The sequence below is a fragment of the Phocoena phocoena genome, chromosome X, assembly GCF_963924675.1.
Source record: "Phocoena phocoena chromosome X, mPhoPho1.1, whole genome shotgun sequence".
Taxonomy (NCBI): Eukaryota; Metazoa; Chordata; class Mammalia; order Artiodactyla; family Phocoenidae; genus Phocoena; species Phocoena phocoena.
In genome coordinates, this window is record NC_089240.1 from 60,582,640 (window position 1) to 60,726,818 (window position 144,179).

The 144,179-nt window shown below is 40.8% G+C and overlaps 2 protein-coding genes and 2 non-coding genes across 6 annotated transcripts; 3 read left to right on the plus strand and 1 right to left on the minus strand.

Annotated features, from left to right (window-relative positions):
- Positions 1-5,996: 5,996 nt before the first annotated feature.
- LOC136143208 (U6 spliceosomal RNA) lies at positions 5,997-6,101 on the minus strand. Its single transcript, XR_010657901.1, has one exon. It is a non-coding gene; the product is annotated as a U6 spliceosomal RNA (small nuclear RNA).
- An 18,706-nt stretch (positions 6,102-24,807) lies between these two features.
- Positions 24,808-25,383, plus strand: LOC136142564 (rho-related GTP-binding protein RhoG-like). Its single transcript, XM_065900810.1, has one exon. It carries the CDS (start codon positions 24,808-24,810, stop codon positions 25,381-25,383), a length of 576 nt encoding a protein of 191 aa, XP_065756882.1.
- A 6,353-nt stretch (positions 25,384-31,736) lies between these two features.
- Positions 31,737-120,876, plus strand: TAF1 (TATA-box binding protein associated factor 1). Of its 3 annotated transcripts, XM_065901357.1 has the most exons (39): positions 31,737-31,856; positions 32,874-32,988; positions 33,132-33,248; positions 36,573-36,692; positions 37,807-38,048; positions 38,416-38,634; positions 39,026-39,244; positions 39,598-39,805; positions 46,926-47,102; positions 47,469-47,596; positions 47,690-47,797; positions 47,913-48,086; positions 48,540-48,713; positions 48,943-49,047; positions 50,824-51,024; positions 51,191-51,332; positions 51,755-51,885; positions 52,536-52,616; positions 65,055-65,204; positions 65,379-65,498; positions 65,797-65,972; positions 66,558-66,736; positions 68,385-68,598; positions 76,056-76,221; positions 77,518-77,729; positions 80,836-80,944; positions 81,161-81,259; positions 81,545-81,722; positions 85,290-85,357; positions 86,445-86,567; positions 88,348-88,440; positions 88,519-88,603; positions 111,784-111,851; positions 112,196-112,312; positions 112,462-112,467; positions 115,736-115,861; positions 117,036-117,192; positions 117,782-117,959; positions 120,654-120,876. In XM_065901357.1, the coding sequence occupies exons 1-39, from the start codon at positions 31,737-31,739 to the stop codon at positions 120,874-120,876; spliced, it is 5,628 nt and encodes a 1,875-aa protein (XP_065757429.1). The 3 variants fall into 3 exon arrangements, with proteins under 3 accessions (XP_065757429.1, XP_065757430.1, XP_065757431.1); XM_065901358.1 differs by lacking the exon at positions 112,462-112,467; XM_065901359.1 differs by lacking the exon at positions 112,462-112,467 and having other exon boundaries at positions 37,870-38,048.
- On the plus strand, positions 91,450-91,556 carry LOC136143207 (U6 spliceosomal RNA). The gene has a single exon (XR_010657900.1). It is a non-coding gene; the product is annotated as a U6 spliceosomal RNA (small nuclear RNA).
- Positions 120,877-144,179: the final 23,303 nt, after the last annotated feature.

Sequence of the window (144,179 nt, forward strand, 5' to 3'; positions counted from 1 at the left end):
TCTGAAGTGTGTCTCTTATAGGCAGTGTATATATGGGTCTTGTCTTTGTATCCATTCAGCCATGCTATGTCATTTTTAAAAAAATATTTATTTATTTATTTGGCTGTGCTGGGTCTTAGTTGTGGCACGCGGGATCTAGTTCCCTTACCAGGGATCAAACCCAGCCCCTTGCATTGGGAGTGTGCAGAGTCTTAACCACTGGACCACCAGGGAAGTCCCCACTCTGTGTCTTTTGATTGGAGCATTTAGTCCATTTCCATTTAAAGTAATTATTGATAGGTATGTACCTATTTCTATTTTGTTAATTATTTGGGCATTGTTTTCGTAATTTTTTTTATCCTTTCTTCTTCTTTGGTTCTCTTCCCTTGTAATTTGATGACTATCTTTAGTGTTAGTTTGGATGATTCCTTTCTCTTTTTGTGTGTGTCTCTATTACAGATTTTCAGTTTGTGGTTACCATCAGGTATATATATATATATATAATCCATGTACATACACATATATGTGATTACTTTAAGCTGCTTATCTCTTAATTTCAAATGCATTTTAACAGCCCTGCATTTTTACTCCCTTCTTCCTATTATCGCTTTTTTGACGTTGTATTTTACATCTTTTTGTCTTGTGTAGTCTTTAATGACTTACTGTGGATATAGATTACTTTAGTACTTTTATTTTAAAACTTTCCTACAGCTTTGTACATGGATGATTTACTACCTTTACTATATTTGTCTTTATCAGTGAGTTTTTCCCTTTAGTAATTTTCATGTTTCTAGCTGTGGCCTTTTCTTTTTCACTTAGGGAAGTCCTTTTAACATTTCTTGTAAAGCTGGCTTGGTAGTGATGAATTCATTTAGCTTTTGCCTATCTGCAAAACTTTTGCTCTCTCCATCAAATCTGAATGAAAGCCTGGCTGGGTAGAGTAGTCTTGGTTGTAGGTTTTTCCTTTTTTCACTTTAAATGTATTGTGCCACTCCCTTCTTGCCTGAAAGGTCTCTGCTGAAAAGTTAGCTGATAGATTTATGGAAATTCCTTTGTATGGTATTTGTTACTTTTCCCTTGCTGCTTTTAATATTCTATCTTTATCTTTAATTTTTGCCATCTTAATTACAATGTGTCTTGGTGTGGTCCTCCTTGGGTTGATCCTGTTTAGGACCCTGTGCTTCCTGGACCTGGCTATCTGTTTCCTTTCCCTGGATAGGGAAGTTTTCAGCTATTATGTCTTCTAGATATGTTCTCTGTCCCTTTCTCGCTCTCTTCTCCTCCTGGGACCCCTGTAATGTGAATGTTAGTATGCTTGATGTTGTTTCAGAGGTCTCTTAAACTGTCCTCATTTCTTTTTATTCTTTTTTCTGTTCTGCTTCAGTGATTTCCCCTACTCTGTCTTCCAGCTTGCTGATCCATTCATCTGTATCATTTAGTCTACTGTTAATTCCTTTTAGTGTATTTTTCATTTCACTTATTGTATTCTTCATCTGTTTGGTTCTTCTTTATATTTTCTAACCCTTTGTTAAAAACTTCTAACTTCTCACTCTCTTCATCTATTCTTATCCTGAGTTCTTTGATCATCTTTATGATCAATACCTTGAACTCCTTATTGGGTAGATTGCCTGTCTCCATTTCACTTAGTTTTTCTTCTGGGGTTTTATATTGTTCCTTCATCTGGAACATGTTCCTCTGTCACCTCATTCTGCCTAACTTGCTGTTTTTATTTCTGTGTATCTGGGCGGTTGGTTATGTTTCCTAACCTTGGAGAAGTGGCCTTTTGTAGAAGACATCCTATGTGTCCCAGCAGCACACCTCCCTGTTATCACCAGAGCTATATGCTCTAGGGGTGCCCCCTATGTTGGCTGGGTGGGTCCTTCTGTTATGGTGGGCTGACTACTGTGGGTGATCTCATAGGCATGGCTCACCCCTGGTTTGACTGGTTGTCAGGCCCTGCATTGCATGGAGGCTACCAGCTGCTAGTTGGCAGGGCCGGGTCATGAGATCCTGGCTGAGGGACCCTGGGGGGTCCCAGGCTAGTGCTTGCTCACTGGTGGGCAGAACCTTGTTCTAGGGTGGGTGGTTATGGGACTGGAGTTCCTGGATCTAGTGTTGGCCTCCTGGTGAGTGGGGCTGGTTCCTGACATTGCTGGCTGCAGGTTCCCAGGTGTCCCAATGCTGGTACTGGCCCATTGGTGAATAGGGCTAGATCCTGGGGTGGCTGGCTGAGGAGTCCAAGGCATCTCAGAGCTGGTGCTGGCCTGCTAGTAGGTGTGGCTAGGGCCCAGGGGGTCCCAGGGCTAGTGCCAGTTCACTGGTATGTGGAGCCAGGTCTTGGTGTCTCTGGCTTCAGGGTCCTGTGTATCCTGAAGCTGGTGTCAGCCCACTGGCATGGATTCCAGGGCCACTGGCTGAGGAGCCCAAGGTGTCCCAGAGCTGGAGTTGGCCTGCTGGTGGGAAGGGTCATGGTCTGTGGGGTTCCCAGGGCTACTCTCTGCCTGCTGATGTTTCAGCTGACAAGGCAGGCTGTGGAGCTGTGGTGATCCTGGGGCTGGTGTCCACCCATTGGTTGGTGGGGTTTGAGTCCAGGAGATCTCACCACTGGTGCCCACTCACCAGTGGGTGAAGCTGGGTCCTGGGGCTAGTGTCAGCCCACTGGTGGGTAGAACCAGGTCCTGGGGTCTCTGGCTGAAGGGCCCAGGGGTCCCAGAGCTGGGGTCTGACTACTGGTGGTTGAGGCCAGTTCTTGACATGGCTGCAGGGTCTGGGGTGTCCTGAAGCTTGTGTCAGCCCACTGGTGATTGAGGATGGATCCTAGAGCAGCTGGCTGAGGCCCTCAAGATGTCTCAGAGCTGGTGTTGGCCTGCTGGTGGGTAAGGGCGTGGCCCAGTGGGTCCCAGGGCTTGTGCCAGCCTGCTGGTGGGTGGTCTGAGTCCTGCCATGGCAGGCTGTGGGGCTGCAGTTGTCCTTGGGCAGGTGTCTGCCCACTGGTGGGTGAGGCTGGTTCCAAGGCTAGAGATTGCTCACTGGTGGGTGGGTCCAGGTACCAGGGTGTCCTAAAGCTGGTGCCTGCCCACTGGTGGGCAGAGCTGGGTCCTGTGGTCTCTAGCTACAGGGCCCTGGGAGTCCTGGGTCTAGTGCCTGTGCTCTGGTGTATGGGGCTGGGTCCTGGGCCCTCTGTTGATAGGGCTGTGTCCAGGGGAAGCTGTGGGCTCAGGGGGTCTTAAGGCAGCTTGCCTGATGGTGGGTGGGGCTGTCCCTGCCTGGCTAGTTGCTTGGCCTGAAGCATCCCAGTATGGGTGCCTATAGACTGGTGGGCAGGGGCAAGGCTGGGTCCCCAGGCTAATAAACTAGAGGGAGTATTCCAAAATGGCACTTGCCAGCACCAGTGTCTGTGTCCCCAGGGTGACCTCCAGTTGCCTCCTGCCTCTCTGGGAGACTCTCCAAGATCAGCAGGTGGGTCTGACCCAAGCTCCTTTCAAATTACTGCTGCAGCCCTGGGTCCTGGAGTGTGTGAGATTTTGTGTGCACCCTTTAAGAATGGAATCTCTCTGGACTTCCCTGGTGGCACAGTGGTTGAGAGTCCGCCTGCCGATGCAGGGGACACGGGTTCGTGCCCTGGTCCGGGAAGATCCCACATGCTGCAGAGCGGCTGGGCCCGTGAGCCGTGGCCACTGAGCCTGCGCATCTGGAGCCTGTGCTCCACAATGGGAGAGGCCACAACAGTGAGAGGCCCACGTACTGCAAAGAAAAAAAAAAGAATGGAATCTCTGTCTCCCACAGCCTTCTGGCTCCCCTGAAAGTAAGCCCCACTGGCCTTCAAAGCCAAACTTTCTGGGGGATCATCTTCCTGATGCTGGACATTTGGGCTGGGGAGCCTGATGTGGGGCTCAGACCCCTTTCTCCATGGGGAGAACCTCTGCAATTGTAATTATTCTCCCATCTGTGGGTTGCCCACCCTGGGGTGTGGGTCTTGACTATACTGTGACTCTGCCCATCCTACTCATCTCATTGTGGTTTTTTTTTTTTTTTTTTTACGGTACGTGGGCCTCTCACTGTTGTGGCCTCTCCCGTTGCGGAGCACAGGCTCCGGACACGCAGGCCCAGCAGCCATGGCTCACGGGCCCAGCCGCTCCGCGGCATGTGGGATCTTCCCAGACCGGGGCAGGAACCCGTGTCCCCTGCATCGGCAGGTGGACTCTCAGCCACTGAGCCACCAGGGAAGCCCCATTGTGGTTCCTTTTTTATGTCTTTAGTTGTAGAAGATCTTTTCTGCTAGATTCTGGCCTTTCTCATCAATAGTTGCTCTGTAAATAGTTGTAATTTTGGTGTGGCTGTGAGAGGAAGTGAGCTCAGAGTCTTCCTACTATGCCATCTTGACCAATAAAACTATTAAAAAATATTTTTATCTTCGACAATCTGACAGGTAAAAAATAGAAACCTATAACTAATAAATATTTTTGTTTTTTAACTAAAAATACATGCACATGGTAAAAAACAACTCAAGCAATATAAAAGGATATACAATTAAAGTTATATATTACCCCTATTCCTTAGTTCCCTTGGTTCCCTTTCCAGAGAACCCCACTGTCAATTTCTTGTTTATCCTCCAGATATATTCTATGCAAACCATGGATATACAAGTATAAATGGGTATATATGTGTGTGTGCACATGCATTTGGATATCTATCTGTCTGGTTATTGATGAAAATGGGAGTTTATCATACTTTTTTCACTTAAAATATATCATATCCATATATCCATTTCTTCTCTCTTTTTGTCACAAATGGTAGCAGGCTATTCACTCTGCTTTTTTCACTTAATATATTTTTGAGATTGTGTCATATCAATACATTTATATCTGCCTTATTCTTTTGTATGGCTACATCATAATTTATTTAACCAGTCCCAGGCATTTTGGTTGTTTCCAATATCCTGTTATTACAAATGATCTCCCTGAACATACTTATTTGTACACATGGGTCAGCATATTTTTAGGATAAATTCCTAGAAGTATGGTTGCTGTATCAAAGTATATAGTGGTTGATGTTATCCCTGCCCAACATCCATTCCATATCTTCCCCATTGTTTAGCAGTCATAAAGTTTGAAGGGGGTAGAATTGATCTCACTCCCAGCTTCTGGAGGGGGTGCACCACACATGTAACCCAATCAGGGTAAGTCCATCCCCCATGTCTCAGTTATTGGTTCAAGCAACCCAGGCCTTAGCCAATCAATGCATACTATTGTCCTGTCAAGGGGAAATTTCAGGAATGGGCCAATGATGCAAGTCAGTGAAATGTTAGAGGATATTTTTTGAAGTATTTGGGGGAAGAAGGGTTTCTTTTTGTTTTTGTTTTTCTTTGCTCTTCTGAGAGAGAACAAAAGCCAGCTTTGTCTCTTCTTTTGGACAGTATGGTGTAGCTGATGTGAAGACTTCAAGTGCTGCAGCCCTTTTGCTACCAAGAAGGGAGTCAGATTTACAGTGGAGCTTGCACTTTGGATGACTGAACTGACAGATGGAAGGAAATTAGGTCCCTGGTGATATTGTTGATCCACAAAATCAAACCAATTTCAGAGCTCACTCATCCCCTGGAATTTGCAGTTATTTGAACTGATAAATCCTCTTTATTTATTTATTTTGTGGTACGCGGGCCTCTCACTGTTGTGGCCTCTCCCGGTGCGGAGCACAGGCTCAGGACGCGCAGGCTCAGCGGCCATGGCTTCACGGGCCTAGCCGCTCTGCGGCATGTGGGATCTTCCCGGACTGGGGCACGAACCCGTGTCCCCTGCATCCGCAGGCGGACTCTCAACCACTGTGCCACCAGGGAAGTCCTAAATCCTCTTTATTGTTTAAGCCTATTGGAGTTGGGTTTTCTGTTACTTACCAATAAAAAGGCATATGTACTTAAAATTTCTTTTCTTTTTAAAGAAATTTTTATTGGAGTATAGTTGATTTACAATGTTGTGTTAGTTTCAGGTGTACAGCAAAGTGATTCAGTTATACATGCATTCAAAAATATGGAACGCTTCACGAATTTGCATATCATCCTTGCGCAGGGGCCATGCTAATCTTTTGTATCGTTCCAATTTTACTATGTGCGCTGCCAAAGTGAGCACACTTTAAAATTTTTTTGATAAGTTGCCTTACAAAAAATATACCAATTTACAATCCAGCAACAGAATATGAGAGTGTTTCTCCACAGCCTCGCCAAAACAACATATTATCAAACTTTCTGATATTGCCATCTTTCTAGGAAAAGAGTGGTATCTTAACACAATCTTTTTATCATGAGTAGAGTTAAGCTTTTTTTGGTTTGTTTATTTTTTTTTGGCTGCGCCTTGTGGCATGCGGATCTTACTTCCCCAACCAGGGATTGAACATGTCCCCCCTGCAGTGGAAGTGCAGAGTCCTAACCGCTGGACCACCAGGGAATTCCCTAAGTTTTCTAATATACTTAGAAGTCACATATATTTCTTTTCGTGTGTGTGTGTGTGTGTGTGTGTGTGTGTGTGTGTGTGTATTGCTCTTGTCCTTTGCCTAGTTTTCTATTTCTATTTCTCTTTTTTATTGCTTTGTAAAAGCTGTTTGTATTCTAGGTAAATCAGGCCTCTGTTATGTGGGTTGAAATATATTTTCTGAATTTCTCCTTTGGCCTTTGATTTGCTTTTTGCATTTTTTATGGCAAAAAATATGTAACACAAAATTTACCATTTTAAAGTGTACAATTAATTGGCATTAAGTACATTCACAATGTTGTATAATCTTCACCACTATTTATTTCTAGAACTTTTTCATCATCCCAAAGAGAAACTCTGTACCTATTAAACAGTAATTCTCCATTGTCCCTTCCCAACAGCCGTGGTAAACTCTATTCTACTTTTTGTCTTTTTTTAATATAAATTTATTTATCTTTATTTTTGTCTGCGTTGGGTCTTCGTTGCTGCGTGTGGGCTTTCTCTAGCTGAGGCGAGCGGGGGCTACTCTTGGTTGCAGTGCGCGGGCTTCTCATTGCAGTGGCTTCTCTTGTTGTGGAGCACAGGCTCTTGGTGTGCAGGCTTCAGTAGTTGTGGCACGTGGGCTCAGTAGTTGTGGCTTGCAGGCTCTAGAGTGCAGGCTCAGTAGTTGTGGTGCATGGGCTTAGTTGTTCCACGGCATGTGGGATCTTCCCAGACCAGGGCTTGAACCCATGTACCCTGCCTTGGCAGGCGGATTCCTGACCACTGCGCCACCAGGGAAGCCCCCTTTTTGTCTTTATGAATTTTCCTATTGTACGTACCTTATATGAGTGTAATTGTACAATATTTGAACTTTTCTGTCTTATTTCATTTAGCATAATGTTTTCAAGATTCATATTTATTGTAGCATATATCAGAATGTTATTCCTTTTTATGGATGAATAATATTCCATTGCATGTATATACCAAATTTTATTTATCCATTCATCTGTTAATGGACACTTGGGTCATTTCTACCTTTTGGCTATTGTGAATAATGCTGCTGTGAACATTGGTGTACAAGTATCTGTTTGTGTCCTTGCTTTCAATTTCTTTGGGAGTGGAGTTTTTGTATCATATGGTAATTCTATGTTTAACTTTCTGAGAAACCATCAAACTATTTCCCACAGTAGCTGCAAACATTTTTACCTTTCCACCAGCAATGTACAAAAGTTCCAATTTTAAAAAAATTTATTTTTTTAAAAATAAATAAACAATTTTTATTTTTTTAAATAATTTTTATTTTTTAAAATAAAATTTAAAATTTTTTAAATTTTTTAAAAATTTTTTTAAAAATTAAAAAAAAAATTTAATTTTTTTAAAATTTTAAGAAGAATTTTTATTTTTTAAAATAAAATAAACAATCTCCAACAAGCTTGGAGATTGTTGTTGTTGTTATTGTTTTCAGATTCCACATATGATAGAGATCATATGGTATTTGTCTTTCACTGTATGACTTATTTCACTTAGCATAATGCCCTCGAGATCCATCCATGTTGTTGCAAATTGCAAGATTGCATTCTTTTTAATGACTGAATAATATATTTCTTTATCCATTCATCCATTGATAGTTACATTGTTTCCATATCTGAGCTATTGTAAATAATGCTGCAATGAACATGGGGGTGCATACATCTTTTCAAATTAGTATTTTTGGGTTTTTTTAGATAAATACCCAGAAGTGGAACTGCTGGATCATATGGTAGTCCTATTTTTAATTTTTTGAGGAACTTCCATACTGTTTTACATAGTAGTTGCATCAATTTACATTCCTACCAACAGTGCACAAGTGTTCCCTTTTCTCCACATCTTTGCCAACAATTGTTATTTCTTGGGTTTTTTGTGTGTGTTTGTTTTTTTATTTGTAATAGTCATTTTAACAAGTGTGAGTTGATATCTCATTGTGGTTTTGATTTGCATTTCCGTGATGATTAATGATGTTGATCATCTTTTCATGTACCTGTTAGTCATCTGTATGTGTTCTCTGGAGAAATGTCTTGTTCAGATCTTCTGCCCAGATTGTTTTTTGTTTTTTTTTTTTTGCTATTGAGTTGTATGAGTTCTTTGTATTTTTCAGATGTATGATTTGTAATTATTTTCTCCATTCAATAGGATGCCTTTTCATTTTGTTGATAATTTCCTTTGCTGTGCACAAGCTTTTTAGCTTGATGTAGTCCCACTTGTTGATTTTTGCCTTTGTTGCGTTTGCTTTTGCTGTCAGATTCAAAAATTCATCACCAAGACCAATGTCAAGGAGCTTACCACGCATATTTTCTTCTGGATGTTTTATGGTTTCAGGTCTTACGTTTAAGTCTTAACCATTTTGAGTTAATTTTTGTGTATGGTGTAAGATAGTGGTTTAGTTTCATTCTTTTGCATGTGGCTGTCCAGTTTTCCCAACACCATTTATTGAAGATACTGTCCTTTCTTCATTGTATATTCTTGTCTCCTTTGTCATAAATTGACTAGAGTTCCAGTTTCTTCACATCCTCAACAACACTTGTTATTTTCCATTTTTTATCATAGCCATCCTAATAAGTATGAAGTTGTATCACATTGTGATTTTGATTTTCATTTCCCTAATGATGTGTTGAGCATATTTTCATGTGTTTATTGGCCATTTGTATATATCCTCTTTGAAAAAATATCTATTCAAGCTCTTTGCCCATCTTTTTTTTTTTTAATATTTATTTATTTGGCTGTGCCGGGTCTTAGTTGCAGCATGCGGGATCTTTGTTGCCACGTGCGAGATCTTTAGTTGCGGCACGAGGAATCTTTAGTTGTGGCATGAGGGATCTAGTTCCCTGACCAGGGATTGAATCCGGGCCCCCTGCATTGGGAGCCTGGAGTCTTAAGCACTGGACCACCTGGGAGGTCCCTTTGCCCACCTTTGAATTGGGCTGTTTGTTTTTTTGTTCTGAGTTGTGGGAGTTCTTTTTCTATTCTGGATATTATTCCCTTATCAGATATATGATTTGAAAATATTTTCTCGCATTCCATACATTATCTTTTCACTTCCTCGATAGTATCCTTTGATGCACAAAAGATTTTAATTTTGATACATTCCAATTATCTATTTTTTGTTGTTGTTGCCTGTGCTTTTGTTGAAAAGCCTGTCAATTTCCTATTGAATCTTCTGGCACCTTGTTGATAATCAATTAACTATATATGTGAAAGTTTATTTCTGGGCTGTATGTTCTATTCCATTGATCTATATTTCTTTCCTTATGCCAGTACCACACGTCTTGACTACTGTAGCTTTGTAGTAGTTGGTAGTTTTGAAATATGGAAGTGTGAGTCCTCCAACTTTGTTATTTTTTCAAGACTGTTTTGGCCATTCAGGGTCCCTTCAAATTCCAAATGAATTTTAGAATTGATTTTTCTATTTCTGCAAAAAATTCCATTGGAATTTTGATCAGGATTGTACTGAATCTGTAGATCGCTTTTTTCCCTACAACTGTGTGTGTATGTGTGTATACATACATATAGATATAATTTATTGAGATGATCATGTGATTTTTAAACCCTTTATTATGTTAATATCATATATCACATTGATTGATTTGCATATGTTGAACCATCCTTGCATCCCAGGGATAAATCCCACTTGGCCATTGTATATGATCCCTTTAATGTGCGGTTGAAATAAGTTTGCTAGTATTTTGTTGGGGACTTTTGCATCCATGTTCATCAGGGATGTTGGCCTGTAGTTTTCTTTTCTTGTGGTGTCTTTGTCTTGCTTTGGTATCAGGGTGATGCTGGCCTCATAGAGTGAGTTATGAAGTATTTCCTCCTCTTCAATTTTTTAGAAGAGAATGAGAAGTACTGGTATTAATTCTTCTTTAAATGTTTGATTGAACTCACCAGTGAAGCCATCTAATCCTGAGTGTTTCTTTGTTGGGAAATCTTCAATTACTGACTAAATCTCCTTACTAGTTATAGGTCTTTTCAGATTTTCTATTTCTTTACGGGCCATTTTTGGTAGATTGTCTATGAAAGGGACATACTCATTTACTCTACTCATAGAATACTTCTGTATTCCAAATGTGTGAGTGTTTTTCCCACACCAAGAAATTCTCCAGATCTCAGCGGACACCAACTGGGTGTTCTATAGTTTAACTCAATTCTGACACTATCTAACTGGAGATAGCATCAGATCCCACAATTTAAGTGCTCAGTCCCACAAGTGTGCCCCCACTTCATATGCCAATTGCAAGTCCAGGTTGTCATTTGTGTTTCTGACTAAGCAGCTACATATTGGAGGTTCCCACAACCCCCTTCTTGAGTTTGATAACTTGCTAGAATGGCTCACCGAACTCAGGAAAACAGTTTACTTACTAGATTACTGGTTTGTTATAAAAGGATAAAAATCAGAAACAGCCAGATGGAAGAGATACATAAAGTTATGGGGGAAGGAGTGCAGAGCTTCCATGACTTCTCTGGGTGCGATACCCTCTCAGTACCTCCACATGTTCATCAATCTGGAAGCTCTCCAAACTCCTTTGGTTAGGATATTTCTGGGAGTGCATGTTTGATATGCATGTTTGATTCAATCATTGGCCATTGGTGATTACATCAATCTCCAGCCCCTCTCCCTTGGAGGTCAGGGGATGGGGCTGAAAGTTCCAATCCTCTAATCACATGGTTGGTTCCCCTGGCTATCACCTCCCATCCTGAGGCTATCCAGAAGCCCTGAGCCAACATTCATCTGGTTTATAGTCTTGTTCAAGTCTTCTGTTTCTGCATTGATCTGTCTGGTTGCTTGGCTGATCAAATTGTCCTTGTTCCTTTTTTCCCTCTAATTCTAGTTCTTATTTCTAGTCAATGAGTAATAACTCCTATATTAAAAACATATTTAAACTTACACTTTTTCTGTACATAGCAATAATTATTTAGTACCTATAGTTCTCCCTCATATTTCTTTCCCACCTCTAATGTTTTTGTAAAATTAGTTGAAAGTTTGGTTCTAGGCTTATTAAAATTCTTGGCTACATTATACCTTTTATTTTAGGAATCCTTTTTTTTTCTTTTTAAATTTTTTTTTAGCAGTCCTTTCTTAACTATTGTACAACAGTCAAAACCATATTATCAGAAATTATTTATTTTTAGTGTTATTTACTTTTTTGAATGTTTACATAGTTTCAAAATTTCAAACGTTTTAAGAGTATATACAATTTAAAAATCTCCTTCTCACTCTTGTTCCCAAGCCATACAGGTTCTCCTTCTAGGAAACAACTAAAGTTATCAGTTTCTTGAGAATCTTTTCAGAGATATTCTATGCATATACAAGAAAACATTCATGGTCTTTCTTTTAATTTTTTTCTTATCCAAATGATAGCATACCATCCACATGTTCTGAATCTTGCTTTTGTCTTAATGATATATCTTGGAGGTCATACCAAATTATGCATTTTTAAACCTTTCATTGTGGAAACTTTCAAACATGTACAAAGAAGAGAGAATAGTATAATGAGCCCCGATGAACCCATCACCCATTTCAATAATAACGAATACTCTGTTATTATTGTCTTATTTATCCCTCGCATTTATTATTATTAATATTATTATTATTAAAACTTTGCTGGAGTATTTTAAAGCATATCCTAGATATATCATTTCACTTTTAAATATTTTGGCTCATATCTTTAAAAGATAAAGACTTAAATACAACCACAATAACATTATCACACTCCATAAAATGTATACTTTCTCAATATCATCTAATACCTAGTCTGTATTTAGTTTTCCTTTAGTAGCTCAAAAATGTTTTACTTTGCAGATGTCAACCTTCAGATTTTTAAAAATTAATTAATTAATTAATTTGGCTGCCGTTAGGTCTTCGTTGCTGCGCATGGGCTTCCTCTAGTTGCAGCAAGCAGGGGCTACTCTTTGTTGCGGTGCTCAGGTTTCTTATCGTGGTGGCTTCTCTTGTTGTGGAGCACGGGCTCTAGACGCGTGGGCTTCATTAGTTGCAGCACGCAGGCTCAGTAGTTGTGGCTCATGGGCTCTAGAGCACAGGCGCACGGGCTTAGTTGTTCCATGGCATGTGGGATCTTCCCAGACCAGGGCTCGAATCCGTGTCCCCTGCATTGGCAGGCGGATTCTTAACCACTGTACCACCAGGGAAGCCCCATCCTTCAGATATTTTTATTGACAATTTCGGAAGCTCTGCCACTCCCACTCCTTGTTTCCCTTAAGCTCTTTTTCCTATTTGACACTGTTGGCTATTCCTCATAACTTTTAAAGCTATTCTGCATGTTCTTCTGTTCTAAATCCTTCTTTTTTATTTTTTCTTGGCTCCTCTACTTCCTCCTACCTGTACCCTTGAGACCCAATGTTGAACTCTTCTCTTTTTCTTTAACTTTCCTTTTCAGGTAACTAATCTACATTACTGTTTCAACTATCACCTTTGCTTGAAACTAATATAATACTGTCAATCAACTATACATCAATTAAAAAATAAACATCACCTTTGTTAATGACTAAAATCTTCATCTCTAGCCCAGGCCTCTCATCCAAACTCCAGTTCTCTATTTCTAACTGCCTACAGGACACTTCTGCATGAAAGCCCTATTGTAAACTCAAACTGAAAATATCTAAAATTGAGCTTACTATTTCCCCCATGCCAAGTAATTCTCTTCGTTTCCTCATTTCTTTTTTTTTTTTTTTTTTGCCCCAGATGCGCAGGCTCAGCAGCCATGGCTCACGGGCCCAGCCTCTCCGCGGCATGTGGGATCCTCCCGGACTGGGGCACGAACCCGAGTCCTCTGCATTGCAGGCGGACTCTCAACCACTGAGCCACCAGGGAAGCCCTTCCTCATTTCTGATAATGGATATTTCATTCTCCCTGTTCCTAAGCGTAATATCCTAATTATTTCTAACCTGTGTTTCTCTTTCATTCCCCTTATTCAGTTAGTTACCAAGTTCTATTGATTCTTTCCTTGTAGTGACTCTAGCTTCTCTCCAGTCTCACTGTTATTCTCCAAAATCTAATCTCGGACCTTCATAGGTAACTTAGCTACCATTTAGCATTATGCTGGAAGTCTTGACCAATGCCATGAAATGAGAAATCAAAATAAGAGGTATAAATACTGGCAAGGCAAAGACAAAACTGTCAGGACTTCCCTGGTGGTGCAGTGGTTAAGACTCCCCGCTCCCAATGCAGGGGGCCCGGGTTGATCCCTGGTCAGGGAACTAGATCCTACATGCCACAACTAAGAAGCCTGCATGCTGCAACTAAGGAGCTAGCGAGCTGCAACTAAGGAGCCCACCTGGTGCAACCAAATAAATATTAAGAAAAAGACAAAACTGTCATTTTTTCCAGTTGATATGAAAATCCAAGAGAGTCAACTTACAAGTTATTAAAAAAGAAATATTTACATGCAAGATGGCCACTTATAAAATATATCTAAATCAATAACTTTCTATATAAGCAATAACTAAGTAGAAAATGAAATTTCATTCACAACAGTAACAAAAGCTATAAAATATATAAGAATATAGGCAATGTTCTCTTATATAGGAGAGGATAAAAAAAGCACTAAGCATAAAAGAAAAATTTGATTGGACATCATCAAAATTAACTTCTGCTATTTCATTTAACAAAATGAAAGGCAAGCCACAGAGTGGGAGAAAATAGTCACAATACCTATTCTGATAAAGGATTTGTATCCAGAATATATAAAGAGCTTTTACAACTCCAAATAAGAAAACAACCTAATAGCAAAACAGGCAAAAGATTTGAACAGACACTACACCAGGAAAGATGTATCAATAGCAATTAAGTAAATGAAAAGCTGCTCAAGTCATTGGGCATCAGGGAAATGCATGTGAAATACCACTATATATACCCACTAGAACTGCTAAATTAAAAAGACAATACTAAGTGATGGTGAAGATGTGGAGCACCGGGACTCTCATACATTAGAATTTTAAATGGTACAACCACTTTGCTGTACTATTTGATAGTTTTTTAAAATGTTAAACATACAAAGTTAAACATACACCTACCCAATGACCCAACAATTCCACTCTTAGGTATCCCTCAAGAGAAATGAAAACATATGTCCACAAAAAGACTGATTGATGAAAGAAATGTTCAAATATTGAGGTATGGGGAAGTCATTCTGGCTTGAGTTAACTTGAATTTTATGCACACAGCCTGTTTGTGGCCTAACAAACATAGATTGTAACTCTGCTTTAGTTATTAAAGAAAAGGATGCATTGACCAGAAGTAAACAATGTCCATGTTAAAAATAAAGATTAAATGCCTCCCTTCCTGAGATGCCAATACTGATACTCCTTCCATGATAAGACTCCCTTCCCAGGTGCCAAGGCCAGTACTGACTCGCTGTGCACATGCTGATTTGGTTTTTGGTTTGTTTTTGGAAACCTTGAAAGAATGTATCTATGACTTGTTTGATGTTCTTTGCTCTGACCAGATATAAAATTGTGATGAAAACCATGCTTATCTGGAGCAGTTCTTCAGGGTTATCTGAGAGGCTGTCTTCTGGGCTACAGTCCTCAGTTTGGCTCAAATAAAACTCTTTTCTCTTCCTATTATAGATTATTTAATATTTTCGTCAACAAGACTTATATACAATATTCATAGCAACTTTATCCATAATGGCCCCAAACTAGAAAAAAACTGCTATATATCCTTGCGATTGAATGCTACTAAGAATAAAAGGGAATGAACTACTGTTATGCCCCACAACACGAATAAATCTCAGAAATATTATGCTGAGAAAATAATTAGCAGCTCATGGTTTTTGAAAAATCAAAATACTTATACAAGTTAAGAAGGTAACTATCAAGCTATCATATACAATGTGATGAAAGAAATTTTCACATATTGAGGTATGAGGGAAGTCATTCTGGCTTATACATGATTTAACTTGAATTTTATGCTAGCTAAAACAACCTGCTTGTGGCCTATCAAACATACATCGTACACCTGCTGTAATTATTAAAGAAAAGGGTACACTGACCAGAAATAATGTCCATATTAAAAATAAAGATTAAATGCCTCCCTTTTGGGATACCAGTGCTAGTACTCCTTTGATGATAAGACTCCCTTCCCAGGTGCCAGGGCCATAGAGACTCACTGTGTATGTACTGATCTGCTTTCTTTTGAAACTCCGAAGGAATGTATCCCTGACTTATTTGATGTTCTTTGTTCTGACAAGATATAAAACTGTGCTGAAAACCATGCTTCTCTGGAGCAGTTGCTCAGTTATCTGAGATATCCTATTCCAAAAAAAAAAAAAAAGGACACAAAAGAGTAAATGCTCTGATTCCATTTATATGAAGTTCTAGAAAGGTATAATTAATCTTCAGTGACAGCAAGCAGAACAGTGGTCCTCTGGGGCCAGGGGTGGTAAGGATTGACTGCAAAGGGGTACAAGGGAACTATTTGGGGGTGATGGAAATGTATGTCTTGATTGTGGTAGTAATTACGTGGTACATACATTTGTCAGAAGTCATCAAGCTATAAACTTAAAATGAGCTTATTTAGTGGTATATAAATTATACCTCTATATATTTGATTTAAAAAGAAAAAATATAATTTGGCAATAGAAAGGGATGAAATACTGATACATGCTACATTGTGGATGAAACTCAAGAACATTACGCTAAGTGGAAGAAACCAAATACAAAAAGATGATATACTGTGTGATCCCATTCATGTCAAATGGTCAGGAAAGACAACTTTATAGAGACAAGTGGATTAGTGGTTGTTGCCTGGGGGTTGGGAACAGGGAGTGACTGTAACTGGGCATGAAGGATCTTTTTGGGGTGACGGAAATGTTTTAAAACCAGACATGAAAAAAAATTTAAAAATCAGATTGTGATGATAGTAGCACAATGTTGTAAATTTACTAAAAATCATTTAATTGTATACTTAAAGTGAATGAATTTATGGTATGTAAATTGTATTTCAATAAAGCTGTTTTAAAAAGATAATTGACCGTATGGTCCAGCAATCACGCTCCTTGGTGTCTATCCAAATGAGTTGAAAACTTATGTTTACACAAAAACCTGCACTTAGATGTTTATAGTGCTTTATTCATAATTGCCAAATCTTGGAAGCAACCAAGATGTCCTTCAGTGGGTAGATGGATAAACTGTGGTACATCCAGACAATGAAACATTATTCAGCACTAAAAAGAAATGAGCTATCAAGCCAGGAAAAGACGTGGAGGAACCTCAGATGCACATTACTAAGTGAAAGAAGCCAATCTGAAAAGGCTACATATGGTATGATTCCAACTAAGGCAAAGCTATGGAGACAATAAAAAGGTCAGTAGTTGTCAGATACTGGGGGGAGAGGGGAATGAATAGGTGGACCGCAGAGGATTTTTAGGGCAGTGAAACTATTCTGCACGATACTATAATGGTGAATACATCTCATCATACAGTTGTCAAAACTCATAGAATGTACACCACCAAGAGTGAACTCTAATGCAAACTATGGACTTTGGGTAGTAATAATGTATCAGTGTAGGTTTATCAATTGTAAAAACTGTACCACTCTAGTGTAGGATGTTGATCATGGGGGAGGTTGTACATGTGAGAGGGCAGGGAATATATGGGAACTCTCTATTTTCAGCTCAATTTTGATTTGAATTTAAAACTACTCTGAAAAATAAACTCTATTTTTAAAAAGGAAGAAATGAGCTATAAAGCCATGAAAAGCCACGGATGAAATTCAAATGCATATTACTAAGTGAAAGAAGCCAATTTGAAAAGGCTAAAGATTGATTACAACTATATAGCATTCTAGAAAAGGCAAAACTAAGAGACAGTAAAAAGATCAGTGGCTGCCAGGGGTTAGGAGGGAGGGAGGGATGCATAGGCAGGCCACAGAGGATTTTTAGGGCCGTGAAACTATTCTGTATAATACTATAATGGTGAATACATTTGTTAAAACTCGTAGAATGCACAACTCCAAGAATAAATCCTAAGGTAAACTGTGGACTTTGGATGATAATGATGTACCAATGTAGGTTTGTTGATTGTAACAGACATATCATGGGAACTCTCTACCTTCCGCTCAATTTTGCTGTGACCCTGAAACTGCTCTAAATAATGCAGCATTAAAAAGTAACTATTTAGGGCTTCCCTGGTGGCACAGTGGTTAAGAATCTGCCTGCCAATGCAGGGGACACGGGTTCAAGCCCTGGTCGGGGAAGATCCCACATGCCACAGAGCAACGAAGCCTGTGCGCCACAACTACTGAGCCTGCGCTCTAGAGCCCGCGAGCCACAACTACTGAGCCCACGTGCCACAACTACTGAAGCCAGGGCGCCTAGAGCCTGTGCTCTGCAACAAGAGAAGCCACCACAATGAGAAGCCGGTGCACCGCAACGAAGAGTAGCACTGGCTCGCTGCAACTAGAGAAAGCCCGAGCACAGCAATGAAGACCCAACGCAGCCAAAAACAATAAAATTTAAAAAAGCAACTGTTTAAACAAAAATAATAACAATGTATCATGAGATAAAAGTAGAATGCATAACGAGCGGTCCAGGAAGAGAGAATGGAAGTATAATAATGTAAGGTTCTTATACTGTTTGTGAAGTGGTATAATAAACACTTAAAGGTAAACTGATAACTTATAGATGTACACTATCAACCTTTAAGCAACCACTAAAATAAAAAAACAAAGAGGTATAGCTAGGGACTTCCCTGATGGCCCAGTGGTTAAGACTCCATGCTTCCAATGCAGGGGGCGCGAGCTTGATCCCTGGTTGGGGAACTAAGATCCCACATGCCGCTCAATGTGGCCCAAAAAAAAAAAAAGGGGGGGAGGGTATAGCCAATAAGCCAACAAAGGAGATTAAGTGGAATAAAAATAATATTGATTAATCCAAAAGAAGGCGGAAAAAGAGAACAAAGAAGAGATGGGGCAAATAGAAAACAAATAGCAAGACTCAAACCTAACAATCACAAATCAACAATCACGTTAAATGTAGATGGTCTAAACACCCCAGTTACAGGGTAAAGATGATCAGATTGGGTAAAAAAAGCAAGACCCAACCATATGCTTCCTACAAAAAATACTCCTTAAATACAAAGACAAAAATAGGTTAAAAGTAAAAGTATGTAAAAAAAAAGATGTACCATGATAATACTAGTCAAAGGAAAGCTGGAGGGGCTATATTAATATTGGACAAAGTAGATTTCAGAGCAAAGATACCATGAATAAAGAAGGTAATTTCATAATGATAGAGGGGTCAATTAATGAAGAGGACATAACAATTCTAAACGCTTGTGCATCTAATATAAGACCTACAAAATACGTGAATCATGGACTTCCCTGGTTGTCCAGTGGTTATGACTCTGCGCTTCCACTGCAGGGGGTGCGGGTTCGATCCCTGGTCCGGGAACTAAGATCCCACACGCTGCGTGGCATGGCCAAAAAAAAAAAAAAATCCATGAATCAAAAACTGATAAACTTGCAAAGAGAAATAAACAAATCCACAATTCAAGTCAGAGATTTCAATACTCTTAATAACTGATAGAACGAGTAGGCATAAAATGAGCAAGGATATAGTAGAAGTAAATAACACTATCAACCAAATTGACCTGGTTGACATTTATAGAACAGTCCACCCAATAGCAGCAAAGTACACATTCTTTTCAAGTGTACATGGAGTATTTACCAGGATAGGCTATATTCTAGGCCACAAAACAAGTCTCAATGAATTTGAAAGGATTCAAGTCACACAAAATATGAATAATGGAATTTAAATTACCTATCAATAACAGAAACATCTCTGGAAAATCCTCAAATATTTGAAAACTAATCCACTTCTAGACAACACATGGGACAAAGAAGAAATCAAAAAAGAAATTAGAACATATTTTGAACTGAATGAAAATGAAACCACACCGTATAATTCATGACATTCTGCTGAAACAAGTTACAGGGTAATTTTTAAGCACTAAACACCTATATCAGAACAGAAGGAAGTCTCAAAACAATAGCTTCAGCTTTCACTTCAGTATAAAGAAGAGCAAATAAAACTCAAAGAACAAAAATAATGAAGATCAAAGTGGAAATCAGTGAGATAGAAAACAAACAATAGAGAAAAATCAACAAAACCATATTCTTGTACACCAGTGTTCATTGCAGCATTATTCACAATAGTCAAAAGTTGGAAACAATCCAAATGTCCATCAATAGATGAATAGTAGCTAGAAAAGTCGAATTCATGGAGACAGAAAGTGGATTAGAGGTTGGTTTTCAGGGGCTGTGGGAAGAGGGGAATGAGCAGCTATTGCTTAGTGGGTACAGAGTTTCTATTCGGGGTGATGAAAAAGTTTCAGAAATAGACAAGGGCGATGGTTCCACAACATTGCGAATGTACTTAACGCCACTGGATTGTACACTTAAAAATGGTTGAAATGGCAAATTTTGTTATATATATTTACTACTATTTTTAAAAATTAATAATGTAATATATCAAAAACTATTGAATTGTACAATTTAAGTGAGTGAATTGTATGGTATGTGAATTTATATCTCAATAAAGCTGTTAAAAAAAGAGTGCATACTGTATGATTTCATTTATATAAAACTCTAGAAAATGCAAACTAATATATGGTGACAGCTACCTTAACTCACTACCACATTTTCTTTTATCGCCTCCGTTTTTACTAACACTTTTTCAGTTCCCTGACTGCCTCTTTTTGTTAATATTTGCCTTGAGGAGAAAACAGCGGTCTGGGGAGGAGGAAGCGGCCTCACTTTGTCACGGGAAATGTGAAGCTCGGGGACCTCCGAACCGAGGAACTGGCACCCCAGAGATCCTTGATTACCCAAAGGTGTAGTTTAGAAGCCAACGACTTGCAGAGCACGCGGCGGGCGCTAGAACTCCATATCCCAGGAGGTCGCGGGGCACCGGAGGGAGACTGCGTCCGACGACGGGGGCGGGACTCGGTAGCTGCCCGGATGTGGCGCCGAGCCCGCCGAGCCTGCCCAGCCCAGCGAGAGACGCCTGGGAGGCTCTGCTAGCTGCGGTTTAACAGCGCGGGAGGACGACTACTTTGCCGGGTAATCCTTATGGAGAATCACCTCCCCGCCAGGCGGCCCCCTCATCCGCTCTTTTCTCTTCGAGTCTCCCCATCCCCGGGACGGTTACCTTAGTATATGAGCCACTCCTTGGATGGAAGGGATTTGAGAGTGGGATGAGTTGTATGTATAGCGGGGGAGATCGAGCCAGCTCTTCCTATTTGTGAATCCGACGTGAGGCACCTCTCTGTCCCAGGTTCACGAGTCCATCTGAAGTCCCAGAACCAAGGACCCTTGGTGGAAAGGATGTGAGGGAAAGGCCGAGCGGGCTTGCGGTGGCTATCGATGGGTCACTAGAATTGCCTCCCTGGTTAAGTTTCCAAGCGCAGGATAGTCTTCCCTGGCTCCGGGTTGGGGAGTGTTCATATGGCTTCCTTCGCCCTGGGGTGTCTTTGACTGGACTTGAACCAAAAAGTCAGTCTTCAATGTGAAAAAGCTTCCCGGATTTAGTAGATAACTAAGTTGCAGAAAGTAGTAAATAAAAATGAGGGTCTTCTGCTGAATTGTCTTAGTTTCAGAAAGTTAGAGTGATTTCAAGTGGGTTTGACTTTTGGAAAGGGTGAGACTTGGGGGGAGAATGTGCTAGAAATAGTAATACTCTGAGCTACATTCTTGTCTTTACTGCTACTGGGTCTTTTTTTAAAATTTATTTATTTTTGGCTGCGTTGGGTCTTCGTTGCTGCGCACGGGCTTTCTCTAGTTGCGGGAGCGGGGGCTACTCTTCGTTGGGGTGCGCGGGCTTCTCACTGCAGTGGCTTCTCTTGTTGCGGAGCACGGGCTCTAGGCGCCCCGGCTTCAGCAGTTGTGGCACAGCGGCTTAGTTGCTCCGCGGCATGTGGGGTCTTCCCGGACCAGAACTCGAACCCGTGCCCCTGCATTGGCAGGCGGATTCTTAACCACTGCGCCACCAGGGAAGTCCAGTTATGGGGTCTTTTATGTTGTGCCTCTAACCTAGGACAAAAGTGACTGCTGGGAAATGTACATGTGAAGAAGGATGCTTTGTCAGATGAGAATGGAAGATTTAGAAGAAACTGTAATTCCAAGGTTAAAAGTGAATGCCTTCTGAGGTGTTGGTCTCTGCAGCTCCAGGCCTCTTCCAATTTCCAATCCTAGAGGCATATTTAATGATCTCTGAGCTGAGGTGATGTCTACTTTACAGTGCTACTATGAAGCTTAAATAAGATATGTGAAACTATTTTACACAATGCCTGTAACAGGCTCTCTCAGTTTTTAATTTCCCCTTGTTTCCTCATAGCAACTTATTTTTCTCTGGACCATGCTTTACTGTGTATTATTGTTTACCTTTTTATAGAAGTCCTGCCTTTACCCTAAGACTATAAACTTCTATCATCGTTCTTTTTTTTTTAAACCCTTCTTTGAGTCTCTCCTAGCAGTGCATTGTGCATAGTAGTGCCTGGGAGAGTGTGTGGATAGTGGTGGTGATGAGGGAAAAGCTGTGGGTGATCTGTAACCGGACAGCATTGTGCTGGATGCTGGAGCCGAACGAAACAAGCTTTTCTCATATGGGTGATAAACAGAATATTTGCCTCTCTCTTGTAACTCCTAGCCTTCTCTCAGAGTTCCCAGCCCTTTAAAAAGTATTATTTTTATTTTTAGTATTTTTAGCCATTTTAAAGTGTACAGTACAGTAACTATATGCACATTTTTGTGCAATAGATCTTTAGAATTTTTTTATCTTGAAAAACTGTAAGTCTATACCCCTTAAACAACTACCCATTTTCCCCTCCCCCTGCCCCTGGCAACTACCATTCTACTTTCTGTTTCTATGAATTTGACTATTCTAGATACCTCATATAAGTGGAATCATGCAATATTTGGCTTTTTGTGACTGGCTTATTTCACTTAGCTTAATGTCTTCAAGGTTCATCCATGTTGTAGTGTATGAAAAGATTTCATTTTTCTTTTTAAGGCTGAATTATATATATATATATTTTTTTCTTCTTTATCCATTATCCATCGATGGACATTTAGGTTGCTTCCACCTCTTGGCTATTGTGAATAATGATGCAATGAACGTGGGTGTGCGATTATCTCTTTGAGATCCTGTCTTCAATTCTCTTGGATTATATTTTTTAGTCTTATTTTTAAACTTGTTAAATATGGAGAATTTCAAATATACACACAAGCAGAGAAAATCGTATAATGGATATGTGGGCTGAATGAATGAGTCAGCTGTACAAAGCAGCCCCCCCACTTCTGCTGAACCTTCCCTTTCTTTGAGAGTTTGCTATAGGTGAGGATGTTTTGGTTTTGTTCAGACCTGGGATGTTCTAGGTGCATTTCATCATGTAGGCCTGGTATTTATTATATATACCAGGAGTACTGGTAGACGTAAACAAGTAGAAAAGAGTGTAGATGGCTCTTCCTAGTTATAGAGGTGAGGAGCTGAACTTGGGATGCAAAACGGTCTTTGTGCCTAAGAGTTTTGCTCAGGTTCAGCAACCCCCTCAGATGCACTGTTGTCACTTTGAGCAGAGACACCGGATGATACCTAGAGGCGGCTGGAAAGATGAGTTGTACAGGGAGTGATTGCTATCAGAGGCAAAAGAAATTAATCCAAACTGGGAAAGTCAAGGAAGGCTATTCTCAAGGAGTGTGGTGGTGACTTTGCCCTGTTTCCATTGACCTTGTGTGTTTGATCCTCATGCGTATTCCTAGATGGAAAAAGACAGCTATGGTCAGTGAGTCTTCTGGGATGATTGCCTACTAGAGCTGAATCAGGCTCTGGACTTTTAGCTGTGGGACCTGTGCCAAGGAAAGGAAGCCTTCTAGGTGGAACGCCTCACTGGGCAGAGCTGGCTGTATGAGGAGAGAGCTACCCCTAGCGGGCCTGTGCGAAGCATGCTGAGAAGGCCAACTTTTTTATACCTTGACCCAAAATGAGCTGTTTTGTTTTGTCTGGTTTTTGTCTATGATATGGACCTAATGTAGACCTTAGCTAATAAGACAGCAGGATGGGGGAATGTGTCTATTCCCCCACATTCCCAAGGTGAGAAACTAATTGATTCTCAAATTTTTTTCCATAATCAAATACATATGATAATGTGTCCCCTTTCCTCCATGTTCGGACACTTGAAGTTAGTGCTGTGAGGATTGGATCTGAAATTAGGGTACTAGTTAAGAAGCTAAAGAAAATGGAGTGCTGTGGAGGCACTGACACAGTAGGGCATTGACAGAATATTAATAAGGGGATACAGACATGGGAGCTCATAGTAAACATGCTCCTTGGAGATCATCTGTGTTGTACCAGTAACTCGCAAATACTTGATTCATGAAGAAATGGACGAGAATATAGTGGTGTTATGACCTGTAGTTTTACTCAGATAAGGTCGGAAGGGGTGAGACCCCCTGGTTTGTCTAGCATTGTACTCACATTGTAGAACTTTTGCCTTCCCCGGCAGATTAGTAATTTCTGTGAAGTCATAGTAGCTTATAACACTTAATGAGTACTTCCTATGTGGCAGGCACTAATAAGTACAGCACATGCATTCTTTCATGTAAGCTTCAGGTTAAAAACTTGCCCGACTTTCACAAAGCTTAGGAAAAGAGAGGACTGGTTTTGACTCCAGGAGGTCTGACTTCAGAGTCTTAGCCACTTCTCTATATGGCTGAGTCTGACTGGCCTACCTTTCTCTCCAATATTATGATGTCACTGTTTTTCAGGAACAGAGTGTTCCTTTGCTGAGTCTATAGCCACAGACGCAAAGTAAGAGACATGTTTCCTTTCGTTTCAACCTTGGGAACCTTCTTTCTATACCAATTTTTTTTTGTTTTTTAATTAGTTAACATTTATTTAGCATCTGCTATATTTTAGAACCTTTGATACTGTATATGCAGACCTTATGATGATACTGCAACATAAATACCTATCTTGTTGGGCTCACAGTCATTTTTGAGAGTCTGATGACAGCTTTGGATCTTCTTTCCAGAAAAATTTCCTTATGCACATAATATTGCACACAACTGCAGAGGTGGCTTCTAGAATCTACTGAAGCTTATCCTCTAGCAGTCCATGGACTCCATGGTAAGAATTCTTGCCCTCTGCAACCTTTCGCAGCTGACTCTTCCATAGTGTTAAGAGGCCAGGCAAGTGGCGGTGGCGGTGGGGGGGTCTCACCTCCTTTCTTTCTTCTCAGAGAGAAATGTTTATACGGCTTAGGCTCCCTAAATTAACCAGACGTCTGTGAACATTCTTTCTTTCTCTCTTGTCTGTAGGACTCCAAGGGAAGAATGCAGACGATTAAATGTGTGGTTGTAGGAGATGGGGCTGTAGGTAAGACCTGCCTCCTCATCAGTTACACAACAAACGCCTTTCCCGAGGAGTATATCCCTACTGTCTTTGACAACTATAGTGCCCAGACATCTGTGGACGGCCAGATCGTCAGCCTGAACCTGTGGGACACAGCTGGCCAAGAGGAGTATGACCGACTGCGAACACTCTCCTACCCCCAGACCAATATCTTCGTCATTTGTTTTTCCATTGGCAACCCATCTTCTTATGCCAATGTGAGGCATAAGTGGTACCCAGAGGTCTCCCATCATTGCCCCAATGTACCTGTTTTGCTGGTAGGCACCAAGAGGGACCTGCGAAGTGACATTGAGACAGTGAAGAAGCTGAAGGAACAGAGCCTAGTGCCCACAACTCCTCAGCAAGGCACTTCCCTGGCTAAGCAGGTGGGGGCTGTGAAGTATCTGGAATGTTCAGCCCTGATGCAGGATGGGGTCCATGAGGTATTTTCAGAAGCTGTCCGGGCTGTGCTTTACCCTGCCACAAAGAAGAACAGCAAGAAGTGTGTCCTCTTATAGCTTTTGGGGTGCTGCTTGGGGACTACACCTAAGGAGAATAAGGGGGAATTCCTTTGACAGCATTTAACAATGCCAGTGTGAGCCACTTATCTCTTCCCCTGGAAACCCTAGACTCCAGGTTATTCAGCTTTTGGAGGAACAAGGAGAGGCTAGTTTGCACTTGGCTGCTTTGAAGTTTGGTCTGAACCTTTTGGAGGAAGTTTGAGAGAGTGAGTGTGTGTGTCTCTCCTGTCGAAGTGGTAAGAGGAGATGCCACCAAGTGCTGTTCTTTTCTGTCTTGGCCAGGCCACGACTAAGCAGAGCAGCCTAGCACTGTTGTTTGTAGGCTTTTGCTTGGCTGTTTAAAATCTAATTTCAGCGTTCCTGGCTGTATTTACCGTTGAGCAAGTGCCTCACAGAAGGACAAGGTTCTCCAAATTTTCAAATCATTGCCTTAAGCTTTCTGATATACTAATTTTTGGAAACCATCTTATGTGTGATTCCTGGGTGTTCCCAATGTTGACATGCTCTTTCCATTCTTGAGAGGAGATGTTTTTGCAATAATGGTTAAGCAGCATTTCTAGAGTTCTGTGAGATGGTAATAGATGTTTCTTAAAAGGGTTCTGTGGTCAAATAAGGCAGGAACCAGTGATTTAAATAATGCCGAATAGTTTCTTCTACTGCAGGAAGTTATAACTTTTAATAAGTATGCAATATTTCCCAAACTTATTTCACTGAACTTTTGTTTTTTGGCCCCATGCAACACCTATTAACATCTCTGGGAACACAGTTTCAGAGATGCTGGATTACAAGGGACTGGGAATTCTCATGGCGGAGACTGTGAAAAAAGCATACTGTGGTCCTGTTCTTTGTGCTGTTTCCCTCTTCATTGCCTTTGAGAGGAATGTTTACCAGCCATGGCCTTGTTATTGGTTCCTCTTCCATCCTCAGGAGGTGGGTTTGGTACTTAGTCATGATAGTATATTGGCTGTGGGATCTGATGTTCAGATCTGCTCTTGGATTCTGCTAGCACAATAGGCACAGTGATGTGTAATGAACAGTCCCTCTGAAGAGCTGTGTCTCTGAGGCTTCTGTGTGGCTCTTTTTTCTCTCATCATCCTTCCGCTTGAAGGAAAGACCACTGAAGATTAACCCCCCTAAATAAAACCAATGAAACGACCAACGAAATAAAATGTCCTGCCAGTCACTGTCAAGGGGTTCTGTGATTCCCTCTGATACTTCTCTTCTGCTGTCATTCCTCTGAGTCACTATAAAGACTACCTTGCTCTCTTCCCGTTCCTCCCGCCTCTGTGTATCTCCCTGTGTGTTTGTTCAGCCCTGTGTGCCTTTTGAGGTTGCTCCAAGAGAGCTGGGGTACGTTGGGTTTCCAGGCCGCAGGGCTGTCGTCGCCCTTGTGGTGGTGTTGCTGGAGTTGCTCAGCCTGCTCTCAGGGTGGAAGGAGTCAGATTCCATATCCCAGCGGGCCTGCTGCTCCTTCTCCCTAGTTGTATTTTTGACCTTCTTCATTTGATATGGAAGGAAACCTTAACTTCTCTACCTGGCAAATAGTGGTTGACAACTCCACCGTGCACATATCCTCTCACCCTGCCAGAACAGCATGGGATTTTTGAGAGTTTGGGAAATGGAGCTAAAACTCCCCTTGGGGTGGGTGGAGTGCCTGAGCTTCGCTCTGGAATCATCATGCTGTTGCTCTTTGACGGGATATGATCAGAGTAACCTCAGGCTAACTGAACCTCCTGAATAGGGTTGCCAGATAAAATACCATAATTGTTTAGTATAAGTGTGTTCCGTGCAATATTTGGGACACACTTACACTAAAAAATTATTTGCTGTTTATCTGAAATTCAAATTTAATGGGGCATCCTGTATTTTTATTTGCTAAATCTGGCAACCCTACTCTTGGAGAACCTGGAAACTGGACGTCAAATATCAAGTATTGACAGAAGATAAAAGGTTATGTAGGGACTTCCCTGGTGGTCCAGTGGGTAAGACTCTGCGCTGACGATGCAGGGGGCCCGGGTTTGGTCCCTGGTTGGGGAACTAGATCCCGCCTGCTGCAACTAAGAAGTCCGCCTGCCTCAACTAAGACCTGGTGCAGCCAAAATAAATAAATAAATATTTTCTAAAAATGGTTATGTAAATTCTCTATTCTTCCTCCTTTTCTTCTGGTTGCCTTTCCCCTCACGGTGGACTAGTGTTTTGTTTTCTTTTTCCTTCATGACTGTACCTCCACTTCACATAGTACTTCACTGGTGTATATTTCTACACTGCTGATTGTCTAAAGCTGTGGAGGATCCAGGATGAATACTGTTGTCCAGCGCTTGCCTTCTATCTCAGGTCCAATGTACTGTATCTGTTTTCCAGTGTGTGACTCAGGGCCTCCTGGGGGTGGCAGGGATTCTGTATGAGAAGTGAGTCAACTGGAAGAGGGTGAGGGTGGACCTCCTCAACTAAGGCCCAGTAGCACTTTGGAAAGTGGGGCTGCTGTTACAGTAACGTGGCCACCGTAGAAGTCAACTGGCTTCTGGGCACTGTGCCCACTGCCCTTGGGTAGAGTCACTGGGTTTTCCCAAAGGCAGCCAAATGAAAGTGTATTCCAGTCTCAGGATGTTCTGATTGATGCCACCTTGGGTGCTCACAGGACTTCACGGTTCAAAGGGGTTAGAAACATGGCTGTCACCTGGGTCTCTGGGAACTTTCTATTTAGCTACTGAAATCTTTTAAGTTGGCTTTTAATTTAATAGTGCCTCCTGCTCTCCCTTTGCCTGGCAAATTCCCAAATGTAAGCCTGGGTTTAGTTTGGGCAAATTTCTGTCCTCTAATAAATGGAGGTGTGATCCACTAGTCTGAGAGAGTGGTTTTGTATTGGTCTGATTTAGTAGTCTTAAGCATACACTGACATCTTGGTTTTTATACTTGAAAGGAATTTGTAGGAAGACTAACATGCTAATATCACTTTTAAATTATTCATAAGGAAGGGTAATACACTTTTCTGATTTTACTGGGTCCATTGCTTTCTAAAAATCAAAGCAATTCCTCACCACCACCCCTTTGCTTTGTTTCTAAATGCTTTTCAGCTTGCAAAGGATGAAATAACTATAATTGTCATACTGCACATGGCACCTATGTGTAGCTGTGCTTATTTCTCTACATCAGATAATCAGGGTAAGGAACTGTCTGCCCTGCTAACATTGATTGTCTAGTTCCTGCCCACCCCCTACCTATTCATCCCCAGGATTTAGCTTCATTTCCTGGTTTGCAATAATGACAGACCAGTTAGTTCCCTGTTGGTGATTTTCCTCACTTATTACACTACATTCAGTAAACAATTACCAAGCTCCTACTGTGTTACAGGCTTGACTGTGCTAGGGGCTGGGTTGTGAAGATAAGATATATCATTTAATATTTTTTGCCTCTTCCAGTTATCTCAGAAAAATCTTCCCGTTTGTTATAAAAATGAACTAGGGAATTCCCTGGTGGTCCAGTGGTTAGGACTCTGTGCCTTCACTGCTGGGGGAGTGGGTTCGATCTCCTCCCCCCAAAAAAAACACAAAGAACCCCCCCCAATCCTGGCTGGCAACCGTAAATAGCGCTGGTGAGTAAAGAAGTGCAAAACCATGTTTTGTTTTTTTAAAAACAGCTTTATTGAGGTATAATTTACATACTGTACAATTCACCTATTTCAAGTGTACAATTTAATGATTTTTAGTAAATTTACTGAGTCATGCAACCATCACCAAAATTAAGTTTGAGAACACTTCCATCACCCCAAAGAGATTCCTCATGCGGTTAATCCCCGTTCCCACCCCCAGCCCTAGGCAACCACTAATCTTTGTCTTTTCTGAACATTTCATATAAACGGAATCAAACAATACATGGGTATATAACGAAAAAGAAGAGATAAGAACATACTCATTTGCATATATTTTCAAAAAGAAAAAGGAAATACAAATAGCAAATCATGCTGTACATCTGAAACTAATGTTAATGTCAATTACGCCTCAATTGAAAAAATAACAAACGAAGGATAAACCAGAAATTAATGAAAATGGTTACAGGGAGTGGGTGACAATGGGCAGAGAGCGTAGGCATGGGAGCAAGACTTCTCTGGAAATAGCTTTCTAAATAGTTTTGACTTTGAACCATGTAAAAGTTTACATTTTTTAAAAATAAAAATTTTATAAAATTTTTATCCTTTTTATTAAAAAGGACAATAAAAGCAAATCCTAAAGTTGAATACAAACGGAAACAACTCCACAGAGGAAAAAAAAAGATTCACGTAATTTTTAATAGGATATAGTCTAAGGACAGAAAACTGCGAAGAACTTCTGAACCTTACTTAGGTTAATTGTTGGTAGTGGTATTGGTCTTGTAATTCTGCAAAGAGTAATATATTGGTGTTAGGAACCACAGTTTTCATTGTAAGAGAAGCAAGATACAAATATGAAATGGGGAACGGCGAGGGAGAACCCTGTGGTATTAGATTTGAATCGAAGGTATTAGTATAAACTCATTCATTTAAAATTTTTCTCTCTCTCCACTGAAAGGGCCTACAAGCAATGATGACCCAGTTTTGTTTTAAAAAAAATATTTATTTATTTGGCTGTGGCGGGTCTCAGTTGTGGCACGCGGGATCTTTAGCTGCAGCACGCGAACTCTTAGTTGCTGCATGTGGATCGAGCCTGGGCCCCCTGCATCGGGAGGGCGGAGTCTTAGCCGCTGGATGCCCCCGTTTCTAAACACCATTCCCCACTAAAAGGAACCAGGGCTCCTTGGAGAAATGGCTTATATCAGATCCAGGACAGGGAATGCACAGAGTGAGCCTGGAACATCTTGTGCCAAAAAGCAAGGAAGTGCTCAAAGACTAATTGGGGTCATGTCAAAAGGACACAGGAGCCAGAGTGAAGTGGTAACCATTGGACAAATCTGTAACAGTTTGAAGATCAAAAAGGATGATGATGGTGTTAGATTGTAACACATTAAAATAAAAATACAAGAAAGGAGATAAGAAAAGGGAAAGTTCTTTACTGAATAAGTCCAGTTAATAAATGTAGAAGGAATTAAGAATTAGAAAAATCACCCTTTTGCACTCTTCCAATGTAATTGATTCAGGCAAGGATCATCGACGGATGCTAAAACCTTTGGGTGCAAGGGCGATAGGGAACAGAATATTCACAGAATTTCAAAGTACCACCCCATAGGTTATTTACTTAATACAAAAGGAAAAATGTGTCATTGCGACGGAGAGATCTGGTGGACACCTTTTTGAAGTGATCAAATTTAGCATCACCAACATTGGGACAACCTGACATTGTGCCTTCTGATGACCGGTAAGATATTTAACCGGAATCACTTTGAAGAAAAGATCAGACGAATTCAGCATATAGAATGTTTTCAAGACAACTTCCCTGGATTCTTCTAAATACGTACGGTCATGCAACACAAAGAAAAAAGCTGGTCGATTCTGGATTGAGAGACTAAAGGGAGATAAACAAATACAATGCATGAACCTTGAGTGGATCCCGGATTGAAATGTAAAATGCTCCAATTAGGACAATTTTGGAAATTTAAATACGGACTGTATGTTAAACGATATTGAATTAATGTTAAGTTTTAAATATGTGCTAATGGTATTGTGGTTGTGTAGAAAAAAGTATTTTTAGGGGTGAAGAATCACGATATCTGTAACCCACTTTTAAATGGTTCAGGAAAACAAACCTAGCAAAATGTTAAAACTGTGAATCTAGGTGAAGGTTCGCCTGTTCGTTTTATCTTTTAGTTTCACATTTCCCGAAAAAAAAAAGGGGGGGGGGGAGGAAATCCATTTCTAAGGGTAAATTTCAATTCAAAACAACTAACTGCAAAGGTACCTTTGGCACACTGCCAGTTTCTCTTTGGAACGAAACAGCACAGGAGGAGACAACATAAACGAGAAAAACCGGTTCTAATCTTTACTTCCGTGTCCTGTGGCGTGGTTACCTGCGGTTACCAGTACGTAGATCACGTGACCTAGGAAGCACTCTCCCCCCCAGTGCCCTGAGACAGCTCCTGCTTAGATAAGTGGAAGGGGGCGGGAGCGAACGTTTTCTCTGACTAACCGCTTTTCACAGATCCAGCCTCCTGATCGCGTATAGTCCAATCAAAAGCCTCTAGTCATGTAGTGACACCAATTCTCCTTTCTCGTAGGACTGGCGGCCTTTCCGGTTCTGTTTTTCTTTATTCCGCATCCGGCTGGTAGGGTCACTGAACTCTGTGAGTCACTTCTGGTCGACATGACAGTTTATTTCCGGACTATGGGACAGGGCTGGGGTTTCCTCTTCCCCGTAGTGGCTGCCCGCGTCGACGCCGCCATCATGTCAGACACGGACAGCGATGAAGATTCCGCTGGAGGCGGCCCATTTTCTTTAGCCGGTTTCCTTTTCGGCAACATTAACGGAGCCGGGCAGCTGGAGGGGGAAAGCGTCTTGGATGATGTGAGGGGATGGGCGTGGGGATAGAGCTGGGGGTGGATCGGCTAAGGAAAAGGTGGAGTGACGAGAGTTGAGTGGTCTTAGGAACTGGAAAAAGAGGGCGATGCGGCCGTCCCCCAGTGAGAGGGCGCACTTAACGTACGCGAAGAGGACCGGAGAAGCGGTTGCCATGCTAGTAGATTGTGCAGTAACGGAGAGCGAGGGGGCTCAGTTTGGGCGAGGGTGGAGACGAGAGAGGAGAACAGTAGGCAAGCTCTGGGACGTCAGCGGCGCTGATATGGGTGGCTTTGGAGCTAGTTAGATGGAAAAATAGCAGCTTAACCTAGTGAGAGTGCTTTCAAACCTTTGCTACGAGAACTTTGGAGATTATTGAAACTGCGTTTGTGCCATCGCTGGCTAGAGGTGGCTCTAGAGCGAGAGGACAGGACCTGCACCAAATCACGTGGTTCAGGTCCCAGTTCTTAGAACAGCCAGTGTTCAAACTATCCAGGGCAGACTCCTTCTGGTCCCAGTGCACTTCTTACATAGTTTTCCCACCGTTCACTGACATTCATGAAATAGTTTCTTGCGCCTGACACTCACCTAGCTTCATTTAAGTTCGTCTCCCCAAGGAGAAAATACCAATATTCCTCATTCCCTGCAACACACAATAGAGACAGCGGTAAAGTTCTTGCCTTGCGTTCTCTGATCGGAATGACCTCAGTTTCCTTAGCCTTCGTTCAGGCAACTGCTGTTCCGCTTATTTAGTCTTGGTGGGGATTCCTTGAATAATCTTTCCTTACATTAGTTTAAAGGATGGTGATGAAATTGGACATGATGTGTTAATAAAGATCTGATCAATGTGGAGTTTAGTGGAAGATGTACTTTACAGTTCTCAGATATGATGCTGCTTTTAGCACGCTGCCGAGTCGTTTTTCAGATGGATTTATAGCTTTGTCGTGGATCTGGGAAATAAGCCTTGTGGTGTGGCAAACTTAGGTTTAGGTATTGTCTTTGATTCTGGTGCTGTCCCTTTTTCAGGAGTGTAAGAAGCGCTTGGCAGGCTTGGGAGCTTTGGGTCTGGGCAGCCTGATCACTGAACTCACAGCAAATGAAGAATTGATCGGGACTGATGGTGCCCTGGTAAATGATGAAGGTGAAGTCTGGGTCATGGGGAGTAAGGTGGGGGAGGAGGCTAGCCACTTACTGTACATGTACTTTTCAGTGGGAATTATCTAAGGGAGCGAAAGTTTCTTGCTCTTTGTTTAGATCTACCCCCCCCCCCTTTTTATTTTATAGGATGGATCAGGAGTACAGAAGATGCTGTGGACTATTCAGACATTAATGAGGTAGCAGAAGATGAAAGCCGAAGATACCAGCAAACAATGGGGACCTTGCAGCCCCTTTGCCATGCAGGTGATTCTTTGGTGCCATAAGTAAGAGCACTCCAGTACATTTTCTTGCTGTGTAGTCCAGTTTGTTTCTATCCAAGCTTTCTGTCATTGTTTCTGCTCTTTATGTCTTTGCTTCTCTCCCTTTGTCAGCTCAGTTCCAAATAGCTGCTGTCCTCTTTTGTGTTCTGGGGCAGCGTTACTATACTCAGGCTTTTATTCCTCATACTGGTTAGTCCCAAATTCTTGGTGAATGCCAAATAAGGATGATAATTCTTTTCTTCTTATCATCTGGTATTTGAGTACCTATGGGGTTTACAGTACTGTTTTAGATGCTATTTAAGCTCAGTCTTTGCCCTCAAGGAATTGGTAGTTGAAGAAAGATTAAGTGTGCTATGTTGTATATAAACAAGCACATGTATTTATCGGGCTCAGCTTCTGTTAATCACTCACTACCTGTATGCCGACACAGTGCGCCTAATGCTTGCTCACAACATGGGTTTTCCTCCTGGTATAAGGTGCTACATTATAGAATCAAAATGTCAGAGTTTGAAGGGGTTTTAGGGATTATTCTTAACCTCATCATAGATACGGAAACCTGGAACTTCAGAAAACTTGAATAAAATGTGGAACTTTATCAAAAGTTCTGTAGTTACTAGTGGCAGACCTTGACTAATTCAGCATTTCAGTTTATTAGGCATTGAGCACCTGTTATGTGTTATAAACTGTGATAGTAAAGTACAAAGATAATAAAATCCATTTTCTGATTTTTGAGTAGCTCGGCTTTGTGGTCTGGAACCTAGACTTGCTGATCCTAGTTCATTCTTTCCACTGCCCTGTACTACCTTTCACTGTTTGGGACTTTTGTATGAAGTTGTTCACTGTTAATTCATTATTCATCTCTTTGAATTAGATTTCAGGCTGCTGAGAAGTATAGGTAAAACCTTGGTAAAGAGCTGAACTTAGTTTCTTCAGAGCCAGTTAATATATTTGGATGCTTTTTATATAAAGAGGATTAACTGTACCACATACACAAGAAGTAACCTAGAAAAATAGAAGATACAGGCCTTACTTTCAGGGATATGTTATCATTTGGGGAAGGTGAGATAAATGACTGCAAAACATAATTATTCATAATAAGACATAAACCAGTTGCCAGCTTATATTTCTGCATAGAGTGTTATACTTAATTTTGAAGGGCTGCCGGACTAGCTAAGTCAAAAGCATAACTATTTGTTTGAGCACCCTGACTTAGGCTGAGGGGGAGGTGGTAGCAGATCTGATTTTTCAGGGCATGTTATAGTTTTCAGTTTTGGATTTGTTGTCTTGGCTAGGGATGGTAAGGAAGAGGATAGGTGGGGGGTTCTTAGTTGGGTTGTGTGAGCTGGCCTCCTGGAAAAGGAGGATGCTGTATTTGATAGAGTCTCAGTACTGTGGGAAGCTCATTTCCAAGTTCTCTTGTCCTCTGAGGGTACCTTCATCTATGCCCTTAGCTTCCTCCTTCCCTGGCATTGGCCCTTTCACACGGCTTGATTGATAAGGGTGTTTCTTTGGAATAATTAGAAGTAGATGGAGGTCATTAGAAGAGGCTTCATGGAGGTGAATTTTGAGTAAAATTTTGAAAGATAAGGTTTGATGAAGAGGTCGCAGCAGGGCATTGTGGTTTGGAAACATGGCTTGCATAAAGGTTGGGAGATAGAAATAAGCAAGTAGTGTGGGGGGAATTGGCCAGCAAGTTTTCTTGGAAGGAGTGGAAAACATACACCAAGTAGTAAGAACCAACCACAGAGCAATTTGACAGCACCTTTATGTACGCATTATTTGGGGTTTGCTGCCATAAAGGATTGTAAACTGATATAGATTGTTGAGTAAGAAGCAGGATGGTATAATGAAAAGAAGATGGACTTTGGAGTCAGAATGTCATAGGTTCAAGTCCCAACTCCATATTTAGTTTGACCCTGGGAAAGTTGCTCAGTCTCTGAGGCTTGGATTTCTCATTTGTAATAATCCGTCAGTTTTCTTTCTGCAATAAGTGTATTAATACCTACCTCATTAATAGGACTTTGGTGGGAATTCAAGTTCATTATCACATGGTATGAAAGCACCTACATAGAACAGTGTCGTGGTGGATGCTCTATAAATGTTAGTTGTCTTTCCTTCCTAAATGAAAAGTGATGCTTGTTGCTTTGGGGTTTTGATTAGAAAAAGGGTGAAGGGGCAGACTAACTTGGAGACAGTTCTTGTGGGCTAGATGTAAAGTTATCAAAAGTTATCAAGGTCTGGAATAGGGTGACAATTGTGGAAAATGATAGGCAGTGTCAGACTTGAGAGTTGCTGATAAAACATCGGTAGAACTTGGTGAGTGAGCAAGCGTGTTGGAAAGACACTTTGTTGTTAAACCAGGCTTGAATTCTGACTTTGTCACTTAAAACTGTATGACCCTAAGTCACTTCGCTTCTGTATCTCAGAATAATTCCTACTTTGTAGCATTATTGGGAGGATTATAGATAAAATAGGTAAAAGTACATGGCACATAATGGGAGCTCAGTGAATAGAAGTTGCTATAATGACTACTATTAATGATTGATTGGAAAAGGTGTGTTGGGGGTAAGAGATTGATGAAGGAGACAGGAGGCTAAAATCATAAGCTCGGAAAATGAGGATGGAGGTGGTATTGATAGTAACAAAAGGGAATTTAAAAGAGTTGAAGGATATTTCAGTGTGATACGGAATGCAGTTGTTGAATATATGAATGGAAAAGCTCTTCAGGCAGCAGAACATGCAGTGCAATTGTAGAGGGGCTAAGTCAGGGCAAGACTTAACAGATTTGAGTTTAGTCTGGATAAAGGTGATTCTTTAGAAAGGGAATGGAGCGTGTATAGAGGAATAAAAGCATAGTGTTCAGGACTAAGTATTGAGTGATGCCACTGGTTAAAGGGTAGTGAAAATAACAGACTACAGAAGGTAGACAGAAAAAAATGTGTCAGAGACTTGGGAGGTGAGGAAAAAGTCCAGTCTTAAGCTGACAGAGGAAAGAAGAATGTTCAATTCAGTTATGAGATTGAGTAGCATGAAAATAAAGGAACAGGGTTTGACCAGGAGAAGGAGCAAAGGTTTTAAACAGTTCTTGGGAGCTTCCTAAATTCCTGTGTGAGATATACATGGTGTTCACAGCACTTGGCAATATGGTGCCATCTCTTTCTGAAGGCAGAAACTGTATCTCTTGTGTGTTGTCAAGGCATCTGCCTAGTTCTTCATGTGGTGCTTTAAATTCTTGAACGACAAGGGAGCTCAAGGCTGTTGTGTGACATTCTGGATATTGAGGAGATCACTTTCTTGGTTTTATTAGATTATGATGAGGATGACTATGATGCTGATTGTGAAGACATTGATTGCAAGTTGATGCCTCCTCCACCTCCACCCCCAGGACCAATGAAGAAGGATAAGGACCAGGATGCTATTACTGGTGGTAAGTAGAGACTGTCTGTTTTTGTCTGAGGAGCAAGTTCCATTCCTGGTCCAAATTTTTGGCATGCTCATAGTGGGCTATTAAAATTAAGCTGCTAGGAAAGGACACAACTTCTAGAAGTGATTCATACAATTTTCAAATTTCAGTATTAAAGGGAAATTTTACTTTTAAAACATTTGACAACAGTATTTTAACATGCGCTCAAGAAAAAGTAGTTTAGGTCAGTGTGGTTCTCAAATCTGGCTGCCCATCAGAATCACCTCGAGTCTTTTAAAAAAAATACAGATTTCTGACTCTCACCCTTAGAGAATCTGATTCAGAAGATCTGAGGTAGAGCTCAGGGATTTCAGAGAATTCCCCCAAGTAGTTTCTGATGCAGCTGATCTGTACTGGTATTTGGAATCTACCTGTTTAGATGACTCTCTTTAAAATAAATGATTAAATAGGAAGGCACCTAGAATGTGTATAAATCATTTAGAGCCACCTGTCAGAGTCAGAGATTTCAAAGGCAGGGTTTTTAATGATCGTCTCACCTATTCCTATGTCTGCAACAGCAGTAAGTAACCCTGTTCTAGGCTAGAAGATTGGGGAAGAGCAGTATCTTTGATCTCCTGTATTTTGAGGCTTATGTCAACCTAAGTGTCTCCTATTAGAGTTTTAAGCCATTTTCTTTTTAGTCTGCAGGCTAAGTAGCATTTGTGGCATAGATCTTATTTTATGCTAAATAATTTCATTGTTACCCTGTGGGCTTAAAAAATCTCTCCAGTTTATGGGTCCCTGAATCGGACACAAGGCCTGACTGGTATAAAAGTGTTATGTAATTTTTCTATTGGTCACATTTCTTTAACCTAATATACTCACAGAAAGTAGTAAATGTAGTAATAGTGTTTGTTTTCTCTCATCACAACCCCAGGGTACCAGGTACAAGGTGAGTTGGGGATGGTGGGAGATAATGAGTTGGAATGAGTTTTCTGGGTTGCCTACTAGTAATCTGGGTGCTTGGAACTGTATCCCCTGCCATTGAGCCATGCTTAAGCCTAGAGTGGGTGTTGGCTGAATTTGAGGAAATATGCTCACAGTTACATGCCAAAGGGGTTTCTCTTCCTTGTTGCAGTGTCTGAGGATGGAGAAGGCATCATCTTGCCCTCCATCATTGCCCCTTCCTCTTTGGCCTCAGAGAAAGTGGACTTCAGTAGTTCCTCTGACTCAGAATCTGAGATGGGACCTCAGGAAGCAACACAGGCAGAATCTGAGGATGGAAAGCTGACCCTACCATTGGCTGGGATTATGCAGCATGATGCCACCAAGCTGTTGCCGAGTGTCACAGAACTTTTCCCAGAATTTCGTCCTGGGAAGGTACTTTCTATGGAGAATGTCCACATTGCAAACGACTGCCCTCTTGTAGATACTGAGTTGTGTTGTTAAGATACTGAATATGGAATGGGTAGAATCTAAAGGTTTCCTTTTTTTAAGTTTTGTGCATTGGTAGTACATGTGATTTATATAGTTCTCATTAGAAATTGTCCTTTCTGTTTTAAAAGAACTAATCCAAATTATTAATGAACATTTTACTTTCTTGGCAGATGTTATAAATCTGAGTTCAGCATTTCTTGATCCCTCCCTCACAGTTGAGTGGAATCCTCAAGGGAGTTTCCAGACTCAGAGCTACTGTTTTCCTATCTGACATTGAGTCTCTGACATAGAAGCACGTTTTGTGTTCTAGGTGTTACGCTTCCTACGTCTTTTTGGACCAGGGAAGAATGTCCCATCTGTTTGGCGGAGTGCTCGGAGAAAGAGGAAGAAGAAGCACCGTGAACTAATACAGGAAGAGCAGATCCAGGAGGTGGAGTGCTCAGTAGAATCAGAAGTCAACCAGAAATCTTTGTGGAACTACGACTACGCTCCACCACCACCTCCAGAGCAGTGTCTCTCTGATGATGAAGTAGGCAAAGTAGAGATCTGGAATTAAGACCTAAGAGGGGAACAAATGAGTTCTCCCTAGCTTATGTCTAAATTGAAAATGATACCTTAGCAGGTAGTGTCCTGTGCTGATTATCATTAAGTAATCACGATTTCAATCCCAGTGGCTGTCCCTTCCCTGTTGTAATAGAAAAGTATTGGGGACAGGCAGATGGTGATACACTGATGAGTAGGAAAGTTGAATGATAGAGTATGCCATGATATACCTCCATTGTTTACATTCGAACTCCAGTCCTGTTCAAGAATCATCCTTATGGCTCCTCTAAGTTCCCCTCCTGCCTCTTAACTCCCTGTAGCCTTAGGGCATCTGGGATCAGGATATCTTCCTCCCCTTCTACTTTATTCTGTTACAGATCACAATGATGGCTCCTGTGGAGTCCAAGTTTTCCCAGTCAACTGGAGATACAGATAAAGTGACAGACACTAAGCCAAGAGTGGCTGAGTGGCGTTATGGTCCTGCTAGACTGTGGTATGATATGCTGGGTGTTCCTGAAGATGGCAGTGGGTTTGACTATGGCTTCAAACTGAGAAAGATGGAACTTGAACCTGTGATGAAATGTAGAATGATGGAGGTAAGTAACACTGGTATGTAAGAAAGGAATCACTGTGCCCAGAGCCCTATCAGTTTTACTTTACTTTTCAACCGGGGAGACACTGGGTAGGGTTTCCTTGGTGGGAGATTGAGGTGTCCAAGCCTTTTGTTTGGTGTGGTATATCACCCTGGCAACTTGGCCCCACTGCAGGGATTCTGTTTGTGAGATGAGTGCTGTGCCAGACTAGGAGTGGGAGGAGGCAGATACCCCTTTGTTATCAGGTTCTTCTCTCAAGTCAGGGACCACACTTGATGTATCTCTTGTGGCATTTGGAGTGGGAACTCTGACAAGTGACCATTCAGGGATTTGTTGTTCCTCTCCTACTTGTGTAGGACTTCAGGAAACTTGAGGAAAGCAGTGGCACTGATCTTCTGGCTGATGAAAACTTCCTGATGGTGACACAGCTGCATTGGGAGGATGATATCATCTGGGATGGCGAGGATGTCAAACACAAAGGGACAAAACCACAGCGTGCAAGCTTGGCAGGCTGGCTTCCTTCCAGCATGACTAGGAATGCCATGGCTTACAATGTTCAACAAGGTGTGCATCTATGCCCGCTGTGTCCAGCACAAACTGTCCTTCATCTCAGTCATCTTAAGTAGGCTTAGCTGTCATCTTGGCTGCTGAGGGACAGTGAAATGTTTTGGATCTGAGCCCTGATTCTAGTCTGTAATGTTTTTTTTACACTGTTAATGAACTAGGTTGGACTCTGATTTCTCATTAGAAAAATGTGAAAACTACTTTGAAGTTAAAGATCTTTCTGAACTGTAACAATGCTTTTATCTTTATAGTCTACTTTTGTTTCCAAAGGCCCTTTATCTTTATCGTTCTGCAATTTGCTTTTTTCCTTCTTAAATACACGTGGACACTCAAAAAAGGTATGCTATGCTTAATGTAGAAAACTGTGAAGATACAGTACAGTGTCAAAAATCACTGGTAATCCTACCATCTAGAGACTATCAGCTTTAACATTTTGGTGTATTTTTCTTTCAGTTTTCTGTCTTGTGTGTGTATGTAGCTGAGCTCATTCAATTTTACATGTTGTGCTTTTCACATAATGTAATATTATTTTACGTCATTTAAAGCTCTTCATAAAAATGTTTAATGACATGGGAAATTCATTTTAAATGGAAAAAAAAACCCAGATATGAAGTGGCATATTTGATACCCTGTTTGCATGAGTGAAAAAGAAAAACACACTGTATAAACAGAAAGTTTACTAAAAGGGAATATACTATGGGATTTACAGTGGTTCCTTATAGTTTGTAAGATCACAAACAGCTTCGCAGTTTTATTTATACCTTTTGTGTATTTTCCAGATTTTCTTGAGTTAATCTGGATTGCTTTTATAATTCAGAGGAAAACCAAAAATGTCTTTTAAATCTAAGAAATAGTTTTTTTTCTTTTTCCTTCCCTTTTTTTTCTTAACATCTTTATTGGAGTATAATTGCTTTACAATGGTGTGTTAGTTTCTGCTTTACAACAAAATGAATCAGTTATATATGTACATATGTTCCCATATCTCATCCCTCTTGCATCTCCCTCCCTCCCACCCTCACTATCCCACCCTCCCTATCCCACCCCTCCAGGTGGTCATGAAGCACGGAGCTGATCTCCCTGTGCTGTGCGGCTGCTTCCCACTAGCTATCTACCTTACGTTTGGTAGTGTATATATGTCCATGCCTCTTTCTCGCTTTGTCACAGCTTACCCTTCCCCCTCCCCATATCCTCAATTCCATTCTCCAGTAGGTCTGTGTCTTTATTCCTGTCTTACCCCTAGGATCTTTGTGACATTTTTTCCCCCTAAATTCCATATATATGTGTTAGCATACGGTATTTATCTCTCTCTTTGTGACTTACTTCACTCTGTATGACAGATGCTGGGTCTATCCACCTCATTACAAATAGCTCAATTTCGTTTCTTTTTATGGCTAATATTCCATTGTATATATGTGCCACATCTTCTTTATCCATTCATTCGATGATGGACACTTAGGTTGTTTCCATCTCCAGGCCCATCTCCAGGCTATTGTAAATAGAGCTGCAATGAACAATTTGGTACATGACTCTTTTTGAATTATGGTTTTCTCAGGGTATATGCCCAGCAGTGGGATTGCTGGGTCATATGGTAGTTCTATTTGTAGTTTTTTAAGGAACTTCCATACTGTTCTCCACAGTGGCTGTATCAGTTTACATTCCCACCAACAGTGGAAGAGGGTTCCCTTTTGTCCACACCCTCTCCAGCATTTATTGTTTCTAGATTTTTTGATGATGGCCATTCTGACTGGTGTGAGGTGAGAACTCATTGTAGTTTTGATTTGCATTTCTCTAATGATTAGTGGTGTTGAGCATTCTTTCATGTGTTTGTTGGCAGTCTGTATATCTTCTTTGGAGAAATGTCTATTTAGGTCTTCTGCCCATTTTTGGGTTGGGTTGTTTGGTTTTTTGTTATTAAGCTGCATGAGCTGCTTATAAATTTTGGAGATTAATCCTTTGTCAGTTGCTTCATTTGCAAATATTTTCTCCCATTCTGAGGGTTGTCTTTTGGTCTTGTTTATGCTATCCTTTGCTGTGCAAAAGCTTTGAAGTTTCATTAGATCCCATTTGTTTATTTTTGTTTTTATTTCCATTTCTCTGGGAGGTGGGTCAAAAAGGATCTTGCTGTGATTTATGTCAGAGTGTCCTGCCTATATTTTCCTCTAAGAGTTTGATAGTTTCTGGCCTTACGTTATGTCTTTAATCCATTTTGACCTTATTTTTGTGTGTGGAGTTAGGGAGTGATCTCATCTCATACTTTTACATGTACCTGTCCAGTTTTCCCAGCACCACTTATTGAAGAGGCTGTCCTTTCTCCACTGTACATTCCTGCCTCCTTTATCAAAGATAAGGTGACCATATGTGCGTGGGTATGTCTCTGGGCTTTCTATCCTGTTCCATTGATCTATCTTTCTGTTTTTGTGCCAGTACCATACTGCCTTCATTACTGTAGCTTTGTAGTATAGTCTGAAATCAGGGAGCCTGATTCCTCCAGCTCCGTTTTTCGTTCTCAAGATTGCTTTGGCTATTCGGGGTCTTTCCTGTTTCCATACACATTGAAATTTTTTGTTCTAGTTCTGTGAAAAATGCCAGTGGTACTTTGATAGGGATTGCATTGAATCTGTAGATTGCTTTGGGTAGTAGAGTCATTTTCACAACGTTCATTCTTCCAGTCCAAGAACATGGTATATCTCTCCATCTATTTGTATCATCTTTAATTTCTTTCATCAGTGTCTTATAATTTTCTGCATACAGGTCTTCTGTCTCCTTAGGTAGGTTTATTCCTAGATATTTTATTCTGTTTGTTGCAATGGTAAATGTGGGAGTGTTTTCTTGATTTCACTTTCAGATTTTTCATCATTAGTGTATAGGAATGCCAGAGATTTCTGTGCATTAATTTTGTATGCTCCTACTTTACCAAATTCATTGATTAGCTCTAGTAGTTTTCTGGTAGCATCTTGAGGATTCTCTATGTATAGTATCATGTCATATGCAAACGGTGACAGCTGCTTCTTTTCCGATTCGGATTCCTTTTATTTCCTTTTCTTCTCTGATGGTTGTGGCTAAAACTTCCAAGACTGTTGAATAAGAGTGGTGAGAGAGGGCAACCTTGTCTTGTTCCTGATCTTAGTGGAAATGCTTTCAGTTTTTCACCATTGAGGACGATGTTGGCTGTGGGTTTGTCATATGTGGCCTTTATTATGTTGAGGAAACTTCCCTCTATGCCTACTTTCTGCAGGGTTTTTATCATAAATGGGTGTTGAATTTTGTCGAAAGCTTTCTCTGCATCTGTTGAGGTGATCATATGGTTTTTCTCCTCCAGTTTGTTAATATGGTGTATCACATTGATTGATTTGCGTATATTGAAGAATCCTTGCATTCCTGGAATAAACCCCACTTGATCATGGTGTATGATCCTTTTAACGTGCTGTTAGATTCTGTTTGCTAGTATTTTGTTGAGGGTTCTTGCATCTATGTTCATCAGTAATATTGGCCTGTAGTTTTCTTTCTTTGTGACATCCTTGTCTGGTTTTGGTATCAGGGTGATGGTGGCCTCGTAGAATGAGTTTGGGAGTGTTCCTCCCGCTGCTATATTTTGGAAGAGTTTGAGAAGGATAGGTGTTAGCTCTTCTCTAAATGTTTGATAGAATTCGCCTGTGAAGCCATCTGGTCCTGGGCTTTTGTTTGTTGGAAGATTTTTAATCACAGTTTCAATTTCAGTGCTTGTGATTGGTCTGTTCATATTTTCTATTTCTTCCTGATTCAGTCTTGGCAGGTTGTGCATTTCTAAGAATTTGTCCATTTCTTTCAGGCTGTCCATTTTATTGGCATAGAGTTGCTTATAGTAATCTCATGATCTTTTGTATTTCTGCAGTGTCAGTTGTTACTTCTCCTTTTTCAGTTCTAATTCTATTGATTTGAGTCTTTTCCCTTTTTTTCTTGATGAGCCTGGCTAATGGTTTATCTATTTTGTTTATCTTCTCAAAGAACCAGCTTTTAGTTTTATTGACCTTTGCTATTGTTTTCTTCGTTTCTTTTTCATTTATTTCTGATCTGATTTTTATGATTTCTTTCCTTCTGCTAACTTTGGGGTATTTTTGTTCTTCTTTCTCTAATTGCTTGAGGTGCAAGGTTAGGTTGTTTATTTGAGATGTTTCCTGTTTCTTAAGGTAGGATTGTATTGCTATAAACTTCCCTCTTAGAACTGCTTTTGCTGCATCCCATAGGTTTGGGGTCGTCGTGTCTGTATTGTCATTTGTTTCTAGGTATTTTTTATTTGATTTCTTCAGTGATCACTTCGTTATAAAGGAGTGTATTGTTTAGCCTCCATGAGTTTGTATTTTTTACAGATCTTTTCCTGTAATTGATATCTAGTCTCATAGCGTTGTGGTCGGAAAAGATACTTGATACAATTTCAATTTTCTTAAATTTACTAGGACTTGATTTGTGACCCAAGATATGATCTATCCTGGAGAATGTTCCATGAGCACTTGAGAAAAATGTGTATTCTGTTGTTTTTGGATGGAGTGTCCTATAAATATCAATTAAATCCATCTTGTTTAATATATCATTTAAAGCTTGTGTTTCCTTATTTTCATTTTGCATGATCTGTCCATTGGTGAAAGTGGGGCTATGAATGTGTTACTGTCGATTTCCCCTTTTATGGCTGTTAGTATTTGCCTTATGTATTGAGGTGCTCCTATGTTGGGTGCATAAATATTTACAATTGTTATATCTTCTTCTTGGACCGATCCCTTGATCATTATGTAGTGTCCTTCTTTGTCTCTTCTAATAGTCTTTATTTTAAAGTCTATTTTGTGTGATATGAGAATTGCTACTCCAGTTTTTTTTTGGTTTCCAATTGCATGAAATATCTTTTTCCATCTCCTTACTTTCAGTCTGTATGTGTCTCTAGGTCTGAAGTTGGTCTCTTATAGACAGCAAATATATGGGTCTTGTTTTTGTATCCATTCAGCCAATCTGTCTTTTGGTGGGAGCATGTAGTCCATTTACATTTAAGGTAAGTATCGATATGTATGTCCCTATTCCCATTTTCTGAATTATTTTGGATTCGTTGTTGTAGGTCTTTTCCTTCTCTTGTGTTTCTTGCCTAGAGAAGTTCCCTTAGCAGTTGTTGTAGAGCTGGTTTGGTGGTGCTGAACTCTGTCAGCTTTTGCTTGTCTGTAAAGGTTTTAATTTCTCTATCAAATCTGAATGAGATCCTTGCTGGGTAGAGTAATCTTGGTTGCAGGTTTTTCTCCATCACTTTAAATATGTCCTGCCAGTCCCTTCTGGCTTGCAGTTTCTGCTGAAAGACCAGCTGTTAACCTTTTGGGGATTTCCTTGTGTGTTATTTGTTGTTTTTCCCTTGCTGCTTTTAATATGTTTTCCTTGTATTTAATTTTTGACAGTTTGATTAATATGTGTCTTGGCGTATTTCTCCTTGGATTTATCTTGTATGGGACTCTCTGTGCTTCCTGGACTTGATTAACTATTTCCTTTCTCATATTAGGGAAGTTTTCAACTATAATTTCTTCAAATATTTTCTCAGTCCCTTTCTTTTTCTCTTCTTCTTCTGGAACCCCTATAATTCGAATGTTGGTACGTTTAATGTTGTCCTAGAGGTCTCTGAGACTGTCCTCAGTTCTTTTCATTTTTTCTTTATTCTGCTCTGCAGTAGTTATTTCCACTATTTTATCTTCCAGGTCACTTATCCGTTCTTCTGCTTCAGTTATTCTGCTATTGATCCCATCTAGAGTATTTTTAATTTCATTTATTGTGTTGTTCATCGTTGTTTGTTTCATCTTCAGTTCTTCTAGGTCTTTGTTAAATGTTTCTTGCATTTTGTCTATTCTATATCCAAGATTTTGGATCATCTTTAATATCACTCTTGTGAATTCTTTTTCAGGTAGACTGCCTAGTTCCTCTTCATTAGTTAGGTCTGGTGGGTTTTTATCTTGCTCCTTCATCTGCTGTGTGTTTTTCTGACTTCTCATTTTGCTTATCTTATTGTGTTTGGGGTCTCCTTTTTGCAGGCTGCAGGTTCGTAGTTCCCGTTGTTTTTGGTGTCTGTCCCCAGTGGCTAAGGTTGGTTCAGTGGGTTTTGTAGGCTTCCTGGTGGAGGGGACTAGTGCCTGTGTTCTGGTGGATGAGGCTGGATCTTGTCTTTCTGGTGGGCAGGTCCAAGTCTGGTGGTGTGTTTTGGGGTGTCTGTGGACTTATTGTGATTTTAGGCAGCCTCTCTGCTAATGGGTGGGGTTGTGTTCCTGTCTTGCTAGTTGTTTGGTATAGGATGTCCAGCACTAGCTTGCTGGTCGTTGAGTGAAGCTGGGTGCTGGTGTTGAGATGGAGATCTCTGGGAGATTTTCGCCATTTGATATTATGTGGAGCTGGGAGGTCTCTTGTTGACCAATGTCCTGAAGTTGGCTCTCCCACCTCAGAGGCACAGCACTGACTCCTGGCTGCCGCACCAAGAGCCTTTCATCCACACGGCAAGAACTTTTAGAAGGTATTCGGGAAGACGAATCAGAGGAAGAGTGTGGAAGCCGAAGTTTGTGAGGTTCCAGAGCACAGACACGTACACACCTCCCATCTCCTTCACCAGCATTTGCACCTCTGCCTCTTGCTGCCCTCAGAGGCTGCGAATCTCTGCAGAGCACGCCCAGTTCCTTATTCAGGCCTGTGCCCCGCTGTGGGCGGAGGTCATGGGAAGGATGCGACTGCCGGCTGACCTGGAGCTGAACCTCTTTCCTTCCTTCTATCTAAACACTTTATTAGTTACATAGCAGTCATACTTGGATGTTTTCATAATTTATCAATAATTATTGTATTTTAAATATAACATATTTTACTACATTTATTGTTAGCGTATTTTACCATATCATTTATTACCATAATTTAATCAGTCCATTATTAAACACTTAGCTGTTTAAATTTTGACTATTATAGAAAAACATTGCAGTGAGCATTTTTGTCTGCAACATTTTTTAAAATACACTGTATCCACTAGGTTTCTTTTCAGTAGCCACATGAGTAACTAGTAGCATTTGCTCCTTTTCCCTTTGCTAGAACTGAAGGGGGCATAAATGTTTTGTTTGTTATTGTTTTCTCGTGTTTTGACTAGGTTTTGCAGCAACCCTGGATGATGACAAACCTTGGTACTCCATTTTTCCCATTGACAATGAGGAGCTAGTATATGGACGCTGGGAGGACAATATCATTTGGGATGCTCAGGCCATGCCCCGGCTCTTGGAGCCTCCTGTTTTGACACTTGATCCCAATGATGAGAACCTCATTTTGGGTATGGTACTGGCTGGGTCAGTGTTTCTCCTCCATAATTGACAGCTTGCTCTGCTAATGTTGGGGGCAGGAGCAAATCAGAAGGGTTGGGAAGGTCAAGACTAGAAGCTTCTTGATAGCAGTTTGAGAGAGCAAAGTTGTGGTTGTCAGTTTCTAGTATTTGTGTATTGTTTAGGGAAAACTCATAAGATAGGAATGTTGGAAAGTAGTACCTTGGAGATGTCAGAAGTGTAGTTTGGTTGGAGTTGATTATGGACTGGAAGTGGTCTGGAGAAGGATGAGAAATCTGGTTAGGAATTGCAAAGGTGTCATTAGGAAAGGTGAATCTTAAGGGATAACAACTCCAGGGTGACTTTTGTTTCCTCAGAAATTCCAGATGAAAAGGAAGAGGCTACTTCTAACTCCCCCTCCAAGGAGAGTAAGAAGGAATCATCTCTGAAGAAGAGTCGAATTCTGTTAGGGAAAACGGGAGTCATCAAGGAGGAACCACAGCAGGTCTGTGAAGGGAAAAGGGGTTTGGTGTTTAGAAGAACAAAGAAAGGTAATGGAGAAGGGTAGTCTCACTAAGGTTTGATGATCTATCATTAGAACATGTCTCAGCCAGAAGTGAAAGATCCATGGAATCTCTCCAATGATGAATATTACTACCCTAAGCAACAGGGTCTTCGAGGCACCTTTGGAGGAAATATTATCCAGGTAAAAGTAGCATTTTTTCTGTGGTGAATGGGAACCACTGCTTTTTATGATGGAGGATATGGGTAAATCTTGCCTAGGCTGGAGTTTAATGTGAACCTTTGTATTTCTGTCTTAGCACTCAATTCCTGCTGTGGAATTGCGGCAGCCCTTCTTTCCCACCCACATGGGGCCCATTAAACTACGGCAGTTCCATCGCCCACCTCTAAAGAAGTACTCTTTTGGGTCACTATCTCAGCCAGGTCCCCACTCAGTCCAGCCCTTGCTAAAGCACATCAAAAAGAAGGCTAAGGTATGATTGAATCTTGGTTAGAAAAAAACAGCTATAAAAGACACTGGAGTACAAATGGGGGAGATGGACTAGATATTAGATGATACTAGGATATTACTTATTTTCTTAGATGTGATAGAATGTTACTGTGGTTATTTAGGAGAATATCCTTATTCTTGGGAGATGTATGTTAAAATGCGGTGAAGTACCATGATAACTGCAACTTTGAAAAACGGTTAAGCAAAATCTATTGAGAGATAGTTACAGGTAAAACAAATATGGCAAAATATAAAGTTACATCTAAGTGGTGGGATAATAGGTGTTCATAGTTTTGACTTTATGTTTGAAAATTTTTGCAATGAAATTGGAAAAAAAAAAAAGGCAAGTAAAAGTTCTTGATGTCTCAATGAACAACATCACTCTGTAATTATTGTCCTGTCAGTAGCTGTACTGTATTGTCTTTGTTCTCGGCAGATGAGAGAACAAGAGAGGCAAGCTTCAGGTGGTGGAGAGATGTTTTTCATGCGCACACCTCAGGACCTCACAGGCAAAGATGGAGATCTTATTCTTGCAGAATATAGTGAGGAAAATGGACCATTAATGATGCAGGTTGGCATGGCAACCAAGATTAAAAACTACTATAAGCGGGTGAGTCTGCTCAGAAAATCTTTGTTGTTAGTATAGCTGTAGTTAAATATCCAGTGATCATATGTGAACGTGTATTTTCTTATTTTATACTAGAAATTTATTGGGAGAAAGGAATGATATCCATTTTGCAGGTAGTACTATTAGTAGAATGCTGTGCTCATGGAATATTTTGTGTAGGCTTATTGATTATATTCTGGGATAGTAACTGGGTCTGCTGCATTCCTTATAGAAACCCGGAAAAGATCCCGGAGCCCCAGATTGTAAATATGGAGAAACTGTTTACTGCCATACATCTCCTTTTCTAGGCTCACTCCATCCTGGACAATTACTGCAGGTGAGGAATTATTTCCTGTTGTAACTCTGTCCTAAGGAAATTGACAGATGAGGAGCTAGTCAGCCCAAAAAGGACCAATTCTAGTTGATTGAGATACTGTTTATACATTAAGTATGGGAAAGAGCAATATAAACTAAAAATGATTATAATACAAAAATTTTTTGCATCTTTTTATTGAAACTGGCTCCTTATTATGTTATTCAGTAAGTTAAATTTGAAATAGTTTTTTGAAAATACCTAGTGGTAAGAAGTCCAGAAACATCTGGGTGTCATAGGGAAGTCAACCTGGGATTAATAATTTACTATAGGGACTTCCCTGGTGGTCCAGTGGTTAAGACTTCACCTTCCAATGCAGGGGGTGCAGGTTCGATACCTGGTTGGGGAGCTAAGATCCCACATGCCTTGGGGCCAAAAAAACCAAAACAAAAAACAGAAGCAATATTGTAACAAATTCAATAAAGGCTTTAAAAATTGTCCACGTTTTAAACAAATCTTTTAAAAAATTTATGGTAGTTAATTTATGGATGTTTAATTTGTATGTGTAAGATGGGTATGTTTTGATTATATTAGCTGTGGTCACTTTGAGTATTGAACCACCCTGAACTGTGCTACTTACAGTCCCCAGCTGTAGTGAAATGGTTTTTTCCCCTCTTTGTTCTGATGGGTATAGAGATGCTCTTTGGTAACCTAGCTTTTACATATTTTGTTAAGGCAATGTACAGAGGTCCACAAATGATGTGAGGAAATCTTTAGCACTCTTCTACCTTGTTTCCCCCCCACACCCACCCCACTTCATTTCTCTTGGCAATCTTAACCATTTTACCTGCTCTTGTACCTACTTTATTCCATTGTTTCTATTGCTTATTCTCTCAAAGCATCTACAAAGCACATTGTTTTTTTATCCTTTACATCTGTAATCCATTTCCCACCATATTTTGAGTGTCACCTTCATACTGTTCCTGGAGTTCCTACCCCTGTAACTTTCTATTGAGATTTTCTACCAGTCCATCCCCTTCTTTTGTGGCTACTTTTGTAGTCTCTCAGAGAGATGCTTTTTTACCTTCCCCTGTAACTTTTTCACATTTAGAATTTTCTTTCCACACCTATCTATTGAAGATCCTCCCTCTTTCTACTTTTCTGATTTTTTTGAAAAGTCTTTCCTTAGAATCACAGCTTCTTGTGATAGTTGATCCTCATCTGGCTGCTACTTAAAGAAGCTCAAATGTTTCTGTCCTGCATGTTTAGTCTGTCTTTTCTAGCACACTTTCTAATTCATTAGTTGTTTTTGTTGTTTTATTTTTTTATTAATTTACTTAACAAATGTTTTGATCTCACATATTATGTCAAGGGCTATGCTAGGTCTAGGGTAATAGTATGGTACTTGTTAGTTTATAAAGTGATTTTCATATATAATCTTTATAGCAATCGTGTGAGGTATAGGCGTTTTAAATATCTCCATTTTGGAGATGAGGAAAATTAAGCTCATAGATACTAAGTAATTTATCTGACATCATACAGTGAGTAGCAGAGCCAGTGTCATCTGAATCCAAATCCTGTAGTTTTCCTACTACTGACTCTTAAAGGTAGCCAGTGGGTAAAAAATTATCTGTCTAATCCCATTTGATACTCCATGTTATAATTTGTTTACGTTATTCGATAGACCTTAGATGGCATAATGGGGATAGAGAGCAAACAAGCTTGATTTCCCTTTCTCATTAGTTTACTAAATTTCCAGGGTTTCTCTGTATATAACTTTTGTGTTTTTGTTTTTGTTAGGCATTTGAGAACAACCTTTTTCGTGCTCCAATTTATCTTCATAAGATGCCAGAAAGTGATTTCCTTATCATTCGCACAAGACAAGGTTACTATATTCGGGAATTAGTGGATATTTTTGTGGTTGGACAGCAGTGCCCCTTGTTTGAAGTTCCTGGGCCCAACTCCAAAAGGGCCAATACACATATCCGAGACTTTCTCCAGGTAAGAATGAGAGGATAGGGAGGGGCTCTGGGTGTACATAAAAGGATATGTGGACTTGGGGGCACACCAGGAAAGATCAAAACACATAGGGCATTAGGGGAAGGGGCCCTGGGGAGGACTTTTATCCTTACTTTGCCAAATAAAAAAAATACGGTTTGTTGGGCAGGTTTTTATTTACCGCCTGTTCTGGAAGAGTAAAGATCGGCCACGACGGATCCGAATGGAAGATATAAAAAAAGCCTTTCCTTCCCATTCAGAAAGCAGCATCCGGAAGAGGCTAAAGCTCTGCGCTGACTTCAAACGCACAGGTCATCAGTTGTGACTGATTATATGTCCTCTCTGCCTCTCTCCAAGAAAGGAATTACGGCTTCCAGTTAAAAGGATAAACATACAGTTAGTAAAGTAGAAAAAAGTAATAAAGTCATCAAAAGGAGGTAGCAAATCTTCTAATTATGGAGGCTCTGATTACTATTTAATTTTTTTTTTTTTTTTTTTTTTTTGCTATTTAATCTTGCCTGTCAGGAAATTCAGTGTGATTGTTGGATGTCTTACATGAAATATAGGAAACCTAGCAGCAGGGCTTTTCTTTGCCGGACAGTCAGGCTAACTGTGGCTAGGCCTGATACCTTCTGGGACATTGCCTAGTTCAGTCTTGTTTTGCTATCCCTGTTGCTGTCAATGAAAGGGCCTTTGGAATTCAGAATGGTCTCATTTTCTCTATCTTTTCTAGGCATGGACTCAAACTGGTGGGTGCTGAAGTCTGATTTTCGTTTACCAACTGAGGAGGAGATCAGGGCTATGGTGTCTCCAGAGCAGTGCTGCGCTTATTATAGCATGATAGCAGCAGAGCAGCGGCTGAAGGTGAACACCTTCCTCTTAGGCACTACTTATGCCTATGGGTTTTTTTCAGAGAGATGAGGGTGAAGACTTTTCTCACTGGCTTACAAATGATGATTACTAGATTATTACCAACTATTTATAAAGTCACACTGTATGGTGTACTCTGTGTACATCAGTTCTGGGGTAAACTGCATTGTAGCTACATACCAGTGGGAAGGCTTAGTGAGGGACTTAGGGCATATTGTTTTGCTTTGAAAATGGTTGCTCATTCATTTGGGTGGTGGTTTTAATCACTGTTCTTTGTAAGACAGGTGTGTTAGCAGGAAAAGTACTTCTTAGTTGTTTGCCATAGCCTTCCAGGTGGGCAGAGATGATGATGGTGCTGGACATGTGGTTTAGAGAAGCATAATGTCCTTCTGAGGCCAAAATAGGAAAGGTCTAGCTGGGGTGAGATAGCACAACTCTGTCCCATTGAGTTAATAAGCATCTCTATTCCTCTTCCCAACGGGCCTTAACTATTCACATGTATTAGCCTAAGGATGTAGAATGGTGATAGGTACGCCTAAGACTTTACAGAATCCATTCTTTACGCAAAATGGGCTTTGGTGTTCTGTACTTGGTATTCAGTGAAACTTGTGCTTTGTCTTATGCATGGATTTGTCCTCTTCCAGGATGCTGGCTATGGTGAGAAGTCCTTTTTTGCTCCAGAAGAGGAAAATGAGGAAGATTTCCAGATGAAGATTGATGATGAGGTATGGCTTTAATCTTTATTGGTACATCCCATTTATCCTTTTTTTTAAAAAAAAAAATAGCTTTATTGAGATGATTGACATACAATAAACGTCACGTATTTAAAGTGTACTATTTGGTACATTTCGTTGTATGTTTATACCTGTGAAATTGTCGTGACAAGATAATGAGTGTATCTGTCACCCCCACAAGTTTCTTCGTGCCTCTTTGAAATCCCTTTCTCCATTCTCCTCCCTTCTCTCTACCCTCCCTGTCCCTCCTTGACAACCACTGATGTGCTTCCCGTCACTATAGATGAGTTTGCACTTTATAGAATTTTAGGTAAATGGAATCGTACAGTTACATGTACTCTTTTTTTTTAATACATGTAACACAAAATTTACCATCTTAACCTTTAAGTGTGTATTCAGTAGTGTTAAAGTACATTCACATTGTTATACAACCAATCTCCAGAACTCTTTTCATCTTGTAAAACTGAAAGAAACTATTACCCATTAAACAGTAATTCACCGTATTTCCCTCCCTCAGCCCCTGGCAACCACCATTTTACTTTCTGTCCCTATGAATTCCCTATGAATTTTACTACTTCAGGTATTTCACCTAAGTGGAATCATACAGTATTTTTTTTTAACATCTTTATTGGGGTATAATTGCTTTACAATGGTGTGCTAGTTTCTGCTTTATAACAAAGTGAATCAGCTATACACATACATACGTTCCCATATCTCCTCCTTCTTACGTCTCCCTCCCTCGCACCCTCCCTATCCTACCCCTCCAGGTGGTCACAAAGCACCGAGCCGATCTCCCTGTGCCATGCGGCTGCTTCCTACCAGCTATCTACCTTACGTTTGTTAGTGTATGTATGTCCATGCCTCTCTCTCGCCCTGTCACAGCTCACCCTTCCCCCTCCCCATATCCTCAAGTCGGTTCTCCAGTAGGTCTGTGTCTTTATTCTTGTCTTACCCCTAGGTTCTTTGTGACATTTTTATTTTTCTTAACTTCCATATATATGTGTTAGCATACGGGATTTGTCTTTCTCTTTCTGACTTACTTCACTCTGTATGACAGACTCTAGGTCTATTCACCTCATTACAAATAGCTCAATTTCGTTTCTTTTTAGGGCTGAGTAATACTCCATTGTATGTATGTGCCACTTCTTCTTTATCCATTCACCTGTCGATGGACACTTAGGGTGCTTCCATGTCCTGGCTATTGTAAATAGAGCTGCAGTGAACATTTTGATACATGACTCTTTTTGAATTATGGTTTTCTCAGGGTATATGCCCAGTGGTGGGATTGCTGGGTCATATGGTAGTTCTATTTGTAGTTTTTTAAGAAACCTCCATACTGTTCTCCATAGTGGCTGAATCAATTCACATTCCCACCAGCAGTGAACAAGTGTTCCCTTTTGTCCACACCCTCTTCAGCATTTATTGTTTCTAGACTTTTTGATGATGGCCATTCTCACTGGTGTGAGATGATACCTCACTGTAGTTTTGATTTGCATTTCTCTAATGATTAATGATGTTGAGCATTCTTTCATGTGTTTGTTGGCAGTCTGTATATCTTCTTTGGAGAAATGTCTATTTAGGTCTTCTGCCCATTTTTGGATTGGGGTGTTTTTTTGTTATTGAGCTGCATGAGCTGCTGGTAAATTTTGGAAATTAATCCTTCGTCAGTTGCTTCATTTGCAAATATTTTCTCCCATTCTGAAGGTTGTCTTTTGCTCGTTTATGGTTTCCTTTGCTGTGTAAAAGCTTTGAAGTTTCATTAGGTCCCATTTGTTTATTTTTGTTTTTATTTCCCTTTCTAGGAGGTGGGTCCAAAAGGATCTTGCTGCGATTTATGTCACAGTGTTCTGCCTATGTTTTCCTCTAAGAGTTTGATAGTTTCTGGCCTTACATTTAGGTCTTTAATCCATTTTGAGCTTATTTTTGTGTATGGTGTTAGGGAGTGGTCTCATCTCATACTTTCACATGTACCTGTCCAGTTTTCCCAGCACCACTTATTGAAGAGGCTGTCCTTTCTCCACTGTACATTCTTGCCTCCTTTATCAAAGATAAGGTGACCATATGTGCATGGGTTTATCTCTGGGCTTTCTATCCTGTTCCATTGATCTATCTTTCTGTTTCTGTGCCAGTACCATACTGTCTTGATTACTGTAGCTTTGTAGCATAGTCTGATGTCAGGGAGCCTGATTCCTCCAGCTCCGTTTTTCGTTCCCAAGATTGCTTTGGCTATTCAGGGTCTTTTGTGTTTCCATACAAATTGTGAAATTTTTTGTTCTAGTTCTGTGAAAAATGCCAGTGGTACTTTGATAGGGATTGCATTGAATCTGTAGATTGCTTTGGGTAGTAGAGTCATTTTCACAATGTTGATTCTTCCAATCCAAGAACATGGTATATCTCTCCATCTATTTGTATCATCTTTAATTTCTTTCATCAGCGTCTTATAATTTTCTGCATACAGGTGTTTTGTCTCCTTAGGTAGGTTTATTCCTAGATATTTTATTCTTTTGGTTGCAGTGGTAAATGGGAGTGTTTTCTTGGTTTCACTTTCAGATTTTTCATCATTAGTGTATAGGAATGCCAGAGTTTTCTGTACATTAATTTTGTATGCTGCTACTTTATCAAATTCATTGATTAGCCCTAGTAGTTTTCTGGAAGCATCTTTAGGATTCCCTATGTATAGTATCATGTCTACTGCAAACAGTGACAGCTTTACTTTTTCTTTTCCGATTTGGATTCCTTTTATTTCCTTTGCTTCTCTGATTGTTGTGGCTAAAACTTCCAAAACTATGTTTAATAAGAGTGGTGAGAGTGGGCAACCTTGTCTTGTTCCTGATCTTAGTGGAAATGCTTTCAGTTTTTCACCATTGAGGATGATGTTGGCTGTGGGCTTGTCATATATGGCCTTTATTATGTTGAGGAAACTTCCCTCTTCGCCTACTTTTCTCCAGGGTTTTTATCATAAATGGGTGTTGAATTTTGTCGAAAGCTTTCTCTGCATCTATTGAGATGATCATGTGGTTTTTCTCCTTCAATTTGTTAATATGGTTTATCACATTGATAGATTTGCGTATATTGAAGAATCCTTGCTTTCGTGGAATAAACCCCACTTGATCATGGTGTATGATCCTTTTAATGTGCTGTTGGATTCTGTTTGCTAGTATTTTGTTGAGGATTTTTGCATCTATGTTCATCAGTGATAATTGGTCTGTAGTTTTCTTTCTTTGTGACATCCTTGTCTGGTTTTGGTATCAAGGTGATGGTGGCTTCGTAGAAGGAATTTGGGAGTGTTCCTCCCTCTGCTATATTTTGGAAGAGTTTGAGAAGGATAGGTGTTAGCTCTTCTCTAAACGTTTGATAGAATTCACCTGTGAAGCCATCTGGTCCTGGGCTTTTGTTTGTTGGAAGATTTTTAATCACAGTTTCAATTTCAGTGCTTTTGTGATTGGTCTGTTCATATTTTCTATTTCTTCCTGATTCAGTCTTGGCAGGTTGTGCATTTCTAAGAATTTGTCCCATTTCTTCCAGGTTGTCCATTTTTTTGGCATAGAGTTGCTTGTAGTAATCTCTCATAATCTTTTTTGTTTCTGCGGTGTCAGTTGTTATTCTCCTTTTTCATTTCTATTTCTATTGATTTGAGTCTTTTCCCTTTTTTTCTTGATGAGTCTTGCTAATGTTTTATCTATTTTGTTTATCTTCTCAAAGAACCAGCTTTTAGTTTTATTGATCTCTGCTTTCGTTTCCTTCATTTCTTTTTCATTTATTTCTGATCTGATTTTTATGATTTCTTTCCTTCTGCTAACTTTGGGGTATTTTTGTTCTTCTTTCTCTAATTGCTTGAGGTGCAAGGTTAGGTTGTTTATTTGAGATATTTCCTGTTTCTTAAGGTGGGCTTGTATTGCTATAAACTTCCCTCTTAGAACTGATTTTGCTGCATCCCATAGGTTTGGGGTCGTTGTGTGTCCATTGTCATTTGTTTCTAGGTATTTTTTAATTTCCTCTTTGATTTCTTCAGTGATCACTTCGTTATAAAGGAGTGTATTGTTTAGCCTCCATGTGTTAGTATTTTTTACCAATCTTTTCCTGTAATTGATATCTTGTCTCATGGCATTGTGGTCGGAAAAGATACTTGATACAATTTCAATTTTCTTAAATTTACCAAGGCTTGATTTGTGACCCAAGAGATGCTCTATCCTGGAGAATGTTCCATGAGCACTTGAGAAGAATGTGTATTCTGTTGTTTTTGGATGGAGTGTCCTATAAATATCAATTAAGTCCATCTTGTTTAATGTATCATTTAAAGCTTGTGTTTCCTTATTTATTTTCATTTTGCATGATCTGTCCATGGGTGAAAGTGGGGTGTTAAAGTCCCCTACTATGAATGTGTTACTGTCGATTTCCCCGTTTCTGGCTCTTAGTATTTGCCTTAATGTATTGAGGTGCTCCTATGTTGGGTGCATAAATATTTACAATTGTTATATCATCTTCTTGGATCGATCCCTTGATCATTATGTAGTGTCCTTCTTTGTCTCTTCTAATAGTCTTTATTTTAAAGTCTGTCTGATATGAGAATTGCTACTGCAGCTTTCTTTTGGTTTCCATTTGCATGGAATATCTTTTTCCATCCCTTTACTTTCAGTCTGTATGTGTCTCTAGGTCTGAAGTGGGTCTCTTGTAGACAGCATATATATGGGTCTTGTTTTTGTATCCATTCAGCCAATCTGTGTCTTTTGGTGAGAGCATGTAGTTCATTTACATTTAAGGTAATTATCGATATGTATGTTCCTATTCCCATTTTCTAAATTGTTTTGGGTTCCTTATTATAGGTCTTTTCCTTCTCTTGTGTTTCTTGCCTAGAGTAGTTCCTTTAGCATTTGTTGTAAAGCTGGTTTGGTGGTGCTGAACTCTCTCAGCTTTTGCTTGTCTGTAAAGGTTTTCATTTCTCCATCAAATCTGAATGAGATCCTTGCTGGGTAGAGTAATCTTGGTTGCAGATTTTTGTCCTACATCACTTTCAGTATGTCCTGCCACTCCCTTCTGGCTTGCAGAGTTTCCCTTGTGTGTTATTTGTTGTTTTTCCCTTGCTGCTTTTAATATGCTTTCTTTGAATTTAATTTTTGACAGTTTGATTAATATGTGTCTTGGTGTATTTCTCCTTGGATTTATCCTGTATGGGACTCTGTGCTTCCTGGACTATTTCCTTTTCCATATTAGGGAAGTTTTCAACTATAATCTCTTCAAATATTTTCTCAGTCCCTTTCTTTTTCTCTTCTTCTGGCACCCCTATAATCCGGATGTTGCTGCGTTTAATGCTGTCCCAGAGGTCTCTGAGACTGTCCTCAGTTATTTTCATTCTTTTTTCTTTATTCTGCTCTGCAGTAGTTATTTCCACTATTTTATCTTCCAGGTCACTTATCCGTTCTTCTGCCTCAGTTATTCTGCTATTGATCCCATCTAAAGTATTTTTCATTTCATTTATTGTGTTGTTCATGGTTGCTTGTTTCATCTTTAGTTCTTCTAGGTCCTTGTTAAATGTTTCTTGCATTTTGTCCATTCTATTTCCAAGATTTTGGATCATCTTTAATATCATTATTCTGAATTCTTTTTCAGGTAGACTGCCTATTTCCTCTTCATTTGTTAGGTCTGGTGGGTTTTTATCTTGCTCCTTCATCTGCTGTGTGTTTTTCTGTCTTCTCATTTTGCTTATCTTACTGTGTTTGGGGTCTCCTTTTTGCAGGCTGCAGGTTCGTAGTTCCTGTTGTTTTTGATGACTGTCTCCAGTGGCTAAGGTTGGTTCAGTGGGTTGTGTAGGCTTCCTGGTGGAGGGGACTAGTGCCTGTGTTCTGGTGGATGAGGCTGGATCTTGTTTCTCTAGTGGGCAGGTCCAAGTCTGGTGGTGTGTTTTGGGGTGACTGTGGACTTATTATGATTTTAGGCAGCCTCTCTGCTAATGGGTTGTGTTGTGTTCCTGTTTTGCTAGTTGTTTGGTGTAGGTTGTCCAGCACTGTAGCTTGCTGGTCGTTGAGTGAAGCTGGGTGCTGGTGTTGAGATGGAGATCTCTGGGAGATTTTCACTGTTTGATATTATGTGGAGCTGGGAAGGTCTCTTGTTGACCAGTGTCGTGAAGTTGGCTCTCCCACCTGAGAGGCACAGCACTGACTCCTGGTTGCAGCACCAAGAGCCTTTCACCCATATGGCTCAGAGTAAAAGGGAGAAAAAGTAGAGAGAGAATTAGTAGAGGTAGGAAGAAAGAAAGGAAGGAGGGAGGGAGGGAGGGAGAGAAGGAAGGAAGGAAGAAAGGAAAGAGGGAAAGCAAGGAGGGAGGGAGGAAGGAGGGAAGGAAGGAAAAAAGAAAGCAAGAAGATACAGTAAAATAAAATAAAGTATAATAAAGTTATTAAATTAAAAAATAACTATTTAGGGAAAAAAAAGGGACAGATAGAACCTTAGGACAAATGTTGGAAGCAAAGTTATACAGACAAAATCTTACACAGAAGCATACACATACACCCTCCCCAAAAGAGGTGAAGGGTAAAAAATCATAAATCTTGCTCTCAAGGTCCACCTCCTCGATTTGGGATGATTCGTTGTCTAAAGGAGGGAAGGAAGGAAGGAAGGAAAGAACGAACGAGAAAAAGAAGGTAAGGTATAATAAAGTTACTAAAATTAATTATTAAGAAAAAAAATTTTTAAAAGACATGGACGGATAGAACCTTAGGACAAGTGGTGGAAGCAAAGCTATTCAGATAAATTCTCACAGAGAAGCATACACATACACACTCACAAAGAGAAAAAGGGGAAAAAATCATAAATCTTGCTCTCAAGGTTCACCTCCTCCATATGGGATGATTCGTTGTCTAAAGGAGGGAAGGAAGGAAGGAAGGAAAGAAACGAGCGAAAGAAGGTAAGGTATAATAAAGTTATTAAAGTTAATTATTAAGAAAAAATTTTAAAAAACGGACGGATAGAACCCTAGGACAAGTGGTGGAAGCAAAGCTATACAGATAAATTCTCACACAGAAGCATACACATACACACTCACAAAAAGAGAAAAAGGGGAAAAAATCATAAATCTCGCTCTCGAAGTCCACCTCCTCAATTTGGGATGATTTGTTGTCTATTCATGTATTCCACAGATGCAGGGTACATCAAGTTGATTGTGGAGCTTTAATCCGCTGCTTCTGAGGCTGCTGGGAGAGATTTCCCTTTCTCTTCCTTGTTCTCACAGCTCCCAGGGGCTCAGCTTTGGATTTGGCCCCGCCTCTACATGTAGGTCGCTGGAGGGCGTCTGTTTTTTGCTCAGACAGGATGGGGTTAAAGGAGCCGCTGATTTGGGGGCTCTGGCTCATTCAGGCTGGGGGGAGGGAGGGGCGCGGAGTGCGGGGCGAGCCTGCGGCGGCAGAGGCCTACGTGACGTTGCACCAGCCTGAGGCCCGCTGTGCGTTCTCCCGGGGAAGTTGTCCCTGGATCCCAGGAACCTGGCAGTGGCGGGCTGCACACGCTCCCCGGAAGGGAGGTGTGGAGAGTGACCTGTGCTCGCACATGGGCCCCTTGGTGGCGGCAGCAGCAGCCTTAGCATCTCCCGCCCGTCCCTGGAGTCCGCGCTTTTAGCCGTGGCTCACGCCCGTCTCTGGGGTCTGCATTTTTACCCGCGGCTCACGCCCGTCTCTGTAGTTCCTTTAAGCAGCTCTCCTAAACCCCTCTCCGCGTTCGCTGGGAAACAAAGAGGGAAGAAAAAGTTTCTTGCCTCCCTCCCGGCTAGCTGTGGTGCACTAACCCCTTCAGGCTGTGTTCACGCTGTCAACCCCAGTCCTCTCCCTGCGCTCTGAGCAAAGCCCGAGCCTCAGCTCGCAGCAGCCCCGCCCACCCCGGAGGATGAGCAGAGAAGCCTCTGGGGTGCTGAGTGCCGGTCGGCACCGATCCTCTGTGTGGGCATCTCCCCGCTTTGCCCTCCGCACCCCTGTTGCAGTGCTCTCCTCCGCAGCTCTGAAGCTCCCCCCTCTGCCACCCGCAGTCTCCGCCCACGAAGGGGCTTCCTAGTGTGTGGAAACGTTTCCTCCTTCACAGCTCCCTCCTACTGGTGCAGGTCCCGTCCCTATTCTTTTGTCTCTTTTTCCTTTTTTCTTTTGCCCTACCCAGGTACGTGGGGAAGTTTCTTGCCTTTTGGGAGGTCTGAGGTCTTCTGCCAGCATTCAGTAGGTGTTGTGTAGGAGTCGCTCCACGTGTAGATGTATTTCTGGTGTATCTGTGGGGAGGAAGGTGATCTCCGCGTCTTACTCTTCCACCATCTTCTCCTCTGCCTCAGTATTTGTTTTTATATCACTGATTTATTTCATCTGGGATAAATATTCTTAAGGTTCATTCAGGTTGTAGCATATGTCAGAATTTCCTTCCTTTTTTTTTTTTTTTTTTTTAGAGTTTTTGTTTTGTTTTTTATCGTCTGAGGCTGTGTTGGGTCTTTGTTGCTGCACGCGGGCTTTCTCTAGTTGTGGCGAGCGGGGGTTACTCTTTGTTGCGGAGAGCAGGCTTCTCATTGCAGTGGCTTCTTTTGTTGCAGAGCACGGGATCTAGGCGCGTGGGCTTCAGTAGTTGTGGCGCATGGGCTCTAGAGCGCAGGCTCAGTAGTTGTGGTGCACGGGCTTAGTTGCTCCATGGCATGTGGGATCTTCCCGGACCAGGGCTCGAACCCGTGTCCCCTGCATTGGCAGGCAGATTCTTAACCACTGCGCCACCAGGGAAGCCCTTTCTTCCTTTTTAAGGCTGAATAATATTCTGTGATATATATACACACATACACATATACCATGGAATATTATTTTGATTATCCATTCATCCATTGATGGACATTTGCATTGTTTCCACCTCTTAGCTGTTGTGAATAGTGCTACTATGAACATGGGTGTGCAGGTATCTCTTCAAGACCTTACTTTCAATTCTTTTGCATATATACCCAGTAATGGAATTATTGGATCATATGGTAATTCTATTTTTATCAGTAGTTTTTTCAGGAACCTCCATAATGTGTTTCAAAGCATCTGCACTGTTTTACATTCCTATAAATGGTGTATAAGAGTTCCAACATCTCCACTCTTTCGTCAGCATTTATTTATTGTTTTTTTGATAAGTAGCTATGTCAGTGGGTGTGAGGTGGTATCTTAGTGTGGTTTTGATTTGCATTTTGTTGATGATTAGTGTCTTTTCATGTGCTTGTTGGCCGTTTGTATGCCTTATTTTGAGAAATGTCTGTTCAAGCCCTTTGCCCATTTTTTGTTTGTTTTTTTGGCGGTATGAGGGCCTCTCACTGTTGTGGCCTCTCCCCGTTGAGGAGCACAGGCTCCAGACGTGCAGGCTCAGCGGCCATGGCTCACGGGCCTAGCTGCTCTGCGGCATGTGGGATCTTCCCGGATTGGGGCACAAACCCATGTCCCCTGCATCGGCAGGCGGACTCTCAACCACTGTGCCACCAGGGAAGCCCCTTTTGCCCATTTTTGAATTGTGTTGTTTGCTTTTTGCGGTTGAGTTGCAGGAGTTTATATATTCTGGGTATTAACCTCTTTTCAGATATATGTTATGCAAATATTTTCTCCCATTCCATAGGTTGCCTTTCGCTCCGTTGTGTCCTTTGTTGCTGAGAAATTTTAAATTTTGATGTAGTCCAGTTTACCTAATTTTACTTTTGTCACTTGTGCTTTTGGTTCCATATCCAGGAGATCATTGCCAAATCCAGTGTCGGGAAGCTTTTCCCCTGTTTTTTCTTCTAAGAGTTTTACATTGTTAGTTCTTACACTTCAGTGTTTGTCCCATTTTGTTAATTTTTGTATATGGCGTAAAGTAAAGGTCCACCTTCGTCATTTTGTACGTGGGTGTTCTATTTTCCCAGCACCATTTGTTGAAAGTATAAATTTTTTCTTGTCTGTGTTCTTCACTCTAATTATGTTGAGATTCATCCAGGTGGTTGTGTGTATTAATAGTTTGTTCCTTTTATTGCTGCGTGGTATACTACAGTATGGATGTACCACAGTTTGTTTAATCATCTGTCAAAGGGCATTTTGGTTGTTCCCAGTTTTGGGCTATTATGAATAAAGCTGCTTTAAATATCCATGTATAAATCTTTATATGGACATACATTTTTTGGGGGGGGGGGTAAATACCTAGAAGTGAAATTGCTGGGTTGTGTGGTAACTCTGTTTTACCTTTGGAGGAACTGCCAGACTTTTCCACAGTGGCTGCACCATCTACATTCCTACTAGCAGTGTATGAGGGTTCCAGTTTTCCAACATCCTTATCAACACTTGTTATTTTCTATTTATTATTATTACTCTTATTATTGCTCTCCTATAGTGGGTGTGAAGTGGTCTGTCATTGCAGTTTTAATTTGCATTTCCCTGATAGCTAAAGATGTTGAGCATCTTTCTATGTGCTTATTTATCATCCAGTTATCTTCTTTGGTGGAGGGTCTGTATCTCTTTTGCCCATTTTTATTTTTAATTAGTTGTTTGTTTTCTTCTAAAGTTTTGAGAGTTCTTAATGTATTCTAGGTCCGAGTTCCTTATCAGGTATGTGATTTACAAAGATTTTTCTCCCAATCTGAGGCTTGTGTTTTAATTGTCTTAGCAGTGTCTTATGAAGAGCTGAAGTCTAACTTGTAAATCTTCTCCTTTGTTGCTTGTGGTTTTGGTGTTATATGTAAGGTATTTTAATCTAACTCAGGGTTGCAAAGTTTTTTTCTTATATTTTCTTCTAAAGGTTTTATTGTTTTAGATCTTATGGTTAGATCCATTTTGAGTTAATTTTTGTTTAGGGTGCAAGGTGTAGGTTAAGGTTCTTTTTTTTTTTTTTTTTTTTTGTGGTACACAGGCCTCTCACTGTTGTGGCCTCTCCCGTTGTGGAGCACAGGCTCCAGACGCACAGGCCCAGCAGCCATGGCTCACGGGCCTAGCCGCTCCGCGGCATGTGGGATCTTCCCAGACCGGGGCACGAACCCGTGTCCCCTGCATTGGCAGGCAGACTTTCAACCACTGCGCCACCAGGGAAGCCCTAAGGTTCATTTTTCTTTGCATATGAATGTCCAGTTATTCTAGTACCCTTTATCAAAAAATTAAATGATCTTTTAAAACAAAAATTTGGTCATATCACTCTCTTGTCCAAAGACTTCCTTTGGGTCCTCACTTCTTTTAGGAAGAAGTCCTTAACATGATTCATAAGGCTTTACATGATTTTGGTCTTGTATTGTAATACAACTCTCACCTCCTCTCATCTGTCACTGCCCATCTTATACTCTAAGCTCCAAACATACTGAAGTTCTTTCAGTTCCCTTAATTTCTTTCTGCTGTCTTCTGGGATTTTGCAACTGCTCTTCCTTCTGCCTAGAATGTTTTCTCTCCACTCCTCTGTCATCTGACCTTCATCTACAAGTTATATATATTCTCCTGGAAGCTTTCCCCAACTCTGGCCCTCACTCCCACCCTTCATTCAGATTGGATCACCATCCATTCCTTCTTTGTGTACATACAACACTTTTTACTTTCCTATCATGGCACTGATTATGCAGTATTGAATTTGTTGGTTTATTTGTCTCTCCCTCACTAATATGAGGTCCTTGAGAAAGTAGTGCTTGACATGTGGTAGGTATTCCATAAATATTTGTTAAATGAGTGAATGATTGTCAGTGAGGTCAGGCAGAGTGACTAAAGAAGCATTGTTGTACTATTCTTTTGAGGTTGGAGTTAACAATGAGTGTATGTCTAAGAATTTCCAAAATTAAAGATTCTGTTGAATGGCCTTCAAGATTGAATTTCGAGTAGAGAATTGGTCTCTTTCTAGCTAATAATTTATACTCTTGACTGGTCTGTTTGGACAAGCACATTCCCCTTGTCTTAACTGCCTGATTATTTAATGGGGTCGATGAACACTATTCAGGGTCCCAGGAGAGGACAGGCCTTTTTGACCAAACCAGTGGCAGAGGTAGAATGCACTTTAATTTATTGCTACTGGGAATGGGGCCAGTGCTTTTGTAAAGCATGCTTATCATCTAATTGTGAGAGTCATTCTGAAGAAGGCGTTTGAGCAATTGGACAATCAGATTTGATCATCAATCTAACTTAACTCTTTGAGCATCGTGAGGGTGGGGGGAACACTGTCTTTGAGAACTCTCAGTCAAACCCAAGGGATATGGGGCTGAAGGTACCACTGTTCAACATATTCCTACTTATACTGACTGAGATCTTGGCCTCTATTTATTATCATGATTTAAGTACCATAGGAAAGAGCAGCAGGCTGAGTACTGGGCAGCTTTATGTAACTATTGATCTCTGTGGGCAGTTAAAGGAAGCATCAAATTGTACATTATTGTAATTATCCCCACCTTCTAAGTATGGCTAGACATAGAGCAAAAGTTTCCCACCACCCTTTGAATCTTTTTCTGTACCTCAGGTTCGCACTGCTCCTTGGAACACCACAAGGGCCTTCATTGCTGCCATGAAGGGCAAGTGTCTCCTGGAGGTGACTGGGGTGGCAGATCCCACAGGGTGTGGTGAAGGATTCTCCTATGTGAAGATTCCAAACAAACCAACACAGCAGAAGGTGAGACTGTCTGAATTTCTAGAGGTTAAAAATCAAGGGAGGAAGAAATAGAGGTTAAGGAATGGAGATGAATGGGTGAGGATCTGGAACGCCATTAAAATGTCGACAGGATGACTTAAATGCCTACTATAAAGAGTTTTACTAGTATTCTCTCTTGTTTTGTTTCTGAGGTAGGATGATAAGGAGCCTCAGCCAGTGAAGAAGACAGTGACAGGAACAGATGCAGACCTCCGTCGCCTGTCACTGAAAAATGCCAAGCAACTTCTACGTAAATTTGGCGTGCCTGAGGAAGAGGTGGGTGTGGAAGAGAAAGACTTACCTGCTCCTAGGGGCTTTGTATAGAGAGGGAAAAACTTGGAGGCAGATGTTAGGAACTAATCTGGAGAATTTTGTAGGGTAGGTTGTGGTAAACTGGATCTAAGATACTTTTTCAGGAGTTAGCTTTCCCAAAGCTATCTGTTTAACCTGCTTTGGGTGATTTCATTGTTGTGTTTTTTGTTTGTTTGGTTTTTTTTTTTTGGTCTAACTCTCTAACCGTGTACCCTGGTTTGTCCTTTGAAATCCCTGAATGATTTGTGTGTGTCTCTTGTAGATTAAAAAGTTGTCCCGCTGGGAAGTGATCGATGTAGTACGCACAATGTCAACAGAACAGGCCCGCTCTGGAGAGGGGCCCATGAGTAAATTTGCCCGTGGATCAAGGTTTTCTGTCGCTGAGCATCAAGAGCGTTACAAAGAGGAATGTCAGCGCATCTTTGACCTGCAGAACAAGTGTGTTGTTTTAGTGCTGTAGAAAATCCAGGCTGGAAAGGGGAGGGGTCCCAGACATTATTTTATAGTGAAGAGAAGGTCACCTAATAAAGTGACTAGTGGTCAGGTATCTGAGATTTCAGGGTGGTGTCTATTCATAATACTGCTAGAGTACCTACTCCCTTCAAAGCAGCTTGGCAAAGGTTTTGAATGGCAAGAACTGCTAGGTTCCATGGCAACTTTTGTGGCCTGCTTGGGCCTGGCAGCCATTACAGTGGTGATGGGCAACAGTAGGCTTAGTGGTTAGAGGATGGTAATGCTCTATTTAAAATGACCAATGTACTGATTTGTTTCTCAGGCTTTTTCCAGGAATTGTGAAAGAGTTGCAGTACTATTTCATATTTTGAACTTGCCTTGTGACTAAATTTCTGGGAAAACTTCGTAGAGCTTCTCTGTTCAGGGTCCCATGTCTTAGTGGATTTTGAATATTTCTTTTTTAAGGTTGATTTCTCAATTTCCTACTCTTGCCTAAACTAAAACTGTATTTCTTCAGTTGTTTCCACACGTTTATGTTTCCCTCTTCTTAACATTGTTTTTTCTTTTTAGGGTTTTGTCATCAACTGAAATCTTATCAACTGACACAGATAGCAGCTCAGCTGAAGACAGTGACTTTGAGGAGATGGGAAAGAACATCGAGAACATGTTGCAGAATAAGAAAACCAGCTCTCAGCTGTCACGTGAGCGGGAGGAGCAGGAGCGGAAGGAACTGCAGCGGATGCTACTGGGTGAGGGTAGTGACTTCACAGACAGACAAGAAAAAGAAAGATGAAGAAAGTGTAAATAACCACGCTAATACCTGAGGTAGAGCTGGAGGCAGAAGTAGTAGGGGACGAGTGTAGAAAAGCCTATAGAAGAGGTAGAGAGATTCTACAAACAGGACTGTAGGTTTGTCTGTGGGGCACAAATTGAAGAGATGTTGCCAGTCCACTATGGCCTCTGTCTGTATTAGGCCTGGCCAAGCCAGGGCTATCCGTGCTGTACATCAGTTGAGTTTTCTGGGCATTCATCCTAGAGGGTAAGAGTTTTTAATACAGAATCTGTGGATGAATTGGGGGATTGTTAATGAACCCTCTGAAATCACATGTACAATTCTGTGCAAATGTGCCTTTTCTGAGAAGATCCATGGCTTTCAGAAGATTCTTAAAGGAGTCTTAGACCCTAAAAAGTTTAAAATCACCAACCCAAAATTGCGTAAGTTGACGGTGGGATGAGAAAGGCCTAAATTGGTTTGGGATCTGGTCACTGGGAATGAAAAGAGGAGAAAAATCAAAGGGACCTTAAGATTTCACTCTTGCTTGCTAGAAAGATGGTGGTACCATTGATTAAAGTAGTAAATTTCAGAAAAAGAAGCAGGTTTAAGAAGGAAAGGTGTAATATGTGGTGTTTGAGGTCCCCATGATACTCCCAGTATAGATGTCAAGCAGGCAATTAATTGAAAACTTGGTTGTAGATACTGAGAGGGAGGATAAAGGCTGAAGATGAAGGTTTAAATGACTATTTTCACTCACAGTAGTCTTTCCTTTGTTTCCTCCCTGTGAAAGCTTTGTGTAATTCTGTTGTTCTGGCTACTTTGTGAAGATGTGATAAAGCCTTTCCTCGAGTGTGGTCCTGGACCAGCAGTATCTACATCACATGGGAGCTTGTTAGAAATGCAGCATCTCAGGTCTCACCCCAAACCTACTGAATTAGAATCTATTTTAACAAGATCCTCAGATGATTCCTATTCGTTCATATTAAAAGTTTGAGAAGCGTACGCTAGGCCTTGAGACTCTGGAATTTTTCTGTGGTGCCATCTTTTTTTTTTTTTTGCGGTACGTGGGCCTCTCACTGTTGTGGCCTCTCCTGTTGCGGAGCACAGGCTCCAGACGCGCAGGCCCAGCAGCCATGGCTCACGGGCCCAGCCGCTCCGCGGCATGCGGGATCTTCCCAGACCGGGGCACGAACCCGTGTCCTCTGCATCGGCAGGCGGACTCTCAACCATTGCGCCACCAGGGAAGCCCTGTGGTGCCATCTTTTTCCCCTGGGTGCTTTTCTGTAATGTGACCATCAACTGCTTCCTGCTTGGACTTTATTCTTGTGCTGTTGTTCAGAGGAATCAGAATACAGCTACTGCTCTTCTGTCCTCTATATAACAAACGTGTTTTTTGAGATCCTTTCAGAACTTTCTGTACTTACAAAAATGGTAACTCTGACAGTGGTAAAATGAAGTCAGGAAAGGACAACTCAGTGTATTCTTGGGGCTGGTGGTGACTGATGCTTTCTGTAGAAACATAGTTCTGTGGCATGTTGAGCTTCAGGGTTGCCCCTCAGCCCCAAGAAAATGGCCATTTGGGTGGTAGGGGGAATTTGTGGAAATCTTTTTCTGCCTTGCAGCAGCAGGCTCAGCAGCATCAGGAAACAATCACAGAGATGATGACACAGCTTCTGTGACTAGCCTTAACTCTTCTGCCACCGGCCGTTGTCTCAAGATTTATCGCACATTTCGCGATGAAGAGGGGAAAGAATATGTTCGCTGTGAGACCGTCCGAAAGCCAGCTGTCATTGATGCCTATGTGCGTATACGGACCACGAAAGATGAGGAATTCATGTGAGTTTGACTCCCTCCCCACTTTCCAGTGCGATAAGAAGAATGATAATGATGGGGAAGGGAGTGAGGGTGGATGCTTGAGTTTTTTATATTTTTAATTTTTAAATATTTTTTATTTTTTGAATATTCTTTTTTTCACACACACACACTATTTTATTTTTACAAGAGATAAGTAAACTGACACCAAGCATTGTAAATGGATGACCACAACAAAAGCAACGATTGCAATTACCAAACATGAAACACACTCATACTATGTCATGGTATTGACATTCAGTCCAGTAATCTTCCACTATAACAGCTCCTTTACTTTGCAGTGAAAACTGATTTGTATATTTTTTGCCTCCGAGTCCTGGTGGGGTTTTTTTTTTTTTTTAATTCAAACAGAAAGTCACAAAAATTATAATCATCCTCATTAGTTCACTCAGTCCCATGTAATTAATTTTTTTTATCTTGATCTTTTTTTTTTCAATATTTATTTATTTATGGCTGCGTTGGGTTTTTGTTGCTGCATGCAGGCTTTCTCTAGTTGTGGCGAGCGGGGGCTACTCTTCATTGCCATGCATGGGCTTCTCATTTCGTCGCTTCTCTTGTTGCAGAGCACAGGCTCTAGGCGTGCGGGCTTCAGTAGTTGTAGCACATGGGCTCAGTAGTTGTGGCTCGCGAGCTCTAGAACTCAGGCTCAGTAGTTGTGGGACACAGGCTTAGTTGCTCCGTGGCATGTGGGATCTTCTCAGGCCAGGGCTTGAACCCATGTGTGCCTTGCGTTGGCAGGCAGATTCTTAACCACTGTGCCACCAGGGAAGCCCCATCTTGATCTTTTGTTAGCACTTGTATGAATTGATCAGTTTTACATTAGAGTTCTGAAAATGCTTATTCACTTCAGTTCAGCAGTATAGTCAGTTACCAGAAACCTGTACTTGTCAGAGTCTTTTCCATGAATTCCTTGAAGATGAAAACCTTTTATAGGAACATTTTTGCAAAAGCATCAGAGGACACCCAGAACTGTCTGTAAATGACAAAAGACTTGAAAATGACCATGGTTAAAGATTTGATGAAAGTTCATAATAACGCAATTGACACGGAAATTTCGTTATTTCTGAGATACACGTTTTAAAATAATAACTAGAAGTATGACTTATAACATTATACCGGAACATATAAGATTTTTAGAAATTTCATGTAATGTCTGAAACATTTATAATAACGTATGTCCATAGAAATAACCCAAAGAAAGTTTAGTATTAGTTGTTTTTTTGTTAGTTTGTGTCTCAACTTCTGCCCTGCAAACCGGTTCATCTGTACCATTTTTCTAGGTTCCACATACATGTGTTAATATACGATATTTGTTTTTCTCTTTCTGACTTACTACACTCTGTATGACAGTCTCTGGATCCATCCACGTCTCAACAAATGACTCAATTTCGTTCCTTTTTATAGCTGAGTAATATTCCATTGTATATATGTAACACAACTTCTTTATCTATTCGTCTTGTCGTTGGGCATTTAGGTTGCTTCCATGACCTGGCTATTGTAAATAGTGCTGCAATGAACATTGGGGTGCATGTGTCTTTTTGAATTACGGTTTTCTCTGGGTATATGCCCAATAGTGGGATGGCTGGGTCATATGGTAATTCTATTTTTCGTTTTTTAAGGAACCTCCATACTGTTCTCCATAGTGGCTGTATCAATTTACATTCCCACCAACAGTGCAAGAGGGTTCCCTTTTCTCCACACCCTCTCCAGCATTTGTTGTTGGTAGATTTTCTGATGATGCCCATTCTAACTGGTGTGGGGTTGATACCTCATTGTAGTTTTGATTTGCACTTCTCTACTAATTACTGATGTTGAGCAGCTTTTCATGTGCTTCTTGGCCATCTGTATGTCTTCTTTGGAGAAATGTCTGTTTAGGTCTTCTGCCCATTTTTGGATTGGGTTGTTTGTTTCTTTAATATTGAGCTGCATGAGCTGTTCATATATTTTGGAGATTAATTCTTTGTCCATTGATTCATTTGCAAATATTTTCTCCCATTCTGAGGGTTATCTTTTTGTCTTGTTTATGGTTTCCTTTGCTGTGCAGAAGCTTGGAAGTTTCATTAGGTCCCATTTGTTTATTTTTGTTTTTATTTCCATTACTCTAGGAGGTGGATGAAAAAAGATCTTGCTGTGATTTATGTCAAAGAGCGTTTCTTGCTCTAAGAGATTTATACTGTCTGGTTTTACATTTAGGTCTCAAATCCATTTTGAGTTTATTTTTCTGTATGGTGTTAGGGAGTGTTCTAATTTCATTCTTTTACATGTAGCTGTCCAGTTTGCCCAGCACCACTTATTGAAGAGGCTGTCTTTTCTCCATTGTATATCTTTGCCTCCTTTGTCATAGATTAGTTGACCTTAGGTGCATGGGTTTATCTCTGGGCTTTCTGTCTTGTTCCATTGATCTACGTTTCTGTTTTTGTGCCAGTACCATATTGTCTTGATTACTGTAGCTTTGTAGTATAGTCTGAAGTCAGGGTGTCTGATTCCTCCAGCTCCGTTTTTTTCCCTCAAGATTGCTTTGGCTATTCGGGGTCTTTTGTGTCTCCATACAAATTTTAAGACAGTTTGTTCTAGTTCCATAAAAAATGCCATTGGTAATTTGATAGGGATTGCATTGAATCTGTAGATTGCTTTGGGTAGTGTAGTCATTTTCACAATGTTGATACTGCCAACCCAAGAACATGGTATATCTCTCCACCTGTTGGTATCATCTTTAATTTCTTTCATCAGTGTCTTACAGTTTTCTGCGTACAGGTCTTCTGTCTCCTTAGGTAGGTTTATTCCTAGGTATTTTATTCTTTTTGTTGCATTGGTAAGTGGGAGTGTTTCCATAATTTCTCTTTCAGATTTTTCATCATTAGTGTATAGGAATGCAAGAGATTTCTGTGCATTAATTTTGTATCCTGCAACTTTACCAAATTCATTGATTAGCTCTAGTAGTTTTCTGGTGGCATCTTTAGGATTCTCTGTGTATAGTATCATGTCATCTGCAAACAGTGACAGTTTTACTTCTTCTTTTCCAGTTTGTATTCCTTTTATTTCTTTTTCTTCTGTGATTGCCATAGCTAGGACTTCCAAAACTGTGTTGAATAATAGTGGTGAGAGTGGGCATGCTTGTCTCGTTCCTGATCTTAGAGGAAATGCTTTCAGTTTTTCACCATTGAGAATGTTTGCTGTGGGTTTGTCGTATGTGGCCTTTATTATGTTGAGGTAGGTTCCCTCTATGCCCACTTTCTAGAGAGTTTTTATCATAAATTGGTGTTGAATTTTGTCAAAAGCTTTTTCTGTATCTGTTGAGATGATCATATGGTTTTTTTTTTTTTACAATTTTTTTTTTTTTGATCATATGGTTTTTATTCTTCAGTTTGTTAATATGGTGTATCACATCGGTTGATTTGTGTATATTGAAGAATCCTTGCATCCCTGGGATAAATCCCACTTGATCATGGTGTATGATCCTTTTAATGTCTTGTGGATTCTGTTGCTAGTATTTTGTTGAGGATTTTTTCATCTATATTCATCAGTGATATTGGTCTGTTATTTTCTTTTTTTGTAGTACCTTTGTCTGGTTTTGGTGTCGGGGTGATGGTGGCCTCATAGAATGAGTTTGGGAGTGTTCTTCCTCTGCAATTTTTTGGAAGAGTTTGAGAAGGATGGGTGTTAGCTCTTCTCTAAATTTTTGATAGAATTCACCTGTGAAGCCATCTGGTCCTGGACTTTTGTTTGTTGGAAGATTTTTAATCACAGTTTCAATTTCATTACTTGTGATTAGTCTGTTCATATTTTCTCTTTCTTCCTGGTTCAGTCTTGGAAGGTTATACCTTTCTAAGAATTTGTCCATTTCTTCCAGGTTGTCCATTTTATTGGCATAGAGTTGCTTGTAGTAGTCTCTTAGAGTGCTTTGTATTTTTGCGGTGTCTGTTGTAACTTCTTCTTTTTCATTTCTAATTTTATTGATTTGAGTCCTCTCTTTCTTTTTCTTGATGAGTCTGGCTAATGGTTTATCAATTTTGTTTATCTTCTCAAAGAACCAGTTTTAGTTTTATTGATCTTTGCTATTGTTTTCTTTGTTTCTATTTCATTTACTTCTGCTCTGCTCTTTATGATTTCTTTCCTTCCGCTAATTTTGGATTTTGTTTGTTCTTCTTTCTCTAGTTCCTTTAGGTGTAATGTTAGATTGTTTACTTGAGATTTTTGTTTCTTGAGGTAGGCTTGTATAGCTATAAACTTCCCTCTTAGGACTGCTTTTGCTGCATCCCATAGATTTTTGGATCATCGTGTTTTCATTGTCATTTGTCTCTAGTTATTTTTTGATGTCCTCTTTGATTTCTTCAGTGATCTCTTGGTTATTTAGCAACGTATTGTTTAGCCTCCGTGTGTTTGTGTTTTTTACATTTTTTTCCCTGTAATTCATTTCTAATCTCATAGCGTTGTGGTCAGAAAAGATGCTTTATATGATTTCAGTTTTCTTAAATTTACTGAGACTTGATTTGTGACCCAAGGTGTGATCTGTCCTGGAGAATGTTCCATGAGCCCTTGAGAAGAAATGTAATCTGCTGTTTTTGGATGGAATGTCCTATAAATATCATTTAAAGCTTCTGTTTCTTTGTTTATTTTCATTTTCGATGATCTGTCCACTGGTGTAAGTGAGGTGTTAAAGTCCCCCACTGTTATTGTGTTACTGTCAATTTCCTCTTTTATAGCTGTTAGCAGTTGCCTTATGTATTTAGAGCGCTCCTATGTTGGGTGTATATATATTTATAATTGTTATATCTTCTTGGATTGATCCCTTGATCATTATGTAGTGTCCTTCCTTTCTCTTGTAATATTCTTTATTTTAAAGTCTATTTTTTCTGATATGAGTTAGCTACTCTAGCTTTCTTTTGATTTCCATTTTCATGGAATATCTTTTTCCATCCCCTCACTTTCAGTCTGTATGTGTCCCTAGGTCTGAAGTGGGTCTCTTCTAGACAGCATATATATGGGTCTTGTTTTTGTATCCATTCAGCAAGCCTGTGTCTTTTGGTTGGAGCATTTAATCCATTCACTTTTAAGGTAATTATCGATATGTATGTTCCTATGACCAGTTTCTAAAATTGTTTTGGGTTTGTTTTTGTAGGTCCTTTTCTTCTCTTGTGTTTCCCACTCGGAGAAGTTCCTTGAGCAGTTGTTGTAGAGCTGGTTTGGTGGTGCTGAATTCTCTTAGCTTTTGCTTGTCTGTAAAGCTTTTGATTTCTCCATGGAATCTGAATGAGATCCTTGCTGCATAGAGTAATCTTGGTTGTAGTTTCTTCCCTATCATCACTTTAAGTATATCATGCCACTGCCTTCTGGCTTGTAGAGTTTCTGCTGAGAAATCAGCTGTTAACCTTATGGGAGTTCCCTTGTATTTTATTTGTTGTTTTTCCCTTGCTGCTTTCAATAATTTTTCTTTGTCTTTAATTTTTGCCAGTTTGATTACTATGTGTTTTGACGTGTGTCTCCTTGGGTTTATCCTGTATGAGACTTTCTGCGCTTCCTGGACTTGGGTGGCTATTTCCTTTCCCGTGTTAGGGAAGTTTTCGACTATAATCTCTTCAGATATCTTCTCGGGTCCTTTCTCTCTCTCTTCTCCTTCTGGGACCCCTATAATGCGAATGTTGTTGCGTTTAATGTTGTCCCAGAGGTCTGTTAAGGCTGTCTTCATTTCTTTTCATTCTCTTTTCTTTACTCTGTTCTGCAGCACTGAATTTCACCATTCTGTCTCCAGGTCACTTATCCGTTCTTCTGCCTCAGTTATTCTGCTATGGATTCCTTCTAGTATATTTTTCATTTCAGTTATTGTATTGTTCATCTCTGTTTGTTCTTTACTTCTTCTAGGTCTTTGTTAAACATTTCTTGCATCTTCTCAATCTTTGCCTCCATTCTTTTTCTGAGGTCCTGGATCATCTTCACTATCTGAATTCTTTTTCCGGAAAGTTGCCTATCTCAACATCATTTAGTTGTTTTTCTGGCGTTTTATCTTGTTCCTTTATCTGGTATTAGCCCTCTGCCTTTTCATCTTGTCTTCCTTTCTGTGAATGTGGTTTTTGTGCCACAGGCTGCAGGATTGTAGTTCTTCCTTCTTCTGCTGTCTGCCCTCTGGGGGATGAGGCTATCTAAGAGGCTTGATGGGAGGGACTGTTGGTGGGTAGAGCTGACTGTTGCTCTGGTGGGCAGAGCTTAGTAAAACTTTAATCCGCTTGATGTGAGGGACTGTGGTGGGTAGAGCTGACTGTTGCTCTGGTGGGCAGAGCTTAGTAAAACTTTAATCCACTTGACTGTTGATGGGTGAGATTGTGTTCCCTCCTTGTTGGTTGTTTGGCCTGAGGCAACCCAACAGTGGAGCATACCTGGGCTCTTTGGTGGGGCTAATGACAGACTCTGGGAGGGCTCACACCAAGGAGTACTTCCCAGAACTTCTGCTGCCACTGTCCTTGTCCCCACGGTGAGCCACAGCCACCCCCACCCCCCGCCTCTGCAGGAGACCCTCCAATGCTAGCAGGTAGGTCTGGTTCAGCCTCCCTTGGAGTCACTGCTCCTTCCCATGGGTCCCAATGCACACACTACTTTGTGTGTGCCCTCCAAAATTGGAGTCTCTCTTTCCCCCAGTCCTGTCAAAGTCCTGCAATCAATTCCCACTAGGCTTCAAAGTCTGATTCTCTAGGAATTCCTCCTCCCATTGCTGGACCCCCAGGTTGGGAAGCCTGACATGGGGCTCAGAACCTTTGCTCCAGTGGGTTGACTTCTGTGGTATAAGTGTTTGCCAGTCTGTGAGTCGCCCACCCACCAGTTATGGGATTTGATTTTACTGTGGTTGCGCCCCTCCTACTGTCTCATTGTGGCTTCTTCTTTGTCTTTGGATGTGGGGTATCTTTTTTGGTGAGTTCCACTGTCTTCCTGTTGATGATTGTCCAGCAGCAGCTAGTTGTGATTCTGGTGTTCTCACAAGAGGGAGTGAGAGCACGTCCTTCTACTCCGCCATCTTGGTTCCTCCCGATGCTTGAGTTTTAGTGACAGGATTCTGCACAGTTGTCCCTGGAAGTCTGTTTTAATTGGGAACCATTTTGCCTTTAGAACTTTGGGTTTGAACAAAGCCAAATCATGGGGAGAATTCCAAATTTGCTGCAAAATAAAGGCATGTTTTTAGTTCCACTGGGTCCTTTGTATTTTCATTGGTTGGTTGGCAAAAATCTTAGGGACTCCTCAGGGCTCCTCATTCTGAGAGAGGTGCCTCTCTGCACGTGGAAGAATGATGAGCAGGTTAGATGGGGATGCCAGGTAGCCCCTTTTGTTTCATTATTGATGGATTACCTTATTCCTGAGATGTTTGCTATCAGGACAGTGTTCTTGGTTTAAGTTTGCTTATGGATCTGTGATTTTTTTTTTTCCCCATCATTTAGTCGCAAATTTGCCCTTTTTGATGAGCAGCATCGAGAAGAGATGCGAAAAGAACGGCGGAGGATTCAAGAGCAACTGAGGCGGCTTAAGCGAAACCAGGAAAAGGAGAAGCTTAAGGGTCCTCCTGAGAAGAAGCCCAAAAAAATGAAGGAGCGTCCTGACCTAAAAGTAAGTGTATGTGGTGTGATCATAACTAAGAAAGCATACCTTTTCCTTTAACTTTTGGCATCCTCCCTTACTGGGAATGAGGGCAGTATTGTGGAAAACTAGTTTGAATTGATGTGGCCACTTGGGTGTTATTAGTACTATTGTGACTAGTACTGACAACACCAGACTTGATCTGGTGTCTTTGGGTGTCATTTATACTTCATCCATTAGAAATATTTTCTGTGAGTTGAGATAGGCGTGGTGGATTTTAACATGTACATGTATGTACATATATGAACACATCTTGTTTTTCAATTGCACGTATTAAAAAGCAACAGAAAAAATCATACAATCCAGGTTGCTTTGCATAATTTAGGTGGGATTCCAGATATTACTGTGCAGTGTAACTGTAACGTGCATCACAAAATGAGGTAACTGTGGTACAGTGGAAAGAGCCATGGACTCGGAAACAGAAGATCTGGGTTCAGGTTCTTGTTCTGCCATTTAGTAACTCTGTGACCGTAACCTCTCCAAACCTGTTTTCACTTGTATAAAATGATACCTATCTCACACTGGTGTTGTATTAAAGTATATAATGCATGGGAAGCACTTTATAAACTAAAATTCTCAACAAATGGGAACTGCTATTAACACGTACTGAGGTCATTAAGTATTTTAATGTTTCTTTCTTCCATGTGATATTATGTAAGTATTGTATGATACAGTATTGATCCATTTTACAGATGAAACTGAGGGCAGTTGCAAAAGTAAGATGGAGACTTGGGCTTTTTGTTTTTTGGGGTTTTTTGCCACACTGCACGGCTTGTGGGATCTTAGTTCCCTGACCAGGGGTTGAACCCAGGCCCTCTGCAATGAGAGCATGGAGTCCTAACCACTGGACCACCAGGGAATTCCCGGAGACTTGGTATTATTAAGCCTTTTCCTTGAGGCTGGGAATACACCCATGCTGGCTGCCTGTGAGGCTGAATGCAGCCTTGGGCTTCCAGTAGCCTTTCTTATGCATATTTAATATTTTCATAGTTTACAACTTAAATTGGGGGTAGAAATCCGCTCTCTTTTCTCCCTCACTTGGTTTTTAAAGTAATGTTCAGTCTCTGGATTTCATTTTGTTTTTAATGTGTCATTTCCATACATGCACTTTTGTCTAGTGCCTTCTGGTTGAAAGGCGTATAACGATTCTGTTAGAATAAAATTTCTGGGCCTGCCTTTGTTTCTTTTCTACCTTCTATATATTTCTTAAAGCTAACAGGAAGAAGCCTGCTTACCTCTGACATGTTGGTACTTTTCCTTTTGCAGCTGAAATGTGGGGCTTGTGGTGCCATTGGGCACATGAGAACAAACAAATTCTGCCCCCTTTATTATCAAACAAATGCCCCACCTTCCAACCCTGTTGCCATGACAGAGGAGCAGGAGGAAGAGTTGGAAAAGACAGTCATTCATAATGATAATGAAGAGCTTATCAAGGTTGAAGGGACCAAGATTGTCTTAGGGAAACAGCTAATTGAGAGGTAAGAGATAGCAGGTGGGAGAGATCTGTTGGTGGTATCTCATGGGTGGCAGGGGTGGATGTGATGTGTTCTCTGAAGTGGAACTGAGGACATAGGAACTTTGATGGGTTTTCCTCACTAATTGTTGCCAGTAATGAAAATTAGTCTTGTGAAGCACTCATTAAGCTCCACCACTTGCCCTTGGGCATGCTACCTAACTTTTCTGAGTCTTAGTTTACTTATTTAGAAAATAAAATCACCCTTACAACGGTAGCTATGAAGGTAAAATGAGGGAGACTGTATAAAAAATGTAATATAGTGCCTGGCATATAGTAGATGCTCTTCCCATTCTACTTCCAGGCACTTGCAATATTTGTAAGGTCCCTGATCTCAGATGTTCTGATAATGGACCATCCAGAAAGATTAAGGAGACAAACTATGCTTATACTTATCTGTCTCTTGCCCTCAGAGAATTTGATAATCAAGTAGAAAAGTTTTTAAATAAAACAAATTCTCCCCTAAATTTTTAGTTTGAAAATTGCAAACCTACAGAAAAGCTGAAGGAATAATAAAGTTTGTTGTTCCTCTTAATTCACCAGCTGTTAACATTTGTCACATTTGTTTCATCTTTATATATCTAAAACATTTTCTTTCTGCTGAAACATTTGGAAGTTTTAGGCATCATGGCATTTCACTCAGATTCTTTAGCACACATAAAGAATAAAGATGTGGCAAACATGATACTATTACTACACGTAAGAAAATTAACATTAATTCAATAGGATCTAATATTCAGTCCTTATTCAAATTTCCCCAGTTGTGTCAATGTCCTTTATTGCCTGCCCCTCACCCCCCTTCAGGATCCAGTTCCAGTTCAAACATTAAGTATTTTGAGTCTCTCTTAATCTACAACTGTCCTCCCCACCTTTTTGGTTTTCATGACTTTGAATGTTTTGAAGAGTCCAGGCCAATGGTCTCATAAAACATTCCACATTCTGGATTTGTCTGTTTTCGCATTGATTATATTCAGAGTAAATGTCTTTGGCAAGATTACAACATAGGTGGTATTATGTACTTACTGCACCACATCAGGAAGCAGATAACGTCAGGTTTTCTCAGTATTTTGATTATCTTATTAAAGTGTTAATCTTCAGATTCCTCTATAATAAAGGTATGTTTTTTCCATTGTGATTAATATGTGGGTGAATATCCTGGGTTTTTTAAAATTTTTTTTTGACTGTGTTGTGTCTCCATTGCTGCACGTGGGCTTTCTCTAGTTGTGGCAAGTGGGGGCTACTCTTCATTGCGGTGCGTGGGCTTCTTGTTGCAGTGGCTTCTCTTATTGCGGAGCACAGGCTCTAGGCTTGCAGGCTTCAGTAGTTGCAGCATGCGGGCTCAGTAGTTGTGGCACATGGGCTCTAGGGTGCGTGGGCTTCAATAGTTGTGGCATGCAGGCTCAGTAGTAGTTGTGGCTCTTGGGCTTAGTTGCTCTGCAGCATGTGGGATCTTCCCGGACCGGGGATCAAACCCGTGTCCCCTGCATTGACAGATGGATTCTTAACCACTGCACCACCAGGGAAGTCCCTTTTTTTTTTTTCCAGTAGCTTGAAACAACATACATTTATTATCTCACAGTTTCTGTGGGTCAGGAGTCTGGGCACAGCTCAGCTGGGTCCTCTGCTCAGAGGCTGCCTTCAGGGTGTCACTAGGGACTGCAGTCTATCCTGCTAACAATCTTTCTCTCAATAGTTTTAACATCCATTGATGATCATTACCTGATAACTCAGTTATTACATTGGGGGTTGCTTAATGGTGGTTTTTCTAATTCTTTTCATTCTTTCTACGTTAACTGGCATTCTGTAAAGAGCTTCCCCCTCCCTTTTTTGTTTGGGTATTACTATAGATTCTGAAATTCTTTCTTTTGGAAACTTTAATATATTAAAATCTATTAACATCATTATTAATTTTGATGGCCAGATTGTCCCAAATTTGATCCCTTCAGGCCTGACCTGTGTCCTTTGGAAATGACACTATAAATTTTGAAAACTTCTTTGCTTTTTGGCACAAGATGTTCCAGGCTATCCTTGAAATTTCCCTGTCCCAGACCCAGAATCAGCCATTTCTCAGGGATTCCTGGTTCCTTTTATTGGAGAATGGTATTTAGAAAACAATATCTAGGTGTTAGGTATGCTCATTGCCACTGGGATGTCATTGCTTCTAGGCTCTTAGTAGGCAGAACTAGGAAATATACATACATTGTAAATCACAACTTCATATCAATACCTCCAATTCAAATTGTATCTACAGCTTCTTCCTCATCTTCCTCCGTTTCATATTTGTATCCTTTCTTTGGTTCCCAACATCTTGCTCTGTCCTATGATATTTACAAAATAGTTTGAGAATTACAATACCAATACTACCACCAACAGCAAATCTGTACAGTAGGTTCAAGGTGTTTTCTGTAATTAGTTGTCCTTGGATTATATGCCGCTGAAGTTGTACAGTCAGGGTATTCTATTCAAAATATATTTGAATTCTTTTTTGAGTATATAATTTTTAATTTGATATGCAGTTATATTCATTTGTTTCTGTTTCTGTTTAGATTTGAGGGTTGTTTTCCATCGTTAATTTAATTTATCAATATCTATAGTAGTCATGTTTTGAAGCACATTAGAAAAGGAAAATGTAGTATCTTGATCCCATATGATGGAAAGGAAAAAGGTGGATGGGCTTTTAATGATTGAGGGAGACTCAAATTAGTTTTTCTTTTCAAACCTGCTTTAATTTCTTCCTTGTTTCTATTCTGAGTAAGTTAAATTTCCTAGCCCTTTAACCCAAAGATAGAATGTTGGAGCTGGGAGGATTCTTGAAATTCCTTTAGCCTAGTTCCCTTATCTTCCAAATAGGAAACTGAGGTGAAGTTGTGGCTTGCCTAGTTTTTTATTAATTTGGAGATCCTATGAGGCCTTGCCTGATCTGAGCCTTAGAATGTGGATGTCTGGCCTTTGGTTTGGCTTTTTCCTCCCCAGGCTCATGCTCAGGTACTTTGGACTTTTTCATTGTAGTTGCTTTTTTTCTGGGGACTAGAAATAGGGACTGCACACTATGAAAGTGTTATTGATTGCAGTGCAGATGAGGTTCGCAGAAAATCTCTGGTTCTCAAGTTCCCTAAGCAGCAACTTCCTCCCAAGAAGAAACGGCGAGTTGGAACCACTGTTCACTGTGACTATTTAAATGTGAGTATTGGCATTGCTGCTTTCTGACCACATAGGGTTCTCATTAATTCCCCCAGCCCTCTAAGCCATGGCCCTGATATAGCCTTAGATTCTCCCTTTGGCCTTGCCCTGAGAATTACGTGTACTGTGCATTACAGGGTTTCCAAAATATATATGTATTGGCGTTTATTTATTTATTTTTAATCTAAAGAAGCATTCTGATTTGTTTTTCCTTAGAGACCTCATAAGTCCATTCACCGGCGCCGGACAGACCCCATGGTGACATTGTCATCCATTTTGGAGTCTATCATCAATGACATGAGAGATCTTCCAAATGTGAGTTCATTTCATTCAGATCTACAGTATGGATGGCAAGGCTGTTCTGTGTGATTTCAGATAGATGGCAGTAGAGTATAGTCCTAGGAACCTGGAACTCCTGATTCTTTGGGATATAGTTTTTCATTTATTTTTTAACAGTTTAGTAGAGGAAACAGACCTGCTCCATCTAGAGATTCCTTTGAGAGTTGACGGCCAGGTAGAGGTAAGATGTGAGAGAGTCTTGAAGAATTGGTCTGGCAGTTGTTCTTTGCTCATGGATGGTGCTGGCTCTTGTTTGCACAGACGTACCCTTTCCACACTCCAGTCAATGCAAAGGTTGTAAAGGACTACTACAAAATTATCACCCGACCAATGGACTTACAAACGCTCCGTGAAAATGTGCGTAAACGCCTCTACCCATCTCGGGAAGAGTTCAGAGAGCATTTGGAGCTAATTGTGAAAAATAGTGCAACCTACAATGGTAAGAATCACCTCTTCTTTGACTGCAAAGGTCACCTTTCAGATCCTTATTTATCCCTTATTAGTCCTAAATTTAGACTAGATTGGACTGATTGAAAGGACCTACAATGTATTAGTGCATTTTGGGGTTATGAAAATCAGGTAATGTACATTTTAATCATTTAATAAGTATTGCTTCTTTGTATTCCCACTTTTTTATGTATCCTCTAGAGAATTTAGAGAATCTGTTGAAATGAAACAATTGCAGGAGAAGCAGTGAGAGATAGGAGTGAGCCTATAAGTAAATAGAAGGGAGAGGCATTCAGTGTGGATGGAACCCCCGCAGAGTATATGCTTGTTGACTATATTTGTCTTTGATTTGGTCTACACATCTGTTATAGGGGCTGTTATATGTCTATTTTGCTCAAAAGCTGGAAAGGCAAGGAGGAAGAAATCTGTTTTCTGAGTCTTAAAGAGTTCAAGAAACAGTATAGCTTCTGCATGTAGAGGATAAAGTTTTCTGGTTTCCAGTTGTATCCTTAGTGTAGGGATTAAGGTTACAGATAGAGTATGAACTATGGCTCTGCCACTTACTAATTGAGTTACCTTAGACAACCTTTTTTTTTTTTTTTTTTTTTTGCGCGGTACACAGGCCTCTCACTGCCGCGGCCCCTCCCGTTGCGGAGCGCAGGCTCAGCAGCCATGGCTCACGGGCCCAGCTGCTCCGCGGCACGCGGGGTCCTCCCGGACAGGGGCATAAACCCGTGTCCCCTGCATTGGCAGGCGGACTGTCAACAACTGCGCCACCAGAGAAGCCCCTAGACAACTTATTTAACCTCTCATAGCCTCTTCAGTTTTCTTACCTGTACACATGGGACAATAGTAGTACCTAGATTTTAATACGTTTCACAAGCAGGCCTGACCCATTTATCTAGTCTCATCTAGAGACTGGCTCCCAGACCTACTATAGATAGAGACTCTGGCTATGCTCAGTGTTGTATTTAACTAAATATCCTATACCATGTCTTTGTACAGTCTTTGCCCTTTGTCTGCAGAGTGCCCTTTATTCCATTTCCATTCATATTTCCAGACCAACTCATATCATCTCTTCATAAAGACTTATTCAGATTGCCCAAAGTACCCATTTTTTCAATCCTCTGTGCCCCCCTAACACAATTAAATCAAGTTTTATAGCTCTTATGTGTTATATATAATTGTTCATATATCTGATTTTCCCATCACTTTGTGACGTCCTAGAGAGACTATTCATCTTTGTATTCCGAGGGCGTAGCAGAGTACCAGACACATACAAAGGAATAATAAATTTATTAGTCCCAACTGTCATTCAAGGTGACGAGGATAAATGCGTAAACAAAAATCAGCTTGGAAGGGGAATGGGAAGGTAAGAGTTGACTTTGGAAATACAGAGCTTGAGGTACTTGTGGGTCATTTAGGTGGCAGTGTTCGTAAAAATTTGGAAATCTAAGTTATGACTTTCTCCACATCCCCCTCTAACTCAAAATCTTCCTTCTTCCTCATACCCAAATGCTGATAATAGTAATAACAGTAGTAGTGCCACCATTGCTAGTATTGCTGTCCATCTAGTTGTACAACCTAGAAATGTTGGCCATTGTTATTCCACTCTCCCTGCCCTATACTCATAGATCACTAAGTTGCATAAATTGTACCTTCTAAATTTTGCTGGAATACATCCCCTTCCTTTTGGTCTCCATTGCTACTATCTTAGTTGAAGCCCTTGTCGTCTCTTGTTTGACCTCTTGCAATAGCTTCCAGACTTTCTCTCTGCTGCTTGCCTTATTAATTCTTCACACTGTTGACAGGGTATTTTTTTCTGATACACAAATTTGAAAAATTACTCTCTAGCTTAAAATCTCCAGTGCCTTTGTATCTCCTATGAGACCATTGTAATATGTCCCTTCTTGCCTTTCCAAGTTCCATTTCCTATTTCTCCTCCACACATACCTACCTGTATTCCAGTTGTACCAAACTACTTGTGATTCCTGTTGTGAAATGTATTGTTTCGTGTTTCCATGAATTTGCTTACTTAACATGTTTTTGCATACTTTTCCTCTCTCTGGAATGTTTTTCAACCCTACTGTCTACCTGATAGACTTCTCTTGTTTAATAACACTGCTCGATTGTCATTCACAACAAGCCTTCCCTACTCCTCCCTGGTACTCAGATTTAATTGTTGTAAAACAACTTAAAACACGTTGCAACCCCTCCACAGTTCATAGTAATCAGTGTATTCCTCTATTTGCACTTACACTCACTTTTTTAAAACTTTATTATGGAAATTGTTAGGCATATACAGAAGTAGAGAGAAAGTAAATAAACTTCAGTGCACCTATTCACCCAGTTCCACAATCACCAGCATATATGGCCAGTCTTGTTCATTGTTTAGCCTGTATTTCCAGACGTCATATCATTTCATCTGTAGATACTTAAAGCACTTACACCCTGTCGTGCAATGTTTTATTTTCATATCATTTTCTTTGACTAAACCAAGAACTCTCTAAGGTAGGGACTGTGTCTTATTTTCCCTTTATTCTCAATATTGAACACATCACAGACAGTCATTAAACAGTTGTTGAATGAATAAACAAATCCCTGTTAATAAATTAATAAGTAGTTGAGAAAAGAGCTGAGTTTTAGGCTCTGGGGAGCACTTACACAAAAGAATTGACAGAGGAAGATAAGAAAGTATACTGAAAGGAAGTAGCCAGAATTACTGTTTTTTTACATGAAAATGTTTTCACTATCCCTATGATGAGCTTAAATTAGGGTAATAAGCAGGGAATGTAGGAGATAGTTGGAGGATTCTGTGAAGTTCTTGTTATGGATTTCAGGGAAACTAAAGTAATAGTCTGAGGTGGGGTGGAGATTCTTTTCTGACAAAGGCTTTGGATTAGCCGTATGTTGGGTGGGCATCACAAACCATGAGTTCTGCAAACAAAAATTGCAGTCACAAATTTTGTATGCTGAGTCTGGAAAAATTATAAATCATTCATTGGTCTCCTTAGCCATCCTTAAACAAATTGTCATTCCCCATCCATAGTTTTATTTTCAAGGTATTAAAGGCAGCAGTATCGACAGTAGTACCGCTATGTATGGATATACACAAATAAGGGAGAGAGTTAAAATTAGTTTATTCATCCATATTGTGCATCTGCTATGTGTTAGGCACTGAAAAATGGAGATAAGACTGATACATCTGTCTAACCCAGCAGCTAGGCTGGTGCCTGGCACATATTAGGTGATTAAGTAAATGAGTTAAAAGTCTGGAGAGGTGTTGGTAGCTCTTGCCTCCCCCCCCCCCTTTTTTTTTTTTTTTTTTGCGGTACGCGGGCCTCTCACTGTTGTGGCCTCTCCTGTTGCGGACGCGCAGGCTCATCGGCCATGGCTCACGGGCTTAGCCGCTCCGCGGCATGTGGGATCTTCCTGGACTGGGGCACAAACCCGTGTCCCCTGCATCGGCAGGCAGACTCTCAACCACTGTGCCACCAGGGAAGCCCTTGCCTCCCATTTTTAGTGGTCCCATCTCTTTTAATGTTCCTCTGTAATCTAGGGCCGAAGCACTCATTGACCCAGATCTCTCAATCCATGCTGGATCTCTGTGATGAAAAACTTAAAGAGGTAAGACATTTAAAATGAGAGAAAAGCAGTAGAATGAAGCTGGCAGGTACCAGTATTGAGGAAGTAGGGAATGTAACAGAAGGAAGAGTAGAGAAATGAGGGAGTAGCAGGTCTTTTGTACGTTAGAGTCTGGAGGGGACCTTAGAAATCATGTAGTCTAATCCCTCCCTTTTGTAGATGGAAAGACTGAGGTCCACAGAAGAAACTAATTTGTCTTGGGCATCATGGCTATTAAATAGTAGGGCTGCGATTAAAATATAAAATCCATATAACTCTTAGGAAATTGACTTCCCAGGAAGTCAGCTGAAGCTAAGAGACTGTTTTGGCAGGGAGAAATTTTAATTTTTAAAAGATAATCTATCTGTATTTCATCTTCTTAACAACAAAAAAAAATGGTACCTTAATAGGCTTAAAAAATATAAGTATGATGATGTTAATATTGTAGTAGAAATTTCATAAAAGAGGATAACCAAATGGCCGGTAAACATGAAAAGATTCTCAACTTGATTGATCATTGGGGAGATACAAATTTAAACCATGATTAGTTAGCACTGCATACCTCCCTTAGAAAGACTAAAATTTAAAGACTTAAAAAAACAAAAGACTGAGTTTTAGTGGATGAGGATATGGAGCAGTTGACACACAAACTTTTTCCTAGTATAGTCTAAAATGAATTTGTTGGGTTAGATTCCCTTACACAAAAGTCACTACTCAACAATAATGTGTTCAGTGTTTTCAGCAATAGTTTTACGGCAAAAGCAGTCTAATATTAAAACTTAATTTGGTGAAGATGTTTTTGTTGTGGGACCTAAGCTATTGATGCCCAGGGATGTATATTTTTGATGATCTACAAGAATAGAAGATAGAATACCTAAAGGAATTGGTCAGTACATCTCTTTTGATCCTTTTATTGGAATATTATTTCTCTTATCTGGACTTTTTGTCTGGAACTGAATAGGCCACAGTTCAAAGTTAGACTTTTTGGGACAAGGGCAATAGACAACTGAACCTTAAATTATCCTTAATACTCTATGGTGATTATACCTCAGGGAAACCTCTGCCTTTCCTTTGCTTTGTTTCATGTTAGAAAGAAGACAAATTGGCTCGTTTAGAGAAAGCTATCAACCCCTTGCTGGATGATGATGACCAAGTGGCATTTTCTTTTATTCTGGACAACATTGTCACCCAGAAAATGATGGCAGTTCCAGATGTAAGTGGTCTGTGTGTTAAATATTGTGAGGATAATACAGGGGAGAGGAAAGGGTGAAAGGATGTGTGCATGTGTATGTTGGGGAGTCTGGAGTGTGGTGTTTGTCAATTCAAACTGGTATGTAATTTTAAAAAGAAACCATTTTGCTCTATGAGTGCATTATCGTTGAAATCAAAGAGGCCAGGAATCTGTGATATAGAGAGGTTCTTTATACCTGTTGTTGACATTCAGTATTTTAATGCTCCTGAATAGCCCTGGAGAGAAGTTAGGATGCCAGCTAATGGGAGGTTTTGGATTTAGAGGTGCTTCTTAACAAATGAGAGTTTGATAATTACCCAGCATTCGTTGTCTTTTTTTTTTTTCTTTTCTTTTCTTTCTTTATTTATTTTTGGTTGCGTTGGGTCTTTGCTGCTGCGCCTGGGCTTTCTCTAGTTGCGGTGAGCGGGGGCTACTCCTTGTTGCAGCATGCAGGCTTCTCATTGCAGTGGCTTCTCTTGTGGAGCACAGGCTCTAGGCGTGCGGGCTTCAGTAGTTGCGGCACACGGGCTCAGTAGTTGTGGCACGCAGGCCCTAGAGTGCAGGCTTGGTACTTGTGGCTCACGGGCTTAGTTGCTCCGAGGCATGTAGGATCTTCCCAGATCAGGGCTCAAACCCATGTCCCCTGCATTGGCAGGCAGATTCTTAACCACTGTGCCACCACGGAAGTCCTGCATTTGTTGTTTTTTGTTTCATTTTTTGTCTTGCAACGTTATGGCAGGGGTACCATGTTGATTCTTTGTATCATTTTGTAATGATCCTCCCTAGGAAATTCTGAACTGAGTTTCCTTTTGTGTTGTAGGCATATGTTGTGTATGCAGTAACGCTATAAACCAGCGGTCCCCAATCTTTCTGGCACCAGGGACCGGTTTCGTGGAAGACAATTTTTCCACGGATGGTGGGTGGGGGATGGGTTCGGGATGATTCAAGCACATTTATTGTGCATTTTATTTCTATTATTACATTGTAATGTATAATGAAATAATTACACAACTCACCATGATGCAGAATTAGTGGGAGGCCTGAGCTTGTTTTCACTTGCCACTCACTGATAGGGTTTTGATATGCGTCTGCAAGCAATTGATTTATTATGGTCTCTTGTGCAGTCAAACCTCTCTGCTAATTATCATTAATTATCATCTGCTAATCTGTATTTGCAGCCACTCCCCAGCGCTAGCATTATCACCTCAGCTCCACCTCAGATCATCAGGCATTAGATTCTCATCAGGAGCAGCAACCTAGATTCCTCACATGTGCCAGTTCCCAGTAGGGTTCACACTCCTGTGAGAATCTAATGCCACTGCTGATCTGACAGGAGTCGAGCTCAGGCGGTAATGGGAGCGATGGGGAACGGCTGTAAATACAGATGAAGCTTCACTCGCTCGCTCGCCTGCCCACCACTCACCTCTTGTTGTGCGGCCCGGTTCCTAACAGGCCACAGGCTGGTACCGGTCCATGGCCCAAGGGTTGGGGACCCCTGCTATAAACGTTCTGCATGGGACAAGGGAATGAGAGATTTTAATTGTGAATATAGAGCAGGGGTCCTTACCCTACCAGGGCACATGAACCCATAAAGGAATCCCCTTAAATTATATGCAGAGTTTTGTATGATTATGTGTCTTTCTGGGAAAAGGGTCCATAGCTTTTGTCGGAGTCTTAAGAATATTTGTGACCCAGTGAAGTTGGAGAATCTCTGGTATAAAGAATGGTTTCCATTTAATTTCTCATGCTTTCTTTTTGCTAGTCTTGGCCATTTCATCACCCAGTTAATAAGAAGTTTGTTCCAGATTATTACAAAGTGATTGTCAGTCCAATGGATTTAGAGACCATACGTAAGGTGAGTGATTTGGTCTAAAATGTCTTTTGGGAATCAAGTAACTTTGTGTATCTGAGTTCCTGATTCTTTTAATTACAGAATATCTCCAAGCACAAGTATCAGAGTCGGGAGAGCTTTCTAGACGATGTCAACCTTATTCTGGCCAACAGTGTTAAATACAATGGTGGGTATTTCTCCTTTTTTACTCTTTCCATCAATATATCCATCCAACATTAGTTAGCATTATTAAAATTTAAGTGCATAAAGTAGCCTTGAGCCATGATAGCAGAATCAGTCATGTGACTTACTCTGCATTTTTTTTAAAACAGGCACGTACTTTAGTGTGTTCTGTAAAGTTTGCTAATAACATTTAATGATGAAAAAACAACGTATATTTATTTTCTAAACTTTGGAAAGCACCAAAAAATGAGATGAGAATAAAAATCAAATGGATATTACTTTGGGCCATCACTGCTTTCCATGAGATGTAAAAACTCACCTATGCCCCAGGCCCTTAGATGGAGCTTAGGGAAATGTGTTAAATATAGACCATGGTGTGCTTCCTCAGAGCATGGAGTTTTTGCTCAATATATGAAATGATTGCATAATGTATCTCAGGTGCTGTGCTAGCTACTTAATCTACCAGTGGGAAAGACATCATTGTCCTCAGGTCAATGAAGAGAAACAGTTAAAATGCAGCTTGGCATGGGCTATATTAGAAGGATGTACAAAGTGCCCTAGAGGAGAGGAAGGAACACCTTCACCTAGGGAAGGCTTCATAAACAAGTTAATACAGTTAAGTTTTGAATGGCTCACTTAAGTAAACATCAGTTGAGCACCTAATATGTGCTGGCACTGATAGATGTTACAAATATAAAGTCAAATTAGATATGTTCTCTGCCTCCAAATTGGTTATAGTTTAGTTGGGGAAACAGAAAAGAAAAATTACAGAACTTAAGTATTATGCTAGATGCATTCACAGAGTGCCAAAGGAAAACAGGAACAGGATATCTAAGTCAGAGTGGGATTAGAGGAAGCTTTCTGGAAGAGAGTTTTCTTAAGCTGAGTTCTAAAGGATCAATGGAGTTTGCTAACCAAAAAATGAGGAGAAAGTGTTCTAGGCAGGGAGAACAGCAATATATGAAGGCACAGAGACCTGAAATTGCATCTTGGGTTTAAGAAACAAGTTACTGGGGTTGCAGTTAAGTGTACATGTTGATGGATGACTGGTTATATATAGAGAAGTAGACAGGTGTCAAATCATAAGAGGGCCTGGTGTATGCCATATGTCATACTTAAGAGCTTTTTACATTATCCTAAATGGAAAAACGTTGAAAGAATTAGGCAGCAAAATGACAATCCCAGATAACTCCTGAAGCAAAACAGAAGAGGGAGCTAAGGGCATTTGAGAGAATTGCCTAGCATACTGAGGTCTCAGCTAAAAATCTACCTGATTGTATGACTTTTCTCCACAATATTCAGGAACCCAAGTAGTGTGGCTGTTAAGTTTGCCAGATAGAAGGGACAGAGAATTAGAAAGAGGAGGTGATGGAGGGGACAACCAGAACGACAGATGAGGAAATGGGTATTCTGGGTTTAGAGAATAGAATATCATGGAGGAATGAAAGAACAGGGTAAGTTCAAGGAACTGTACTTGACTAGAACCTATATATTTCATTAAGAGAAGTGGTAGGAGGGCTTCCCTGGTGGCGCAGTGGTTGAGAATCCGCCTGCCAACGCAGGGGACACGGGTTCGATCCCTGGTCCGGGAAGATCCCACATGCCGCGGAACAACTAAGCCCATGCGCCACAACTACTGAGCCTGTGCTCTAGAGCCCGTGAGCCACAACTACTGAAGCCCACACGCCTAGAGCCCATGCTCCGCAACAAGAGAAGCCACTGCAGTGAGAAGCCCGCACACTGCAATGAAGAGTAGCCCCCACTCGCCGCAACTAGAGAAAAGCCCGTGTGCAGCAGCGAAGATCCAACACAGCCAAAAAGAAATAAATAAAATAAATTTTTTAAAAACAAGAGAAGTTGTAGGAGATGAGCCTTCCATTTTTGTTCCATCTGGGTTGCATTAAAAGAATCTGCGTTGTCCCTTGTGCCCTTCTTATTGCTGATTGGAAAGTGGAAATGACCTCTGTCAGGTCATTTATTTCTCCATTATTGGCTCCTGAAAACACCTAAAGCTAATCAGCCAAAATTCTGGTAATAGAAGTTGGCAGGCTCACAGGTGTCTAAAAATGAGTATAACAAGTAATAAGCAAGCAAGACTGTTACAGAGAGGATGCTTGGCCTGGTAATGGCTGCCTGAAGATAGAGGGCAGATTTATGAGGAGCTTATGTAAGGCAACAAGAAAAACCCAGAAGATGCTAATTGAAATGAGAAGAGGGCAGACGGACAAATCACAGAAGACAAAAATTAAATACCAAAAGAAAATGAATATTCAGTTGTACCTAGTAATCAAAGAAATGCAAATTGAAACAGACCATTTTTTTGTCTATTAAGATGAGCTCAATTTCTCTTTTTTTTTTTCAATTTCTTTTTTAATGGAAGTATTCAAAATGCTAGTGAGACAGGTACTCTCACATGCTGTTGGCAGTGTAACATTGTTAGACATTTTTAGAAAGCTCTTTGACAGCATTGAGGCCTAAAAATCGTTAAGTGAACAGACTTTATAGTCAGGTAGACTTGAATTTGAATATTGGCCCCACCACTTCATAGCACTGTGACTTTGGACAGGTAATTTAGACTCTGCTTTCTTTTCTGTAAAATGGGGAAAATAATAATACCCTCCTCAGAGGGCTATCGTGAGGATTAAATAAAATAATGCATGTAAGTGCTTAGCATGTGGTAGGATAATCTATCCTAATCAGAGGTACAGACAAAGCTGTTCATGATAATGTCATTTATATTAATTAGAAATAACCTGAACGGTTAATGTAAAGGGAATGACTAGTTATTGTGCCACCTGTATGATGGATTGCTGTGTAAAGATTGAAAGCTTATTTTAAAAACTAATGACAGTGCTCACTTTGGCAGCACATATACTAAAATTGGAGCGATACAGTGAAGATTAGCATGGCCTGTGCACAAGAATGACACGCAAATTCATGAAGCGTTCTATATTTTTTTGTTATAAAACAGAAACTAACACCATTGTAAAGCAATTATACTCCAATAAAGGTGTTAAAAAAAAAAACAAGCTAATGACAAAAGTGCTTAGAATGTTAAGTGAGAAAAGCAGAACATAACTTTATGTCATCTCAGTTATGCTTTTAAGAAAAGATACATAGAAAAAAGACGTGCTGGTGATAAGTGATTATTTCTGAGATGTAAGGTTACGGTTGTCTTCATTTTCATCTTTTGTATGTTTTCCACGTTTTCTACTGGTATGGAAGGCAGGAAACTCTTTCATGAGGAGGTGATTTTTGAGCTAAATTTTGAAGGATGATGATTATTGTAGCTAATTCTTTAGTGAGCACCTGCTGTGCCAAACAAATAGTCAAGTGGAGAAGGGTGGGGAAGAAGTTCCAGGTAGATAGTGCAAATGCTAAAAAGATAAGAGTGCCTTGGATAGGGCAGTGCAAATAGTTGAGTTTGGCTAGGGTGCAAAGTGGGAGCTAGTTTTGGTGTTAAGAGATTAGTTTTTAAAGTTAGATGGGGCCAAGTCATGAAAGGCCTAGTATGCCTTTAAAAGGACAGACCACCATAACAGGTATTTTAGTAAGATCGTTCTGGAAGCTATCTGAAGAATAGATAGGAGGGAAAATGAAATATGGAGACCAGTAAAGAAACTATTGGCAACAGTCCAAGTTAAAAGTACTGAGAGCTTGAACTAAGTTAAGTAGCAATAAGAATGGAAAGATGGGGACAGATGGTAGAGATATTGAGGAAGTAGGATTGATACCTTCATAAATGGTTGGAAGTTGAGGGTATGGGTAAAGGAGAGGGAGAATTCAAAATGATGCCAAGTACTCTTATGCTCTTGGTGAGAACATAAATCAGTACAAACTTTTTAGAGGACTATAAATGTGTATTCCCTTTGACGAAGCAAGTTCATCTCAAAGGAATACTCCACACAGGTTTGCAAAGGCATACGTACAAATGTACATATGTTTGTAATTGCAACATTGTTTGTAATTGCAAAGATATAGGAACATTCTAAATATCCAACAATAGGAAATTAGTTAAATTACAGTACATCTATATGATGGAATACTGTTTAGCCATCAGAATGGTAGATTAGCTAACAAATAAAGCTGTACCTAACATATGCTGATATCAAAATATATCCAAGATATGTACTCTTGAAAACTGGATCACTCAACAGTATTTACAGAAGGAGTTGCAAATTCAGATCCTGTGGAGGCCAGACAGGTAACATTTATATAAATGAGTAAAACAGGCTCAGTAGGAATGGATGAACTGGAGAGCACATCCCCCATCTAAAGGGCTCAGTCACTATTTTGTTCAATTGTTGACATAGAGTAAAATTACTAAAGGGAGAGGTGGAGGATAATCTTCACTTTATACCTTTTTGTACTTAGGTGTTTGAATTTTTTTAATTGAGCATGAAATACTTTTGTAATTAAAAATAAAGAAATTTCCGTTTTTTGGAAGGATGGATAAGTCAGATGACATTCAGAATTCTGACTTGGGCAAACTGGTGGTGTCATTGACTAATACAGTTGTCCCTTGATATCTGCAGGGGATTGGTTCCATGACTCCCATGGATACCAAAATCTGCAGATGTTCAAGGCACTTACATAAAATGGCATAGTATTTGCATATAACCTACACACATCCTCCCATATACTTTAAATCATCTCTAGATTACCTACAATACCCAATACGATGTAAATGCTGTGTAAGTAGTTATAAATACAATGTGAATAGTTGCCAGTGTGCAGAAAAATCAAGTTTTGCTCTTTGGAACTTTCTGGAATTTTTTTTTGCAAATATTTTCGACCTACAGTTGGTTGATTTCCATGGTTGCAAAACCTGTGGATACAGAGGGCTGACAATAATAGAAAATATAGGAGGAGTGGTTTTGGAGAAAAGTGGTAGAGTTCAATTTGGGCTATATTGTATTAAGGTAGGACATCCAAGTGAAGACTTTCAGTAGGTAGTTAGCTATATAGAGGTCCAAAGCTCAGAAGAGAAGTCTGTACTATTTGTACATATGGATATTTTTTCAAATCATCAGCATATAAAGATACAAGTAGATGAGCTCAAATAGGGAGTAGGGTACATTCCTTGAACCCCCTGATGCTGTAGGTGAAATATGGTTGTATGTTTTTCAGACCATAGCTTTATCATACTACGAAAGTTGTATGTGACTCAAAAAAGTTAAGACCCACTGTTAAGAGAGAATGTAGGATGAGAATATACTCGACAAATACCAAATCAACATTTAAGGGATCAGGTGGAGAATACTGAGGAGTGACCAGAATGAAAGAAGGAAAACCAGAAGAGAGTAATGTCCTGGAAACCAAGAGAAGAGGAAAATGGCCAACAGGTCAAGTGCTACGGAGAAGACCAAAGAGAACGGTCATTAGAAGAGCTATTTCAGTGCAGTGGTAGAATCAAAAGCCAGACTACAGAGGATATAAATGAATAAGAAGTAGAGACTGAAATTTGCCCGTGAAGGGAAGACGGAAGACTGTAATCAGTGTTTTGGAGGGGACGAAGGCAGTTGGACAGAGGGGATGTTTGTATAGGTGAAAGAGAAGAAAAATAAGAATATAAGATAGGATCCCTATGAGAATGGGAATGTAAACATTGAGAAAGTTTCTGCCCAGTAGCCTCTCATTTTCTCTGCAAAGTAGCAAATGGGGTCTTTTGCTAAGAGTGGGTGAGGTGGTGGGAGAGAGAATTTGAAGAGAAATGTAGATAAGGGTTTGAATTATCTCTTGTAGGAAATTTGAAAAGGAGCTGACTTAGAGACGTTTCAGAAATATTGAGCAGCCTTTGAGGGTCCAGCTGAAGTTGGAGATCATTCATCTTTATAACAGCATCAATTGGCACAGTTGGGTAACTTGTCAGTGCTCATCAAACCACATGAGGAAACAAGGCAGATGGTAGAATTGATTCAGGATTGGGATTTTGTTTTTGGATGTGTCGCAAAGATCGGGAATTGACAGTGTTAGCAAGAAAAAAAAAAAGTTGATCGTTGAGCTTCTCAAACTTTGTCACCAAAGGTCCCTTTATAGCAGAGAATTATGACTACACAGCCTCTAGTTTGGGGGGAGTATCCCAAAGCAGCTCTACAAAAGCTTGAAGTTTCTTTGGCAATTCATGTTTTATCTTTTAAATTTATACTGATTTTGTATCAGGCGAAATCTCTTTGTACTTTAACATGTTTCAAATTTCTTACCAAATTATTTTATATCCTCCCCCTCCCCCACACTCACCTCCATCTTCAAGTAAAACTGCTGATGAAGAAAGATAAATGACAGTGATCCTATAGCTTTCTTCAGTATACTGCTACACATTGCCTTAGTTTTTGAACTAAAGCCAGGAGAGGCTTGATAGAGACAGGAGTTAATGGGGATGCAAGTTTCCTTGAGATCAGAGAGAGAGAATGAAAAAACTAGACAGATACAAGGCTGTGATAAGGAAGTGTAGGATGTTGGCATTGAAACTTTCAGAGGTGAAGCAGTTTTTAGTAAAGACAACATTCTGGATATAGTCGTGGATATGTTTGGCTGGAGTGGAGGTGCGAACCATTGGCATGAGGATTTGCAAGGATTTTGGATGGGTGGTACATGTAAATGTTAGAGTAACCCACCATGATGGGGAGAGATTTGGAGCCAAGAAGATTGTGCCAGGTGTGCAAGTTCTTGGTGAATGTGAGTAGATTAATGATGGTGAGTAAAGGTGAAGAGCAAAGATCTCAGACTCAGGTGGCCTATAGGGGCCAGGCAAGTAATGTAAATGAGTGAGGTGGGCCAGGTGTGGATTGTGGTAAACTGGAAGAGTACATATTCCATCTAAAGAGGCTTGTACTTTACTACATCTGATTGTTTTCCTAAGGAGATGAGTATACAGTGTCACTAGGTATCTTAATTTTTCAGGAGAAGCTGAAAGTCTGGATTTTTGTGTGTATGACATTTCCCAATTTTTACATATTTGCAAATAGTTAAAAAAATTTTTTTAACTGTGCAAGCCAAATAAAAACATCTATCTGCAGGCCAAATCTGGCTCCAAGGCAGCTGGTTTTCAACCTCTGGCATAGTAGAGAACAAGCCTCAAAGTAGGAGGGATTTTTTTCTTTTCCCCAAGGGGAAGTAAATAATAATTTGGTAGTAGCAGTGGACAGCCTGGAACGTTGTCTTCCCCCCATCCTTAACCAGTGGGTGAGAGTGTAAGAAACCTCTGAATAGGGCTGTAAGGGTAAATGGTGTCATGAGATAAGAAATGTCACATTTTTTATACTAAAAGGACACCCATCATGGAGTTGAAGGCACATATGAGATGTTTCCTACCATCAGGTACTATACACAAAATAATACTTTTGTTTAAAACTGTGTTGGTTTGGCCAGATACGAACCTGCCTCTGTTTCTAATTAACAGTAACAGGGCCTTCCCTGGTGGCGCAGTGGTTGGGAGTCCGCCTGCCAATGCAGGGGACACGGGTTCATGCCCTGGTCCGGGAGGATCCTGCGTGCCGCAGAGCGGCTGGGCCCGTGGGCCATGGCTGCTGAGCCTGCGCGTCCGGAGCCAGTAACAAAGTCCATGTGGACTCTATTCCCTGCTTTAAAATTTTTATTTCAAAAAATTTTACTAACCAAAATTACTAGAATGGTATCTCTAGTTAACATTATTTTGACTCTTTCCATTCAGATCCTTCACACATAATATCACACTGCATAGTGGCGTATTTCCATAGCATTTTATATACCTTCATTGACTTATCCTGTATTATCATGTATATGACACATGAGCTATATTGTACATAGCTAGAATGCTTAACACTAAGGTTATCATTGGGCAACAAGTGGAAGATAAGTAATACTCCAGATGAAACTGCATCTGGAAGTATGCAGTACACATTGGAGGACACAGTCTTGTACTTCAGGTGGTGGTGATGGACTACACACTGATATTGGAGTTTAGGCCTTTAGGCCTTCCAGATACCACATAGGTACTGAATCAATCTCAGAGCCTCTGTTCATGTTCAAATTACATTTGAAGGAATGTGAATATTCAAGGAAACCCAAAACTTGGGATTGGAACTATTTGCAATAGTTTTAAAAGGCACACAACATTCCATGTCAGTGAGAGAGTTATACAGATAAAGAAATCCTGTCTGAAAAACACAGCCCACATTTTTTACTGGTCTTAACAAAGCCACAAAGTCTTAAATCGTTGGCAGAGCCATTAATACTTAACGTTTGATTTAAATGTAAGGTAAACTGCGAAGATCTTAGGTTATTTTTCTGTGGAGTTCTCTTCTCTCCAGATCTGTCCTGCAGTTTACAGATGTTTTAGCCTCCTCAGACTCCACTATCTGGCTCTATGGCTTAGCAAGACTTAGCTGTGCTTTTCTTGGGTTCGGCAGAAAGCTAAGGACAATTATAGGGCTCACTTCTTTTATTTCCTTTCTCTCAAGAATCACAGTCCTATACTTCCTGGTTGGAAACAGTTGTTTCATGTGTTTTCTCCAGTTTTCTGGTTACAGTGGGAAGGCTAGTCCAATAGCAGTTACTCTATCATGCCCAGAGGTCTTTTAGGTTTATGGTATTTTCTGACATATAGAAACTTCATTTTTATGTAGTTACATTTATCAGTCTTTGCCTTTATGATTTCTATCTTTGGTATAATTGTTTAAGAGACCTTCCCTACCCCCAAGATATCCAACTATATTTTTTTCTAATACATATAACATTTTAAACGTTTGAATGTTTATTGATTTTTAAAAATAGAATCTAAGGTATAAGGTAAATATCTAACTTATTTTCTTTTCCAAAGGATTAGCCAAAGTGTTCAAGTTGTATTTATGGAACAGTCTGTCCTTTTCTACATTAGTACAAAATACCACCTTTATCATATACTAAATTCTTATATATATTCTTGAACCTATTTTGGAGCTTTCTATTTTGTTTTATGTGTTTGTTTATCCAGTCTGCACTGTTACCACCAGATAGTATCACTGTGATCATCATTCAGACTTTTATCATCTTAAATTCCTCTGCTAGACTGTCTTCACCCAAGTACCCTAAAATACACTCTATGATCATTTTTGTTAGATTCTATCTTGTCCATAAATAGATAGATAGGTAGGTAGGTAGATAATATTGACATTTTAATTTGTGGATTAATTTGAAGAGAGTGTATATTTGTATAATAATACACTTCTTCATCTAGGAGTTCATGTTTCTTCATTTATTCAGATTTTCTTTTACCTCCCGCAACAAAGACTTCTAGGTTTTTTGTATAATTTCTAGGAATCTTTTGTTTATTTCTGTATGTTTTATAGTTTTTGTTGCTATTGAGCATCTACTTTTTTCTTGTTGAGTTTTTCCCTAGTTAATTAATTAATTTATAAATTTATTTTAATTTTGGCTGCGTTGGGTCTTTGTTGCTGCACGTGGGCTTTCTCTAGTTGCAGCGAGCAGGGGCTACTCTTCATTGCGGTGCGCAGACTTCTCATTGCAGTGGCTTCTCTCATTGCAGAGCACGGGCTCTAGGCGCGTGGGCTTCAGTAGTTGCGGTGCGTGGGCTCAGTAGTCGTGGCGCACGGGTGTAGTTGCTCCACAACATGTGGGATCTTCCCGGACCAGGGATCGAACCCCTTTCCCCTGCATCGGCAGTCAGATTCTTAACCACTGCGCCACCAGGGAAGTCCCTATTCCTAGTTAATTTAAAAGTTTTTCTACTGTTGTACATGTGCTCCCCACCCCCAAAGTGATTATTAAATCTAAAGGTTTCAATCAGTTTGAAGAATAGTATTGTTCGTAGGTTAATATAATGCTTAAAGTATTTCTGTATACTAGTTTCTGAGTCTGTCCTTGAGACTACTCTGTAAGTTTGGCCATTAATAAATATTAAGGTTTTCTTTTTTTCTGTCAGTGACTCTCCTTAGATTGGGGCCAAGGTATACGTATTCCTACATACAAGTTAAGTCTCTCACATCATTGAAGAGAATAAAATCTCTTTTGATCGTAAAAATGGTAAAATCTACACAACATAAAAATTTACCTTTTTTAACCATTTTTAAGTTTACAATTCAGTGGCATTAAGTACACTCACAGTGTTGTGCAACCATCACCACTATCCATTTCCAGAACCTTTTCATCATCCCAGACAGAAACTCAGTACCCATTAAACAGTAACCACATTCTCCCATTCCCCCAGTTCTTGGTAACTTCTGTGCTACTTTCTGTCTGTGAATTTGCCTCTTCTAGGTACCTCATATGAATGGAATCATACAGTACATAGAATATTTGTCCTTTTGTGTCTGGCTTGTATTTCACTTTGCATAATGTTTCCAAGGTTCAACCATCCATGTTGTATCATGGATGAGGATTTCTTTTTTTTTTAAACGAATATGTAACGTTTCTCTCCTATTCTTTACCTGCCATTCATGCCTCACTTAGCTTTAATCTGGTTCTACCCTGCCCGGCATACCAAGTGAACAGTATTACATAATAGCCTGGTATAGTGGGCACTTTTCAAGTCCTTATCTTGATCTCACCCCAGTATTTGACATTACTGACCATTTCTTCCTTGAAACTGTAGTATAATTGGCTGCATAACAACTTTCAGCTCTTACTTTCCTCCTACCTCTTTGACCATTCCTTTTCAATCTCCTTTACTGAATGTTCTTCTGCCTGTTCCTACAACTTTAATTACTACCTCTTCCCTGATGACTCTCAACTCTATTCTGGGGAAAGATCTGTATTATATCCCAACCACCTGCTGAACATTTCCTGTTGGATGTCCCAGTGGAACTTGAAACATGCTTCAAACTGAGTGTTCTTCCAACCTTTCTCTATTCCAGTTTTCTCCCTCTGTCCCTTACTTGACTCACTCCTTTACTGTTTCCAATCTGGGTTGAATGGGGTACTAGCGTCACTGAGTAGCTACATCTGGAAACCTCAGAGTTATTTTTGATTCTTTCCCTTGACTAAATTCCCAACTTCAAGCATATCACTAAAACCCTCATTATATTTTGCCTAGATTATTACAATAAGTAGTCACCTGGCCAGTGTCCCAGCCTTTAGACTTATCTCTTTCTAACCTATCATTCACATTCCTGTCAGATAGACCTCTTTAATAATTCATACTTAGAAAAAGGTCAAACAATACAGAAATAGATAGAATTAAATATTAAAGCATCTTCCGGAGACACTGCTTTGGGAAAGATCCCCATTGTTCTCCTTACTTGCTGCAAGTGGTAAATCCATCCTTCTCCTGGAAAAAAAAAAAAAAAAAAAGCTTGTTCCTGCCCTCCCGCTCCTATCTCCCATAGTTTTATTCCCTAGAGGTAACAGTTTGGTGTGTATCCGTCTGTACTTTTTTTTTTCTTTTTTTGCGGTACGCGGGCCTCTCACTGTTGTGGACTCTCCTGTTGCAGAGCACAGGCTCCAGACGCGCAGGCTCAGCAGCCATGGCTCATGGGCCCAGCCACTCCGTGGCATGTGGGATCTTCCTGGACCGGGGCACGAACCCGTGTCCCCTGCATCGGCAGGTGGACTCTCAACCACTGCGCCACCAGGGAAGCCCCGTCTATACTTTTTTCTGTACTTACACAAAACATGTTAAGTAATTACACATAAATAGTTTTTAACTTTGGGGGTTTTTTTTACAAAAATTGTCATTTTTATAGATAATTATTCTGTAATTTGCTCTCTGCTCATGAATATATCCTGATCCTCTTTTTTAAGCTTCCATTTTGAAATAATTTTAGACTCAAGAAATTACAAAAATAGTGTAGAGTCCTGTATACCCTTCACCCACCTTCCTCCAATGGTGACATCTTACATAGCTGTGGTTCAATATCAAAATCAGGAAATTGATATTGATGCATTACCATTAACTAGATTACAGACCTTATTCAGTTTGCACCTTTAAAAAAATCTATATTCATTTGTGCATGTGGATAGTTTTATGCAGTTTTATGCCATCACACCACCACCATCAAGGTTTAGAACTGGTCTGTCATCACAAAAGAACTCCCTGACGCTACCCCTTCGCATCCATGTCCCTCCACGTGCACCCACCATTCTCCTTGTTCCCTGGCAACCTCTTTGCTCTTCTCCATCTCTATAGTTTTGAAACTTGAGCATGTTATATAAAGAATAATATAATATTTTTGAGATTGATTTTTTTCACTAAATATAATTCTCTTGAGATCCATCAAAATTATTGTATGTGTCAGTAGTTCATTTTTTAAATTGTTGAGTAGTGTTCCATCTCACTAGAGTTTGTTCAACCATTCAGTCATTGAAAGACATTCAGTTTTCCAGTATTTTGCTTATGAATAAAGCTCCTGTGAACATTAGTATACAGGATTTTGTGTGAATATAAATTTTCATTTCTCTGGAATAAATACTTAAGAATATGATGGTAGATGTATGTGTGGTTTTTTTTTTTTTTTTTTTTTTCTTTGTGGTACGCGGGCCTCTCACTGCTGTGGCCTCTCCCGTTGCGGAGCACAGGCTCCGGACGCGCAGGCTCAGCGGACATGGCTCACGGGCCCAGCCGCTCCGCGGCATGTGGGATCTTCCCGGACGGGGGCACGAACCTGCGTCCCCTGCATCGGCAGGTGGACGCCCAACCACTGCGCCACCAGGGAAGCCCGTATGTGTGGTTTTGTGAGAAACTGCTGTACTCTTCCAGAGTGCCCGTACCATGTTGCATTCCCACCAACAATTATGAATCATCGTTTCTCCACAGTATTTAGTATTACCACTGTTTTAAAAAATTGTATCCATTCATCTATCTCATTGTGTTTTTACTTTGCATTCCCTTAATGGCTGTTGATGTTAAACGTCTTTTCATGTGATTATTTGCCATCCATATATCTTCTTTGGTGAAGTGTCTGTTCGTTTCTTTGCCCTGGTTTTAATTGCGTTGTTTTCTTATGATTAATGAGTTTTGAGGGTTCTTTATATATTCTAGGTATGTCCTTTATTAGATATATGACTTTTTTTTTTTGGCTGCGTTGCTTCTTGTGGTCTTTCTCTCGTTGCGGCGAGCAGGGGCTACTCTTTCATTACGGTGCGCGTGCTTCTCATTGCAGTGGCTTCTCTTGTTGGTGGAGCACAGGCTCTAGGCTCACGGGCTTCAGTAGTTGCAGCACGCGGGCTTCAGTAGTTGTGTCTCACGAGCTCTAGAGCACAGGCTCAGTAGTTGTGACGCACAGGCTTAGTTGCTTCGTGGCATGTGGGGTCTTCCTGGACCAGGGTTCGAACCCGTGTCCCCTGCATTGGCAGGCAGATTCTTAACCACTACACCACCAGGAAGTCCCTAGATATATGATTTACAAAGATTTTTTTCTAGCCTGTGTCTTTTCAGTCTTTTGACAGTAACTTTGGAAGAGCATAAATGTTTAATTTTGATGAAATCCAATTTATCAGTTTTTTCTTTTTGGACTGTGCTTCCAGTATGTCTCTAAGAAGACTTTGCTTAACCTAAGATCACAAAGGTTTTCTCTTATTGTTGTACATTTAAATCCATGATCCATTTTTTTAAATTAATCTATTTATTTTTGGCTGCCTTGGGTCTTCATTGCTGCACGCGGGCTTTTTCTAGTTGTGGCGAGCGGGGGCTACTTTTTGTTGCAGTGCACGGGCTTCTCATTGCAGTGGCTTCTCGTTGCAGAGCACAGGCTCTAGGCACACGGGCTTCAGTAGTTGTGGCGCGTGGGCTCATTAGTTGTGGCTCACAGGCTCTAGAGCGCAGGCTCAGTAGTTGTGGTGCACGGGCTTAGTTGCTCCACGGAATGTGGGAACTTCCCGGACCAGGGCTTGAACCCGTGTCCCCTGCATTGGCAGGCAGATTCTTAACCACTGTGCCACCAGGGAAGCCCCATGATCCATTTTGAACTTATTTTTATATATGGCATGAGATTTAGGTTGAGGTTCATTTTCTTTTTGCCTGTGGATGTCCAATTGTTCCATTATTGTTGGTTGAGAAGACTGTTACTCCAGTGAGTTGCTGTGAGCACCTTTGTAAAAAATCAGTTAAATGTGTGGGTCTGTTTCTGGGTTTACTTTGTTCCGCTGACCTACGTATCTGTCCCTCTGCACATTGCCGTGATTACTGTAGCTATGTAGTAAGTCTTATCATCAGGTAGAGTGATTCCTTTCACTTTATTCTTTTTCTAAATTGTTCTCTTATTCTTTAGCCTTTCCATGTAAATTTTAGAAGAATCTTGTCTATATCTACAAAAATGTCTTGCTGGGATTTTGATAGGAATTGAGTTAAACCTATAGATCAGTTTGGGGAGAATTGACATCTTTACTGATCCTGTCTTATTGTTAGTACATAGAGATCTCTATCATTCTTTTTAATGTATTCCATAGCATAAATATATATCATAATTGATATCCTTGCACATTTGTAGGAATATTTTTGTAGGAAATTTTGATGTTCTAAAATTGTGTTCCAAAAGGGCTGTCTGTACCTATTTATAATAAAAATAACAGTGAAGGAGAATGCCTGTTTCCCTACAGCCTGTCCAACACTGGAGATTATTATCAGTGTTTTAAAATCTTTGCCAAATTATTTCTGTAAAATTCAAGTATATAACTTAAACTAAAATTTTCCATCATAAAAATGTTACATGTGCATTAAAAAAAATCAGACCATATAGAATTGTATATAGTGAAAAGGAGAAATCTCCCTGTCCTTCCCCTTTACCCATCCCATTCTCCAGAGTAGTGTTAGTTTTGGTGTGAAGCATTCTGGCCCTTTTTCTGTACACACCATATACTTTTTCTTTTTTTGACAAATGAAAGCATATATTCTGTTCTATAATTTTCTTTTTTCAGTTGACATTATATTATGGACAATTTTTAAGTATGTGATCTTGTTTAAATAAAATCTGTTCATATGTGACTCAAAAAGGCAAAAGAGTGAACTGAATATCATTTTGAATGTTTCTGGAAAAAAAATCTAAATTGGATTTCTACTTTGCTTTTAAAAATACTGTGGCTGCTTGCTATGGAGAACAGTATGGAGGTTCCTTAAAAAAAACTAAAAATAGAGTTACCATATGATCCAGCAACTCCACTCCTGGGCATTTATCTGGAAAAGATGAAAACTCTAATTCAAAAAGATACATGCAAGGGGACTTCCCTGGTGGTCCAGTGGTTAAGACTCCATGCTTCCACTGCAGGGAGCACGAGTTCAATCCCTTGTCAGGGAACTAAGATCCCATATGCTGCACGACACGGCGAGGAAAAAAAAAGATACACGCACCCCAGTGTTCATAGCAGCACTATTTACAGTAGCTAAGACATGGAAGCAATGTCCATCAACAGATGAATGGGTAAAGAAGATGTAATATATATATACACACATACATACACACAATTGAATATTACTCAGCCATAAAAAAGAATGAAGTAATGCCATTTGTAGCAACATGGGATGGACCTGGAGATTATCATACTAAATGTAGTAAGTCAGACAGTGAAAGACAAAGATCATATGATATCACTTTTTTGTGGATCTAAAAACATGATACAAAAGAACTTACTTACAAAACAGAAATAGACTCACAGACGTAGAAAACAAATTTACAATTACCAAAGGGGGAAGGTGGGGAGAGGGATAAATTAGGAGTTTGGGATTAACAGGTACACAGTACTGTATATAAAATAGATAATCAACAAGGACCTACTGTATAGTACAGGGAACTATATTCAATATCTTATAATAATCTATAATGAAAAAGAATCAGGAAAGAATAGATATATATAGATGTAAAATGGAATCACTTTGCTGGACACCTGAAACTCACAACATTGTAAATCAACTGTACTTCAATTTTAAAAAATACTGTGGCTGCTACTATGTATAAAAAGGGTACAGTGATATATTGTATGGCACAGGGAATACAACCAATATTTTATAATTAAATGGAGTATAATCGATAAAGATTTTGAATTACTATGTTGTACACCTGAAACTAATATATAAATCAACTATACCTCAATAAAATTGTGTGTGTGTGTGTGTGTGTGTGTGTGTGTGTGTATAAATAAATACTGTGGCTGAAGTTGAGGGAGATTGCCCAGTGATAATTGTCTTTTGACATTTCATTTCTGTGAGAATACTTGTTTGTTGTTCAAGAATTCATTATCTGCTTGAGTTTGATAGGGAATAGACATAGGATGTCCATAAGTTACTAGCCCTCTTCTCTTATGTACTGTATTGAGCTAGTAAATAGTGATATAGCAGTCTGTTACAAGGCATCATCTCATTGAAAGTCCTGTACTTATGGTGAGTGAGATAATATGCTAGAAAACAAATATGCACCAGAAAGTGTTAAGGCTACAACAAAGCCCACATTTCCAAAAACAGCATTTGGGAAAATAAAAATTATTATTTATTATTTATTAAAAGAAAAAGGAGATATAGAAAAATAGGCTTTCTGTCAGCCTGGGAGCTTCTGTAATGTATTGTCAAGGCAGTGTGTTTTCTGTGGTGCCAGGAGAAACAAAACAAAACCTTATTACCATGAAGGATATAAATCAATGTTAACTTCTCCGCGTTTATTCTATATAAGCTATTACAGTTGGCATCATGTAGAGTTAGGCGAAGAGTATAGAAAGAAAAATGGGCACAGAAAGAAAAATGGCCTAAATCTAATAAAAGTGATTGCTCTAAGCTCCATGGAGGCAGGACCCATGTCTGTCTCATATCCCCAGTGTGTAGGATAATTCTTGGCACATAGTGAACACTCGGTAAATATCTGTTGAATGAACTAACGGTCAAAGAAAGAGGTGGAGTACCCAGAAAAAGTGAAGTGTGGTGCAGTAGAAGCTCGGGCTTAGAGAATTTCAAGGAAAAGAAGTGAATGTCAATTGCATATGTAACATAGCACTTCTAGGGTTGAGTCTGAAAAATGTTGAGTGGATTTGGCAGTTAGCATATCACTGTTGACCTGATGAAAACAGTTTCAAAGAAGTGTTCTTTAACACTGCCTCATTCTCTGACACAGTTGCTACTTTCTCTATGATCCCTTAGTGCTTGGTATGTTATTGAAATTATGAATTTGTGTATATTTATCTTCCATGAAGCCGTGAAAGGGCATCAAGGACAAGGACTTATCTCTTGCTTTTTGTTTGTTTTGTTCTGTTTTTTATTTTTGTATCTTTGTATCATCAGAGCCTAGCACTATACCTGGCTTCCAGTAAGTACTTAAAAATGAAGAGTTAGGCTGTTGTAAATTTTATTCTACAAGAAAAGGTGTTTTGAATTGTCTATATTGTTGTTTTTCTAATTGTAGAAATATGGGATGAGTGTGTTTAGCTAAGGCTATATGTGTATTTTTTAAGTTGCTAAATGGAATGGTCCATTTGGGGGAAAAAAGTATTTTAACATTCTTTGGGACTTTTAATGAGGTAGGTCCTGAATGTAAATCCTACCCATGCCCAGTGAGATTTATTACCCCAGTTCCCCTCTGGATTTTCTAGCTTCTTGAGTTTCTAATCCAGATTCTGAGTAAAGTTCTGTTACAGTGGTTTGAGAGCTCAAACCTCTTATCTTGGAAACTAAACATCTTAATTTGCATTTGATCTACGTCATACCTAATGTAAAGAGCCTAGCTACAGTCTGAAAGGTTAGATTCACTTCTCTTTTTACCTTTTCTGGACCTAGTTTGAGATAAATATCTAAGAATTAGGAGGGCCCAAGCTCATCTTTTTTGGGATCTGTGGACTATGCATAATTGAATTCAGTAATTCTAGTTTCTTTAGGAATTAGCTGTGCACATTTTTCCTTTTTTTCTTTTTAAATCTGGCACTGATTTTTTTAAGCTTTCTACTGCTACTGAGATTTTATTTTTTAATTTTAATGATTCACATTGCAACACATGCATATCCCCCACACTGTTCACTGTCAGGATAATAATTTATGCTTGTTTTGGCACAGTGCTCATCTTAGGAGGAAGGTTATTTTTAGTATTTGTGGAAATGTTCTCAAAGGAAATAGGAGCTTAGGAGTGATCACAAACCCTCTTCTCTTGGTTGCACAGGACTGCTCACCAACTCAACTGGTATTTTTCTCTGAAACCTTTTAGATAACAATAATACTTGTTTTCCCTCTCTAACTACAACCACAAAGCTTGTAACTTTCTTCTCTTCTCCTGACATTACTAAAGAGGAAAATTAACTTAGAAATGACAAAAGTAATTTTCTTTGATTTTGGTGGAATATCAACTTTCCAAAGCTGTCATTGGAATTATCACTATTTAAGGACATTTGATTTGAATTACATGTGATTCTGTAGGCTACTGCCAATCCTTATGAATGAGGCAAAGTATAAATATAAATATATTTCTTTGATATTTGCAGTTGCTTTGCCATGATTTACTAAATAAGGAGAGAGAAGAAAAACAAAATTATTCAGAAAAACATTTCTTTTTGCAAATGGGTCACTTGTTCTCCTGTAGGGCACAGTGATAATTCATAGACAGTTTTAGCTTTCACATTCATTTTCATGTCATCCTGGAAATTACTCTTCATAAATTCTGATTTTCTGTATAGTAATCCTTTAGGGACCGGGAAATTGGAATTCAGTTTCTGCCTCCTCTTCTTCCCCACAATAGCCACAGTACCTTTATTATTCCCACAGAGGCCCTGTTGTCTGTGTATGTCTTTTCACTGGATGACTCTTCTCTTCCTAAGCTGTGAAACTTAAAGCTGATCATCCTACTTTTATTTGTTTGTTTATTTATTTTTGGCTGCATTGAGTCTTCGTTGCTGTGCATGGGCTTTCTCTAGTTGCGGCGAGTGGGGGCTACTCTTCATTGCGGTGTGCGGGCTTCTCATTGTGGTGGCTTCTCATTGCGGAGCACAGGTTCTAGGCACGCAAGCTTCAGTAGTTGTGGCACGTGGGCTCAGTAGTTGTGGCTCGCAAGCTCTAGAGCACAGGCTCAGTGGTTGTGGCGCACGGGCTTAGCTGCTCCGCGGCACGTGGGGTCTTCCTGGACCAGGGCTTGAACCCGTGTCCCCTGCATTGGCAGGTGGATTCTCAACCATTGCGCCACCAGGGAAGCCCTGATCATCCTACTTTTAGTAAGCACCTGATTGCTGCAGAATATAGAGCAATATTTTTAGCATTATGGAGATGGTTATGGACCCCTTTGAGAATCTGATGGAAAACTATGGATCTTCTACTCAGAAAAATATGTATTATATACAGAATTCTGTTTACAGTTTCAGGGGTTCATGGATCTCACTCATTACCACTCCATTCAAGAATTTCTGGTGTAGGGACTTAACTGGTGGCACAGTGGTTGAGAATCCGCCTGCAAATGCAGGGGACATGGGTTCAAGCCCTGGTCCAGGAAGACCCCACTTGCCATGGAGCAGCTACGCCCATGCACCACAACTACTGAGCCCGCGTGCCACAACTACTGAAGCCTGCATGCCTAGAGCCCGTGCTCCGCAAGGAGAAGCCACCGCAATGAGAAGCCCATGCACCACAACAAAGAGTAGCCCCCACTCACCACCCATGTGCAGCAACGAAGACCCAGTGCAGCCATAAATAAATAAATAAATGAGCAAACAAATAAATTTCTGGTATAGGTAGGGTTAAGAAAATATCTGTGTAATTTTATCCGTTTTTGGTGGTGTTAACAGTGGTTTGCCAACTCTACCACCATCTTTGATCCAAAATATTATACTTCAGTGCCACTTTGCATATAATAGAGTTAATAATAGAGTTAAATAGCTGAAACCCTTGTAGCTCTTGAGAGCATGGACTGTCAAAAACTGAGAACAGACACAGCTAGTAATCAAAACACACAGAGAAGTTTGTCAGCTACATAAGTGTATTTTTCTATTTTCTGGGGGCTTTATTAGTGGGTATTTATTTTACTTTTTTAGGGTTTTCTTAATACAAATTTATTTATCTTTGGCTGCATTGGGTCTTCGTTGCTGCACACAGGCTCTCTCTAGTTGCAGTGAGCAGGGGTTACTCTTTGTTGTGGTGCGTGGGCTTCTCTTTGCGGTGGCTTCTCTTGTTATGGAGCATGGGCTCTAGGCGCACGGGCTTCATTGCTCCGCGGCATGTGGGATCTTCCCAGACCAGGGCTCGAACCTGTGTCCCCTGAATTGGCAGGCGGATTCTTAGCCACTGCGCCACCAGGGAAGCCTGTGGGTATTTCTTTAGAGTTGTGTGTTGCAAAGAAAATGGGTGACGAAGAGGTCACATCTTTTTCTTTTCTTTTTTTTTTTTAACGGTACGCGGGCATCTCACTGTTGTGACCTCTCCCGTTGCGGAGCCCAGGCTCCGGACGTGCAGGCTCAGCAGCCATGGCTCACGGGCCCAGCCGCTCCGCAGCATGTGGGATCTTCCCAGACCGGGGCACGAACCTGTGTCCCCTGCACTGGCAGGCGGACTCCCAACCACTGCGCCACCAGGGAAGCCCGAGGTCACGTCTTTTAAATGGTTTAAAGTAAGAGAAAACTTTGCAAATGTATAAACTAATTTTTCCTTGTATTATGAGAGCACTGAGATATTGAAAGCGTTGGTGTATGTTTAGGTTTCAAAACTGAAGAGCTGAATTCTTATTCTATAGGCTGGAGTTTGAGGGATGAGTCAGGTAGGTAGGTATAAGAGCCAGGATACTGCAATAAGCTGATGTTGTACTGGCCTGGTGAAGGAGGGCTCTAACCTGTATGCAGCCTGTTTTCTCTAACATCATGCATTTCTATCAACATGAAAGCTTGTCTGATAACTTTTGCAGTCTGTGTCCATCGGTACTTTGAGGACCAACCTACTGGTGGCCCTAGAAGATTAGAACTCAGAAACTTCAGCTTCGGTCTTCTTATCACTCAGACTGTTCTTGACTGTGAGCCAGCTCTGGCTGTCTTTATACATGTCCTGAATATCTTTTGGTTGACTGCGTTTCCTTTCTGGTTTGTGTTTGGCACAGTCAGCTTGTGTGAGGACACAGCTTTACTTATCTTTTATAAAGAATAGATGACCTGGGACTTCCCTGGTGGCTCAGTGGTTAAGAATCCGCCTGCCAATGCAGGGGACACGGGTTCGTGCCCTGGTCCAGGAAGATCCCACATGCCGCGGAGCAACTAAGCTTGTGCGCCACAACTACTGAGCCTGTGCTCTAGAGCCCACAAGCCACAACTACTGAGCCCGAGTGCCACAATTACTGAAGCCCGTGTGCCTAGAGCTCGTGCTCCGCAGCAAGAGAAGCCACGGCAATGAGAAAACTGCCCACCGCAACGAAGAGAGCAGCCCCCCACTCACCGCAGCTAGAGAAAGCCCGCATGCAGCAACGAAGACCCAGCGCAGCCGTAACTTAATAAATAAATAAATAAAAGAACAGATGACCTATGCTTGTGAGAGATTTTAACTGAAGGAGACTTATTTGTTTGTATAATAGCTTGCAATAGTCAGAGTAGTTATGGCACGAAAACTTCACATGTGGTATATTTTTTATCCTTTACATCCTGATAAATAGTACATTTAATTCAAGCGTCACCTCCTCTGTGAAGCCTTTCCTAATTCTGCTTTCCTTCTTACATCCCAGAATTGGCCACTTCCTCCTCTGTGCCTCTACTGAGCCCTGTATAGATTTTTTCACTGCATTGTATTGCCCCATTTGTTTATAGTCTATCTCACTGTGCTAGACCATAACTTCTTGAGGATATGGTCTATATCTTACTCCTTTCTGTGTCTAGTGCCTGGCACCTAGAAGGTACTCAAAAATGTTTTATGAATGAAAAGGTGAATGAACAGTATGTTAAAGAATATTATAAAGCAATTAAGGCAGGGAGTAAAAACTCAGATGCCTTCAGGGTCCAGGCGTAAATGAATTAAGCAGACCTGGTAGGGACCAAGGTAACCTGGGAAACACATGCCTTATCTAAAAGGGACAGCTGCTACTCAGATCCAGCCCATCGGTGCATTATGAGAATGTTAACCCTGTGCTGCCACATCTTTTACTTTTTTAAGAGAAGCCAGACATTTGGGTTTTTACATGAAATCTCTTGGTTGTTGAATGTTGCCAACTAAGATTTTTTTTTAAACTTTTTATTGAGGTATAGTTTACATACAGAAAAGTGTATATATTATGAGTGCACAGCTCAATCCATTTTCCCAAACTGAAGTGATTTTTTTAAATTGAAGTATAATTGACCTACAACAGCATGTTAGTTCTAGGTGTACAATACAATGATTTGACATTTCTGTACGTTATGAAACGATCACCACCTGAACTGGTTTTTTTTGTGAGCCAAATAAAATTGGATTGACCTGCAAGCCACCAGTTTGCAACTTGTGACCAAAACTGTATGGGGAGCTGTGTAGTTTGGTTAAGAATCACCTAATAGATTAAAGTGTCTTACATCAGTCAAATGCAGTGTGTGGACCTTATTTGGATTATGATTCCAAAAAATCAAATGTAAAAGAACATTTGTAAAACAGTTGGGGAAATTTGAATGTTGACTGGCTGTTTAATAATATTAAAGAATTATTGTTTACTATTTTAGGTGTAATACAGTTGTTTGTTTGTTTTTTTAAATAGACTTTATTTTTTAGAGCAGTTTAGAGCAAAACTGAGCAGAAGGTACAGAGTCCCCATATACCCTGTGCCCCTACACATGCTCAGCTTCCCCTGTTATCAACGTCCCCCACTAAGGTGGTACATTTGTTACAATCAATGAACCTACATTGACACATCATTATCACCCAAAGTCCATAGTTTACATTAGGGTTCACTCTGGGTTATTGTACATTCTGTGGGTTTTGACAGATGTATAGTGACAAGTATCTACCGTTATAGTATCATACATAGTTATTTTTTTAGAGTCCTTAAAGACATACTGAACAATTTATGGATGAAATGAAATGCTGCAATTTGCTTCAGAATAATTTGGGAAGTGTCAAAGTTGGTGTAAATGAAACAGGGTTGACCATGTATTGATAATCATTGACACTGAGTAATGGGTACGTGGGAGTTCATTTTATTAGTGTCTCTGTTTTTGTATGTGTTTGAAATTTTCTACCTCCAAAAGTAGAGCAAGAGTGCAAGTTAAAGCTGAAGCATGATTCTTCGGATCTACGGTAATGGGGCACTACCGCTGGTGACAGAATGTAAATTTCTGGAACTGAAGTCTGCAAAGGTAATGGCATTCTCTTTTCATTTTTAGGGCCTGAAAGTCAGTATACCAAGACTGCTCAGGAGATTGTGAATGTCTGTTACCAGACATTGACTGAGGTAAGTGGTAAAGAGGAGGTCTCCTTAGGATCTAGCTTTCTGGAATCCCTTTGTTCCCTAGAGTGATGAGGAGGCCTTCTCTGCCTATCCTGTTTTAAAATGTAATATCCCACCCCAAACCTCAGCCCACATCCCTTAGTTCCTTCCCTGCTTTATTTTCTTACCTAGCACTAAATGTTTTTAATAAACTATGTAATTATTTACTTTAATTACCATATGTGTCCTGCCACTAGAATAGAAGCTCTTCGAAGACAGGGATTTTCATTTGCTCTTTTTACAACTTTTGTATCCCCAGTGTCTAAAACAAATGTTGAATGAATTCACTAATTTTCTTTATTTCTCAGTATGATGAGCATTTGACTCAACTTGAGAAGGATATTTGCACAGCTAAAGAAGCAGCTTTGGAGGAAGCAGAATTAGAAAGCTTGGACCCAATGACCCCAGGGCCTTACACACCTCAGGTGAGTCTGAGGACTAGAAGCCTCCTCTTACAGTTTTCTTTTTGGTTTGGGAACTTGGGAGCATGTTAACAGATGTATTTACTGAGATACCCTTCTTCTCTGTCCTTCCTCTTCATATGCCTTTCGTGTGCTTTCTTGTCTTCTCAAAGGCTAAGGTGAGTGAGGGCCGTGGGTCTTGGTAGCCTTGTTGAATCCAGAAGAGACAGATATGGGATGAATGAATGGGGTGGGGTCTTAGTTGTTTAGGCAGTATTTAGGAATACCAGATTCCTGACTACCATGGCCAGAGGCATTCTCTTGAGTCTCTGGGGCTCCCTTGCCTCATGCATTGGGGTTCTAGGACATCCCTAGAGTATAGACATGGGCCACATTGTTCCTGTGCCTTATAGATGCCTGATTACTCATTCCTTCTGAGATATCTCAGTGTAGCTCAGATGTCACCCATTTTCCTGGATTGACTCGCTCTCCCCATAAATGAAGACAGGTAATGTTTTATAATATTCTTCAATTTTCATGTGAAAGACTAGAGAGCAAGATTAATAAGAAATTTTTAGTCTTTCTGATCTGACCCTTGAATATACTAAGAGTCTCTTTCATGTATACTATACTCTCAGAGGGCTGGTATATTTGAATAATAAGACTTACCAGAATATAACTGTATTGGAGGCACTATGGTAAAGTGGAAAGTACATGAAGGTTGGTATAAAACAGTCCTGGGTTTGAGTCTTAGCTCTGCTGCTATCTAGCTTTGTGCACTTGGGAAGTTAAGTTAACCCCTCTAATCCAGTTTCCGTTTCTCTAAAATGTACTTTTCAAGATTGTTGTAAACATTAAACAAGGTCATTTGCCCAGCACATAGTAGACATTCAGGAAATGTTTATTTCCTTATCTGTATGAAAGTCACCTACAGGGTTCTCAGAGGCCCTTTCAAATTTAACCAAATATTCTAATGCGTATTTCTCCTAGTTCCCACTGGAAAACGTTTTTCCATTCTGCTCAGGTTTCACTCTGAACTAATAATGCAACCTGTGTGATCTCTGTTGGATAATTGCTGTCTATATCTCATTCATGCACTCTCCTTATCTATCTTTTACTCTCTCTTTCACCCCAAAACCTAGGCCACTGAGGGGCCAAGTATAAAGAGCCCTAAGATACATCTTCCAGGCCCAGAACAAGGAAAGGCTCTTGGAGTGTGTGGGCAGATTGGGTCAAGGGGGCTTGGGTGAGTGCTGTTGCCCAGGAAGGTCCTATTTGCTAATAGGCCCACAGCTTCCACAAGACCCTTTGTGGTAAGTTAAAGCCTGGGTTTTAGCCATCATTCCCCAGGAGAGTCTTAACTACTGAGTGGCGTGTTTGCTCTGCTCTATGACAGCCTAAGGCTAGCCTTTTGGTGAGTCTGAGTCAGACCCTTAGACCCAGAAGCCATCTTCCTTTCTTCCCTTCCCCTCCCACACTATCTCAAATGGTGGAGGAAAACCTGGCAACTGTTCTTCCTCCGGAGCAGTAGCTGTTGTTTTGTGCAGTTAAGAGGATCTCCTATGAGGAGTAGGGTGTAGGTATTGCCTCTTCATTATTCCAGTTCACTCTCTGATCATTGCTTTCACTCATTATACACGTTTTAAATTAGAAAGCCCAGTGCATTATTTCTAAACCTGAGGAAGATGCGCATGAGTGATTGTCCTTACTCATAACTACTCTCAAACCCAAATGCTATTAAAGTGTGTTTGTGTAAGTTTAACCTGTCATAATACAATTTTGTTGTGTAGAAACATGACAGTAATCGTACTTTACTTCCAGCTCTAAATGGTGGTAATCAATAATGTATTTTCACTCAACTATTTCTACCCAACTTGTATTGCACCATACATTCAGCTTAACACTTTCTCTAAAATTGCTTGCTTTACATTTTCCCACATAGCGTTTCATTCCCTGATGTTCTCTTCTTTTGTTCCACAGCTAGTTTATTTGCAGTGTGATGCTTTGAATTCTGTTTTGCCTCTCTTTCTCCAAAACCCTGTTCCCAATCAGCCTTGTTTGTTTGCTTTAAAAACAACAACAACAAAACCAACAGCAAAGTAACACATGTGGGTTTTTTGTTGATAAAAGTAACATGTTCATTGGGACACGTTGGAAAATATACAGAATAAATAAGTTACCTAAAATCAAGTCCACCAGTCAGAAAGAACCAACCACTGTGAACATTTTGGCGTGTTTCAAATCTGTAATGCGTGTACGTGTGCGTTTATAGACACTTTTTTTTTTTTTTTTTTTTTTTTTTTGCGGTATGTGGTCCTCTCACTGTTGTGGCCTCTCCCGTTGCGGAGCACAGGCTCCGGACGTGAAGGCTCAGCGGCCATGGCTCACGGGCCCAGCTGCTCCGCGGCATGTGGGATCTTCCCGGACCGGGGCACGAACCTGTGTCCCCTGCATCGGCAGGCGGACTCTCAACCACTGTGCCACCAGCGAAGCCCTATAGACACATTTTTAAAGTGAAATTGGTCATTATGATCTTGTCTTGTTTTCGCTTCACATTATATCATGAGCATTTTATTTCATTAAATAGTCTTTGAAAACATTTTTAATAGCCACATAATATTTCTACCCTCAGCCAGCTTTTTAGAGAATGCTTTCCTACTTTTCCAGCCTGTTCTTTTTTAGTCCCTCCTGCCCTCCTTTCACTGAATAGACGGTTTGTTAAACCCCTGTTCTCTTCAGGAGAGGGAAGAAGGAAGGAAGCTATAATTTGTTGACTACCAAGCATTGGGTAAGGAGCATATACCCATCTCTTAATTCTCCCAAACAACCTTGTGAGGTAGACATTATCATCCATGTTTCACAGTTGAGGAAATCAAGGCTTAGAGAAATTAAGTAATTTGTTAAAGTTACTCAGCTAGCAAATGGTAGAGCCAGGACTCAAACCCAGGGCAGTTTACTCCAAAGTCCATGGTTTTTCACCATGCCATTTTGCCTTGTAGCATCCTCTGGTGAGCTCATAAGCTCTTACCCCATTCCATGCTCTGGTTGGAACTGAAATTTCTTTATCCCATTTTCTATTAGATGTCTCTAAACCAAACAATCTAAATGGCACTGGTATGAAGCCCTGGGCCTAAAAACAATAAGACAAGGCTTAGAAGAAATTAGGTTATTGACCATAAAGGCTGTTAGGACATAGAATTGTCCCATAGCTTTGATGCTTTTCTGCTTCAGGCTTCTGATCATATGCATCAGATGCCTCTGCTAGAATGAGCAACATTTGTGAGATTCCCAAAAAGCTGTCCATAAAACTATGTCAAAACTATGTTTTCTCTTTAAATGGATTGTTCTGCATGACCTTTTTCTGCAGTGAATGCTCTAAAGGGGAGTTCTCTGTATTTCTTGCTCCCTTTACTAAATAGAAGCTAAGTTGTATGATTTGTGCCACAGCCTCCTGACTTGTATGATACCAACACATCCCTCAGTATGTCTCGAGATGCCTCTGTATTTCAAGATGAGAGCAATATGTCTGTCCTGGATATTCCCACTGCCACTCCAGAAAAGCAGGTGACACAGGTAGGATATTCTTTTTCTCTTTGTGAGATTGGTAGTATGCTTGGGGGTAGGGGATGGGGGAGTGATGGTGGTGATGTGTGGACATGTGTCAAGGATGATGATTGGACCCCTTGGCCCTGGGAATGAAGGCCTGGAAATGTGATTTCAAGGTGGGACGGTGGCAGGTTGCATGACTGGCATTGTCTTCTATCTGTCACCATGGGCAGAGTCAGGCACAGCAGAACTTAAGGGAAGGTACAAGTGTGAAAAATGTATGAGGCATCACAGCAGCCTGACAGGTGATTAGAAAGACCAACTGCATTCAGAGACAGAGTTCAAAATAATTGCCCTGCTACTTTACTGTATATGAGTTACCTAAATTAAAGTTATTTTTAAAATTAAGTTTTTTAAGTTGGCTTTTTCTTGAGGTATCAGCAGATACTCCTGATCTGAATCCAGAAATCTTATCAGCTGATCTCAGTCAGGGTTCCACTGGAGAGTGCAAAATCCAGGAGGGTTTTTCTGTCCCAAAGAGTCCAACACAAGCTAGGGAAAGCTTGGTTTAGAAAGGAGGAGTCTCCTTGTGATGATACAGTAATAGTAGACCAAGGCCTTCCTGTTCTTTGTTTTTTTTTCTTTTAACCCTACCTGTGATTTCCAAAGAATGAATGGGGGAAAATGCACATGCCTTGAGCTGTGTAAACAGCCCCCACTAGCTGTGGGGTTGGCTGGGATATCAGGGAGGAGCATCGGTCCTGAGTGAGAGCCCTTGGTTAACTCCTCCTACTGGCACGTCCCTCAATGATGTGCTATTTGTGTTCCTCACTCAGATGCGCCAGGGCCGAGGTAGGCTGGGCGAGGAAGACTCTGATGTAGATATTGAAGGGTATGATGATGAGGAGGATGGGAAACCTAAGACTCCAGCCCCAGTGAGTATGCTTACAGAAAGCTTATGGTTACATTATACCCTTATATGGTAGGAGCCCCAGTAGTACAGGACAGGCCAAATCCCCAGGCGCTATCAGAAGGTCTCCATAGTGAGGCCCAACCTGACTTTAAGAACCAGCTAAACAAATCTATCCACCAAAATTATGTAACTTCTTGTAAGGCAGCAAGGGGGGTGCGGCTGGTGGTGGCTTCTGGTCTTTTACTTGGTCGATTAATGGGACTTTGATCCTCAACTGGTCTCATTTAGGAAGGTGAAGATGCAGATGGTGATCTTGCAGATGAAGAGGAGGGAACTGTGCAACAGCCTCAAGCCAGTGTCCTGTATGAGGATTTGCTTATGTCTGAAGGAGAAGATGATGAGGAAGACGCCGGGAGTGATGAAGAAGGAGATAACCCTTTCTCTGGTACGTAGCTCACCATGGCACCCTCAGGACTTGGGAGGAAGCTCTGGGCCACATATGCTGTTACCAGAAATTGCTCTTTTATTGAAGTCCCATTAGTAGACCTCAGGGTACTGAGCACTCACTCATAGGCTGATCAGATTCATTAGTCTTAGAAGAGGTGAAAAAATACAACACAGGAGGTACAAAAGATGACAGTCAAAAAGGCAATGCCAAAGCAGCGGTTTTGATTTAAATACTTGATAAAAACGAGATAGAAGTGTTATATGTGGCAATAGGGAAGGAAAATGAAGAAAAAAGATCCTGCTTTGGGATTTTTTTGTGGATTAATGGCAATGGCAGGGGATGAGTATAGGAGGAGATGATGGGGGGGAAGAACAGATAGATAGCACTGAAATGGAAAAAGGAAATGATTTTTTAATTCTCTTTCCAAACTACAGATCTTGTCAGTGTTGACCCTAGGCAATCCTCTGAGGTGAGGAGTCCAGACAAGATGCCTCTGTAGGTGCATGGGATTAACTAGTTCTGGAAGACTAAGCCAATGATGTTAATTCTTTGTCAAACTTATCTCAAGATCTGTCTCTTTTCACAGCTATCCAGCTGAGTGAAAGTGGAAGTGACTCTGATGTGGGATCTGGTGGGATAAGACCCAAACAGCCCCGCATGCTTCAGGAGAACACAAGGATGGGCATGGAAAATGAAGAAAGCATGATGTCCTATGAGGGAGACGGTGGGGAGGCTTCTCATGGTTTGGAGGATAGCAACATCAGGTAATTGGTAGCAACACGCTACAGGGCTGTGGCATCAGTGCCCAGCTATGATGTCAGAGGGTCCAGCATCAGATTACTTTCATCCATCAAACATTTCCTGAGCACCTACTAGGGCAAGGCACTGTGCTAGGCCCTTGGGGATACACAGAGGAGCAAGACATATCCTGCCCTTGAGGAGCTCACAGTCTAGTGGAAGAGACTGATACAACGAAATTATTACAAATACAGTGTGATAAGAGCTACATAGCATAGGTTAAGTACAAAGTGCCAAGTCACCACTGAGGAGGGAGTATCTCGCTCTGCTTGGAGTAATCAGGGAAAGTGTCACAGATGAGGGAACATTTGAACTGGGCCTTACAGGATGGATAGGAGTCTAAAAGTAGATAAGTGGCAGCAGGTGAGGAGATCCTTAGAGATGGAACAGTATGTTCAAAGGTGCAGAAATATAGCAAAGTAAATTCCAGACAGAAGGGAGGTTGCTGGGCGTTGTGACTCTAGAAGTAGCAAGGGATTATACTGTAGAGGACCTTAACTGGTATGCTAAGACACTTGGATTGTGGTTAATGGGAATCATCACTTTAAGGAAAAGAAAGTAACATCAAATTTGTGTGTTAAATAACTCTAGGGCAGTGATAAGGAATTCAGCTAGAATCTGTTAGGAGTGGAAGAAAGGGAAGGGACATATTCAAGAACTGTTCAGAGGGTAGATCAGTTGGATTTAGGAGGTAAGGAGATTAGATATATAATGAATGGGAATGTCACTGAGAGAAGAAAGAGGAAAAACAGGTATTAGATGGAGTGGGAAAGGAGGCAAAAAATGAATTTGTCTGTGGACATGTTGGATTTAAGGTACATATGATACATCTAAGCCGCAGGTATCCAGCAAGCAGTTAAGAGTCTATTCATCCAGCAAATATTTACAAGTACAAAAGCAAGGATGTTGTCCTTGCTTCAAGGAGTTCAGTCTAGTGGGAAATCTAAAACAGGCAAACAGATGATGATCACAGTGTAACAAGAAAAGTGCTCTGATAGGCAGCGACAGGATTTTTCTGGGACTTGGGTAGGAGTGGAGTAGGGGAGCTGATTAGAGAAGCTGAGCTGAATCAGAATAGGAATCAGCTAAATGAAAAGGAAAGTGAAGGACATTCCAGAGACTAAGAACAGCATGTATGACGACACAGAGACATGAAACACTTCTAGAGAATGCAAGTAGCTCAGTGTGGCTGGAGGTTTTGATCATGATCCGTGTAATAGAGACAGATTAAAGTAGGTAAGGACCAAATCATGAAGGGTCTGAAAATTTGGGGCAGACATTGAATGAGTGTAGTATGATCAGATCTGTATTTTGGAAAAGTTGCTCTGTGCCCCAAAAGAAAGATGGGCAAAAGCCATGAATTAACAGTTTACAAAAGAAATGTAAATGGCCAATAAATATATGAAAAATTAGCTTCCCTAAGAAAGAAATGCAATAAAACAATGAAATGCAATTTTTTTACCTATAAGATGGGCAAAGATTAAAATGAATGATAATGCCCAGTGTTGGAAAAGGCATGAGGAAAAAGACATTCTGAAATGACTGGTTGATAATGTAAATTGAAAGGGGTAGGTGAGAGAGATACAGCAATTTATCATTATAAATCAGAAACTTAAAAAGCGTGCATCCCCTTTGGCCCCCACATTCCATATCTAGGAAGTTATTCCATGGGAACAATAAAATACCTTCATCAAGATGTTTGTACAAGGATGTTTATCACAGCATTGTTTCTAATAGTGGGAAAATTGAAGACAGCTTAAATGTTCTAGTGAGAGACTGAAATAAATCCTGTTACAGCCATACAGTGGAATACCATGCAGCTATTAAAATGATGGTATAGATGTATGTTTATTGACATGGAAAGATGTTCATTATAAACATTAGTGAAAAAGCAGATTCCTGAAGAGTATGTAGAGTATTCCAATTTTGTAAAGAAAAAGAAAATGTTTAAGCATCAAAGTGAAGTGCATAGAAAAAAATCTGGAAGGTCATATACCAAAAGATTATCTCTGGGTGGTAGAGTTATTGGTGTTTTTTTTTCTTTTTCTTTTTTTCTGGTGTATATTCTAATTTTTTTTTTAACCAGTGAACGTGCATTACTTGTGGGTTTTTTTAAGTAAAATTAAGAATAAACAAACAAACAAAAATAGCACTCTGGCAGAAATGTGAAGAATTCATTGGGGGAGAGCAAGACTGGAGGCATGAAGATTGATTTCAGTGGTGCAGGTGGCCAGGGATCACAAAGGACTAAGCCAAGGCAGGCAGAATAGGGCTGGAAAGGAGGGGATAGAGACAAGATATATTGAAAAGGTAGAATCTTCAGGACTGTTGACTAATTGGATATGTAGATGAGTGAAGCTGTAAGTGGCAGACGAAACTATGAGGCTCTCAGAGCATTTATGGTCATGTAAGCTGGCAGTGTGTTGTTGTTCAGGTGTAGGGGAGTTTCTTTCATTCAGATTCTTGCGTATATGAAGTTGGCAAGTTGATGTTTTTGAATAGGATCATTTTTCTCTCAGGGACCTGTAGAACAGTCCAGAACCATCATTTTAGTGTCCAGGGGAGGTGAGATGGGCTGATCCCTTGGTGGCACCAAGAACGGGACTGGTCAGCTAGAGGATGGTGTCCGAGCTTGAGAGATGACATGTTTCTCTTCTCAGTTATGGGAGCTATGAGGAGCCTGATCCCAAGTCGAACACCCAAGACACAAGCTTCAGCAGCATCGGTGGGTATGAGGTATCAGAGGAGGAAGAAGATGAGGAGGAGGAAGAGCAGCGCTCTGGGCCGAGCGTACTAAGCCAGGTCCACCTGTCAGAGGACGAGGAGGACAGTGAGGATTTCCACTCCATTGCTGGGGACAGTGACTTGGACTCTGATGAATGAGGCTTCCTTTGGGCCTCCTTGGTCAGCCTTCCTTGTTCTCTAGCCTAGGTGGTTCACCTTTCCCCCATTTGTTTATATTTGTACAGTGTCTGATCTTGAAATCACCAGATTAACTAGTACCGTAGCCTTTAAAAATTAGTAAGTAAGGGCTTCCCTGGTGGCACCGTGGTTGAGAGTCCGCCTGCCAATGCAGGGGACGCGGGTTCATGCCCTGGTCCGGGAAGATCCCACATGCCGCAGAGCGGCTGGGCCCGTGAGCCATGGCCGCTGAGCCTGCGCGTCCGGAGCCTGTGCTCCGCAACGGGAGAGACCACAACAGTCAGAAGCCCGCGTGCCACAAAAAAAAAAAAAAAAAATTAGTAAGTAAGTAACTGATAAAAAAATCACCTCTCCTGGTCTTCTTGGGGGCAGTGCCACCCTTTGATTTAAAACCAAGCAACCCCCTTCCCCCTACCACTAACAGAGTAATCTTCTTCTCCAGTGCCCCCTTTAACTCCATTTATTGCTCTTAGTATCATTCTTTCCTGGGGAAAGAAGAGAAATCATGAAATAACTAATAACTTTATGTCCTCTTGATGTATTAGAAAATTTCCAAGCATGGTATCATCTCAGTTTTCTAATTTGCAGGCTGGAACAGGGGACAGCCCCTCTGCTGGGACAGAGAATTGGATTCTGGTGGACTCTATGCCACACTAGAAACATAAACCTCTTGGACAAACTGAACTGCCCAGTATTTTATTATTTATTTGATTATACAATGCCTTGTTCCTAAATGAATTGGAGGCAAATAACTATAAATGTTTGAAACAGCCTGTATGTCAGAAATGATATGTTGCCATGTAAGTGCGTTCTGTCCCTCCCCCCCATGGGAAATGGTAGGGAAATGGTAAGTTCCTTAGGGCGAAGACTGTGTCTTCTGTTTCTTTTCATGCTTAGGATATGGTTCTGTGCAGAGTAGGTACTCAGTAAATGTTCCTAGAATCATAAAATCCTCAACAGATTCATTACTGAGCGTCTGCTCCACGGTAAGCATTCCATCAAAACCTTGGGATGCAAAATTAAATAAGACGCATTCCTTTCACTGAACAATATCACCGTCAAGTTGGGGGAGGGGGAGTGGAATTCAAGACGTTAATAAATCATTACAGTACTGTGAGATAAGTGCAATTAAGAAGCTAGATATAAAGTATAGGGGAAAACAGAAGAGTGATCATGTCTGAAAAAGTCAGGGAAGTCTTCCTAGAGGTAATTTTTAAGCTGATTGTTGAAGAATTAATTAGTAGGAGCTTGCCAGATGGAAAAGTGCAGGCAGAGTGTAACATGAAGTGAAAAGGACGAACTCCAGAAATGGCAGAGTGTGTTCCTAGTTTGTTTGTTTGTTTGTACCAGCCTTGTTCCAGAAAGGATTTAAGGTGGTTTATGTTCCAGTCCCTCAAATGCTGGAATGGCTAGAGATGAGACTGAAAGATGGATAGGAAGCATATCGTCAAGAGCTTTGATTTTGATGCTAATGCATATGAATTCATATTATGAGAAATGAGGCGCTCTAGTGGAGTGATATAATCAGATTTGTGTTTTAGAAATTTTCTGTATATTAAATGAGGAAAAATTGAACAATCATGTAACAAGTGTGATACCGTTTTTGTAAATGACAAAACCCATGTGTGTGTATTTATATGTGCTTATATGTGTATATGCAAAGGAAAAGGTCTGAAAGGATATACACAAAACTGTTTGCAGTGATAACCCTCTGGGGAGTGGGATTGGAGGGGAGGGGGATTGGAGGGAAGGGGGCTATATGCTTGTGTGTATGCTGGGTGGGGTATTGTGCTTTTATTTCTGTATTTGAATTTTTTACAAGAATGTATGATTTTTGGAATAAAAAAATTAAAAAAAATTCCAGCACTAGTGCGGAGAGTGGTTTGGAGAGGGGCAAATCTAGTTCAAGTATGGGGTAGTGGAGCCTGAACCAGGGCTGTGGCATTAAGATGGGGAGGAGGGGGGTGAATTTGAGAGCTGTTTAGGGGATAGAATCAACAGGACTTGATGACCAATTGGCATTTGGGAGTGGAGAAGGAAGAATGAAAGGTGGCTTCCAGAATTTTGGTTTAGCTTGATTGGATGGGTACATGGTATTCATTCATTCAGCATTTATCGAGCCACCTATTTTTATGAAGTAGTCTGCTAGATGCTGATACAGACGTTAAGATACAGTTTCTGATGGCAGGGCACTTAAGGTCTAGAATGAGTGGTAGACACATAAATATAAATAAGTTTAATAAGAAATGATCATTGCAATAAATATTTACAAAGTTTCATGGTGATAAGGAGTTACCAACTCTGCTTATGAAGTAAGGATAAGAAGCCTTCGTAGAGGGGAACCCTTCAGATAGATCATGAAGAGTAGGGAGGAGTTTGCCGGGGTCAGTGCGGGGGAAGTATTCTAGGCAGAGGGAACAGAATGCTTAGGGGCATGAAAGTACATGGTCTGTTCATTGAACAAGTAGTTCTGGATGGATGGAATATAGGAGACGTATGTAGTGTAGTGATTATTTACAAGGCTCAGGTTCAAATGCTCATCTTAGATCACTGGCACAGTGTGGAAAATGGATGGGCTGGGGCGGGCTGATGCCAGATGAGAGATGACGGAGACTTAAAACTGGCTGAGGCATTGGCAGTAGGCGTGAAATGAGAGGTACCTCGTGGTGACTGATTGGATAATGGAAAGTAAAAAAAAAAAAAAAGTGGAATCTAGGTTTCTGACTTAGGTGATTGGGTAAATGGTGATGGCCATTCACTGAACAGATTGAGGGTGGGAGGTAGGAGAAATAGCTAAGTTCGGTTGGGAAGCATGTGTGTTTAAACTATGATAGGTAGAAAGCTTAGGATTTGTGCAAACTTGGGAGTAGGTGAGATCACACAGGAAGCCTGTGTAGAGTCAGAAGAGTATGGAGGGCAGAATGCTGATATAGACCAATTTTTAGGGGTGGTCAGAAATAGAAGGAAAACTTGCAGAATGATATTTCTTAAACCAAGGAAGGAGGTTTAAAGGAAAAAAGAAAAAGACTTAGCATCTATACCACAGAGAAGTAAAGTAAAATAAAGCCTGAGAGCTTTGGGGTTTGGCAACTAGGAGGTCCCTGGTGACCTTAGCTAGCAAGAGAGTGAGATTAGAAGCCAGCCAGCAGGAGGTTGAGGGACAGATGGAAGATGAGGAAGTGACAAGAGAGATCATAGACTACCCCTTCAAGAAGCTAGGCTGTGAGGAATAAAAGAGGGGGAGAGTCTTAAGATGGAAGAAAAATAGGGACTTCCCTGCCTGTCCAGTGGTTAAGACTCTGCACTTCCACTGCAGGGGCCGCAGGTTTGATTCCTGGTCAGGGAATTAAGATCCTACATGCGGCGCCTGCGAAGCGCAGCCAAAATTTAAAAAAAAAAAAAAGGAAGATAAATAAGTACGCTTACGCTTACGTAGGCTTAAGGGAGAAAGCAATAGAGAAGGAGGGGTTGGAAAAAAGCAAGAGAAGATAATTGTTGGAAAGACCTCTGTGAAAACAGGAAGGAATGTTAGCATAGATAGCATTTCCTCCTATAGGAGAAGAGATTCCCACCCCCCCCACCCCCCCCCACCCCCCCCACCCCCCCCACCCCCCCCCCCCCCCGCCTGCCCCAGACAAAGGAAGGAAGGAGTTGGAGTTACAGATCAGCCTATAGATGAGGGAGATAGAAAGTTGGAGGAATTCACACTTCATAGCTTCAGTTTCCTCTGTGGAATAAGTAAAATCATCCTTGTGAGAAAAGTGAAAATGGGATGGGAGCTCGAATAAAAGTGTTGAACTGCTGAGAGAGAGAATGAAAAACCGAAAACCTGCTAAATGTCCATTAGTAGCAGAGAGGTTGAATTACGGGACGTCCAGTCAAAAAATATGCAACTGTTGGAAAAGAATGAGGAAAATCTACATGTGCTAATATGGAAAGATATTCTTGAAGAAATAAGTCTTAGAATAGTAGGTGACACTTAATTTCACTTGTTTAGGAGACAAAAGGAATGTAAATCCATATTTGCATATTCACAGAGAAGATTCCACATGTTGTGCTTCAAACTGTTAACACCTCTAGGAGTGAGGTAGGGTTGGGGAGGGGTGCATTCTCTTCACTGTAAACCCTTCTATTAATGTTGAAGTGTTTCTTCGTATTTTTTTTTAATGGTCATGAGGGAAATGGGAGCTGGAGCTGACATGGGATCCATAAAAGGATTGTTATAGGTGTTCAATGAACAAATGAGGTTAAAGGCTGTTTATTTTAAATGGTACCGATTTACTTTATTGTGTGATTTTTCCCCAAAGGTCCTCAGCAACACAGCTGTCATGGTGTAGAAGCAGAAAAGGTAAAGCAGTTTGCATGTGACTATAAATAGTTAGGGATGGTTAGAGCATGGTGCATATGGAAGGGGCTGGCAAAAGCTGAAACTAGAATTAGCCAGGGTCCAGATAATGGAGAGCTCTATATGCTTTGCTAAAGAATCTAGACATAATCCTAAAGGCAGTAGGAATCTATTGAAGGATTTGGGTCACTTTAGCTGCAATTTGGGATATGGACTATAGAATAGGACTGGAGATGGTTGTGGCAGTCATTTAAGCAAGATATGAGTCAGTTGTGAAGCAAGAACAATGGGCAAAGATTTGAGAGAATTGAGGAGGTAGAATCTACAAGTGGATTGATTAAATGTGGGGGATATTTCAGTCAGTTAGTCAAATGCTGATTGAGCCTAGTGGGTGCCAGGCATTATTCTTCGTGCTCTGAATACAGCAGTGAATAAAACATACCCCCTTCCTTCAAAGAGTTCAGGATCTAGTGGGGGCGGGGAGACAAACAAGTGAATCAGAGTGAGAGAAGTACTCCGAAGACAAAGTGATGTGAGAGGGTATGGGGTGAGGGTTCTAACTTAATGGTCAAGGAAGACCTTGCTGAGTAGCTCTCATTGGCGTATAAATATGCATGTATTACTGTGATAAAACATTTTTTTTTAATTTGAAAAAGTAAGCAATGAAGGAACCACAAAAGGTACTTTAAAAGACTGGCCAGAGAAGTATGAGGAAACCAGGATACAGTTTTTTGGGATGCCAAAGGAGAATTTCAGAGGATGGAATGGTCAGCAATGTCCAGTATTTGCAGAAAGGTCAGTCAGATAAGGACTGAAATGTCATTTGGACTTGGCAGTTGGTGAGCCTAATGAAAATAGTTTCTTTGGAATGGTGGATGCAGAAACCAGATGGCAAGTGGGTTTAAGAACTGAATTGAATGTGAAGTAGAAACAGAGCTTGATTTGATTAAATAATAGCTCTCATTCACTGTGCCAGCCCCTCTGTGCAGAGAGCTCTTCTTACCTGACCTCATTTAATCCTGAACCATCTATGAGATCAATATTATTTCCATTTTACAAATGAGGAAACTTCCTCAGGAGCACCAAGGGTAGAAGAGATTAGCCTTAGCCTAGAGAAGGGCCGTCTTTAAATTAAGACCAGAAAGATGGGTACTGGATATAGAGAAGCAGTAGGAAGGAAACCATGACTCTGGGCATTGTGGACCATGGTAAGGAGTTTTGTCTGTATTCTAAAAGCAGTGGGAAATTTTTCAGTGGGAGTGGGGTGGAGCCTGAGAAGGTAACGTCAGGATTGTTTCCAAAACACCAGTTCCATATCAGTGTAAAAATAGACAAATTTTTTTCCTATTGGTAGTTTAATCTCCTTTGGCAATTCCAGGGTCTTTGGTATTACGGTGCAAATATTTGCCTAAGTATAATAATCTAATTTGTTTCCCCCTGACGTTGAAGATAAGCCACTGGTGTACTTGTACTGATTCCCAGGCCCCAGTTCAACCTTCTTGAGTCAGAATGTCTGGGGAAGACTGGTGGTGTGTATATTTTACAGATGGCCCAAGTGATTTTTTGGCCACGCCACGCAGCTTGTGGGATATGAGTTCCCCGAACAGGGATTGAACCCGTGCCCTTGGCAGTGAAAGCACAGAATCCTAACCATTGGACTGCCAGGGAATTCCCTCCAAGTGATTCTTACCTGAGAAGTTTGGGAAACTGATTCAGCAACATTCCCAAATTTATGCTATCCTCTGTATCAGCTGTTGTTGCCAAAATCTTAGCTCTCTGTGCACCAGTGCCAAACAGAAATATGGAGACAGAGTGATGGAGGAGAAAGAAAGAGTGGCTTTATTTCTTTGCCAGGCAAAGGGGAACACAGTAGGCTAGTGCCTCAAGAACTGTGCCCCCCTTCACTGGGGAATAGGGAGAAGTTGTATAGTCAGGGGTAGTGGTCAGAGGTATGTGATAAGGATCAAGGCAGTAACAGTCTTGCATTCTTCCTTCTTCTGCAGAGTTTCAAAAGGGTGGGGTTGCTGACAAGATTAGGGTGTGTTCAGGGTCTCCTAATCTCCAGAGCTTCTCTGGCCACTTTAATCTTGCCTCAGGTGGTTTTGTGGCTGCTCCTCCCTTGATTAGCAACTGTTCAGGTCTGCCCTTTGGAACTCAGGGAAGGTCATGGAGGCTGGAGTCTTGCTTACAAGAAATGGGGGACAAAAAGGCCTCCCGGCCCAGGAGCCCCAGAGGGCCCTACTCAGCATCGGTCCCTTCCTTTTCTTTGATATTCCTCAATCTTGAGGAGAACAGGTGTTGGACAAGAAAAGGGAACAATCGTTTTGGATAGAGATGTTAATCGTAAACTCGGCAGAGGAACTCAGCTTTAGGGGGACTCGGGTTTTCATCGCCAGTTCAGCTGTATCTTTCCCCAAATCTTTTAGGGAACGGGGCGACAACAGCTTTAACTACTTCTTGCTGAGCTGGGGCGTATTCCTGCCTAAATTTTGGGGAATAGATAACAAATTAGAAATATTTGAGTTCCAAGTCCTGGATCCGAGTCTTGTGTGATTAAGAACTCAAACCTTTGTTTTGCCATTTTGGTGTAGCAGACCCAGTTAGAAGTAAGAGGAGTGACAACTAGAACGTTAGTAGACAGAACAGATCTCATTTCCTTGGGAATTCAGGGGAGTAAGTCTGAAGCCCAGTCTGGAACCAGCACTTCAGAGAGACTTATTGTAGCCAGTTGTTTCCAAACCATTCCCTGTATGGGGAAAACCTATCAAGGCAATCCTGAAGACCCAGAAATAGGAAGCTGACCACATGTCTAGCAGTTAGAATTATCGAAATAATCAGCATGTGAGTCTATAGGTAGAAGGTATGAGAAAGGATAAGAAAACAACTTTCATTCCACTTGTCGGAACAAATACTTAAAGTTTCCCAAAGGGTGAGATGTCTGTTTCTCAGGAGTCTGTGCTGGCTGTAGGCAGGCTTGGCTGGTCAATAGCTGATAATCTTCTTACTCTGGTATGATGTACCCACGGTTTTACTCTATCTAATTTTAGAGAGGCGTGAGTAGTAAGAAGAACGTGCTAAGATAAGATCCCTTTCATTTTTTTCTTCAGGCTGCTGCTGCTGCTCAGGTCATTGCTCTTTTTCATACTTCAGCAGCACCCCGTCTCCCGCTTTGAAGGGAGGTAAGAGAGCTTCAAGGGAAGGGGAAATGAGCCAGGTCCAGGATCTCGGGCAAGCTGTCTACTTCTGATGTCGTCGTCTTCTCGCCCAGGTGTGAGTGTAGTTTCTCCTTTGTTTGAGCATTGTTTTGAGGTGATTTTCAAGGTCAGCCATCCTCTCTATAGGCCACTCCAGTGCAGGGGCCCTTTGTGAGTGGAAATTAATCCAAAAGTCAATTCCCTTCAGTTTTGCTGTGCATAAGCTAGTTAAGAGTACCTGAAAAGGGTCCTTCTCTCCAGGTTGGAGATAGTCCTTTAAATTTTGTCTTTTCCAGTATGCATAATCCCCTGGTTGCAGGTCATGGGGCATCTGATCTTCATCCAAAGAAATTACGGAGATAAGATTCAGAAACAAACTTAGAGTATCCTTTAATAATTCAATTAAACTCCGCTCTGGCTCCGGATAAGCAGTGGCTTGGTGTGGGCTGCGTGGAGAATGGATGCCCTCGCGGAGAATGGATGCCCTCGTGACCTAATGTCCGGCAGGCTGTAGGGCCTGCTGACCCGGCTCGCAGGGAATCGACCGGCTGCCTGAGTGCCCGCGCCACCCGCTACCATGAACGAGGAGGCCATCTGCAGTGCCCTGCCCACCATCCCGCACAAGCTCGCCGACTTGCAGTACCTGAGCCGCGGCGCGTCCAGCACAGTGTCTTCTGCCCGCCACGCAGACTGGCGCGTTCAGGTGGCCGTGAAACACCTGCACATTCACACCCCGCTGCTGGACAGTGATTGGTGAATTATTCTCTGTAACCTGACTTCTGCCCAATGAGTGGACCTTCCCCAACAATCTCCCAACTCCTTATTATGAGTAGAATGCTGCCATGTCATGAGGACATTCAGAGAGCCAGTGGAGAGGCCTATGTGACAAAGAAGGAAGACCTGACAGCAACATGAGCAATCTTGGAAGGGGACTCTCCCCCAGTTGAGTTTTTGTTTTTGTTTGTTTTTTTTTTGGCTGTACGCTGGCCTCTCACTGTTGTGGCCTCTCCCATTGTGGAGCACAGGCTCCGGACGCACAGGCTCAGCAGCCACGGCTCACGGGCCCAGCCGCTTCGCGGCATGTGTTTCTACAGAAACTGAGATAATGTCTGTTGTTCTAAAAAATAATAATGGTAATGATTCGATTAAACTTTACATTAATATAACATAACAGCAAAGAACTACGTGGGAGATGAGTCTTAGTAATTACAGATCATTAACAAAACTGGGATTTAACATTCATTGCAAAATCATTTTCTCTCTAAAATTACCCTCCTTTCTACTAAATGTAACCAAATTAAAACTAAATGGTTTGCAAAATAAGTGTGGTCTCAGTAAACTTGGTTTGATGATTTATATAACTGTAATTGATCATACAGACTTTTTACTTCCTGAAACTTTTTTTTTTTTTTGCGGCACGCAGGCCTCTCACTGTTGTGGCCTCTCCCGTTGCAGAGCGCAGGCTCAGCGGCCATGGCTCACGGGCCCAGCCGCTCCGCGGCATGTGGGATCTTCCCGGACTGGGGCACGAACCCGTGTCCCCTGCATTGGCAGGCAGACTCCCAACCGCTGTGCCACCAGGGAAGCCCCCAGTTGAGCTTTGAGATGACTGTAGCCCCTGCCAATATTTTGATGGCAGCCTGCCTGAGAGCTGGAGCCTGAGGCTTTGACACTCCCAGCTAAGTTGCACCTGTTTTCCTATATCTGTTTCCATAGAAACTGTGAGATAATGTCTGTTGTTCTAAAAATAATAATAATAATGATTCGATTAAACTTTACATTAATATAACAGTAAAGAACTATGTGGGAGATGAGTCTTAGTAATTACAGATCTCCATTAACAAAACTGGGATTTAACATTCATTGCAAAATCTTTTTCTCTCTAAAATTACCCTCCTTTCTACTAAATGTAACCAAATTAAAACTAAATGGTTTGCAAAATAAGTGTGGTCTCAGTAAACTTGGTTTGATGATTTATATAACTGTAATTGATCATATAGACTTTTTACTTGCTGAAACTTTTTTTTTTTTTTTTTTGCGGCATGTGGGCCTCTCACTGTTGTGGCCTCTCCCGTTGCGGAGCACAGGCTCCGGACGCTCAGGCTCAGCGGCCACGGCTCACGGGCCCAGCCGCTCCGCAACATGTGGGATCTTCCCAGAACGGGGCACGAACCCGTGTCCCCTGCATCGGCAGGCAGACTCTCAACCACTGCGCCACCAGGGAAGCCCTTGCTGAAACTTCTATAAGGAGTCTCAGACTGGACTTTTAAAGGACCTCTCAGGGCTAGGAAAGTCACACCAAGGGCTTATCACAGATTTTTGCCTAACCGATGTAGGTGAATTCCTCCCTTTTCGAGGTCTCCAAAATACCTTGGGATTTCTGTAACCACTAGTGGGGTAGCCTTCCTAATTTATCTGATAAAGCTGCAGGGAACCTAAGAGTTTCCAAACTCTGGAGGGAGCAGATAAGATAAATGTTTCAATTCTGCTTACAAAAAAGTATAATTTACCAAATTTCTGTAAGTTATAATGAGTTTGAGGGGAAGGTCTCCTTATACCTGGAAAACACAAACTTAAACCGGTAATTTTTTCAGATAGAAACCATAAAAATAACCATATTCACCAGTTCACTCCATCCTATATAACTAATCCTTTTTTGGTTAACAGCTTTATGAGGCCATCAGGTTTTTCATTAGAATTCTTCAATTTCTTACCCAGTTCAGCATTATGGTCTGAAAGTCAGAAACTTGTATATATCCAAAGTCCTTTCTATAAATCTTCTTGAAGGGGAAGCATTTTTTGCAAAGGCATTAGATTGAAACCGTAAGTGTCTATAATGACAAAAGACTTAAGAAGGCACGTTTGTTAAGGAACCTCCATACTGTTCTCCATAGTGGCTGTATCAATTTACATTCCCACCAGCAGTGCAAGAGTGTTCCCTTTTCTCCACACCCTCTCCAGCATGTTTCTAGATTTTTTGATGATGGCCATTCTGACCGGTGTGAGATGATATCTCATTGTAGTTTTGATTTGGGCATATACCCTGAGAAAACCATAATTCAAAAACAGTCATGTACCAAAATGTTCATTGCAGCGCTATTTACAATAGCCAGGAGATGGAAGCAACCTAAGTATCCATCATCAGATTAATGGATAAAGAAGATGTGGCACATATATACAATGGAATATTACTCAGCCATAAAAAGAAACGAAATTGAGTTATTTGTAGTGAGGTGGATGGACCTAGAGTCTGTCATACAGAGTGAAGTAAGTCAGAAAGAGAAAAACAAATACCGTACGCTAACACATACATATGGAATTTAAGAAAGAAAAAAAGTCAAGAACCTAGGGGTAAGATGGGAATAAAGACACAGACCTGGTCTTCCCTGGTGGCACAGTGGTTGAGAGTCTGCTTGCCGATGCAGGGGACACGGGTTCGTGCCCCGGTCCGGGAAGATCCCACATGCTGCGGAGCGGCTGGACCCGTGAGCCGTGGCCGCTGAGCTTGCGTGTCTGGAGCCTGTGCTGTGTAACGGGAGAGGCCACAACAGTGAGAGGCCCGCGTACTGCCAAAAAAAAAAAAAAAAAGACGCAGACCTACTAGAGAATGGACTTGAGGATATGGGGCGGGGGAAGGGTAAGCTGTGACAAAGTGAGAGAGTGGCATGGACATATATACACTACCAAATGTAAAATAGCTAGCTAGTGGGAAGCAGCCACATAGCACAGGAAGATCAGCTGGGTGCTTTGTGACCACCTAGAGGGGTGGAATAGGGAGGGTGGGAGGGAGGGAGACACAAGAGGGAAGAGATATGGGAACATATGTATATGTATAACTGATTCACTTTGTTATAAAGCAGAAACTAACACACCATTGTAAAGCAATTATACTCCAATAAAGATGTAAAAAAAAAAAAGAATACTTTGGAGGGAGAAACCAAATCCAGTCTTGTTCTAGCCCATTCCTATTGAAATCCATGTACCCAACTAAATTTAGTCCAATCTTAGAAAATCCTGATCATGTATCACTCTTTTCAGTATTTTTCATTCTTAACACTTTTTTAATGCTTTTTTAAAAAAATTATTTAGTTTATTTTTGACTGAGTTGGGTCTTCGTTGCTGCGCGCAGGCTTTCTGTAGTTGTGGGAGCGGGGTCTACTCTTCGTTGAGGTGCGCGGGCTTCTCATTGCCGTGGCTTCTCTCGTTGCGGAGCACAGGCTTTAGGGCACGCGGGCTTCAGTCGTTGTGGCTCACGGGCTCTAGAGCGCAGGCTCACTATTTGTGGCGCACGGGCTTAGTTGCTCCGCGTCATGTGGGATCTTGCAGGACCCGGGCTCGAACCCGTGTCCCCTGCATTGGCAGGTGGATTCTTAACCACTGCGCCACCAGGGAAGCCCTTCACACCTTTTACTAAAAACACATATCTTACTTTCCTTAAAAGTTTTTTCCCATTGAGTTCCTTTTCTTGTTGACAAATTTGTAATAGATACAGAATAAGGTCTTATTTGACCTCTAGTAAACCGAGGTGTACAACAGAAGTATTATACTTGACATTGATGACTCTGACATATCTATATTAATCAAACCAACAAGCTTCAGCCACCTTCAATACCAGATATCTGTTTAGTACTGAATATTTTCCAGATGACATGAACCTGAAATTCATTCTAGCCAGATTATTTTCTGAGTATTTACATAAGCACTTAATTTTTTAAAAAGCCAACTAGTAGAGGTCTTTTACGAATTCATTTTTGGCAATACCATACACCTACAACACACATATAGACACTTACGAACACACAAACCAACATAGAGGCCTAATAGTTTCTGTTCGAATTTCAGCCCTGAGTCAGGTACAACATAAAAGCCATCAGTTACAAGGGGTTGGATTCAAGTTGGGTTTCTAGCAGATGGAACACATCAAGGTCACCTATCTAGATGGTAAACCCTTTTTACTAGTGTTTACAGAAGAAAAGACACTTAAGATTTCTATTTGGGCTTCCCTGGTGGCGCAGTGGTTGAGAATCTGCCTGCTAATGCAGGGGACACGGGTTCGAGCCCTGGTCTGGGAGGATCCCACATGCCGTGGAGCAGCTAGGCCCGTGAGCCACAACTACTGAGCCTGCGCGTCTGGAGCCTGTACTCCGCAACAAGAGAGGCCAGGATAGTGAGAGGCCCGTGCACCGCGATGAAGAGTGGCCCCCGCTTGCCACAGCTGGAGAAAGCCCTCGCACAGAAACGAAGACCCAACACAGCAAAAATTAATTAATTAATTAAACCACATTAGAGAATGGCTGAAAACACTTAAAAAAAAAACTTTTAAAAAAGATTTCTATTTATCCTTGACAAGTCAAATTCTAAATTACTTTACCCTTTTTAAAATTTCCAGTTTAAAAAGATGGCAGAGGTTAAGTGTTCCTGAGAAGACCAGATAGGACATTTGCATCTCAATGGTACAGGCAGGTTCCTCCTAGGATGACTTTGTTTCCCTTTTGTTTAATACTTATAAGCCTCTTAAATAGGGAAGGTTTTGGGAGTGGTGAAAGAGATTGGTGGGTTTTGGATTATTTTCGGAGCCACACCTCTGGTCCTGTAAAGACTACATTTGTAAAACAAGGACAGTTTTGTTTTCTTTTTCAACGAATTGGGTGGCTACCTCAATGATATTGAAGGACTGACATACCCATTCACCCATGTTGGAAAGCTTTACTTTTCCTCATTTAGCTTAGGGGAGGAGTCCTCTTCCAAAATTCCTATCAGGCTCTGAATATCAGCTATGGTTAGTTTAGTCAGACCAGTGGCCTCCTATTTTGGCAATCTATTTATAAACATTTTTTGAGGATCTTCCCTACGTTTAAGAAATTGGTACCTTATATTTAGACACTGTATAACCCTTCTACTTAATAATCACTGGCTGGATATCTTTGGCCAAGCCGGGAACCTCAATATTCCACGTTCCAGGGTCTACTAAGGCTTATCAGAACAATCTGAAGGAGTAAGGGAACGTGCAGAAGTGGGGGAGGCTTGTTTTCCTCCCTGAGCCAGGAGAGTTTTTCTGATTCCTCAGGCTTTCAATTATAGGAGAAAGTCCTGGACATAAGGGAACCTCAGTCCATTTTCCCATCCTGTGGCAATAAAGATCTAATTGTAAGAGACCCACTTTTAGGCCATTTTTCTTTGTCATTGGATCATAGCCATAGGTTGACCAGTCATTCAAAATTTTTTCTAAGGGGCTCCCAGGTAGGGGTGGAACCTTACAGGAAGCGCTCCCCATTCTAGCTTGAGCAGTTAGTAACATGTCTGCGCGCTCAAATCAAAGTAACCAAACGAACCCAAACCTTGCCAGCTGGAAGCCACACTCAAAGTTAAAAATATCAGCAAAGAGATGCCCAGAAATCAAAAACCAAATGGCAAAAATGCCCTAAATGTGACTTCCCAGTCCCACTAGACCTGTGACCTTTGTCCGAAGCGGCGCCTTACAAATGGAATTTCCCTTCACAGGGAGAACTCCCCAAACTGGAACTGAAGTTCCCCAAACGAACAAAGTCAAAGAGGCCACGGTGTGCACTCCAGGGAACTTACCAAATTGCTGGCAGATTTGTTGCGACGTACCAAACGCCCTCTTTCTGATCCTCCAAGAGTTAATGTCTCAGGGTAGACGTCCGGGCTGATGCGGAGAAGGGAGAAGGAAGGTGTCCTCAAGGCGAAGAAAGCCTCGGCAGCTGCTAGGGCAACCTCTCCCCCGATCTCCACCGCAGCCATGGAGTTCTGCAGCTGAGACGGTGGGTCGGGTATGATCGGGGCAGGGCCCTATGGCAGGGGAACCCTGGCAATCTGGCCTCAGAGAAATCCTCCAACCCTCTGCTCTCCCTGGGGAGGGTGATGTGGAGAGAAATCCCTGAGCAACCGATCAAACCGAGGGCCCTACGGGGCCTCCTGCCCACGAGTCAATCCCGGACGAGCCCCTAAATTTGTTGCCAAAATCTTGGCTCTCTGTGCAGCAATGCCAAACAGAAATATGGAGACAGTGTTATGGAGGAGAAAGAGTGGCTTGCTTTCTTTGCCAGGCAAAGGGGAACACAGCAGGCTAGCACCTCAAGAACTGTGCCTCCCTTCACTGGGGAATAGGGAGAGGTTATATAGTCAGGGGTAGTGGTCAGAGGTATGTGATAAGGATCAAGGCAGTAACAGTCTTGCATTCTTCTTTCGTCTGCAGAGTTTCAAAAGGGTGGGGTTGCTGACAAGATTAGGGTGTATGCAGGGTCTACTAATCTCCTGAACTTCTCTGGTCCCTTTAGTCTTGCCTCAGGCCCTTGATTAGCAACTGTTCAGGTTTGCCCTTTGCAACTCAGGGAAGGTCATGGAGGCTGGAGTTTTGCCTGCAAGAAATGGGGGACAAAAAGGCCTCCCTGCCCAGGAGCCCCAGAGGTTCCTGCTTGGCATCACTGTTCTTCAACTAGTGTTACATCAAAATGGGAATAGGGGTTGCTTATTGTAAATTTAAATTCCTGGGCTTGGAATGTGCATTTTTAACATGCACATCTATAATTCTGATGCAGATCATCCTTAAAATAATACTAGCAACAATACTCATAATAATCCTTTGGTAAACATAGGTACTTTAGAAGAAATATAGAATCACAATATTTTAATTATCAGGTATATAGTATTACAAATTTATCCTTTGCTTTTTGGTTCGTAATAACAATATTCAAGGTTTTTAAAAATAATAAATTACCCTTAATGTTATGCATTCAATCTATTATTTATAAGTGTCATACACAAACTGACAAATTACATATAAATTATAAATTCTGCAAGTTGGTTTAAATAGATGTAAGACTTTAAAAATCATTTATTTAAAAATGCCTGTACAGGTTTGGATTTTCCACATTTTGGGGTCTCAGAATGCAGTGTTTTCAATCAACTGCACATTACAGCTTTTCAACTTTTAAAAATTCCCACTCATCCTGATTTACAGTAAAATAAAAATGTATACTTATATCCTGTGTTTGTGACTCTCACTTACACAGTATAAATAAGAACTTGTATCAACCAAAAATTTGACTAACTGTAAGAAGTGGTCAAATAACAGAGTAAGCAGAATTAAATTACATTTTAGTAGGTGAAGGGTATGTCATATCAATGATCACAAGTTTATTCATTTTTCCTGTGTTTCCTTCTTATGAAATCTGGAATACTATAAAGGGAGGAAACAGCTATATGGGAAAACTTGGGAGCACATTTATTTGCTCTAGTTCCCAAAACTAGAGACATAGTTAAATACTTAGGAAGGAAAAAGAGTTTATCAATGAAAAATGAAGGTTGGTAGGGTGCCAGATATATTTTGCTTCAGTTTTCACAACTGTATCAAAGAAAGTATATTAGAAGCTGTTTATTTTAGACAACTAACTTCCTAAATTCCTTTATCCTAAATATTGACAGTCTGCCTATCTTTTAAAATAACATCAGCATAGTGCTGGGCACATATTATGACCCAGAAGGCAAGAGTTTAAACCAGTCTTATTTGTTTCTTTGTTTCTTCCCCCAATACACTGGGAGTTAAAATGAGCATTCATTAGTAAACAAATGTTCTAGATTCTGGGAGACGGGGGACGGGGTGGCTCTAGATTCTGGTGGTGGGAAAGGTCACCAGAGTCTGGGAGGAGGGTTTTTTTTAAAGCCTCCCAAGTGATAAGGAGACCTGCCCCACCCCACCCCCAGCCCCGTCCTTCCCCAATCCCTGATTTAGACAATTTGATGAAGTTTCCCCGATATTATATTACCAAAATTCGTAGGTTTCAATACTTAAATTTGAAACTAATGGATTTCTTATCAACGAGGAATTTTCAGCCTTTACCTTTGTTCTCTATCAAACAGCTCTCAGTCTATCAAACAGTGGTTAGAATAATGGATCTTACCCTGTTTGGGGATATGGATAATTTTGAAAATATAGTAAAAGCTGTGATATAAATACACATAAAGTTTTTTTATTTTTAAAAAAAATTTTTTTTAATTTATTTTATAGTGGAGCATAGCTGATTAACAATGTTGTGTTAGTTTCAGGTGTACAACATAGTTATACATATACACATATCTATTCTTTTTCAAGTTCTTTTCCCATTTAGGTTATTACAGAGTAATTTTTTTAATTTTCTTTTTTTTTTTTAATTTTTGGCTGCGTTGGGCCTTCGTTGTGGCACGCGGGTTTTCTCTAGTTGCACTGAGCGGAGCAGGGGCTACTCTTCACTGTGGTGCGCGGGTTTCTCATTGCGGTGGCTTCTCTTGTTGCAGAGCATGGGCTCTAGGCGTGCAGAGTTCAGTAGTTGTGGCACACAGGTTCAGTAGTGGTGGCCAGCGGGCTCTAGAGCGCAGGCTCAGTAGTTGTGGCGCACGGGCTGAGTTGCTCCGCGGCATGTGGGAACTTCCCGGACCAGGGCTTGAACCCGTGTTCCCTGCATTGGCAGGCGGATTCTTAACCGCTGTGCCACCAGGGAAGTCCCTATTACAGAGTATTGAGCAGAGTTCCCTGTGCTATACGGGAGGTCCTTGTTGGTTATCTATTTTAAATATAGTGGTGTGTACATAAGTTTTGTATATACTATCAGGTGCTTATTAGACTCCTGGTTAAGAAAGTAATTTAAAAGAAAAAGAAAAAGAAAAGTAATTTAAAAAGAGGTGTAGTCTGAGGTTTAACGTAACTTTCTCACCAAGGGTGTCTAAGTTGCAAACAATAGAGCATAATTTAAATACTCCTAAATCTTTAGACAATATCATAAGCAAGTTACAGGCTCGATCACCAATTTACAATAGAGGGAAAAGTTGGGACAACACTTTTTCATTCTCTTGAGGTAAATTTATCAGTCGTTTCACTTCCTCCAACCTTGTGATTGCCAGCTGTAACTCCAGATTCCAGTAGAATCTCTTTGTGGACTATGAGGAAAAAAATATTTCAACAGGGGCTTTCCTGGTGGCGCAGTGGTTGAGAGTCCGCCTGCCGATGCAGGGGACACGGGTTCGTGCCCCGGTCCCAGAGGATCCCACATGCCGCGGAGCGGCTGGGCCCGTGAGCCATGGTCGCTGAGCCTGCGCGTCCGGAGCCTGTGCTCCACAACGGGAGAGGCCAGAACGGTGAGAGGCCTGCATACAGAAAAAAAAAAAAAATTTCAACAGAAACCCACATTTCAGATCCAAGTGTCTTAGAAACAGTGTAGTGTGTGGTGGTTTGAAATACAGACTTAAGTATCATGTATACTCATGTAACAGCTTACTAGCAATTAACTAACATTGCTTCCTCAGCTATCTGACAGAGTTGTAGTGAGAGTTAAATGAGATAGTGCCTATGAAGTGCTCATCACAGTGCCTGGCACATGGTTCACACCCAGTAAATGTTAGCTGTGGTTATTATCTCTTCTGAATAAACAATAGTTCACACATTTAGACCAGTTTAAGTTATTCTAGCTCCTTAAAGTGAAACCTCGATCTTAATGTGAAATTGCAAAATATTCCAGACTAAGTAGAAATCCTCAGGAAGGGAGGGTTTGTCAGAATTACTTGAGAGACGTTTTCAAACTCCCATTCCCTGTTCATCTTCTCCCCCCACATGGAGAGTTGCTTCCACTCTCACCCAGAGTTTTATCATCCCCTTGGCTGAAGATCAGTGCCTTGGTGAGTCACTATTACGGATGAGAATCTACACAGGTAGAGGGGAAAGCTTCAGAACCATGTATTGACTTCACCTCCCTTCTGGCAGGGCCAGAAAACAACTTCTCAGTTTACTTGACTCTCCTTTATTTAAAATAAACAACTCTTTATGACACAGTCAAATAAAAGTAAAACACAAATATCTGACGGCTCTAGACAGCTCCAAGTACTGTAATAAAGCCAAATTATGCAGATATGAAAAAAGCGTAAGAATTTGTCCACCACTAACTTTTGTAATTTAAATATTTTAACTTTTCTTCCAAGTTACTTGATGTGTTTCTGAAATTCAAGTTTAGAATAAAAGCTTGGCCACGCGGCTTGCAGGATCTTAGTTCCCTGACCAGGGATTGAATTTGGGCTGAGGCAGTGAAAGCACCAAGTCCTAACCACTGGACAGCCAGGGTGTAAGGCCAACTGGCCCGAGGCAGTGGAACACAATCAGATTCACAGGTTGCATCAGACCGAAACTCTCCGGACCACCCAGTTCCAGAAACTGACCTGGAGACTTTCCGGACCACCCAGTTCCAGAAACTGACCTGGAGACTTTCCGGACTACCCAGTTCCAGGAACTGACCTGGGGACTTTGAGCCCGGCCCAGCCTTCCCGCCTTTCGAGGGGCGGGACTAACTGTCCCCCAGGATACCTGAAAAGACCACCAAATAAGGAATACCCTGCACCCTCCCAGATTCACCACACCCCTTTCCCTTCTTCCCCTATAAAATCTTGCCCAACCCTCTCCCGGGTGCGACTTCTCTGGCCCCTTTCTCTCGGGAGCGCTCCCTAATAAAGCTCACTTGAAGCTTTCCTCTGTTTCGCGGTGCCGTTTGTTAAGATCCCACCTTACACAGGGAATTCCCAAAACTTGGGGTTTTAAAAGTTTTGTTTCTCATTTCATTTTTTTTTTTTTACTTTAGAATCAAATTGTAAGTTATGAGATTTAACTCTCAGATCACCAAGCAAGTATGGCTACTCCTAACTCTGAGCAATAAATATCAGACTGGGCAGAATTTTTTTGCCAGAAAATATAAATTCTTTAAAAAGGTAAGATGAGAAATTTTTTGCAACTAAATCAGAAGTTGTTCTCTTTGACTCCATCCTAGCATGATGATTTTTTTTTTTTTTTTTTTTTTTTTTTTCTGGTACGCGGGCTTCTCACTGTTGTGGCCTCTCCCGTTGCGGAGCACAGGCTCCTGACGCACAGGCTCAGCGGCCATGGCTCACGGGCCCAGCCGCTCCGCGGCATGTGGGATCTTCCCGGACCGGGGCACGAACGCATGTCCCCCGCATCGGCAGGTGGACTCTCAACCACTGCGCCACCAGGGAAGCCCTAGCATGATGATTTTTTAAATTATTATTTCGAAGTAAGTTATTATATAGTAATACATCCATTCAATTTATACACATTTCACGTACCAGTTTAGTCAATTAATTTCTAGTTTCAAGGGCTCCTCATTTTATAACACAGATTCTAAGCTTTTCATGCAAACCTCTAATTATTAAAATTTCAAGCACTTAAACTGCTTTTGATTCAGTGGGAGCTGTGTAAAGAGGACAGCCTGGCGCTTTCCCTAGGTGTCCTGTCTTAACATAGGTAGTGCCCAAGACTTAGAAGATAATCTCTCAATATACAGGTATAAGAGGCTATACTGCCCTGTCTGCTCCCCCCCAGTACTCATTACAAAATCTTCTGTTCTCCAACATATGCTACCCTTGTGCATTTTGCCAGGGACATATTTACTTGCCTAGTCTGTAATATGCTGCTTCAGAGCCTAGAGACAGTTCAGAGATGCTCCTGTGTGTGATTTACAAAATAAACCAGATGACTTACGACATTGTTTTCAAATGAAGATAATATGTCCTAATGCCTAGGAACATGCTTTTAAGTCAGACTCCTGTGGCTCTTTAGGCAAGTCCCCTGGACGTTAAGTTTCCTCATCTGTGAATGTAGGATAGTAGGATAATCGTAAAGATTAAATGAAAAATACATTGTGAAGTGCTTAGAATAATGTCTGGCACATAGTAAGCACTCGGTATGTGTTAACTCTCATTTTATTGTTACAAATAATAATGATGGGTAGGAGAAGAGAGGTGGACCTTCTTTCCTTGTTCTAATTCCGCAGCTCATCAGTTCCTAAATCACAATTTACCAGGGTTGCAGTTCAAGTAGGAAAGCACGGAACGCTGGTAAAACAGTGAATGCAAAACTGTTGGGAGGTAATCCGTCCACTCAGGGAAGACCAGTTGGCCACCCAGTTAGTTGGCCAGTGGTCACATTCATCCCAGCCCATGGTCTCTGCCTCACCAATCAGAAGCTGTGTCTAAACCTTAAAGCAAACTGATATATAAACATTTACTAATTTGTTAATCAGCAATGAGAAATTTAACAAATAGGCAAGTACCCATATTTGCTCATTAGTACGTTCTCTGCTAGTTGACAAGCCTACAGGAGAAGACATTGTAATCAGAATGTTGCTTAGTGAGGAGACAATCAGAACCAGGGCAGTAAGTTGGATTTTACCTTTATATTTTTACTATGGAAAATTCCAAACATACTTAAAAGTAGAGGTGTATAATGAACCCTCATGAACCCCTCATGTAGCTTGAACAATTAACATTTTGCCAGTCTTCTTACATCTATCCCTCCCACTTTTCTTGGAGAGGTGCTGTAGTATTTTAAAGTAAATCCCAGACATCATATTTTTTTTCAGACATCATATTTTGCCAGAAAATTCTTCATTATGTAGCTCTTATGGATAAAACTTTAAAAACTCCTCTACCTTTATCACATACCAAAAATGACAATAATCATGGGACTTCCCTGGCAGTCTAGTGATTAAGACTCCGAGCTTCCACTGCAGGGGGCACGGGTTCAATCCCTGGTCGGGGAACTAAGGTCCCTCATATTGCATGGCGCAGCCCCCCCCAAAAAACATCCCCTTATACTATCTAATACCCCATCTATGTACAAATGTCCCCATTCTCTCAAAAAAATGTATACATTTGGCTTGTTGAAATCAGGATTCAAACATTATATTTGGTTCACGTCTTTTAAGTCCTTTCTAATCTTTAACAGTTCCACCTCTCTCTTTTTTTTTTTTTTTTTTTTTTTTATAAATTTATTTATTTATTTTTGGCTGTGTTGGGTCTTCGTTTCTGTGCGAGGGCTTTATCCAGTTATGGCGAGCAGGGGCCACTCTTCATCGTGGTGCGCAGGCCTCTCTCTCACTGTCGCGGCCTCTCCCGTTGCGGAGCACAGGCTCCAGACGCGCAGGCTCAGTAGTTGTGGCTCACGGGCCTAGTTGCTCCGCGGCATGTGGGATCTTCCCAGACCAGGGCTCGAACCCGTGTCCCCTGCATTGGCAGGCAGATTCCCAACCACTGCGCCACCAGGGAAGCCCCTCTCTCTTTTTTTAATGGCATTTGTTGTTGAGAAAACCAGGTCACTTTGACTTTCTCCCAGTATGGCTGACTGTATCCCCAGTAGTCTTCTATTCCCTGTATATCCTGTAAATGGGAAGTTAGACCAGGAGGCTTGATTAGAGTCAAGTTCAGAATGTTTTTATTTTCGAGGGAGGGGGAGGAACAAGATGTTTCATAACTGATGGTGTGTGCTTCCTGTTGTATCACATCAGGAGGCACACGATTATCTGGTTGTTACACGGGCCAATTTGAATGGCTGGGATCAAGCTGTCATAACCTCATGTACCCATCTTCTGTATAGGGATGGATTTGATACCAGATACCAGAACATCCTCCTAGACAGTGCTGGGGAATATTGATGACTTTGGCCTCTACCTTGGACTCTTGTATCTGATGACTTGCAGACTATCCTTGTTCTGTTAATATCCCATTTCGTCAGATAGAGCTCAGTAGGGCTTCCCTGGTGGCACAGTGATTAAGAATCCGCCTGCCAATGCAGGGTACACGGGTTCGAGCCCTGGTCTGGGAAGATTCCACATGCCACGGAGCAACTAAGCCCAAGCACCACAACTGCTGAGCCTGCACTCTAGAGCCTGTGCTCCGCAACAAGAGAAGCCACTGCAACGAGAGACCCACGCACCACAACGAAGAGTAGCCCCCACTCGACGCAACTAAAGAAAGCCCATATATTTGCTAAAATAAAAGCTTCTTACCTACTGGAACAATCCATCCTGTGCTTACCCCAAATCACCTTAATTGAATTTGGGGTATTAAAAATTTTGTAGGTCCCTTCCACAGATGGCTTGTTTTAGATCCCTTACATTTTTCCTATATTGGTTTTTAAATTATAAAATAGTTCATGTGTATAAAAGGATATAATGGGGGGTAGGGGAGAGAGGGATTGGGAGTTTGGGATTAGCAGATGCAAACTATAGAGAATGGATAAACAAGGTCCTACTGTATAGCACAGGGAACTATCTTCAATATCCTGTGATAAATCATCATGGAAAAGAATATAAAAAAGAATGTATATATCTGTATAGCTGAATTGCTTTGCTGTACAGCAGAAATTAACACAACATTGTAAATCAACTATACGTCAATAAAATAAACTTAAGAAAAGAATATAATGGATGGGAACTTCCCTGGTGGCACAGTGGTTAAGAATCTGCCTGCCAACACAGGAGGCACGGGTTCGATCCCTGGTCCTGGAAGATACCACATGCTGCGGAGCAGCTAAGCCTGTGCACCACAACTACTGAGCCTGTGCTCTAGAGCCCGCGAGCCACAACTACTGAAGCCCACGTGCCCTACAGCCCGCGCGCCACAACTACTGAAGCTCGCCTGCTCTAGCACCCACGTGCTGCAACTACCGCAGGCTCCACAAGGAGAGAAGCCACCGCAGTGAGAAGCCCACGCACCACAATGAAGAGTAGCCCCCACTCGCTGCAACTAAAAGCCCACGTGCAGCAAGGAAGACCCAACGCAGCCAAATAAATAAAAATTAAACCAAATAAACAAAAATTTAAAATATAAAATAAAACTGTTCAAAATAAAATTTTTTTAAAAGAGTATAATGGATGTACTAGATGTAAAGAATA

Bases quoted from the DNA above. Each gene is read 5' to 3' on its own strand.
- LOC136142564 (XM_065900810.1), top strand. From the start codon at position 24,808: ATGCAGACGATTAAATGTGTGGTTGTAGGAGATGGGGCTGTAGGTAAG.
- TAF1 (XM_065901357.1), top strand. From the start codon at position 31,737: ATGTCAGACACGGACAGCGATGAAGATTCCGCTGGAGGCGGCCCATTT. The intron at 52,617-65,054 runs GTATGGCTTTAA...TCTGTACCTCAG, and splicing joins AGATGAAGATTGATGATGAG to GTTCGCACTGCTCCTTGGAA. The intron at 111,852-112,195 runs GTAAGTGGTAAA...TTTATTTCTCAG, and splicing joins GTTACCAGACATTGACTGAG to TATGATGAGCATTTGACTCA.